Source organism: Vespula vulgaris, chromosome 2 (assembly GCF_905475345.1).
Source record: "Vespula vulgaris chromosome 2, iyVesVulg1.1, whole genome shotgun sequence".
Lineage (NCBI taxonomy): Eukaryota > Metazoa > Arthropoda > Insecta > Hymenoptera > Vespidae > Vespula > Vespula vulgaris.
Window position 1 is genome coordinate 11,137,558 of NC_066587.1, and position 135,000 is coordinate 11,272,557.

Here is a 135,000-nt window from a genome sequence, read left to right on the forward strand (position 1 = left end):
TTAAAACGATGTAATTTGTTCGACCATCCGGCCACAGTGATTCGCAGGAAGCAAAGAGGAAAGTACATTGCATTTTTCCTTTACACTTTAGAGGCTACCATACTGAATGGGCGGCGATTACCGTCGGAACACCCACAATTCGTGACTACGCGAGTTCTCATCGGTCGTTTAGTTTAGACAAGCGGCGAACGCGTTCTCAAAAGAAAAGAGAATCGTTAATGAGGATCTTCTTTGAGGATCGTGACGTACAATATGTTAGACGTATGAAGAACAGTATATATATATATATATATATATATATATATATATATATATATATATACGGAGAGAGAGAGAGAGAAAGAGAGAGAAAAACCATATCATTAAATTGTCAGTTAGCAACGACGCGAGTAACTTAACGATGGATGTTCATTCTACCGAAAAATACTAACGTTTCTCTCATAAGATATCGAATGATTTTTCGAATGAAAAATATAAACGTTTGTATAGATTCCATTAACCCGAAATTTGTCGAGATGGTTTCGAAGGTAATTCTGAAAATGAGTAATTAACAATAATCGTTCATTTTGCCGAATACGACGAATACTATTTCTTTTATAATATTTCTTAATTCTTCGAATAATAAGAACGTTTTAACAAGTTTTATTTATCCGATATTTGTCCGAGAAAAGTATTGAAGAGTTATTCGAGAAATTCTTAATTACCATAAAACTTTTATTCATGCCGAGAGATGAAAAATATTAGCGTACTTACAAAATATATCTTAATTTTTTCATAAAATAAATGTTTCGATAAGTTTCATTTATCTGAGATTTGTCGAGAAAGTATCGGAGGTAATTTTGAAAACAGTTAATTAATTTTTCGGGTAGGGACGTCACGGTGAGATTAATTAGTCGAAGGAAGGAAAGGACGAAGTCACGAAGGCACGTGTGTATCGAAGTAAGATCGTCAGGTTTCGATGAAAGCGACGATGAAGCTGAAGAAAGGTCGAAGAAATAGGCGAGAAAGAGAAAAGGAGAAAAAGAGAGAAAGAGAGGGAAAAAGAGAAAGAAAAAGAAAGAGATAGATAGATAGAGAGAGAGAGAGAGAAAGAGAGAGAGAGAGAGAGAGAGAGAGAGAAAGAGAGAACGCAAAAAGCTGAGGAAAATTAGTGACGCTCCTGTCGGCTGGCTTCTTAAGTGTCCGCTTAAACTTTTGTTGCTTCGTAAGTTCTTCGAATGACTCGGCTCGTTCGCGCAGAGAGGCGCCGGCCACACCTTGGGCGCCACGACGACGGATTTTGTCTTCTTCTTCTTCTACTTCTTCTACTTCTTCTTCTTCTCCTTCTACTTCTTCTTCTATTTCTTCTTCTTCCTCTTCATGTTTTTTACGCGTTTAAAGTCTAAACGGAAATGGTGGACATCAAACAATCCTTTCGAATTAATCTTACGTATATTAATCAGTATCACCATAAAAAATTAATCAGTATACAGTATAAAAAATTCCACCGAATCTCTCTCTTTCTCTTTATCTCTCTTTCTTTGTACACACGATCAATAACTCATCTATTATTTATTTATAATAACGAACGCGAAACAACGTCAATTATAACAATCTGAAAGACTTCAATCCGCAAGCGATTTTTCTTATATCTCTTAAACTTTGGTTACTATCTTTGTAAACATGCGTTTAGAAAAATAGCAATTCACATCCTTTTTTTATTCCGTTCTCTCGAAAAACGTCAATTAGTCGATCGTTTAGTTATTTAGAAGTCATTAGAACTTGTTACGTTATTCACGGTAAATTGTTCCTACTTATCGGTTAATTACCTAGACGGTCATAAAAGCAGCCAACCACCTTCCTATCCACGTGCATCGTGAGTATGCACTCACGTTGCTTATATAAATCAATTTACGTACGGTGTCGTTTATCGGTTTAGAAATGACGCTTTTATGAGACGATGATTTTAAAGAAATTACAAAGAAAAAAAGAAGAGAGAGAGGAAACATGTATAGATAGCTACATATGTAGACACATGAGAAATTGAAAATTATTGACATTTACGAAAGGACGAAAAAATTGAAATCGTGCGATTCCAACACACATTTTTTTCTTTTGAATCATCGCAAGGAGATGATCTCGGTTACTTTAAACTTCCGAGTAAAAGGAGCCGCTTGGGTAGCGATTTCAAAAAACGTCAGCCGAGATAGAAAGCACCATCGAGCTACCGCATAATACTCTAGAATTACGAGTCACGTCCCGAGGGCAGGATCCTCTCTCACGCGTACAAAAGAGAGAGAGAGAGAGAGAGAGAGAGAGAGAGAGAGAGAGAGAGAGAGGAGAGAGAGAGGAAAGAGAGAGAGAGAGAGAGAGAGAGAAGGATACATAGTTGAACGATGCAGTTTGCGACGCGCGAAAGCTGGCCCGGTGTATGGAACCCATCGTTGTGCATACCTTTATATATATGTGTGTGTACGTGTGTGTGTGCGCGCGCGCATGTGTGTGTGTGTATATATATATATATATATATATATATATATATATATATATATATATTGTATGTAGCTAAGAGATTAAAGCGATCGAGATTACGTGGACGATACACAGCATCCACTCTCGTAAACGTATCTTCTCTCATGTAAGCTCGACCAAAGTGTTTTGGATTTACGAGTTGGACGAGAAACGTAAAGAGATCAGTGAGTTTTTCACGTGGAATCTTGAAAAAAGAAAAAGAAAAAGGAAAGAGAAAGAAAAAATAAGGAAAGATTCTTTTTTTCCTCGCAAAGGAAGAGAGTCTCGAAGTGAACGAGATCTTATGTATATACGAAAGTATACCAACGGCCCCGCAGTCGCTTAGGCGAACGTGACTGCACCGTAATTTCTGGAGGGAAAATATGAACCTTTCACATGGTTTTGCGCTCGTTAGGTGGCATCGGTCGTTAGACCGCAAACAAGCTATGATACTTTATCGAGCTCGAGATCTGCGGAATAATATCTCGTAATAAACGTAATGCGATCTAACGAACAACGAATGCACGCTATCGACGATCCCAATTAAGTAGTTTATTGGTTTAGCCTATCGCCTCTAACGTGTTTAAGTAACATAAGAAAGTACGCGTTTACATGGCTTCTTTTGCTATTTCTATTTAATCGTCTTGTCAACTTGATATTATTTTTTCCCCTTTCTCTTTATATTTCGTAAGAAAACGTTTAGAAAATCGATCTGATATGCGTGAAAAAGGAGAGTAAGAAAAAGAAGAAGAAGAGATAGAAAGAGAGAGAGAGAGAGAGAGAGAGAGAGAGAGAGAGAAGGAGAAAGAGAAAGATCAGGAACGTCTTTTTGAAATGTTCTTCCTATTTCTCAAGAAGAAGACTATGTATTGTTTTTATTCGAAGCTGTCGTCGGTTTTGCGACACGACAACGACAACGACAACGACGACGACGACGATACAACGACGACGACGATGTCGTTGGCGCGTTGATACGCTGGCAATCGTGAGAATCCGGTGCGTTGTTTCATGAGGCTTCTCGACACCAGCCGGAAGCACACACGAGCTTCCCACGGCGCCGGTAAACCGCTGCTTCATAACGGATCACCCTCCTGATTCCTCGACTACTACTACCTACTACTACTACTACTACTATTACTACTATTACTACTAGTACTACTACCAGTAACACTATCGATACTTCAACTTATTCGAATGCACTCGTTTCGGGGCGCGATCCTCTTCATCGCATCGCCTTCGAATCGCCTTGTCACGAAACGAACGTTTCCTTCGTCCTGTCACGAAAGTAGAAGTCGAGGACTGCTCTTTTCGTCGTAGACTGCCGAACGAATTCGTGTTACGATTTTTATCCGTTGAAATTTCACGAGAGGCCACTTTGAAAACGAGGCTAATCGGATCGACGAACGATGACTGGACTTTTGCCGGTAAGTTAACGACGACTTAACGGACTTACATAAGCCTGCTTGTTATTGTAAATGTAATATCGTTCCTGGGCCAGTCAATGATAATAGATAGGTATTTACATAGGTATATACTTACTTTGTAAATCGAATAAATGATTTTCATTGGATGATCGCTTGGGTTAGTATTATTCGTTTATTACAAGCGATCATTAGTGTGACATTTCCGTCGTCGTTGTCGATGTAATAATCGTACGCGCGGGATGAGACGAGAAAAAAAAAGAAAATAAATAAATTCGTATCCGCCGGTGCGTTTTACATTTTAATATCGTCCCGGCGTCTCTCTACAACAATGGAAGAAAGGTGCATCGGCGAGCGCATAATCGTTTTAACGCGCTCATCCACTTTTTTTCTTTCCCCTTCTCTCTCTCTCTCTCTCTCTCTCTCTCTCTCTCTCTCTCTCTCTCTCTCTCACGTGGAAACACACATGGGACGAAATAGGTACAGCCTGTCGTTTACCATCCCTTCTATCCCGTGAAACATGTGTCTCGCAGTCACTGAGGCAAATAATAATTTGAAAATATGTCGTACATCTCTCTCTCTCTCTCTCTCTCCCCCTCTTTTTCTCTCTTTATCTATTTTTCTCCTTCTCTTTCTCGCTCGCTCTCGTGCCATTATTATCGCAAACCGACCTGGCAGCCTCGGTGCATTAGTGTCGCACGGACTTGTAACCGCAAAAGCAGACACCAAACTCAACCACCATTATAAATGCATTAACTCTCCTTCTCGAGCGTGTCCTCCCTCTTTGACGATTCTTTTTGCGTCATTTTTCATCGCTTAGCTGCTTAGTTTCGCGCGCGCGCTCTAGAGAGAGAAAGAGAGAGAGGGAGAGAGTTTCGGTAATTCAAATTTATCGTTAGATTCTATCGATGATCTATTGAAAAATCAAAAATAAGTAAAAAAGATAATTGTCGAATAAATTGTTATCCATTCTTTTCTTTATGCGAATCTAAGAAATCTTCCTTCCTAGTGGCCAATAATGGCATCGAATAGAATTAGGTACTTGCTAGCACCTTTGAGATCGATCGTCGCGAAGAACGTCATTCCCAGAAAGCCATTGGTGGAAAAAAGGATAAGAACAAGCGCTCACCTTCGAGGCGAAAAGTCGACGATCATTAAGTCCGATGGAAACGATCGTTACACTTTCTTCGTCCACACCGGCACCATCAAGCACTTCTCCCCTCCTTCTCTTTCTCTCTCTCTCTCTCTCTCTCTCTCTTTCTAGCTCTGCTCCTTTCCTCTCTCCCTGTCCTTTACGTTCCATTTTAGCCGAACAAGATCGAGCAGCCCTCTCCTAGGACCGACGTCTCGAGCGATAAATCAATGACTTCGGCTCTTTCTACGGGTCCTACACGTTTTCCCGTGGCTGTCTTATTCGTTGGAAGAACCGTCGAAGGGTTTTTACAAAGAGAGAAAGAGAGAGGAAGCGAGTACCGCAATTAAGGATGTTTTAGAGTGACTGCACTCGAAATGACCGAAGGCAACCCTCCTCGATACAAAAGAGTGGGGGTATTAAAAAACATTACTCATCACATAATCGCACGCGATGGTTTTCATTACAATTTTACGTCTCTCTCTCTCTCTCTCTCTCTCTCTCTCTATCTTTTTCTGTTTCTCTCTCTCTTTCTGTTTCTCTCTCGCGTGCTCTCTCGAACGTGTCGGCAGAAAAATGAGAAATGATCCTGTGGCTCGATTCAGAGGCCCCTGTTTAAAATTCATGAACGATTTTACTGCTACCTCCCCTCCCCTATCGTCTACCGTCACAAAAGGGCGAGCAGGGGCATATCGAGAGAAGAGAGTGGCCCACATTTTCGTCGAGGCCAACATAACACACGTGTGTATAGGCCTCCCTCTTCCTATGGAAGGGAAGAGAGGAGAGTACTGAGTGCACCGAATATATTAATTGTCGAATTTTCCGTGCGAGCTGCATATCCGTTAGAGCCGCTTTGTCCCTCGCCCGTCGCCTGAATCTCTCTGCTGATTATTAATTACTCTGGACAACGAAACGCGAGAAGGTTCCCCTCACCCTTTTCGCACATCGACCCAAACAAATTTTCATTCTTTCGCACTATTTTTCTCTCTTTCTCTTTCTCTCACTGTTTCTGTCATTTGGCTGGATTCCCATTCCGATAGAATCAGGAGAAAATAAAAATTAGAACGAAGCGTACGTAATGAATGTACCTACTCCGATGCGACGGGATTTAATTATCGTCGAATTTCGAGAGAGAGACACAGAGAGAGAGAGAGAGAGAGAGAGAGAGAGAGAGAGGGAGGAGGGAGACGATTCGAGAAATTCGCAAACACCACGAAGGACTGATTTATCGTTCACGAGAGAAAGCATCAGGAAGTTCGAACAGGACGCGATTCATCGGAAACTCTGAAACTCCGGGATGAAACGAAATTACATTTATTTCTTTTTTTATCTTTTCTTTCTGTTTTTTCTTCTTTTTTCATTCTTTCTTTCTCTTTTTTCTTTTTTTTTTTTTGTTAACGAAGTATCGTCGAAAAAAAGATGGCGGGACTGTAAGAATTACAAAATAGAGAGGAAGGAAAATCGGTACATGCCTCGTGTAAAGAACTCGTATAAGGGTTTCGTAATTTTCTCCGTAGATTCGAGAATATTACTTTGTGGGTGGGGTAAAGGTGGGGAGGAGGAGGAGGGTTAAACCGAGTCTCTCACCCTCTCTATCTCTTTATCGTACCATCTCGCTTTCTCGCCCCGGCCGACGCGAGCCTTTTTCGAGGCCCAAACGCGACGAGTTCGATAAATGTAACTATATATGTGTGTGTGTATATATATATATACACACTTCTCTCTCTTTCTCTCTTTCTCTTTCGCTCTTTGTCTCTGTCTTTCCAAGTCTAAGGGTACTTTCACAGGTGTAGCGCGTTAAGCGTGTGTGCGTGGCATGATACGCGATGATTAGGCACTGAACTCCACGGGCTATTTGTTAGTATAATAAGCCCTCCAGCAGTGTGGCCAACGTAACCGCTTGCCGGCACGCCAGCCCGTTTTAGCGTAATTGTCCCAGATCGGGATTTACATACTCGAAGAGGGTGGAAATGCACTGGTAGTGGTGGTAACGTTAGTAGTTGCTAGTCGTAGGTAGGAGTGGAACGACAAAGGGTAGAAGAGAAAGAGAGAGAAAGAGAGAGAGAGAGAGAGAGAGAGAGGAAATTGCCGAGAATGTCGTGATTGCTTTAGATACTCTCTCTCTCTTCTCTCTTCTCTCTTCTCTCTTCTTTCTTCTCCGTCTCTCTTACTCTCCCTCCCTCTTTCTCTCTTTCATCGGTATCAAAACGATTCTTATGCTAAATACCACCTCCGACAAATCACCACTGGATACTATCTACGGTCGTTCGAATTTTCGAAAGGTCGTGCGAGATTAGAGACTCTACCCAACCGAGACATATTCTACTTACGAGCCACTTCGTGAGTCGATTATAGTAGACATAAAAGAGACATAAAAAGACGTTCTTTTTTGTTACTATAGTTATCGATCTGTACTATGTTTTACCTGTTTCCTTTCTCTCTCTCTCTCTCTCTCTCTTTCTAATCTCTTCTTTATCTTTCCTTATGTTACAGAACAAAATGGAAGAGACAGACAATGGTTGGCTTTGAAATAATGGCTGAGAGCAACTACGCTGTCGCAGCTTTTCAACAATTTTACGGAAGCGGAGCTGGAGCAGCCGTTCCGACGCATCCTGCTGCAGGACGATACTTCCCTTATGCGACGAGTCATCCTTTACCTTCGAATCAACTCTTTTATCAACAAGCATCGGCTGCTGTTACCTTACAGAAGCCATTACCTTACAGACTGTACCCACCTACGATGATCCTCGCTGGACCCAGTGCTGGACCATTCGGTTCGCTCGCTGCCAGTTCGAGTTTATCCAGTTTGAGCAATTATTACAGAGATAGTCCTGAAATGGTAGACGAGAGGGAGAGAGAAAGCAGGAAAGAAAGGAAGGATAGAGAAACGATGCAAAGGGATAGGAGCAGGAGTCGAGAAGGATCACCGATTAGAAGAGAAGACACTCCTGAAAGTATAAAAGCCGATAGCGACGAAGAAAGTATACACGATATTTAGGACATAGACGAAACGATCGATCGATCGCCGAAACGATTCGAATGAACGACGAAAGGATATGCTTTGATCCTCCGAATAATGGAGATAATGAGCAAAATTCCCAAATAATGCGACGAACGACAAGAAAGCTGCGAGAATAATAATGATTTTCAAACTTTAAAACTCGTTCTTCGCAATAATACGAAAGAAGAATCTTACGAATACCGAATACGTACTTAAAAGAAAAAAAAAGAGGAAGAAAAAAGACGAAAGAAAAGAAAAGAAAAGATAAGAAAAAAAAAGAAATCAAATAAATAAATACGATCGTTTATGACGATATATACTTGAGACACGAAGTGTTGTGTATCTTCGATTCGACCGAAATCCGATTTATAATAATAACGAGTGAAACGGGAAGTGACATGACATGGAACATCCGGGATTTATTTGGGCGATGAGTTTATGCAGGAAGTGTTGTGCGGTTTTAAAAGAAAATCAGGGATTCGGAACGTTGGTAAAATAAATAAACGTACGAAACGAGAATTTCGTAAAGAGAACTATCAGTTTTCGTTTGAACGTGTTTGAGAAAAATCTCTTCGATTTATCGATCGTAATCGAAATCGAAATATTTTCGTTTTGTTTAATCGTATAGTCAGTCACGTCGTGGAAGAGAAAGGGAAAGGGGAGAAAGAAACCGAAGGCGAGACTTCTCGTCGAACTATTTATTTCGAAGCGAGCCGATCGTGCACAAACGCGAATCTACAATTTATATGACATTAGAGAATACCTAGCCGCGGGGGAAAAGATCTAAAATGACACGAAATTACACACGGTCGCCGAATAAAAAGAGAAAAAAAAAAGAAGAAGAAGAAGAAGAAAGATGAAAGGTGGACGAGAATTTGGAAATACAGAAGATATGTTTGGTGAATAACAGTCGTAAGTTCCTCCCGTTGGAAACCTGAGACGCAACCCAGTACTTACTTTCTTCCTTTTCTTCGTTAGACAAAAACGACGAGATGATCTCGTCGTAAATAGATAATAAGAAAGAAGATGATCGAGAAACGCGTCGGTCCACGATCGAGAAACTTCGAGATACCAGTGTATAAGCACATATAAGTGAAATCGATTAATTGTGCTCAAAGTACGAAGGTACTGTAAATAAACGTGAAATGAAAATGAAAATAAAAATAATTGAAGCTTGGAGTCCGGACGTGATATGAAACTATCTTGTAAATATTGAAGAACATGAAAAAGGAAATTCATTTCCGAGAAAGAAAATGATTGTAATCTTATTTTAGATGATAAGAAGAAGAGAAGAGAAGGAGAGAGAGAGAGAGAGGGAGAGAGAGGGAGAGAGAGGGAGAGAGAGAGGGAGAGAGAGAGAGAAGAAATAAAGTGAACGTATCGTGCGCTTTTCAACGGTCAAAGCGTCGATAGATCGTTCAAGGAGAAACCAGAGATCGTTTCTTCTATCTATCCTCCTTCATTTTGTTCCTCGATAAAAGAAAATAAATGTTTTTAGTTGAAATCGAAATTTATTTTATATTTACCAAGAGGTTGATAAGAGGCACGATGCGTTCGATTTAAAAAAAAATGAAATAAACCAGTATTATGAATGTATAAATATTAGGACAGTACGACGAGTAAAACGGTTATAACCGAGAATAAATGGTGTTAGAAAGAAAAAGTAATAAGAATAACGAAATAAAAAAAAAAAGTAACAAACGATGGCACCGGCGATACTTTGCGACTTATCGCGGCGCCGTACGATTTGAATCCAAGTATCGTAGCGAGTACATGATTATACAAGACACACACATACATACATACACACACACACACACACCACACATAAGACTAGTAATAAATCATGCTTTGTAAAATATTGTCTGTATAGCGAGAATTATTATATGGAAAATATATTATACTAAATTTAAACGTTATATTTCGTGAATCTCCCATCCCGTCCGCCATCATTACCATCATCACCACCAACACTTTGATTCCCCAACTAATTTATCGAATTATCTTTAGATCGACATATTTTACCTGCTCAATTTTCCCTTTCCTCAAGGACACTAACGAATAAAAAGTTTGTAGAGTAGAACATCGTGCTCGAGGCGTAATCGTGTTTGCTTATTTCCGGCGTTGGTCAAGCGGACGGTGCAATTATGTTGGCGCGTTCTCTCGCCTTCTGCACAAGGGCTTATTTTATTCCTATTAGGGTAAAACGAGTAGCCCGGGACGGCGACGCACACTCTTGTGTAGCCCCAATTACGTGAAATTAATTTGGGTCCCATTAGCGGTCAGCCGCTGGCCTGACACTAACGATTTTCCCCGGCGGCGGACACAGAGTCGCGTTCACATCCTCCACAAAACACATGACTACTTTCAACGGATTCTTAAGCTGTTCCCTATAGGACGATGATCCAACGTAGGTAAGTAAGTAGGTAATAATTCAAAGGAACAGTTCATTTTTTTCAGTCGCTGGTGAATCGTAGAATTGAAAAGATAAACGATTATATTAAAAATATAATTATTCCAGTTCCTCTCCCTCTCTCTCTCTCTCTCTCTCTCTCTCTCTCTCTTACATATAAATACAATATACATTTATCTTAAAGTGTATAAATGTACAAGTTAATCGAGACCCGAATTAAACTGTATTGTATCCACGCTCTGACTGACTGCGACAATGAACTGTATATCTATGTTCTAACAATAAGAAATCTATATGGTATATGACTAACTCTGACATAAAAATAAAACAAACAATAACAAAACAGCACGTGTTAGAATCACCTTTCTTACTCATCTGTAAGTATTATATTTAATTATTTATGTAAATATATTATTGCTAAATATAGTAATCTATAAATATAAAGACCTTGATAATATTATCTCGAATAAAATTCTTTCAAATTAACTTTGAAATTATCCGATCAGATTCTCGTTTCGAAGTTAACGAGGTAACATGCTTTTTCCGCTTTTCTAATATGATAATATCGATCGTTCGATCATTAAGTCGTCATTTATCAATGAATTCGTTTATCATTCATTATAAAATATTTCCAGTCGATGTTAAACAGATCGTGTTGTCCCTGTGTAGCCGTTTTAAACCATGGTTCTTTTCACTTTGGCAGAATGTCTATTGGAATTTCGTAACGATCCAATGCATAGATAGCCCGTGTCGATAAGTCGACGTATTATAAATACCGATTATTATGACAGCGGTGCTTAAGTCAGCAATACGTTGAAAAGACAAGTTAGTCGACCAGCGAACGAAGCGCACGAGAAAGAAAGGAAGAGAGAAAGAGAGAGAAAGAGAGAGAGAGAGAGAGAGAGAGAGAGAGAGAGAGAAAGAGAGAGAGAGATGGAGACAGACAGACAGAGACGTGGTCGATCGATCAAACTTCTATTACTTTTTAATGCGACGAGAACTACGAGCACCGACCGACCAATCGACCGACCGACCGGTATCATTAATGCTGCCTTCTCTCACTATAGACACATTGACGTCAAAATACACTTTGCATAATTGCCGGTTGTGTATTACGATAAGCGGAAGCGCTTATTAAGCGTAGAACGTTAGAAAAAATCTCTGATCTTATTCTCTTCTCGTAGTTGTACATAGGTAAGTAAGTACTTACGTAGGTAGGTACTCCTACAAAATAATAGAGAGAAAGAGAGAGAAAGAGAGAGAGAGAGAATCTTGTCCGTTATTATTATCGAAGGTTCCGCGTCGTTCGTTTCTCAAAGACTTAAACCGAAAGCGAAACTGAAGAAGAAGAAAGGAAAGAGGGAGCGTAGCCGGTGTTCTTGACAGTGATGGTGGTTGGGTAGTGATAGTGTTAGTGTGGTGGTGGTGGTGTGGTGGTGGTAGTAAAGAGGATGTGGTTAACCCACGGTCAAATCGAGCTTTTGCTGGGCTTCTGCATCCTGAAACTGGCGACAAAAGAGAATCGCCGGAACAAAACTTTGTAATACGCAGCCCCCGCATCCTGTCTTCTTCATTCATGCTTCTTTTGATATATGTAGTTCAATGATTGCTCAATGGGAAGATTGTTAACCCTTTATAACCTAATTTTTGTTTGTGTTTAAAATGAAAAAGTATATAACGGGAGTATTATAATATGTAAGTGTAATTTATGTTAGTATCATTGCTGATATGTTAACAATAATTCGTTTGCAAACATTGTTTTCTTGATTGGAATTTATTCTTTATTTTATGGCGGGAAAGAATGATATCAAATTTAGAATATATATATTAAATGTATAAATTTATTATAGTGATTGTATTATTTGTTATTATAATATGTAATATATTAATATTAATATTATATCATATTATAATTAAATATATATAGGTGTATGAGTATAATTTCAAAGTTATATAGCACTGCAGAGGGCTAAGAGATCAACTGAAAAATAATCAACGTTATGATTCGATAAAATGTTTAAACGTATCAAAGTAAGTATTTTCTTTCTAATTCACGATCAAAGTTAACTCCTATCCAAAGAGTAAGCCATTTTTTATCAAGAAGCTCTACTCCTCCCTCTTTCGATGACAATTGATCGGCGACCACACGCGGCACAAATTACATCGGCTATCTACTTAATATTAATAACGTGGCTCTCGCAAAATATTGCCTCAAGTGACTTGGTAATTAAGTTGCTCGTATTTAATAAAATGCAAATAACCTCCTTCGGCTATCGTTCACGTGATATCATGAGTACGCTGGGGAAATAAAGTTATTTAGTAAAACGTTCGGTCGGTTGGGCGGTCGGTCGATCGACCGACCGACCGACCGATCGATCGATCGATTGGTCGGTTGTTTGGTTGGTTGGTCGGTCGATCGATTGATCGATCGATCGATCGATCGATCGTTCCTTTCCTGATGGATCTCGTTCTTCGTTGGAAGGCGAGATACGCGTGCGACGATAAAAGGAAAAAGAAAGAAAGAGAGAGAAATAAGAAGGGAATAAGAAACAAAAAAAAAAGAGAAAGAAAAAGAAAAGAAAGAAATAAAGGGACGAAGCGAGTAAGAGCGTATAATGTGTCCTAAAGGTAAGAGGCACCTGCCTTCTTCTTCTTTCGAGTTAGCTATCTTCCCATCGAGTGCTCGCAAGAAAAGGAGCTAGACTCGAGTTAGCCGATGTTATCTCGATGGCGAGAGCAGCGAACCACTTATATCGTTAATTGCTCTCACTTCCGGCCTTCCTCCATGTTATTTCTCTTTCTCTTTCTTCCCCATCGGTGCGTGTGCGTGTAAAGAGCTTCATGAGCATTACGCCAATTCGCTGTTCTCGAATAGGAAAGGAAAGGAAAGGAAAGGAAAGGAAAGGAAGGTGAAGCACGGAAGTTTATGTCCCTTTTTTTTTAGATATATCTTAAGCTTTAACCGCAACGAAATTTCCTTTTATCCCTACTATGAATCTCTCTAAACGATTCGTTTAATCGTACTGTGTGCAACAATACACGATAACTTCAAGAAATCGGTCAACGATTAAACCGTTTCCTCGATGATTCATTTTTAAACTCGAAAGTTTATTTCTCTCTCTCTCTCTCTCTCTCTCTCTCTCTCTCTTCGTCTTTCTCTCTTTTTTTTCTGTTTGTCTGTCTGTCTCTCTCTCTCTCTCTTTCTTTTTCTCTTTCTCTTTCTTTCCTTCTCTCTTTTCCTATCGAATAAAAGATCTTGATGATAACATCATTCGATTTTACCATTCAAGAGAGAGATAGATAGAGAAAGAGAGAAAGAAATAAAAGGAAAACGAAATGACGAGCGAAATCGTAAATAAATACACAATGTCCTTAGACGTATAAATCGCGTGGCTCGTGTGCGGTGCGATTTACGCTCGCGGTAGCGGCATTCCTTATAACATGTTACAGACTTCTTATTTTTCTTGAGGGTAAGAGATTCGTCGAAGAAGATTAAGACGAAACCAGTCCTCTGACTCGCGAGACAGGAAAGTGAACGTGAAAAAGGGTTAAAAAGGTATAAAAAGGTGCGGGGAGGGGACAGGCATAATCACAGCTTGGCGCGAACACGCACTTGCGTAAGCGCGTGCGTGTTATACTCTTCTCGACTCTTCGTTGACTTCGTCTCTTATTTTTACGTTTCTTCTTCTTCTACGTTTTTTCTTCTTTTTCTTTTTCCTCGACATTTTTTTTTTTTTTATTTTGTATGATACTTCGTTATGTGTCGCTGAACGTTGAAATTATAAGCAACTTGTTGTTGCTTACCACGCGTCGTTATGCGTTTCATATGCAAACGGACTTGTTAATTTCACTAAAAATAAGATTTTCCGATAAAAATAAACATTTGCCGATCTTGCTATCCTTCGAGATGGTTTTTAATGTTATTGTTATTATTATTGTTATTATTAAGATTAGAAGACAATCGTAAAATGTTTTTCATCGATTTTAATTTATCAATCTTTACTCGATCTAAAGTATTATATTTCGAAGAAATCGGCAAGATATGTGATCGATATTGATATTTGGTATGGCTATGTTTCGATACAACGATGACGAGCATTGGCAACAGAAGCGTCAGAAGATCCATCGGTTGGATCATTGAACGTTGGTAATAAATCATCATCGATGTCGGCGAGAGTATTGTTCGACGATGAGAGCCGATCGATCGTTACATGTTTTTTAATCGTACGATTAACCGAATATAACGTATAGTAATTATCCGAGGATCGTTAACTCTCCGTAACCCAATTTTTTGTCCATGTATTATTTATACTAGTATAATTATATTATACTTATACTTAAAAAAAAAAAAAAAAGAGAGAGAAAAAAAAGAAAAAAGGGGAGAAAAAAGAGCATGAAAAGTTTTGAATGCGAAATAAAAATTAATTTTTCGATGGGGAAAAAACTGAATGAAAATTTAAAAAATACGGACATATACCTATACATAAATGTATGATTTAAAAGTTACATGACGTTAAAGAGGGTCGGGCTAACATTTATATAAATAATCGAGGAAACGTTTAGCGTCGTCGGAACGTTACATGTATGCAGCCTGTAACATTAAAAAAGGGAGTATTAACGAAGGCGTATTATCTGATGTGCTCGAGCCTAAGCAATGAATTATCGTTGCTCGATCGCGATAACTGTCGAATGTTTAGCCAACAGTTTCCTCTGGTTACCACGGAGCCCCCTCGTAATTTTCGACGGCGCTTAAAGGAACGCTCACACGCGAGAGCGAAAAGATAAAGAGAGACACGAGGACTCCTCTCGCCCAATGGCGTGGTGTGCCGGTCGGATAATCGAGCTCGCACATGTCGCTGGAATTTAAATATTGTAATTAGGAAGAAACCGCGGCGGCGATCGTTAATCGCGGACCCGATCGAGATGAGTCTCCTCAACGAGTTTCCTCGCTTTTTAAAACGTTTCGGTGTGCGAGCTTGAAGCGAGAGCATATGGCGAGACAATTACCGGTACAGAAAAAGAGAGAAAGAGAGAAAGAGAGCACAGGAACTCTTATCTTTCTTCTCGATCCTTGGCAATTTTTGAACGTAGCCCATTCCGCGAGAAAAGAGAGAGAGAGAGAGAGAGAGAGAGAGAGAGAGAGAGAGAGAGATTATAATTTTTAAAACGTTTTTAAAATACAAAGTTAGCAAGTTAATAAATCTTAATGGTATATGAATCCTGTTTCTTTCTTGCAAATTAAATTTGTTAGATCGAGATTAACCTCGTCGACCTGTTCCGACATATGTCATGTGATTAATTTAATTCAAAGTCATTTCTTGTATACGTGCTAATTAAATTTCTTGAACTCTTACCTTACCTTAACCGCTTACCTATATTTCTTTTGGTAATGACCAAAGAACGAACGAATTTGTTACAATTAAGAGATTTAATGATTTTAAGATCATTTTTTACTATCGATTTCGATTAGATAAGAGTCGTTCATGCGCGTACGTACTTACATATCTTGTTCACTTTGCATTTCCTTGAGATTTGTAGTCTGGTAGTGATAAATTGATAAAGTAGGTGACAAGTCGTTAAATCAGTCATGGCTACACAGTCATTGAGATACGATTGCATGCGAACTCGTACTTTTGCATGTATGCACTCGCGACAATAGATGAGAGAGATCGTACGTGTAAAAAAAAAAGAAGAAAAAAAAAAGAAACGAAAAAAATAATTAGAGAATAAGACATGGAATCGTTATTGCGATATGTACGTGCTCGCTGCGTACGCATACGCAGAGAGATACAGATATGCTTGGATCGTATTTTGATCGTTATCGAATAAACGAATCTTACGCGAGCGATGATTAGCACTTAAATTAAAATGTAAAATATCTCAGAATATTTTGATACGCATGCGGAAAATAGGATCGCATTGTGGTAAAGGCACGATGTTTCCAGTTTGTAGAATTCGTAACGAAAACTCGTCGAGCTGACGCGAACGCATTTTCGACGACAGTGTGGTATAAATCTAACCGAGTCGAGAAGGATGAGGGCCACTGTGAAGTTGGATTGTTTATCCTTCCTGCGGACGTAACAATTTGCGTTAGTCTAAATCGCCAACCATATTCCCAAGCACCTAACACGTATTCTGTATCTCTCTCTTTCTCTCTCTCTCTCTCTTTCTCTCTTTCTCTCTTTCTCTTTCTCTCTTTCTCTCTCACTAATTCTGACACTGAGCGTGCGTGTATTATTCGCTTCTCTTTCTCGCCCTTTCTCGCAGCATTACCAGCATACTATGCGACCATCGTCGCCACCACTGGCAGCGCACTTTCAAAGCAGTTTCAGGCATAATCTGGAATTGCGATCTCGTGCGCGCTAAACGCGCGATTGCACGCGAAAGAAACGGATGTTCGCTCGGGGTCTTTGACGTCACCTGCGAGAGAACGCTTTTTGATCGTTGAAGAGGAAAAAGTGAGAACGGGTGAGGGTAGTTAGGGGATGAAGGAATAAAAAGCGTTACGCTTTTTGTCCGAGGTGTTGTAATTTCGAAGAAAACACTGCTGAATCGAAAAGCATGAATTGAAAACAGAATTTAGAGATTTTTATATATAAAGCTGTGAATAAATATATATAATGATGTTTTAAATATGAAGAGTTATAATTATGAAAAGTTTAAAGCTCCTAGTATGAAACTGTACTTAAGAAACTAAGTGTTTCTTTATATATATATATAACTGTATTAAACTGGTTGGGACCAAATTAATACCACGTATTACTCAAGTCAAATAGATGAAAAAAGTTCAGGTGAAGTTATATTCAAAAATGTTTTATTGAAAAGACACAGGCTTTTAAAGATACTTAAGATTTATTGTGGCAATTATAAAAAATGTTCAAATTAGTGATTGCCGAATTTTTTTTCTTTCTTTTTTTTCGCATACGTATTATAATTTCCAATGATAATTATTGTTTACAGAAGATGAACTTTGGGAATGTATTCAAAATGCATTCACTATTATTATTAGTATAAGTTTGGTATGCATATATATATAAACTATAAGTATGAAACTCTAAGTATGAGATTCTAATCGTTCGTAAAAATCAAAATATATAGTTCTAAATACTCTAAAGTTGCGAATATGAATCTCTTAATATAACTCTATATATGAAGGATTACATATGAAACTTTAAGTATAAAATTCTAACAATAAGTATGAAATTCAAAGTTCGAAATACGAAGAAATCTCTTTTAAGTTCTTGATCGAACGTAAAAGGATATCCATCGGTGAAGGAGAGAGGCAATTTCGAGAAAATCGTCAGGGTATGCTGTTTCTTTCAAAGTCGGTCCGAGCGATGATGGATGAAGAATCATTTAGGGGATAAGTTAGTTGGGTCTCGCGGGGAAGGACTATTAATTACGTGAAAAGGGACCGCGTCGAGAGTATATATGAGCGGCGAGACTAAAAAGGGCGAACGATTAGATATTTTCGTACACATAATGCGTAGCTAGGATTTAACAGGTGAGTAGAGTCTTATTTTAATTGAACGATAACTTCGTAACAGTGAGAAAAATTTCGCAGCATAAAGTCTATCTCTCTCAAGTGAAATATTAATTAGTCAATCGATAATACCAATGTATTACCTGATCTTTCATCATCAATATTAATAATACTAATTTTCATTTTTGTAACATGCAAAATTCGTTCGGTAGTTACGACTTTCTTTCTCTGTCTCTTCCTTTTTCTCTTTCCGCACCTATTTTACATGTTGAAAAGTAAGAAAGGTAGCCGATATGCAATTATACCAAAGTCGGTAGCTAAATTGGAGTCAGTCCAAGAAGGGCAGTTGGCTATCCAATATCCAGGATGCCGTGACGGTGGCAACGATGAGGACGCCGGCTACGGTAGTTTCAGAACGTCGTTGGCCGAGCATTGTGTCGTGAGTGGACAAGATGATCGGCACTCATTTGTTTCCTAAAGGGGTCGAGGAGAAGAAAGAGGAAAAGAGAAGAAGGAAGGAGAAGAACAGTGCCGGAGAAAGAAGGAGAAGAACGGCAGCAACGACGCAGCTTGCCTGTAATTTCGTACGTCAGCGCCGAATATTAATTCGAATTCCTTCGTTGCTGGCTACGATGCTTGGACGATGGAAAAGAAGAGAAGCGGAGGAAACGAGAAGAAGGAGGTAAAGGAGGTGAACGAAGAGGCGGAGGAGGGACACTTTTTGTCCGGTAAATGAAATATCTTCGGTAGCCAGGCTTCCTGCGGCGATCACGTTCGCTTCCACAGGCTTTTGTGCCAGGCTGGGATTCTTTGGGGACTCCCCGTCGCGGATAAGTGGAATCATTTCAACGATCCACGAAGATCCAAGCCCGCCTTCGATCGCTATACACTCTCTTTCTCTTTCTCTCTTTCTCTCTCTTTCTTTCTTTTTCTATTTCTTTCTCTATGTCTCTCTCTCTCCCTTTTTCGATACTAAGCCGACTCTCGCGCGCTATCTGCCTTTAATTAAACACCTAATCGACGAATCGCCTCAGGACTATCTTCTCGACGCCACAAAGTGGAGGTATCTATATGTCGATATCTTCGAGGATCGGATTAATTCGTGAAGCACGCGATCGTCTTTTACAAGGATCGCGCGATGTTAATAAGAGAAAGAGAAAGAGAGAAAAAGGAGCATCTGCGTGTGGCTCGTAAGGTAATCTTCGAGAGACTAAAAAATCGAGCCACCCTCCAATTCATCGGCCCTTTCTTATCGACCCTTTCTCTTTCTCTCTCTCTCTCTCTCTCTCTTTTCTTCTTTATTTTTCCTCTCACGAAAAAGATAAGAAAATACCAAGCAAGAACACGATGCGACAGCAGCTGTTGCGCTTTTATATCTGCTACATACTCTCTTCTTCGGTGTGAAGAGAGCAGCCTTGTGGACACTTTAAGTTTATACGAGTCTGGTCGTTAGAGAGAACAGGTCGATCGCGGCAGATATCAGAAAAGCACAACATCGCCACGCATATAGTGAATGGCCGCACCAAAAGGGAGGACGAGAGATAATTAAGGTGCTATGTAGTAAATATTCGCTTTAACGGTATGCGTGTTAAACTGCGTACGCACGCGTCTATATACTTAACGCATCTACCTATGTGTATGTAAGTATATATATCTCTGTGTGTGTGTATATATATACATGTGTGTGTATATATATGTATATTATATCGTCGTGGCTCTACGCGACGAACGTATCGAGGCCGAGTACGTAACTCTGTGACGCGTATTGATGATGGTAGTATTGCCGTTCTTTCAACTACAGCGTTCTTCTTCCTTCTTTCTTCTTTCTTCTCGTACTCGTTGCAAGCTATTAGGAAAGCGATGTATAAGATGGAGATAGATTGTTTAACGATAATAAAGAAAAAGGTCCTTACGATCGAATTCATTTCGTGATTTACAATAATTCATCGAGATAAAAGTCTCTATAAATTGTAGATGAATTAGTTCGAATATATAATACAAAGTAACGGATGTACGCTATCAATGCATCTAATTTATGGACGTTTTGTCAATAAAAAGAAAAAGGAAAAGCCAACTGCATAACTAAAGAAGATGAAAATTACTATGTTGTATGATTAAGAACAACTGCGTCCGCTATGAGCGGAGAATTAATATAGATTTAAAAGAATCTGTCCTACGTCCACTTCGTGCCAGCGATAAAGGCACTGACACTCGTTCCTCGAAAGGTGTGCACCGGGTATACACGCATACAGGGGCGTATCACCCACACAGAAAGGAGTACATAACACCGTGACACATATTGATGATGGTAGCACTGCTATCTTTTAACTATCGCTCTTCTTCTCTTTCTCGCTCACTCTTTTTCGTCCTTCTCTTTCTTTTTTTCTTTCCTTCCTTCCTTCCTTCCTTTCCTTTCCTTTCCTTTCCTTTCCTTCCTTCCCTTTCTACCTCCGATGAGCACATTGCCAGAAGAGATGAGTGAGAATGCGAAGATAGAGAACGGGTGGTAGGTATATTAGGAGCTAATTTGGCAGCGTGCCGGTTGTTAATTTTAATTACAAAAATAATCCGACAAAAATAATCCTGCGTCCATTTCAACCCCCGTAACCCTGAAGTCATATAAACGAGCACTGATGAGATTCTGTATTACGAATTTTGCTCTTGGCAGCGAAATTTCTTCTCCCGGCGTTCAACCTCGGCGTTAACGATGCCGAGGTACGTACTTAGGTACTCGAACTTCTTGCACGATTTACGATCTACGAGTAAGTCTGAGATCGTTTCGATGCAATGATCGGAAGTGAGTCAGAAACAACGATTTACTTGTTGAACTATATATATATATCGATTATATTTGCCTTTTATCGTCGTCTATTCGCGTGCAATTTTTCTCGACAAATTTTTCTTCTCTCTCTCTCTCTCTCTCTCTCTCTCTCTCTCTCTCTCTCTTCTTTTTGCTTTTTCTATCTCTTTTTTTTTTATTCTTTTTGTTTTTCTTGAAGAGAGGAGAAGAGAAGGAAGAGGAAAAAGAGAGTGGAAGGACGTAGTCCTCCGTTCGCGCTACTCTCCCGCTATGGAATAATTTGTCAAACTTGTCAAGGAGACAGCGGTGCGAGCGTCGCGCTCGGCCTAATGAAGCGTCACGAAATTCCGCTGCGAAACACGTTCACGATTTATCCGGCCCATTGCACCCCGACTAGCGCGCACCATGAGAACGGTCTTATTTCACGGAACGTTACGACATTCTCAGCTTGTTTCTCCGTCCTCGAGGAAAGCACGAGCACGCGTTTTTACGCTAAAAAGTGTTAGCCAAGAAGAAAACTCGGACTGGACGACGACAAAATATGTCAGAAACTAGAAATATATATATATATATATGTGTGTTTGTACGTGTGTCCGTATGTATGTCTGTATATACACTTATATATATACATCTATATGTAATATGTGTGTGTATGTTGGTTATATGTATTTTATTTTATACACTTATATAGGGTCATCGAATAAACGTGATATAACTTTTGAAAAACGTTGAAACAAATTATAAAGATACAAACTTTTTCTTAATTTTATTTATGATAATATTAATATATTATATGTATTCTTGATTTTCTATTAATTTGTATAGTATTATCAACTAATAATAAATAAAATATAGATGTATATGATATATAATGTTACTTTTTTCAACTTTATATAGATCATAGATTTTATATAATCTTTCTTTGTTGATCATTATATATAAACTTTATTACATTATATACAAATTATTATATATACTGTAAATAAGATATAATCTGTATATAATACAATTTTATTGTATCAGATAGTCGAGAAATAAATTTATTTTATAAATATCATAAATATTATACATAATCTTAATTCCATATTAATACTTATATACTACGATCAAATAATTGTAAATAAGGTAGAATCTATATCGAGCTGATATAAAAAAATTGTATTTATCAATTTATTAATTTACTTTCTCAAAAAAAAAAATTAGCTTCTTTTCCAATCGTACTGCGATTATTGACTTACCGTGTATACATAAAGTACACACACATACATAGAGTAGATATATAAGAAAAAAAGAGACAGAACATGTCCACATTTTACCAAGACGAATCGTTAAACGTGCGAATACTCGACTCCTCGTCGTCTTCCCCTTTTTCTTCCTCATAGTCGTCTCCTTCTTGTCTTCCTATCTTTCCAATCGTAATGACTCTATCCACGTCCTCAAACGTATACCGACGTCTTATCGTACTCCCGACAATGACCGGAACATCATCCGTTCGTATAAAACCCCTTTGAACATTGTATATTCCTTTCTACAGAAAGAAATTAACAATTCCCCAACGACATAAACAAATATTTATTAGCGTAGATATCTATACGAATCCTTAGGTAGCTCGGAACACCTTGTACAAAAAAAAAAAAAAAAGAAAGAAACCAAAGATTTCACGAGCCAAATAAAAAATTAAATATAACGTTAAGAATCGCTGAGTTGAAAGCAGAAGCAGCTGGACTTAAGTGAAATTAATTGGTTCCGATAAGTTAATATAAAGAAGGAGAGAGAAACAGAAAGAGAGATAGAAGGAGAAAAAGTTATCGAACATCGTGAACCATAAGAAGACGAGCAATATACAAGAGATGGCCAGAGTCCATCGCGTACCAATGATTTTACGTGCGTATGCGTTCGCATGAACGCAAGGCTTGCCTCCAGCATGATCTTCCACATAAAGGACTGGCTCTAGAGATCGCCTTTATGATGCAAAGAAGGCATGCATTAACAGCCGACAATGCTTCTCTTTCCCCTTCTTCTTCTTCTTCTTCTCTTTCTCTTTCTTTTTATTATCTGTCTATATCTTTTCTCTCTCTCATTCTCTCTGTCTCTCTCTTTATCTTATTCTCCACCCTCTTCCTCAAGTTTCTTTTCCACTGGTAACAGGCTCGTTAGAGTAATAACCCTAATTACAGATCGTTCGAGTACACCTTCTCACCTTTTCGAATGCTTCGAACAAGCCCGTCGTCTCGCCATAGTTAGACACTTCGTCTCATCTTCCAACCTCCATATTCGCTTCCTTCTTTGAACGACTGCACTCATCAACTGGACGAATCGCAACGAGAATCGAAAGTTTCGGTTAACTTGCATTCGGTGCAAAACGAACTTGAATAAGATAAATCGAGTAAATGCATTATTTATACACGCTTTCCAATGTCAATTTATCATCGTAATAGAAGTTACGATTAAAAAATACGGTTTTCATAACTACGAGTACTAACTAGACGCGATATTTATTTTTTTTAATTTTTCATTAAAATAAAGAAACTTTTTCATATCTATAAAAATAATATCTCGGTTGTAATAAGTATTGATTATTGAAACAATATTATTTATTTTGTTTCAAATATTATTATTGTTATCGAGAAGAATTTTATATTATTTATGTTATTATTACTATGATTATTATTATGATTATTATTATGATTATTATTATTATTATTATTATTATTATTATTATTATTACTACTTCATTTTGTTTCAAATATTATTATTGTTATCGAGAAGAATTTTATATTATGTATGTTATTATCACTATGATTATTATTATGATTATTATTATTATTATTACTACTACTACTACTATTGCTGCTGCTATTATTATTATTATTATTATTATTATTATTATTATTATTATTATTATTATTATCATTATCATTTTCATCATCATTATTATTATTTATAAAAAAATATTATTATTTTCTCGAAAAAACAAAATCTCTTTCAAACGATCGAAAGCCTTTTTTCGTGGCTCATTCGGAGAGACATAATGGTAACGAGAGGTAAAGTGGTGATGTTCGTTCACTAAGGAGGACGTGCCGCTGGCTAGGTGCGCAAACAATTCGCCTTAAATCCAATTAAGTCGAGCTCGAGCCGGCCGGCGGTCGCAACAATAACACTTTGCCCTTTACAATGCGGTGGCGCGGTTGCTTAATACTGCGTGCGCCACGCCCCCGCACAGTCAACTTCCCCTACTTCGGTTGCTGCCGGTGCCCTTTTGTTTCGCGGTTCATTTGTCTCTCCTTCCACTCCACCCTCTCTTTCTCTCTCTCTCACTCTCTCTGTCTCTGTTTCTCTCTCTCTCTCTCTCTCTCTGTCTCTCTCTCTGTCTCTCTCTAGCAATACTTGGTTCAGCCCACAGTTTCGATGGGGTCCTTCGACCGTAGCAGCCACTACTATATACATATATAGCTTCTCTTCGACTAGTAGCCTCCGAGAGAAAGCCCATAAAACGATAAATTAAACAGCACTGTGTAAGAAGTACCGTAAAAGTCATCGTTCATGCTGCGATACGCATTAACGTCAATTGACGGGAAAAATGTCACTCCTTTTTCTTTTTTTCTCTTTTTTTCTTTTTCGAGATGCATTTTCTACGTTTCCACGAAAGCTAGGAAATATCGAATAGTTTCTTAGAAAATAGATTTTATCCAAGGGAAGTTTAGAATTTTTATCAAAAACTGTTCAAAACAAAAATATATTCGTGCGATCATTTTTTTTTTATTTTCTTTCTATTTATTTATTTTCCTTTCTACGATTGTTAGTAATCGTTCGATTTCTCGTGTCTATCCTTCGTATAACGATCTACAGATCTACCGGCATTTAATTTCCGAGGTCAGGACGAGTCTCCCTCCCCTAGAAGAAAAGAAACAAAAAAGGAAAAGAAAAACGAGCAGAACAAAATAGAAATAAGAAGAAAAAATATAGAAAAAGGGTAGAAAAAGAGAACATATCCAGACGACCCATTACTAGCAATAAGAAAGATATCCACTCGAAGAAATTCCACGGCGAGATGCAATCGTCTATGATTGGTCAAGATCGACGCGATCGAGCGAGTTTTCACGATCATCTTTTTCGTTCCCTAGTCCGATGATCGTTCGATCGTCGCGAGAAGCTCCTCTCATCGAGTCAAACGCGATGTGTAATTGTCTCTCTCTCTCTCTCTCTCTCTCTCAATCTCTCTCAATCTTTCTCTCTTTTCAACCTTCTCCACTCTCTTTTTTATCCTCGGTAATGATGGAATGATCCGAAGCATTTCATTTCTGGCTCCGTAGTCCCGTTTTCGATGCGGGGGAGGAATCTCTACGCCTCGAATAGGGCGAGTCTGTTGAAATGACAGTAATATCGTGCTCTTGTGCACCACAGCCTGATTATAGCCCACTTCCTGCCGCGTAAACAACGGTCTCGGGACAGCCTCTTTAATGGCCTTTACCCACTCCCCCCTGTCCCCTCCTTAACGAAGTATCTTGGGGTGGTACGGGGTAAATTGCACTCTTTCGACCCATCCATCCCCGATTTCGTCGTTTCCTGAGAACCGTTCTTCCCTATCTTTCTTTCTTTCTTTCTTTTCTTTTATTTTCTTTTTTTTGTTTATTTTTGTTTATTATCATTTTCTACTTTTCTTCTCCTTTTAATTTTAGGAAAGGATTTGGATGTATCGCGATAAAAATTATACGCGATCCATGCAACGTGTAACTATGTAATTATTGAATTCCAAGTGAAAACTTTCGCGGAAGTAGATATGATAGTTACATTTGGAATCTCGCACGACAGCTGTGACGAGACTGCACGTTGCAATTCCAAAGTCCAATTACGCACCGAGAGGGAGACTGCGGTGGTCGTGTCGTGCACAACCCACCGGAGTATATATCCCGCGAGAGTAGCAAGGAGCTTAAAGGTGGAACCAAGGCTAATGAATTGTGTTTCATTTCAGTTGCTCCGAAACATGTAATTTCGCGACTGTGAGCCGATTTAATTAGGCAAAGACATCTGTAAGCAGTGACTCTCAAACTTGTTTCCCTTTGAAATACGAAAATTCTTTGGCACTAAGAAATAATTTCATTTGACATCCAAACATTTTCAATAAGGAGATCGTTATTATTTTATTCAATCGTAGCTCGATGAAATATATTTGTAGAAATATATAAACGATTTATCAGGCCAGAAATATTTTCTCTGTTCCCTTATAATCTCCTAATAATTTCGTTCGTTAAGAAAAATAAAAAAGTAAATATAATCTTTCTATCTATTAGCTCCAAACGCGTCCCGCGCATACAGTTTCAGATCTTATCATCTATCGTATTGCTATAAGCTTAGACATCACAGATATACGTACATGGGAACAAATGAAAACATTATTAACTATAATATCGATGCCAGGGATATCATCGAATATAAAGAAATTATTAAAAAGATCGTTGTACTATTGTATTGCAGCAAGAGGTACTAAGGACGCATTGACGAGAGTTAAGTATTACGAGTATCACGAGAATGTAAATCGAAAGTAGGCATAATAGTTTTCATAGGAGAACATTATCCCTATTATCCACTTTCCTCCTTACCAATCGCAAAATAATCGTTCTGCTCATTACTCATGGCCAACACTGTCTATGTAGTTATATTCATAAGAAGTTATCTCTTCTCCTTGATTCCAGGAATTTATTAAATTTCCTATTCGAGCACGCAAACTTCGTTGTACATATATGTATATATATATATATATATATATATATATATATATATATGTATACTCAGGTACCTATCTACCTGCATACGTAGATAAATACATAGGAAAAAATTTTCTCTGTTCACGATAAAGACGAGACGAGGGTCACGCGTATCGATAAAAACAAATTATCGAATAGTCGAATTAACGACGCGTACGAAAGAGTTAAACGAGTATCAAAGAATTTATAAGTCTCATAGTGTAGTTCGTAAACGAAAAAATTCACTTTATGATGCGTCAAATCCGATAACGAATACCCGATTATACGACTTAACGATCCGTGAACCAACGAATCGGTTGAAACCCATGAATGGATATTCGTTTATGGAACTGATTTACGATCTCGAAGTTAGAAAAATATCGATCATTCCACTCGCGTATTTCGTTCGTTTCATTTTATGAGACTCGCGAGAACTATCGACCGATTTATTCATCGACCGAAAAAAAAGGAAAATAAAAAAAGAAAAATGTATAAGAAAGGGAAAAAAGGTTTGCAAAAATACAAATAAAGTTGCGGTAATTTCGGCAAAAGTAAAAGTGTCGAGTTGGTTAAAGGTTTTAGAAAAGACCTTTCAGAGGATAGAGGCTGAGGGCTTCGCACAAATTGAAGTCGTCTAAAGTTGCTTGCGGTGTGCGGTAAAAGCTGTATGACAAATCGACCACCGTTAGTTGGACAAATGTTAGCTAGATCCTGTGGCCATTGGAATCGAAAATTTGCAATCCTTTATTTAGTCAACAAGGTGAAGGGACACCCGGTTCCTCCTTTTGTAACGACACCCTCCATTAGGCCGTAAATTCCTTAAGGCAAACTCGCGGTTCTTCGTCCCTGGAGAATTTTTTCGCTCGAATTTGTCGATCTTTCAACGATTTGTAACGGCCAGAAACCGCACGAGAACAGTTCCTCTCTTTCTTTCTATCTCTGTCTTTCTTTCCCTTCGCTCTTTCTTTTTTTTTTCTTTGTAGTCAAAGAAGCGGCATATTAGTAAGTTTCTCTGAACTATCATAAAAAGAACTTTTCATGGAAATTCCGTTGAAAAAGATCAACGAATACCCTTTAGATTTGATTATCGGACACTCCCTTTGAAAATTTACATGGTTTTACGTGCGTAAGACGGTAAGCAGTGCAAGAGTTAAGAGAAAATAAAGTAAGAAAATGAAAGAAGGTTTGATAAAGCAAAACGATAAAAATCAATGTTTTTATTTTTCTTCCTTTTTCTTGTCATTTCCCTTCGATAAATCCAAGCATGGTATGCCCGAGGTCGTTCTTATAATCCTAACAGAATCCTTTGGGTTCCGGTGTCCCGCGTTATGCTAATGCCCTAATCGTTTGGGACAGCTCGACACTTATCTTTCTTCTCGTAAATAGGCGAGGACGAGTGTGCCGGTTTCTCGAGACGATCTCTCGTATCACCATTTCACGTTGTATATATACGTGTGCACTGGCAGGGATCACCAAAGTGATCATGCTTTTCTCGGATCGAGGCTCGTGTTACGGGATCTCCGTCCTTTCCAGTTCGTTCGAGCAGATTTCTTGCATGATCGCACCCGAATTCAGATTTAAACCAGACACGAGGACATCTTCCGCACCATCGGTATATTTCTCCGTTGACAACCAAGTTAATGACGCTCGTTAAGTTCGTTTATGCCGGGTATTATCGGATCTCTTTAAAGCAATGTCGAAATCCTTAGAAAAATCGACTACAATCGACTTTAATTATTTTTATTTCAAAAATAGTTTAAATCAATAATTTTTTATTCGAATCTTTTGAGTAACAAATCATAAAGATTTGTTTTTGTCGGATCTTAATACGGAATGTCATCGTCACGCGGTACTGTAGTCCTTGTCCAAAGCTCCTCCAATAGAGTCGATAAACGTTTTGAAGTTATTAAAATCGCAAAGGTATGTGGGTCATTAAGGTGGAATTTCGCATACCATCGCAGAATCCTTTTTCCTTCGTGTAATTCAAGGATTTCATAATGCAGAAGGAGACACCACGTCGTAGTGGAAGCCTCTTATGGAGTTCCTTGGACTCATCCTTTCGGAAAGGACAGCGTGGACCTCCCACGTTGGAAATACGATATGCGAGACCCGGGTGACGATCCCGATCGCTAATTGACCGTGCCGGCCACGTCGATGATCTTTTAAAAACACCCGCTGTATCGTTGATCGCTACGAGAGACGTCGGACATGGTATCTTCCTTATTGGATATCCTTTAATAAAGAATCGAGCACGCGTGATATATTTCCATTTGATTTCGATCTTCTTCTTGGCTTTCTTCTTTTTCTTTCTTTTTCGTGTTTCTTTTTTTTCCAAAAGTCCTTCGAAATAGATACAAGAAAACAAAGGTGAAAGAGATTGAACGTTTTCAAGGACACTATAGCGTTGCGGCCAACACGGTAGCAGAACAGATCCAAGAAATACAAATTCCGGCGCAATCACGACGAATTACTCGACTGATTGGATCGTTTATGTTGATCCTTTGATCTCACTCTTCCCCCGCAGTTACACGATGGCCCTTGAAATCGTGTAGGAATCCGTTAGGAGAGCTTATCATTGGCTAAATAAGGTTGGAATAAAATAAGGATCTTTGGCCGTTCGCGGATCGGACTGCGGTCAGGGAGAATCAGGCAGCGAATTACCGATATGATTGCTACTGAAATATTCCAGCCGACAAAGCTCCAAGTGCTCGACTCGACTCGGAAACTACTTGGGCGAGATCGTCCTAATGTTCGTTCAGCAAATCTTTTTGCTGACTCTTCATCGTGCTAAAAACTGTTTCGTTCTAAACGTCTTTACGAGGTTCACTCTTCTCATCGACAAAAATATAAGTTTTTACGATGAAATGATAAAAAAAAGAAAAATCGAGATGGATGATCGAGATCTAACGTATCTAAACTCGAGCTAACAAACTCGAACTTGTATATTTCTATAATCAAATAGGTATGTTCGTATAATCGAGCCTTCTTACGGCTTCGAAATAAACTAATACTTTGATTTTGAGCGGCTTCTGCATCGATCCGTTGAAAAGTCTACTAACGAACGTAGGAACCAGTTGTTACCAGCTATATATTTAGATATCTGTGTATATCTAAGGTATATTTATAAAACTATGTTTTACAATCGCGTGTAAATTACGGTCTAAGGTTCAAACAACATTGAACAATGAAAGAGTGACCTGAAATATGAAATTCCAGTTTAATCGCAATCATCGGCCTTGAATGTAACAACCCTTCGACAACATACTTCATTTCATCATCTCGCAAAACGATAAAGATCGTACAGTTATGTGAGAACGATTTTCTACTCGCTATCGTTACATGTATGAATACATGTTATGTATATATATATATATATATATATATATATACTTTTATATTTAGATTATATATATATATATATATATATATATATATATATATATATTATGTAGACTTGCCTTATTATCTCGTCGCGGAATAATCTCTCGCATTGTTGGCCGACTGTTAAATGAGAGCAAACGACTGTAGAACATAGCTACATCGGCTACGAAGCATAACTCTCTCGCGGTGAATTAACACGAGCATAAATTCCCATAGACACCTTCTTAATCGTCCTGTTCCTCTCTACACCTGCCTCCTTCAAGGGTACGCATTTGCATCGAGCTAGTTACGTACCGTATCGCTTGAGATACCACGGGGACGTAACCGACAATGCGTTTATATCTACGCCAACGTAATCGTGCTTCTAGGCGAATAACCACAATCCAATTTAATTGCAAAATTACAAATTGATATCTTGTCATTTCTATAGAATCTCAGAGATAAAATTTTTGTATCCTGTCAAGAATGATTTATTTCTTCTGACTTTAACAAGATCCTACAAGACAGATATTTACATATTAGATAATCACTAACATCAATAACATATTTTTTACGAGATAAATATTATATTGTAAATAATTAAAACAAGGACTTTCTTATAAAAAATAAATAAATAAGTAAATAAACGAATAGATAAATCAAATATATCGGCCACGTAATAAAGAAGTTAAGAATAATAAATTTTTTTTAATTTGAAAGTTCGATATTTATAGAAAATGGAGTAAGATAGAAAGAGAAAGAGGGAGAAAGGATTGAATTCAGGGCGAAGAAGACGAAGAGAAAATAGGAAGAAGGAAAGAAAGAAAGAAAGAAAGAAAGAAAGAAAGAAAGAAAGAAGCCGCGAGCGAGAAATTAGCGCGGCCAGTCGCCAGAGTTTAAGCGCGGAAACCCCGCGGGCAGGAGAGCGGCGGAGGATTTCTCGTGGTGGGAGATGGATTCGCGGCAAAGTTGGTGCGGAACGATGGCAATTAATAGCAGGAGCTATAGGGTGCCTGCGGAAGTAAAAATAAAATGGCACGAAGCGTGCCCCTTTGGCGGCACTCCGCCGAGTCATTAAGCGCTTCGAGGGAAGGGGTGCATTGTATAATATCTCGGTGCGTTACCAACGAAGAATGAGAAAGACAGAGAAAGAGAGAGAGCTTTGCATGCGCTCACACGAACACGAAAGGTATCGCGTTGTTAAATCATACTTAAGAAACGATTGAAATAATGAATTTTTTCGGAATTTCATCGATCGAATATAACGTTACTACACGTTGTTAACAATTAAATTTATATATTTATTAAACTTTTTGAAAATTATCATAGGTAAGATTTCATTTTATAGAAAAAAAATTATCATCGGTGAATTTCATTGTAAATGAAAAACATCAAGTTAAATGTACGAAATGTGATAAATTGATCCGACCTAATTGATGCTGTGTCGTTTGGAATCATTGTAAAAATTAATTATTACAATTTTTGTTTTATTATAAATAACAAAACAAAATTGTAATTAAGTTTCTTTTTCTTATCGGTTTTTTTAAGATAATAAATTTGTATACTTATTATAATGAAATTTCATCCATCATAACGTTAACGTAACAATTTTATTGTAACCAAATCTTTTAACAATTAAATTAATTTAAATCGATATATAATTAAAACGTTCGTAGTCCACATTTACGTTAACGTCGAGTAATTTTTAATAAACGTTTCTGATTCAAAAATAATTAGATTTAAAAATTAATTTCTACTTTTAATTTAAACTTATAACGATCTTCTTTTCTCTCGTATTTCTATAGAAAAATTTATTGTAACTTTGAGTAATTTTTCAAACAAGCATCAAGATCGTACGTGTACACCGTAAGTAAGTATATACGTATGTATAAGTATAGTAGATAGCTCTTATTTCTCTCAGACAAATGATATACCTACCTACTATTTGTTCTCTTCTCGATAATGCCTCGGCAATATTTCGAAATTAGACTCGCGCGATCTAAGAGCAAGTAGGTATCTAGTAGATATATCGAGTCGGTTCATCGATTGAGAAACGCCTCATAATTTTGCAGCTATAATGTACGTATAGCTACGTTAGACGTCGACTCGTATCGAGACACACTAGCTACGAATGAACAAACGATACCAACGAACGAATGGACGGACAGAGGACGGTATTAATCTAACGTGCGCGCGCGAGCACGCGCTAAAGAGTAAGCGAGCGAGAGAGAGAGAGAGAGAGAGAGAGAGAGAGAGAGAGAGGGAGCGGGAGCTAGAGAAAGAGAGAGAATTCGAGCGATAGCTCGTGATTAGCGAAGGGAACTTCGTTTAATGAAGGTAATTAAGTTTTTCTGCATTTCGAAGTCACCGCCATCGCTGCGCATGATGGATGCTTTGTCCGATACGTACGAAAGTGGTAGCATGAAAGGAAGGAGGCGGTCAAACCGATCAAGCGGACGAATGAAAAATTAGCCCTTTGAAGGAGAGAGAGAGAGAGAGAGAGAGAGAGAGAGAGAGAGAGAGAGAGAGAAGACGTTTTTGCGCCTCGAGCCGTAACACCACCGACGATTCCATCCCCCTCGAGCGAGACTTTATCCGCCACCTTAAATGTGCCACATGATGCGAGTTCTCTTGATTAGAAAACAAAACAAAGAAAGAACAAAAAAGGAAAAAAAAGAAAGAAAGAAAAATGGAAGAAAAGTCGCAAGCGTAAACTCGCGATGATCGATGCTCCAAGAAATTGTAAAACGATTAAGATTCCACAGAACGAACAGAGAAATCGAATCGGAATCGATCATTACGAGCATTAAGACGCTGTAACATCGAAGTATAAGTCATCTAATGATCACCGATAGGCCAAGGACGTAACGACGAACTATAAGCGAACGTGTTGTTACAGAGACGGAGATACTCGCACGATGAACTCCTCTCTTTCTCTTTCTTTCTCTCTCTCTTTTAGTTTCTTCAAAGCCATAGCTATATGATTGCCGACGGAGCCTTCCTCGAACGGATTAAAACGATTACGGAGATTGAGAAACGAGATGGACGAAGAAGAAATAGTAGAGGAGAAGAGGGTGGAAGTAAGAATCGTGAAAAAGGGGGAAGAGGAAGCCACGGAATTCTCATTCGATGCGATTACGTCATTAGTAGAAACGATTCTTAACAAGAGAAAGAGAAAGAGAGAGAGAGAGAGAGAAAGAGAGAGAAGAAGAGGGTAGAAAAAGAGAGAAATATGTATTGAAGATAATACACGTATACGAAACTGAAGAGTTTCACGAATTACCGATCGGTTTTCAACGATACCAATATCGTTCCATGGCAAGAGAAGATGTCAGAGTTCGGTAAATTCTACCGTCGATATTATGTTTATTTCTATTTTCAGAATAAGTATTATGACTACGTAAGTACGTGACGGTATGCCGACCGCTATCATTTTATCAGTCACGTAGAGGAGATAGAAGTCAACCCGTTGGTGTATGCTAGAATACGTAGAAAATGTACATTAATTGAAATAACAACGATGAGAAAGAAAAAGAAAGAGAGAGAGAGAGAGAGAGAGAGAGAGAGAGAAGAGAGAAAAAGAAAGAGAGAGCTTGCAGGAGCAGTTTTAAAGAACTCGGCAATTTAAGTAATACCACCAAGCATGATGCATCCCCCATGATTCTATCCTCCGGTCTTCTCCTCTTTCTTTTCGTTTACCGTCGGAATGATCATCGTTATACCGCTGAAATGCGTTATTGAATTGTCCGGAGTATTATCGAGGCGATAGACGATTCACGCCGATACGTGTATGAATCGTAGTTTTCCAGTTGGAAGTAATAACGCGTGAGTACGAAAGAGATAAAGAAAGAGAAAGAGAAAGAGAGAGAAAGAAATATGTACCTATGTATACGTATGGTCGATACGTTATTAGTTTTAAATATGAGATCTCAATCGCATCTCGCCAAGTTTTCCAAGGCGGTGCATAATATACGGACGGGATATCTACGCTTATTAAATTTCCTGTTAGCTTTCCTTTCGTGGGACGCTTGTCCTGTTAAGGCGGTGTTCTTGATACGCTCGATACTCAACTGCTAGCGTTGAAGCCTGATCCTGCTTGCAAGATCATAAAAATGGTATATTGCCGGATCGGCGGATTCATCGATGAGATAGATCCGACGGACCAAGGAAGGGACCGGTTAAAAGCGGAATGCGGTCTTGCCGCAAGAGGACTTTGTAACCGATCGGCCAATCGGCTCTCTCACCGGCTTGCGCAATACACCGATGAAGGAGACACGATATCGATGCACACCCCTTTGGTTTCAGCTTGTGTACACGATCCTGGCCACACACTGTGAACTTCAGACCACAGTAATTTAGCCGGCGAGCCATTGTACCTTACAACTTCAAATCACAATTAACTTCTATGCGGAGTTACAATTAGTATCTATCTATAAGTGTAGGGTAACCGTAAGATTTTCTTAATCTCGATCTTATTAAATTAATTTTAGAAATTAAAAGAGACGTTAAAAAATTTATTTTATCGATCATACCGATTAATTTATAATATAAAATTTAACGTTATGGTATATATTAACTAATATTTAACAAGAAGTTATATATCATTTAAATGTATTAATACCGTCACACACATACACACACATGTATATATATGTACTAACACATGTGTATACACCGTTTGAACACTCTGGTCACATCAGTTACACGACATCGTCTATCTCCCTTCCTTCTTCTTCCCCTTTGAATGTTCTCCATTTCGTATGGACTTGGCCACACGTTACGGGCTTCAAACCACAGAGCCTAACGTTCCCATATGTATCATATGTTATATCCTACCGCGCATCGACACGTACACGCACGCGTGTCGATTCTCACGCATTTGTGCACGTAAGACGTCGCTTAAACTTTAAAAAGCTGATACGGTAACGTTTATACCATTTATCACGATCGAAAGATATATTGTAAAAACTAACAATCGTATACGACAATCGATAAATAATATAAATAAATCAAATATTATCGATAAATGATCGGCAATAATTAAATACTTTCCTTTCCACAGATCGATTCGAGTTAGATTTCAACGATTAAATTTTCGACGGAACTTTTTCAGTTGAATTTTTTACGAGTAGAATTTTCGAAAGAAAATAAATAATATAGTACTATAGGAAAAGATAGACAGGAAATCGTGGCGAAGGCACACTAACTGCTACAGAACAGGCTGCGGTCTTTGCGGCGTTATATTCGTTTACCTTGCGTTAATCATGGCGTTTTATGGTAATTCAATATCGTCCTTCCCGAGCGTCCGCCCCACCCATTCTCGGTTCTGACTTTGCAATCGATCCTATCGCGTCGATACGAATCCCGCTGCACCAAGAGAGAGAAAGAGAGAGAGAGAGAGAGAGAGAGAAAGAGAGAGAGACGAAGAGAGAGAGGATCGTGCACACTGAGAGAGGTAATCCGATCGATCGAACGGATCGATCGATCGATCGATCGACCGGTTGTCGTGCCACCGGCCGACTTATGGCTCGTCGATCAAAGTGCTCCGTGTAAGGAGAGCCGATTTGTTCGCCTAATAATCTTTCGTACTTAGCTCCTAATTAATGCTTCCACCGATCATCACCCGCGATTCGATTTCCTCTTTCTTCTTATATATTTCCGTTTCTTACAGTTATCGCATGCAACTCGATTATAACGGAGCATCGACCTCGTTTCTCTAATACAATAGCTACAATCGAATAGATTTTCAATTTTCTAAGAGCGTCGAATTTTTGTATCTTTTCGATTAGGCTTAGCGTAAAAGAAAAAAAAGAAGATATTGTATTATAATAGCGTACCTTACGCGGCGATTATAGTTACTCAAGAGTAAATTACAAAAGACACACAAGAAAAGTCATTGCTCTTCGAAGAACTAAAGGATCGTTCTATGTGAACTTTTTTTCGTATATTTTTTGACACATAATACTGTGGGCGGTTAGCTTCGTTCTCGCTCCATCAGTTTCGATCAGATCCTACGAGCAACTTGGAAGGAGAACAGAGGACTCATGGAACTCGATAATGAGCTTAGACATCGTTTTTAAGATGCAAACGAGAGAAAGAGAGAGAGAGAGAGAGAGAGATCGAGTCGAACAAATTTCTATGATGGAAAGGAATTTGATTATCTTCGATTAATTTCTATTGCAACGAATCGATAGAGATATTAAAGCAAATTTAATGAACGGATATTTAAAAATTATGAATCGTTATCAAAGAAACGTTGAGAGAGTCGGAAACTAAGACGTGGAAAAGAAAGAAAAAGAGAGAAAGAGAGAGAGAGAGAAAGAGAGAAAGAGGAGAATAGTAGAAGAAGAAGAAGAAGAAGAAGAAGAAGAAGGCAATGATATTTTTGCGGTGGCGCAAAGTTAAGGCTCCAGCCGCAGAGCAAACGTTGGTCGGCCGCAATCTTCGGTCAATTTCCGAGGAAGGGGCAAGCAATCTTACTGAGCAAACAAAAAGGTGGCCATCTTGAGTTATCTTTCGAAAAAGAACGAAGAGAAGGTAAGAGAAAGATAGATATAGAAGGGAATCGTTGATCGACCCTTTGTCGGAGAGCCCTTCGAAGAAGAAGAGATATTTCAGTAGCAATCGCATCGATAATTTCACTTCGTTCCTAAGAAGCTACCGTGCGTTACTCGACGATTCAATCTCGACTGGCGTCCCTTTCTCCTCTTTCCTATCCAACCCTTCGTCTAATGCTTTCGAGTGTATTAACTGCATTCTATAACCACGTAGTGAGTCGATCCTGCAAGAAATCAATCTAGCGGTCTATACATACCGATCCTGAGAAAGAGAGATACGTATTCGACTACGGATACGAGTAAAAAGGACACTTAAAAAGTTTAAAAACACGAATTAAAAATGATCGGAAAGTTTGTAGACCCATTGAAAAATCTCTTCCTATCGCTTTTCCATCACAGCTCAATTACCGTCGAACTAATTAATACGACTGAATTTTTCTTATCGAAAAGCAGCCGATTCTAGCGAGAAGAGCAGGGAGGTTAAGACATCGACCAATCGATCTTTCCGTAGCCCCCGTGAAAACAAATGAGCTCCAGACAGGCGAGATCCGAAGCGGCCCTTTTGAGGCCCTTTGATGCCCGGCAGCTCTCTTGGATCGGGACAGTCCATTCACGGTAGCCGCTCTGGCTTCTCTGACCCCGACACTTTTCTTATTTCTTTCTCTCTCGCTCTTTTTTTTCTTTTTAGTCGACGACCGACCATCGTCTCGCACCCAGCTGGAACGCCATAATGAAGCAAAGGGTATGGACAATGGTTCGGGTACAAGATACGCACGACTATCCCACTTCGAAGGATTAATAATCCTCTTCGATAATTACTTTTTCTAACTTTGTAAAAAACGAATGACAGAATTATCGATTAAAAACGCATATACCTACGTATGTGTTATTATACACTATTCGCCAACTTGGAAAACATTATCTCTAGCGTCCTTTCACTCTTTTATTTTTCTTCTCTTTTATATATATATATATATATATATATATATATATATATATATATTTGTTTCTTTTTTCTCTTTTTTTTTCTTTTTTAAATCCATTTGAAGGTCCTATCGTTAAATGACGCAATTAAAAGAGATAATTGTACTTTCGAAGTAAAGAAAAGGCGAGATGGTATTAAACTGTAACAATAGACTCTGGCATGGTTCATTGTCGATGATAATATTGATTAATTATAAAGTGGAAGCGCCGTCATGTCGAACGGACAGCTTCGCCGATTGTACGCGATCATTAGAGCGTTCATTAAGTAAGAAAGAAGCTTATCGGACGGGGCGCATCCACGGTGGGAGCCAAGTGAAAAAAATTTCTTTTTTCTTCTTTTTTATAGACTTACTTACGTACGAAGCATCTGTATCTAATAGCTCGACGAAAAATTACTTCTTCTTATGATGTAAAAATATTTAACTATATCGATCGTAAAAAAAGAAAAAGGAACTCCGAAGAAGCTCATTTTATCGATGTTAAAGTCTCTTATAAAAGGATAGATGACAATGATGACCAGGATTATACACCTTACGTCGCGTCACGAGGACTAGCCCGGCTTAAATCCCTTTTAGAAGTATAATAGAAAAGTTATTGGCGACGTTACAATGACGGGGAGAGATCTGTAATTAATGGTCTTTCTACGAAGTGGCGTTTCGTTGTATCGCATTGGCGTAGAAAGAGTTTCCTCACTAAACTAATAAACTCGCAGCTTTTGGAAAAACAGTTTCTACAGCTAGCGAGAATTGCTATGAGAAAATATTTACCCTCTGAAAGTAATCCTGACAATGCGAAAATACTAATAAATTATCTAGCGGGGGTTATCATCATAAAGATGGAGATTAGAAATGACGTTTATTGTTAGACCCAAAGCAAGTAAATTATTTTTTACATGTTATCGCTACGACTAATAATAATAATAATTATAATAATAATAATAATAATAATGATGATGATGACGATGACGATGATAACACTATATATGATCTCTTTTATGAAATAAAAATTCTTTAAAAATATAGTTTTGAAAAATACGATTTTGATCAGACGAATAGGTCGCAAAGCGAAAGAGCGATTCATAAAGACGGAAAGTCCCTTTTTGCCTTTAGCCCTTCACCTCCGGCACGAGCCACAGAGGAGAAGTAATTAATTAAGTTTGACTTACCGCATGAATTACAGGGGCCCCAGTCGATTAATTAATTGTAACTTAGCTCGCCACCCTCGCGCACAGGACGTTCCTCATCCATGGGGATTTTGTCACCTTTTAAAAGCCGACCTACTGCTGTACTCGTACGGCATTCTGAAAAATAATGAATTTCCTTGAAGGAGGAAAGAAAGAAAGAAAGTAAAAAAAAAGAAGAAGAAGAAAAGGAAGCAGAAAAGATGATTTTTCTTTCTTTATCTATCTCACTCTCTTACTATTATTCGCGTACCGACCGAGTTTCAAACGTGCGAATTTTCAACATAGTTTTTTTTTTTTAATCCATAAAGTAAAATGATAATCTATCGCCTGCAACAAATACAGTTACGAGGTTATAAAAGAAACGTTAGGTAGGAACGAGAGAAACGAGAGGATACAAGCAGGGAATAAAAGAAATCTAGCAAGAGTAATGCCGAGGGAAGTAGTTAAATTCGTTGCATGTGTGCCCTCAAGAGATCTCTACTCGCCCTCTACACCCTTTGTTTCTGCGTTAGGTAAGCTTTTGTTTCGATTATACGATCCAGCATACCACGGCGGCCCACGGTCCAATAAAACGAAAAACGGAATCCCCTTTTACAATGCCGTACATTTGCATAATTTCGCGTAATCTCCGCCATTTTCGCTTCTCACGATTTTCTCCTCCTCTTCCTCTTCCTCCCACTCTTACTTCATCTTGGACACAATTTATTTTCAAATATAACGTCGTGATTTTTAACTGAATGAATGTTCCAGCTCGTTCGCGAACGTAACTAAATCTTGTAAAACGTAGGGAAAGAATACGTTGATTTCGATAAAGAAGATTAGAAAGAGAATGTAGCGAGGAAAATAATTGGTTGATTAGAAAGAGATAGAGATAATAAGAAATTGGAAAGAAACGAGAAGGATCGTTTGATAGAAAGAACAATGGTTAAAAACAAAGAGTAAGAGTGAGTGAGATGAGATGATAAAAAAATGCTGCTTAGGAAGAAAAAGAGAGAGGGAGAGAATACAAGAAAACCGTTCTGAATGACGATAATCGAGTATATCGATAACGTAGACGATTTCACGAGTTATACAAGAAGCGTAAAGATCGAAAATCATGGACGATTACCTTCCACGGCCAATGTTGCCATCGGTAATTTGATAAAAATTGCTACCAATTTGTCCCTACCTGTTCTACGTCTTACATACATATATACATACATACATACGGATTTATATACATACGTAGACGAATTAATGACGACCGTTACGATGTTTCAATAGTCGAATAACGCGATTGCTCAAAAGAAAAGAATCAAAGATCCGTACCTTTCTAACATGTCTTTTCAAACGAATAACATTTTTCGAAAAATTGTGCGAAAATTTTTGATCGAAAAAAATCGTGTTATTTCTTCGACATTGACCGGAAATACGAAGGAATGAAAGGAAGAAGGGGGCGAAAAAAAAGAGAAAGAGAGCGAGAGAAAGAGAGAAAGAGAGAGAGAGAGAGAGAAAGAAGGGGTGGGGTGGTGAGAGGATCCGGGAACGTTTTCGCGGTGGAACGAAGCGGTGAACGCTAATGGCGGCGGTCGCTCGGAAGATGAATACGAATGATTAAGAGCGATTGGATTGTAGGTGCTCGCCTCAATTACGAGCGAGGCACGCCATTCCCTCGTTATATCGAAGCTGTTCTCTGACGGCACGTTGACTGCTACGACGACGACGACGACGACGATGATCACCACATCCAATACGAAAACCAAGACGACGACGATCGTATAGTACATCGTATTCGTACGATGGTTGCTTTCGGTTCGAGCGGAGGCACGAAATCTTAAAACGTGTGAACGCTCCTTTATTAGTAGCGTGACCAATCAGCGTCAACGTTATTAATCAAAACTCTTAACGCTGCCTCCTCTATACCTTCTCGTCTATTCGAATAACGTCTGGCGCCTCCTCGTGAAATTTTAACCGACTTAAATCGATCCCCGGTCGATGATAATTTGCGATCGAATAAGTACTTACTTAATTACTTACTTACTTACTTACTTACTTACTTATTTTCTTTTTCCTCTTTTTTTTTTTTTTAATGATTCAAGTGTGTTTATTCGTTTTTGATTAAATTTTAACCGACTTAAATTGATCCACGATCGATGATAATTCGCGATCGAGTAAGTACTTACTTAATTATTTACTTACTTATTTATTTTCTTTTTCCTCTTTTTTTTTTTTTAATGATTCAAGTGTGTTTATTCGTTTTTGATTAAATTTGATCGTGATATTAACACGTTGAATGTTATTGTATATTATAGTTTAACGATTCATCGGTAATCAATTTTCAAGACTTTATTTAAAATATTGATTAAAATTTCTTTGACGACATACTGAAGATTGAAAGTATGTGTTCTAATAATAAGAATAAAATCTAATGTAGAAAGTATGACGATATAAATAGTTTTTATTATCTTTCATTTACAAAGAGTTATGAAAGGTATTAGATGAATATTTTGATTCCTACAAAATCAATTCGGTATTGAACGTTTTAATTAATGAGATTTGTAAAAGTATAATTTTTAATAAAAGTAAAGTTTAACATAAGAAATATGATAATAATAATTTCTGTATACTTTGTATACTTAAACATATTATTTATCTAATATCTAAAAATATATACAATATATAACTAATATATAAGAGAGTATAGTTTAATACAAAATATATGATACTAAATGTTTCTATTTTTTTATGTATTATATATCCAATATACTTCTTACAAATATACTTCTTAAAAAGTGTGATTATAAATTATTTTGTATTTCCTATTTAAAGAAGATTATCAAAAATTTAAGATAAATATATCGATTTCGGTAGAATCAGTTTGGCACTCAACGTGTTAACTATCGATATTTGCAGAAATACCATTTCTAATAAAACCAAGGTCTAATGTAAAAAGTGTGAGAATAAATCTTATTATATGTTTCAATTCCAAAAATTTTTTAAAGAGATCAAAGATAAATACATCTGATTTTTTAGATGAGTAGATGTAACGTATCGATTTTTACAATAATCTATTCGGCATTTAATGTATTAAATATCGATATGTAAGAACAACGAACGAAAAATATAGCTAATTATATTTTTATAATTTCTAGAATGATTTCTATATTTCTATGACAATTTGTTATATTTGCGGAAATTATAAAGAAATATACACGCAGTATTTCGTACGGAAAGAGAAAACGTTCTTCCCTCGGTTCTATCGTGCCACGTAAATCCTTGGACGGTGTTAATTATGAAGGCAGTGTTGCATTGTTGGTGAAAGCGGAAGCGGGAAAAGATCCAACGAAAGTTAAACGAGCCACGAAACAAGACCACAAAGGGAGAGAGAGAGAGAGAGAGAGAGAGAGAAAGAGAGAAAGAGAGAGAGAGAAGCGTTCGTTTCTTCGCGAGAAATTCATCGACTTGCTGCGCTTCGTCGATCCTATTATTCCTCCATTTTTTATCGATTTTAAGGTACTCACGTTCGTCTAAGAGGAGAAATTTTTAAATTAACTTGTTAAACAGTGGAAGACGAGTTAATTCGTTACGAAGAATTAGTTTCTATCGTAATAAAATAATAATAAATAAATCAATCATTTCTCATTCCTATTAAGAAAGCATAATACAAAATAGGTGAAATGTTTCTAGGTGATTTTTAAATATCGATTATTCATTATCAAGACTTTTCACGCTAATGTTTTCTCAGATTGTTAAACTACGAGTCTAGAAATTCTTGACCTGAATCTTTTTATCTATTAATTTATGCTAAATGTTTTTCTCTCCGTCAGTAATACGTTAAAAAAAGAAATATATAAGTGAAACAAATTTTATATATTCACTTGATCGAAAATCTTCAAAAATCTTCCCGATTAATAGATTCATTAATAAATATGATGTCAGTAAAATAGTTCGAAGGATTTGTTTGAGCCTCGTATCATGTGATTCATGAAAAAAATTATTATCGGATACGATCTATCAAAAGTACGACAAGTTGTGGGATAAATTAATCGATCTAGAAACGTTCTGTAAGACGTCTAATAATAACAATAGCAATTCACGGCGTACTTATGTTCATAGATTAAACCAAGGAACTTATCTACGAGCAAATCGTTTAAACATCCATCATTAGATCCGTAATTGCATGCATTTATGCTCTCACCCTTCCACACCTTCCGCCTTTCGTCTCTCGTAATTATGCGAGAGCTATGAGAGCATCGTGAATCTAAGTGCGACGTTAATGCGATTCGCATTGATCAATTCTTGATTAAAAGGTGATTCCACTGAGCCAATGGCGTCAAACTTTTCAACATTTTTCGATTAACGACACGGTACAATTGTACTTTTAATAACAAATAAATAAAAAGAAAAGAAAAGAAAAAAAAAAGAGAGAAAGAAAAATTTTCTCGAGAGATTTCGCAAAAATTGCATAAACGTTGAGTGTCCGATGAAAGTGAGGATAGACTGGATATATAAACATATATATGTTTGTATGTTATGTGTGTGTTTGTGTTCGGTGCTAAGCGACGTTCGATTCACCATCTGTCGACATGTGCTGTGCTCGCGTGTTTTCCTTCTGAAAGAAGAAAAAGAAGAAGAAGCAGAAGAAGAAGCAGAAGAAGAAGAAGAAGAAGAAGAAGAAGAAGAAGAAGAAGAAGAGACGAGAAGAGTCACGGAGTCACGTGCGGTCTAAGGCCATCGTACACTGAGCGAGGCCCGATAGAAAAAAAGAAAGATCGTCGTTGAGTCTCGCGTGATTTCCCATCCGATGTTCCTCTTATTTTTTTCCTCCTTCTTGTTCTTCTTTTTCTTCGACTTCGAATTCGACTTCGACTTCATTTCCTTCTTCCAGGAACGAATATTTATTTAACTTTTTTTCAAATCGTAATAATTTTCTATCGAATAAAATAAAAGAGATAATAATAAATTTACGCTTAATTATTAGAGATATAAAAATCGAATATGTTAAATAAATGTAACAACATTTTCTTTACATATTAATCAAAATTGTGTGAATAATATAAGGTAATTAAATCATATGATTTACCGATATTATTATTATTGTGTTTTATATAATGATTTCAACCTATGAGATCATTGACTACTTAATTCGTTTCTTTTATAAAACTAGCTGACTTCTCGTTTACTACTAGATACAAACTGGACTCGCCTAATCACTTGCTTCCTTATACCCACTTTCTTCCGCATAACTATGCCAAATATTCTTTGCATATAGTTTGTAACGATACCACTATATGGTAAAACTTTAAGAACGGATTTCTCATACAGAGAAAAGAAAAAAATAGATCCTATCAAAATTGATCAGAAAATGTTAAATTTATAAATTATACAATTTTCATGTATGATCTTAGTACATTCCAATTTATTTGCTGAAATTAAATGAAAAAAAAAGAGACTAAGTTACATTATGTGCAAATATCTAACCACGTCTGTTAAATTTTTTGTTATATAAAATATTTTTAACATCCGCATACGGATTACCGTATTCATTATCATAAGTAAGCGTATTTTGAAGCGTGTTCAGAACTCAACGAGACGACGAACTGAGAACTGTATTCAAGACAGGAGGCGGACATTTCGAATAATTCATATAAGGAAATATCAACAGAGTGTGTCATAATTCCAGCAAATGAACATAATTCGAGTATACTAAGATTGTACTTGAAAATCTTATAACTTAGAAATTAAGTATTTCCGAATCCATGTTGAAAGAAGCTATTTTTCTTGTCTGCATGTAAGGAATTTATTATATAGTATAATTTCATTACACCCTGTGTATGTAATAATACTATATTGCCAATTAGGGTTGGGAAAATGCCGATGATATCATTTGTTTGTTATGCAGATAACTGACTAAAACTAGTTAAAACACGCTATTTAAAAGATAAAGAGTTAAAAAATTTATTAATTTGATATATTCTTAGAAATTGAAGACAATTTTTCTATTATGTTATTAAAATATATTATACTATTTTTATAAAAATGTCTGAATTACTGTGTGCTATATGTGTGATTGAAAAGTATCAAAAATATAGAATATTTCATTATATACATACAAGTGCATGTATGAAACATTTATATTATTTAATACATTTTTTTTTAATAAATGACAGTAATGTATAATCTAATTTACGTTAGAAGTGGTTACATGTTTTCGGATTGAGATTAAACAATGATGTATCATGTATTTAATAATCAATAATTACTACAAACTATTATTGTAATTATTAATGGCTATCATTAAAAAATTTATTATCTTTTTTGCATCCTATTTGGATTTCACTAATAAAATGTCAATTATATTTGATATTTGAATTTTACCTTTTTCTTTCTCTTTTCTCTTTTTTATTACTTTTATATCTGTAATTGATACGTACGTAACACATTCTTATAAAGCAATATATTTTATAAATTTCAAATTTTATCTTTAATTTTATACTCCATGATATTATTTATCTATCTATTTTTATTAAATTACGTTACTATTACATAAATATTAATAACAAGTTATCACCAAGATTTACTATTTTCTTATTTAACATATTTGTTGATCATAGTAAAATATTTATAAATAAATGCAACTTATAATTATATTATATTTTACTTTTAAATCTTTATACATCAAATTAAGTCTACACAATGTTTGTATAATTCAGTTTCATATTTAACCGTCTGCGTAGAATACTTTGGGTATAACGAACGAAGTCAATTCTTTCGTTTCACTTTATCGGTAACGCTTACATTTATGGAAACTGGCAATATAGTATAGTATTATATATATATAATTCTTTCTTAATTTGTAATGTTACAAATTAAACTCGTTTAGCTACGTAAGTACCTTGTTATATATCTGCGAACTGTTTTGTTTTTACCTTTAAACGTGCCTACAAGCTCTACGTAACACAGGTCATGCTCGCGGCGTTCAACACGTCAACAATGCGTTTAATATACGTCGCTATAGTATAAACATAACAAAATAGCTAGAAAAATAAAAAGTAATCGAAAGAGACAGACAGACAGAAGAAGAGAGAAATGGAGAAAAAGAAAGAGAAAGAGAGAAAAAGAGATAGATAGAAAGATCGATTTTCGGTAGTACGAATATACATATATCGACTTAATAAAAGAATATTAAGAGAAAAGATAAATTGATTAAACTCATCGAGAATTAGAAGAGGAACGTTGAAGAATCCAGAAAGTTTTCTCACTCTAACACAAGCTCAAATCTACCAATAGCATTCCCTGCTGCCGATGATGTAATTTAACGAGCCAAAACACCTTCAATCACAAACTTTTTCTCTCTACACTCTCTTTACCCCTTAGCACACAGCTTCGCCATTCTCTTTCTTGAAGCGATAACTTTCTTTTACCAAGTTTGAAACGATAGAGAGCTAAAGAGAGAGAGAGAGAGAGAGAGAGAGAAAGAGAGAGAGAGAGATAGCGCGAAATGATTGCTTAAAAGAGATTCAAAGCGAGTGGAGGGACAGATTACCGAGAAGTTTACCAATCCCATGCATTTTTCTTCCTCTTTTTCACGTCCACCCTCTCCTCTCTATCTCTCTCTTTCTCTCTCTCTTTGTGTTTTAATCCCACCGCAACGACGCGCGGACGCTGATAATCTTGGAAGGGGCTTTTTTAAATTGGCTCCTTTGACGCGATACGCCGCGCGATGAGTTTTATATCGGAATAATTTTCGAGCGGCCTCCCTGAGCTTCGCTCTGTCTCTCACTCTCTCTCTCTCTCTCTCTCTCTCTCTCTCTCTCTCTCCCTATTTCTCTCTTTTTCCTTCTATTTCTCCTTCTCTCTCTCTCTCTCTCTCTCTCTCTCTCTCTCTCTCTCTCTCTCTCTCTCTCTCTCTCTCTATCTATCTCTCTCACGTTTCAGCAGTTTTTATCATGGAAGCTAGCAGAAATTGTGCCAAAGATTCTTTAAACGTATCGACGGTTAGTCGGATTGATCGATCTCGTTGATGAGTTTTAGTTAAAAAAAAAGAAAAAGAGAAAGAGAGAAAAGAAGAGAATAGCTTCCAACTTCGATAATTTCACGCCATGTCGATTTACATTTGCAATTGATCGATGCTCTACGATCTGTTCGTCGATTTGTTGTTACTACTTTTGTTATTACAGATCGTTTCTATTTACTGTATTTACTTATCTTTTATTTCAATGAGTATTCTAAAATTGTTAAGTATCTATGCAAAGTATCAATAATTCTGTATAATCTAATTTTTATTGATACCTAGAAAAAAATGTTATCAAATAAAAATTATAATACATTGCTTATACTATAGCACAATAATACTATAATACCCTAGCAACGATCGTACTATTTATAAAAATCAAATTATATTGTAATATTGTTATATCATATATATTAACAATAAGTGTAATTTATACTCAAAAGATACGAAAAAAACTTCGGAAATGAAGCAACAATTAATTTCGTGGCGGTACAATGAAACAATAATCGTTAACACATTGTTGACGGTATACTATGAAATGGATCTTATCTCAGTTTCCGCACTTTTATAAAATATATCGAATATACATGCACTTATTCAAAAGAATGCAAATATTTTATTAAACGTTAATTCTTTATTAAAAAAATTAATGAGTAGAATTAGTGATTATATTATTAACGTTAAGTACAGATTGCTGTATGTATGCGTCTCTCATTTTCAACGTTTAGAAGATACTTTAAGATACCACGTGTCTTCTGTCAACAATTTGTTAACAAATACGCTTAATATACTTATATAAGTGTATGATTTTAAAATTACATAATGTCAGGAAAGATTAGCAGAGAAAAAAAATAGAAAAAAAAAACAGAGAAAAAAGAACAAAGAAAAAAAATTCCACAAAATCGTCGAAAATATCGGTCGTTGTCGGTTCGAACGAAACTTCAAAGTTAAAACGATATCGATCGTTACGCTCGAGTCGATGATAAAGCCACTCGGCTCGTCAATTAAGTCCTTGGGGTGTCGTTAAACAAATGCCGGACTCGTTAATGCTGTGAAATGCCGGAGGAAGTACGCGGCCGGCATAGTTTAAAACGAGGAAACGGACGTGAAAAACGACAATTACCAGTGTGCTGCATGGTGAGCGCCGTTATCGCGTCAGGAAACCGACTGGACTGGGACAATAACGAAATTGTTACATAAAATTCATCCTACCGTACGACGCTTGTCAGAGCTCTCGGTACTCTAATGGCGTTATATGAAAATTCCGTGCTTGTTTTTATTCTGTTCCCTTTCTTTTTCTTCTTCTTTTTTTCCTTTTGTTTTCATCATCAATTTTCTTTCCTCGTCCTGAATTTAATTCGTACTACGAAATTGAATCTTGGAATCGAGTGTCCCTTTGAAACTATGATTCCTTTGAAATTATCTCGACGTAATATATCCGTATACGTATATATTAGAAACTATTATAAAATAAATATTATTTAACACTACATTTACGAATACTGGATCGTGTATATCTACTTTTATCGAAATTAAAAGTGTAGTTTCTTTGTTCTTTTTTGTTTTTATTTTTTCATTATAACATTAGTTCATATCACTGCATCAATCAAAGTCAACATAAATTGCTAGAAAATAATATTTATGATTTCCCTGACTTTAAGCATGAAATTTGAAATATGTCAAATTGACCGGGTCAGCAAATTTAGCGTTAAATAATAAATATTGCTATGTATACACGTTGTTATTATTCGTATAATTAATTCTAATTATTCTATACACTAATCTGCTCTAACGTGTGCACTATGGATTCATTAAAAAATAAAAAAGTAGAAAAAAAAGAAGAAGAAAAAGAAGAAAAGTAATATTCGAAAAAGGATAATACGAAAGATAATCGACGTCGAAGTTTTCGTCATCGAAAATCTCGTCGGTTCAAAGTTTAAGAGCATGCATGTACTTGCTATACACACATTTATACAAAGAAAGAGACTTACGGTAAGTACGCGAGTCCGTGTAATCGGCATCGCGTGATTATCAAGTACGGCCTTCGCTTCGCGCAATCACGAGAAGTCAAACGCGGTAGTAGACATTAGCATAATGATCGTGGATAAGGGAGGCACACGATGTGTCCCGCAATCGTAATTCTCTCTCTCTCTCTCTCTCTCTTACCACTTTTTCCAGAAGGAGAAAGATCAGAATCGACTCTTCATGCGAGCTTCGCAGAGAAGAAACGAAAGTGCCGTTCTATGAAGAGAAAAAAAGAATAGAAAAGAAAAAGAAACACAAAAATAAAAATTAAAAAGAAAAGTTAGACGGAAAATAAACATACACATATACATACATACATAGATACTACACACGTTAAACGTACGGAAGCGAAATTGTCCGTATGTTCTTTCGAGAACCTGGAAGATGGTAAAATAAAGTAATCGTCAGCTATTATCCATTACACATACATACACAAATACCTACTCGAAGAGAATCGTGGATTCCTCGTTCGCACATAGAAATATACTTATACGTACACAAACGTACCCAAACACATGCTAACGCGCGCGCGTATAGCTTTTGTGAGAACCCATGCAATTACCGAGCTAGCTAACATTCTACTGCCTTGCATCGTGTCTGCTACCTTCTTCATAACGAATTAATTTAGATGTCTTAATTGCGATCGGTTAATTGTTCTGGAACGCGATGCGCTCGTATTAGACACATGCACGAGTTAATGCCGTACTGAGGAACGAAGTTTTAGAGGTGTTGGTATATAGCACAGCTACTTCCGAAGACACCCGGAATCTTTGAAATCGGATTACATTGCTTTCACCGAGTTCCACGCTCCCGCGACCAACGATCGTTCATTAAATTGTCCTGTTTCGTTCGAAATACCGTCGTACATGTCGAATCATATCGCGACTAGAAAATATCCTCAATAATGTTTCAAGATTTTTAATCGTTCGCATCTACGAAAATTTCTTTTCATTTTTAGATTTACTCGATCAATTTTCAACTCAAAATCTCGCTGTAAAGCATAGGATTATATCAACTTGTAGAATAGTTTCGTATGACTTTACGAAAAAAATTAAAAAGAAAGTGTTATATCACAACTAATGATATTTCAACATTTTTAACAATTCACTTTGATGAAATTTTTTGTTATTTTCGAACTATTCCTTACTGGTATGACCGACAAAATTTCGAATTCGAATTTCCGGTAAAATTGTGGAATCGTATTGTATAACTCACGAAATTAAAAAAAAAAAAAAAGATGAAAAAGAATTATACCGTGATTAGAAAATATACTTAATGGTAGATATTAAAGGATTTTTAATGATCCGCTTCGACGATTTTCTCTTTCATTTTTAAATTATTCGCTTACTCATTTGCTCGACAAATTTCGTATTCTAACATCCGGTGTGAAGTAAATGACTATAAAATTGTAGAATCGTGTTGTATGAATCACGAAAAGAAAAAAAGAATGAGAAAGAGTAAAAAATATCCTTAATGATATTTAGCCCTTTATAACTCAATTTTTTATTTGTTTCTACAGAAATATTACAGAGTGTAAAAATGATAGCATTAATACTAGAAATATTAAACTCTGTCCACTACATATAATTTATATTTAAAATACGTGAAAAACTTCGTGTATGAACTAACAATAAAATTTTTATCAATTATATGAAATGAAGTTTAAAAAGATACAGAAATATAAATGTGTAAAATTACACGAGATTATAGAGGATTAAAAACTGTTAACAATTAACAATAATAATATTATATATCGGAGCAATGATATTAAAAATTTGTTGCCATTTCTACAGAACAATTATAAAACGTAAAAATGATAGATTAATCTATATCTACTAAATATAATTTATATTTAAAAAAACATGAAAATATATAAACTATTAATAAAGTTTATATCAATAGTATGAAATAAAACTTAATAAAATATAAAAATATAAACGTGCGACTCATGTAAAATTACATAAGATTACGAAGAATTAAAGATACTTAACTAGCTTCGATGATATTGCTAATCGAAGAAACAATGATTTTTATATAGGGAAATCTTTCCAATAGCGAAATATACATATTCGATTAATTCTGCGATTAGTACATTTTTCATTTTTTAAATTAATCGCTTTCTCGCTTGCTCGACGAATTTCGAATTCAAGCTCTTTGCAAGAAGCAAAGGTGTATAAAATTATAGAATTGCTTTGTATAATAATACTTTGTATAATTCACGAAAAAGATAAAGAAATAGAAGTAGAAACAAAGTATAAATCTATCAAGGAAACGATAACGTTAAATGCGTACATGGAGGCGATTACGAACGGCACATTATTCTCGCTTTTCTCCTGGGAAAGTTAACGCATCGAGCGTGTTAATTATAATGAGCGTTAAGTAACCGCTCGCGCACTCACCTCGTTGTTATATGGCCATTCGCCATTATCGTTTGTATCCGTAGCATTCGCGTTGGTGTCGGCAGCGCAAGAAAATCGTGCGCACCACAGTCCAGTCCAGACCCTGCGTCGCATCGGTGAAAGCAGTTTACAGGCTTGTTACTTATCGCGATGAACCGCGTTAACGGGCTAATGCACGAGAAATCATATATTTTGTTTAACCCAGCTCTCGAGTAGATGGATTTTCATTACTCGACTAGATCTATGAACGCGCGAAAATTTAAATCGTCGGGAAACTCCGTCAAAAGAATATATTTTGTCCTTTTTTCTTTTTCTACTTTTGTTCTCTCTTAAGATTTCAATCGAGAAAGAAATCACAATTTTCTTATTCGAAACGTTATCCGAAACGACGATTTTTATAAGAGTTCGAATACGTCCTTGATGTCGTTCGATGAGATTAGTTTAAGATTAACACGCCGCCAAGGACGTCGATGTTGGAACGAGGGAGTTTTGTCCCTCGCAATTTTATGCTCCTCGGGTCGTTCTCCGTCACAACGTACAAAGAAACGTATGTAACGTTGAAATGTCCACGTTGTAATGTGTCGTATAAACGTGAAAATAACGAGGTCCGAGGAAGAGTGAGAGAAGTAAAAGAGTAAACGCAAAGGGTGTGATAGGTCTATGGCTTCTTCGCACGCGAGGCCAATAAAACAGTTTCCATGTTACTCTTTGCTTCTACGAAAGCCGTCGATCAGTTGGATTTTTAATACGTTTCCACGATAGATTTCGATCGATCTAATACAGAATAATAGAGATTAGAAAGAATCGCGAGGTTTCTTTTTTTGCAAAAGTATCTTTGGAATTTTCTCGGGACTCTTGCAATTCGTCATACGTGCGCACACTTATGCTTATACGTATCGAGAGAGGGAGAGTGAGGGAGAAGGAGAGGGGGAGAGCGAGAGAGAAAAGAAGAGACCTCAGGAATCTTTCGACCTCAATTTTCGAGGCGTACGGCGCAGCCGGCGCGGCGGATCGATGCCGATTCGAGGCGTGAAATCCAAAGGCAACGAGCGAGATATTCACGGTAATGACTCGTAATAAGCGCCGGAGCGCGGCGGCCAATGTAAACGATCGAAAAAGTCGTTAACTGGTCGGAAATCGGTAATCACCTGGAATAATCGGCTCCTCTTGTAAGTGCTTACGTTTTTATACGTCGCGGTGTTAGAAAGAAATCGAGGCCGGTCGTGCATACCCCGTGAAGGTGGATATGTGTTAAAAAAAAAGAATGAAAGAAAATATTACAAAAAAAAGAAGAAAGAAGAAATAGACAAAAAATAAGAGATGGCGAACAAAGGAAATTAGAAAGGGAGAGATAGATAGATACATAGGTAGATAGATAGGGAGATCATTTTTGTTTCGTCGAGAGTGATCGCCATATTTAACACGTTGAATGCCGAGCTATTTTCACGTGACTTTCCATTCAGTCCGTGTGGGCCATGAACGGCCGACGTCATTGCAGTCATTGTAAACGCTTATAAAAGAGTTATGTTATTTATGAAAGCAAGAAAATAATTAATATACAGAGGAAGATGTAATATGCGCCATAAACGCAAAATATATAATTATTATTATTAATTAAAAAATGTTTCCTTTTTATTCTTTAGCGGGTATTCAATGGATTTCTCAAAGATAAATATTCCATATAGTAATTAATATAGATCCTTGATAAAAAGTCGAACGAATTGGCAAGGGTGTGCATGTCAAATGTTCCGATACGGTAATTTACTGTTATTCTATATTTTGGAATATCAGTTAATCGATCGATAAAATTGTTTACTCGTTTTATTTGTTATTTATATAGAGATATTAATAACAGTTATGCGATTGCAAGCCGTATAGCAATAAAAAATAAATAAATGGAATTAAAAAGACACTATTTATTAATAACTTCAAAATAATACCGATACAATGTACTTTTGTGAAAACTGACTCTCTATGAAAATCGTGTTATTAGATATGATAATTATGATCATTTTATATAAAATAATCAAAACTGTTCGAATGGAGAATCCGACCACCGTAGTGCCACCGATGGCCCATGCGGCATTAAACGTGTTAATCGGACTCAAGCCGCGATTATTTTGCGAATAATGAGGATTATTTTCTTTCTTTTCTTCTTTATAGTAATCCACGATTGCTCCTCGAACAGCGAATACGGAGATTCGACGAGCCAACGGGATATCCTAATCGTACGGTTCATTATGCTCTCTCCCTTCCCTCTCCTCTCTCTCTCTCTCGCTCTTTCGAACGTGCACGCGCGCATGGAGCTTCGAACGCGCGATGACTATGACCGATGCCGAGAGCCACGACGAATCGCGATGCGCATTACGAATAAATATCGCACTCTTCGCTTCTCTAATGCCTCCGTGCCGCGCAGATGACCACTTGGGTGGGTTTCGAAAATGCATCGACGAAGACGACGATGACGACGACGACGAGGACGACGACGAAGACGACGACGACAACGACGGAGACGATGTCGACGACGAAGAAGAAGAAAAAGAAAAAAAAAATGAAAATGAAAACGAAGAAGAGAACGTCGTCGTACGATTAAATTGATTTTCTATCCTTTTTTCTTTCCTTTCCCTCCCTCTCCTTCTACGAATATTCCTACGAATCACGCGGAAATATCGCGAGATAAATAAATAAATGGATTTTCGTAACCTTTCTCCCGAGAGACGATCGATCACTGCTTACAACTAACGGCTACGAATTTTTCTCAAAGACACTTTACGCAACAGTACAGAAAGCTTCGGTATGAAAGACGAGAGAGAGAGAGAGAGAAAGAGAGAGAGAGAGAGATAAAGAGGGAGGGAGAGAAAGAGAAAGAAAGAGAAATATAAGGGACGTTGAGAGATTTCGTTCCAACAATGGAACGATCCAGAGACGATAATGACCGCTAATTTGATGCGCGCGAATAAGAAGGAAAGTTCGAAGGATGGGCGAATAATAATCGTCGCAACGAAAATCGTGCCATGAACGCGACGTGCCATCTCGAGAGCACGATTCCATGGCTCTCCTCATCTATCTTCCAGCGCGTTGGTAGCGAAAAAAGAAGGCATAATTAAATTAAATTAAGCTCCCTCCTCTCTCGCTCTTCTCCTCGTCCTCATACTCCTACTCTACCTCTTACTCCTACTCTACTCTTCTTCTTACTCTGTTTCTTCGCTCTTCTCACCTTCGGCCCTTTCCTCTTCGTCTTCCTTCTCTTTCTTTCTCTCCTACCGGCGGCGATAGTCCGCACCCGATGCCGCCTTTATTTGCAAGCAATTTGCGCCCCTGGATCGCCCTGCAAAAAATCTCAAAATAATGCCCGAGTATTAATCATATTCCCCTCTCGAACCGGCGTTCCCTCTTCTTCGTCTTCTTCTTCTTCTTCGTCTTCGTCTTCGTCTTCTTCTTCTTCTTCCGCCATCTTTTCGTAACTCGACGATCCTCTCTCCCGAGCCTGCCTCCTCTCTCTCGTAACTGTGTGTACCGTGTCCTCCTCCTCCTCCTCCTCCTCCTTCTCCTTCTTTTCCTCCTTCTCTTCTTCTTCTTTCTCCTTCTCCTCTCTCCCTTTTCCTTCCTACTCTCAGAACGTCCATTCTTCCATGCCGCGTACTTTCGTCCTATGATTATACGTTATTCTACTCTACGTGCTAGACTGAAAGTACTAGAGTCTCTTAAAGTTATAATCATATTGCGAGGAGGGTACACGTTGATAGATTCTATTTTTGTAATTAATGCCTCGGGGAGCGATTCATTTACAATGTTACAGGCTGCTTCTCACAGCTTTTGATACATCGTCCAAATGAATTTCCTCTTAATGCGAAAAACGTCGGAAGAGTCTTATGACTTACATTACGTTAACACGATATATCATACAAAATGATGTTCACGGTTCAAATATTTAAATCGTATTTAACATTTGTTGGAAATAAATAACAAAAAAAAAGAACAAAAAAAATTATACGGGATTCAAAATTTCTTCGGTTTTTTGAAAGCTGGAAGACCGCTGTCGTATTCGGACACGTTCAACATCCTTACTTTCTTCAGGGCTCCTGTCTTATGATGAACGCCATCTTGTTTCCCTTGTGTCTTCCGATCAGGCCTGAAAACAGTCACGGATAACGGCCCTTAATCGTCGTATTACGGCTAACCCACAATTTTCGGTAATTCGACGTAAACGACATGTGGCGAGGACAGCGCGAGGTAATCGAAAATTGATAAAAAAAAAAAAGAAAAGAAAAGAAAGAAATGGGACTCGCTTCAAAAAGCAAGGATATATCTCTCCCTTTTGCTCACAGGTTGGAGACAGACAGTGGTCTAACAAAAAGGTAGTAGAAACGAGAGAACGAGAGAAAAAGATAGAGAGAAAGGTTCTCCTTTCAACTGCCGTGCCGAATTTCGCGTTCGTCACCATTTCTTTCTAAACTCGACGTACCGTGACCGTGAATTTATAAGTATTTCAAAGAGCAGTAGTAAACGTATATATAGGAAAGATCATCGCCCATCTTGTCGGACGACGGATTTAAAACCGAACATAAAACCGATACGAAAACGAAACAGAGTCCGTCCTTTATTAGGATCGATCGCGTCATGTAGGAGACGGTCTATTTAAACCAGTCGACGACGAGGAGGACTCTTACGAATACGGACGTGAAAGCGTACGAATTAGAACGCATACATAGTAGCTTCTATAGTTAGGGAGAGGTGCGCGCGAGCGCAGAAACGAGCGTAATCGTAGCCACAGAGGCGTACACCGTGGGGTCTCTCGATTCATTGGACCGTCGGCTTGGTGCCCGCCTTTCACCCATTAAAACTGACTTGGCTCTTTCTCTCTCTTTCTAGCTGGCCAAAGGGTACTTGCTGCGTACCAAAAGCACGCCCATTGAAAATACATTAAACACGTTAATACGAATACCCTTTATTAAAAAGACCAGCGGTTCGTGTATCGGTTGTGAAAGATGTCGATAAGGAGAGGGAAAGAGAGAGAGAAAGAGAAAGAGGGAGAGAAAGAGGGAGAAATAGGGAAATTAGATCACGAGTCGTTAAGTGGGGGATGAAAGAGTTGCGTAGAGGTGGAAAGGCGGATTCCGTGGTTTCCGTAAATGGCAGAAGCAGGGCCGACCGGAAGCGGTGGTCGCATCAGTCTGTTTAATAGCCGTATTGTATAATTATGAACAATAGAGCGACAGATAGATAGAGAGGGAATGAAAGAGAAACAAGGATATGAGGATAGAGAAGCTTGGAGGAGAAGGGCAAAAGCCGGCCAAACGTTATACGAAACGCATACAGTTGTGGAGAATAGAGAGAGAAAGAGAAAGATAGATAAATAGAGAGAGAGAGAGAGAGAGAAATAGAGTGTAGAGATTCGAGAGTAACGGAGATATCGCGGGGGAGAGACGAAATAGCGAGGACAAGCACGATGAGAGGCGTATGGCTTATAGCTTGGCAGCCACCGTAGAACACGTCCGTCCGTTCTCTGTACATGACGGATGACAGAACGCGACAGTTTTGACGTGAGCAACCTCTCTCTAGGAGCCACGGACCGTCGTCCGCGTTATGCGTACGCGTTCTACGTGTCGCACACGCGGACATATTTGCTCTCTATCTCTCTTTATCATTCACTCGCACTACGTGCATCGCGGTTAGCGCGCTAAGCCACGCGTGAATCCGTCATTAATACCACTGCTATCGTCTCCACACGCCGTAGGATGTTGCTCGCGATTGTTCGCGATGAAATGCTGACGGTTGTGACCAGCAAAGAACAAATCTGATTACAAACTCGACGTGCACTCTCTCATCGACGACTGCGTTGTTTAATTAAGAAATTAGCCAAGCGTATCGTTCCAAGGAACAAAAAGACAAAAAAAGGTTAATCTAATCTATTCGTACACTTACCGATCGATCGTAAGCCTGTTGTTGTGCTTGACTTTAATATCCTCCTGCTCGCGTAACTTCTTTCCGATTCCACCGATTCGCTGAGGCCGATCGCTCAAGCCAAAACTCTTCGCGTAATGACCCAAGTGAAGCTCCTTTCGATTGAAGAACTCTCGCAATTCGTGTGGATAAGTCGAGTAGAAACGAATCCAGGAAACGTACGCTAATGAAACAATAATCAAATGCGTCAAACATTCGTCATTTTTATAGGTTTAACTGATTTCAAATATCGCGATAACTCGTCGAATTTGATTTCGTCTATATTCGACGATACTTTTTCTGAGAATTAATACGATTTACAAAGTATTTTCCATCTAGATCTCTTTGTCTCTCTGTTCTTGAACGATTTCATATATTTTTCTATGATTTCAAAGCACGTTCATTAACACGTTTTCAGAAACTATTAAACTTATGTTAGTCGTACATTATATACATACAATTTCAATGTAATGATTGCTTATACCCTATATATACCTAATACACTCGTATTAATCGTGCTTCCATTAAGACGACGGGGCTGGACTAGTATACGATTCTATGGGGTATACGTGTGTCCCGCCGCGAGCTATTACGGAGCATTAACAGGGGTCGAGTCAAGTGCTGTAGCTAATAGTCACCCCTCTCTCACTTCTCTCTCTCTCTCTCTCTCTCTCTCTTCGCATCTCTAGCTTCCGTACACGGGTGAGAAATCCTGGGGTTCTCTGGTCCTGAGAGAATTCGACATGTGCTAGTACGCTGTTACTCTGTCGTTCCGTGCGAAAATCTTTTCACCGTAAAGTCTCTTCGACCGTTCGATCCTTCGAAATAAAAAAGAAAAAAGAAAAAGACCAATCGCACGAATCGTAAATTCTTTCGACTCTCAACTACTCCATGAAGTTAAATCGTATTCTTTGAATCAGAAAATAATTTCTCTTAGAAAAATTTTACACAGATATTTCCTTCAAAATTTACTTAAGATCGTTATTAAAAATATTTTCTTGTAACCATCAAAATAATTTCATCATCTTGTAATTTTCATGAAACGCGTAAATATAACTGTATTTTTTAATTTTGATTTTATTTTCTTTTACTCACAAAAGTATGAATTAATTCATATCTCGAAAGTTACTGCAAAGTATAAAACATAATAGAGTATAATTGTATTACAATATTAATATATTTATCAGTATATCATATTATGACTAATATAATATACTAAATATTATTATATACTCTATTTATTTTTACACACTCTAATGTTAGATTGGAACAAAACTTCGTAACATTTTCCAATAGGCGATATATTAAATACGCTACGAAATGTTACTTCAACTTAATATTATATAAAATGAATACTAAATATTATTACATTCAATTATGTTAATTATATTAATATAAGTTATGTTATAAATTTCGCATTTTGAATTAAACACAAATAAAAATTGGATTTATAATGATTTTAATTCTGATAATTTGACGAGGGAGACCTTATGCCTCGACGTTTTCCGCTCTGATTTCCTCCTGCTTTCTGCCTTGACTTGTCTCTTCCGTACATAAGAAACCGAGTAGAAAGATCTTTCTCCACGTTCGAAGTCGACGTTGAAAAGGGAGAAATGTTTTTCTCCATTTAGCGCATAAATCTTACGATGCGGCGGTACCCGGAAGAAAAAGAGAGAGAGAAAGAGAAAGAGAAAGAGAAAGAGAAAGAGAAAGAGATAGAGAAAGAAGAGTGAGAAGGATGTAAAAGCGAGAGGGGTGAACGTAAGAGCGACCGCCGTGCAGGGTGGCATTGTTCCTAAGTGATGTAACTGCGTCTTATTGTATTTGTATCCTGTATCGTATTGTTAAGAGTCTCTCACCACAAAGCGTAAGTGGTTTTGGCGGAAGCCACATTCAGTGGTTGGATTGTGTTGGCCACCCCCTCTGAAAGGCGCATGGACTGCGTACAGTGAATTCGATCTAACTCAAAAGTACCCAAACCTGTACTTAGATATATACTTTCATAGTTGTTTGATCATAAAAACGAATATCAAATTTTGTCAATGAAAATTCTAATCTCGAGTTACAAAATTATATTAATTATTAAATTTAATAAATTAAAATCGTATTAATTCCTTCGATTTTATACGGATATTAAAAAGAAACTATCGACGAATGAACTATCATCAATTATCAAAACCAATAAATGATTATTTAGAAACTTTAAAGAACATTCGTAAAGAAGCTGAAATAAGAGTTATTTCGAAGAGAGTGTAGCTTGAGTAGCACTATTAGAAGGGGGTGAGATATATATGCGGGACGGAATGGATGAATCCCTTAGCTTAGTGGCGAGGGTTGAGAACACAGGGGGTTGTTCTCGCTATTGAGGGCCGTTCGGCTCTATTGGGGTGATAATGTTACGAATTAGTGAGATTTCCACTTCCCCGCTTGCTAGCCTTCACCTCGGCCTTAGTCAGGAATTAAATAAATTCGGAGGTAACGTAGGAGGAAGCTAGGAAATGGTCATGCTACGCCATTATTCTTTATTTCATCTCTGTTTTTGTACTTTTTTTTATCGCTTTATTCTTTTTTTTATCTTCTCTTCGATTCGATTGTCGACATATTCTTCTTCTTATTTTGTTTGTTTGATTGTAAATCAATATCTAATAAAATATAGAAAATGACGTTGAGAATATGAGTTCAAAGAAATCGTTAAATAATTAATTTCCAATTTTTCTTCCTCCCCCCCCCCCCCTCTCTTTCTCCCTCTTTCTCAGCTTCACTCTCTTCCGATGAAAGCAAGCTACGCGCGAAAAGTGCAACGCCAGAGGTCGAGAGTAACGTGGCAATTAATCTATCAATCACTGGTACGTGCGTAGGAACGGTCAAGTGGTTAGCTGTGTACCGTCACTCAAGTCCGGAATGGCTAAGCGCTCAAAAACCGTGGCTAACCTTCGTGTAAAGCCACGCTTGATGCCGAACAAGTTTGAAGCTCGAAAGCCAAGCAGAAAGATTTATGGCCCTTCGGCGCGTTCTTTTCTTGGAAAGCTTCATCGTTGAGCCGATTAAGTTCGTTGATGCGACATATACCTTTCCAATATGAAAATGCTTTTCTTTGGAAGATGGCCGATATTTGCAAGTAACGTTCATCGATAAAAATGTAGCTGAAGAAAAAAGAGAGGGAGGGAGGGAGGGAGGGAGAGAGAGAGAGAGTGAGAGAGAGAGAGAGAGAGAGAGAGAGAATAAGTTATCATACGGATATACATTATTCGCGACAACGAACATGGTTCGTGAACGATTCAATCGATCATCGACGGAATGCGAGTATAAAAGGAAAGAGAGAGAAAGAGAGAGGCTAAAGCAGTAAAATGAAGGAAACATCTTCGTTTCGCGGGGAAAGCGATGCGGCAAAGGGGAGCTGAGTTTTCTCCCTTCGAACCAATTCGAATCGTCGCATCTTAATGGATTTATTATTGCAGCCAGTAAATTCTTTCTCGTAACAACCCTAATAGAGTAAGCATGGCATGGCAAACAAGATCATCCCTCCTCGTCTATAGACTATGTAAATATCTGAGTGGCAGGAGAGAGCGAAAAGAGACCGAGACAGAGGAAGGGAGTGGTAACGGAGAGCGAACCCCCCATAGCGTAGTCGTATAAGAGTTACTTTATATGCGAGTAGGGTGCTCACTGGAATTGGTTTACTCTACCCTGAAGTCAGCTCCCTTTCGTTCCAATCCAACTGAATCAGAGTAGGTGTTCCCTCATCCTTCGTAGATCCTCTTCACTAGCTCGTGTTCCGCGAACAGAGAGATAAAGGAAATCGTGTTAAACGGACAACCGTGTGAGTTGTTACGTGTTACCTACACGCGTTACGTTTCTACCTTACGGTTTATCCTTTACGAAAATTTCCTTCTCGTTAGGTCAAAGATTACGCTTCGCTAAAGTAAAAGACTTTAATCCTATGTTCAAGAAAGAAAATAAAAGAGAACGATAGAAAAAGGGGGGGGGGTGGGAATGAATTCTACCTACCTTTGCATGCTTTATCGTGAAGTTTTCTGTCTTCAAATATCAAAGATTCGTATTCTCTCTGAAGAGCAATCGCAGCCTCTTGGACAGAACGGTGTTTCGACGAAGGTCCTATTAACTTGCCTAATATCATCTCCATGTCTATCTGATTGATCCGAATTCGCTTGGACTCGAGCATTCGCACGAATTCGACTTCCGGCGGTGTAAGGAAAATGATGGCTGATCCGGAAGAACCAGCACGTGCCGTTCGACCAATTCGATGCACGTAATCCCTAGCTGAAAGTGGTCCCGTGTATTGAACAACGCAATCCACCTTCGGCAAATCCAATCCACGCGCTGCGACGTCCTGATGCGAAATGAAAAATTAATAAAATGTATGACGGGAAAAGAGAAGAAGAGAGAGGACGTAGAGACGTCGATGTAAGAGATTCTAAGTGATCTACCCTCCGTCATAAATCGCGTAATGCCCGTCTGTCGAATGTCAAATACGTCTCGTTCTTTAACGTATAAGCAAAGAGACACCACGGCGTTTACGGAGTCAACCTGCCGAGTACAAATACTTTACAAACCGGAGGACCGATTTCTCGTTTTGTACGAAGGTGAATATGCGAGCGCCTGCTGCGGAACCCCAACGGCGAACGTTTGAGCACGGCCCTGATTTCTTGGCGTTCGGTTGCTCGATGATTTACCGTAGTAGACTACGTAGAGTTCTCCGTTGACGGCCCTGAAGACTAATCCACTCTGGCCCACCACGAGCCAACGATACTTATAGTCGAGAAAGGAACGTCGTGAAGTTGAAAATTCTCTCGCGGCACGATACAAATTTCTTGTTTGTCTTTGCATCGAATTAATTCGGCGCTTGCCTCCGACAGCGCCAGAGTCAGGCGCCAGGGTGAAGGAGTACGAGAAAAAAATTCCGGCTATCGATAGAGAAATAAATAATATATAGCTAGAGGTATCTACCTACACCGATTTCTACCCTCGGCCATCTTTCATTCGTGTATTAAGAATTTGAATTGGTTCTTTCAGTCAATTTATATTTCTTCGTCTATCCTAGCACTCCGAATTAATTCTCATTAAAATACCTCGAGATTATTTCTTATATGCTATTTATCAAGATGTATGACGTTCGATCGATAATTTTACAGAAACAAAAATCGATAAATAAATAAGTAAATAAAAAGGAAATAAAAATAAAAACGATCGACGTCGAGATTCGTTCGAATCCGTTTGACGATCCAATCGAATCACGTACGTGCCTGAAACTCGTCGAGATCGAACAAACTGGATATTATTTGCCACTGTTTTCGATCTACTGATGCTTAACCGGTACTGGAGAAGAGCAGCGATCGATGAAGGCGATTAAGATAAACGATCGTTTAGGAGTCGGAGCACGATCGCGGCCAGGGATATCCAGAATAGATCACCCACTCAAAACATCTCACTCGTATCATATATCACTCGGTGGATCCGGATTCACCACCGCTGAGAGCCGCGGAACATTCCAACCGCGGAGCCCCTCGTGGCTTTTCAACGTAGAAATTAATAATACTGTCATAAAATCCCCGTTGAAGTGACGCCATAAAACGTGGGCGGCTTCGATCGTCCTCCACCGTGCATTTCGTGCCGCAACCGTCGACCAAGTCGACACGTAATTTTTAATGTCGGACAAAGCAAACATAAGTTCCATCCCGACGAAATACAAAGTCGCGTCTTTATTTTCTAGATATCCGATCTTGTGCGAATTACGCGTCAAATAATCGAGAAGAGTAGAAACGTCCTTAAGAAGGAAGATTTTGAAAAAAATTAAAAACTGCTTGATATTTAATCGCGCACTATAGGACTTAACGAGGGAACGAAAAAGATGATAACGAAAGTCGACGATACGATTGCCTGATTCAAGCGAGTTAATTCAGATGGTGTGAAAACGTCGTCCAAGTTGCGTGACCAAGTTGGATTTTTATAATGACGATCATTCGATATCTTGAATAGTTTTTATAGTAAAAATGTAACTCGTCGTAAGTTTAATTAATAAAATACAGCAACTTCGTCGGCTAGCTAGCGCATCTTGATGATGCAAATAAAAAAGTAAAGTTCACTACTTTCACCGGTAGACGATTACGAATAGATAGAGATCGTAATGGACATTGGAAAGTATAGAAAATTGATCCATTGCCTAATCCGAGATTGATCTAACCGGCTTATGGTGAGATTAATCGATCGGAAAATAATGTATTAACGTATTTATATATGTACGTTTGAATTCGTCATACAAATGATACTTTTCTATGAATTATTAACGCGAATAAGATTTTAATGAACATATTTGAGTTTTTTAGATTTGTCCTGTTTCGCGATGGAATTTCTGTTGGTCGTTATTGGCAAACGAGAATTTACCGATTAATATAGCAGGAGAACGGTTAAAGAAATCACTGGCACAGAACGAGCCAACGATCATAATTATACTCGTTACGAAGGCCTCGTGTGTACACATAATTTTTAACCTGCGGACACAGCGTGGGTCCAAAGATATTAAATTCCGTCCTGAAAGAATAAGCCGCGAGATAATTTACAGCTCTGGGAGTGCCGACGGGTATCCACGGCTTTTCTTCCGCTCTTTCTTTCTCTGGATCCTTTTCTTTCACTGATATTTTGTATTAACTCCTGCGGTGGCGAAAGCACCGTCATTCTCCTAATACATAATACGTACTACGCGAAACTAATCGCTACGCTTGGGATCGTGTTCGCCTTTCAATCTCATCCGACCGATTTTCGGATATTCGATGTACAATTGACAAAGATTGACGTTGACGTCAAATTAAAACAGATAATAAATCGACGCGATTCTTATCCTTTTCGAGTCTCAATTAAACCGGTGATTATGAAACTGTTCTAAGTCATTTAAGATATTAAAAGACATACTTTGTCACACGCTATTCTTAACATTTTTAAATTACATAAAAGAATTATTTTCAAAGAATAAATACTTTTTCTGTTCGACATTACATAAAAGTAATTCTGAAATAATTCAAACCCAACTGTTAAAATATTTCAAAATGAAAAATATATGGCCTATTATTAGATTGTTTTCATAATTACCGGCTCAATCATTAATAATAGATAAGGATAAAAAATGTTACGTACAAAATATCACTTACTGTACATAGCAAAACGCTGCTATTTGCTAGCCTGAAGTTTTTAAAAACTTCCGTCCTTTCCTTTTGGCACATATTACCGTGTAATTTTAAAAATTCCACGTTGACGAGAGGATCGGAATCTTCGTCTTCTTCGTCGCTCTGTTTAGTTAAGACAGCAGATAAGATTTCTGTATAATAATCAACCATGTCTTGTGTTGCCATAAAAACTAACATTTTATTGTGACCGGATCGCTATCAAATGATAAAACGAATATTGATAAGAAATTATGCTTACAAAATCTTCACTTATATGAAATATTTCATATTTACCTTGCATCTATCAACGATATAAGCGCTCAAAGTAACCATACGTAATTTTGGTGGAGTTATTACATAACTCTGACGCACACTTTCAGGAACTACAAAGTCTTCGTTAATCTGATCCTCATCTCCACCAATTGTTACTAGATTTTCTTTCGCAGCATCGACAAAGACTGGATTATGCATAGCTAGTCCGGCTAATTTTTCCACAGCTTGAGTTAATGTTGCGGATAGAAGTATCGTTTGTCTTTTTGGTGGAGATTGCATGAGATCTTCTTGAGATGCTTTCGAATCTTCCTCTTTCTTTTTTGTAGGTTTCGTAAGAAACTTTTCTTTCTTTTTCTTTAACTTTACAGGAAAATCATCTTGTTCTGAATCGCTTTCACTGTTTGAATGATATTCTTGCCTAGTTACATTTTCTTCGTTATTAATGTCATTTTTATCTATTTCAAATTTTGATATTTCATTATCATTGAAATTTTGTTCTATCTTATGAGTTTCTTCATCTGTGAAAACTTTTCTATTGTTTTGTCTTAACATTTCCATAGGATCATAACCTGAGTTATCTGATTTAATATTTATTCCTTTAAGAGCATCAACTATGCTAAAAATGTAATTTGAAAATGTTAACTTTATAAACTTTTCAATATTTATAAAATTATTCTGTAAGATAATATTTTACCCTGAAATATCTTTTTCATATCCAGCATCTAACATTCTATCAGCTTCATCCAAAACAAAATGTTTTACATCGTCTAATTTTAAAGCTTCGGTATGTCTAATATGATCCAGTAGTCTACCTGGAGTACCGACCAAAATGTTACAACCTTTCCTTAGCCTTGCTTTTTCTGCCTTTCTTTTTTCTCCACCTACTAAATAACCTGGCACAATCCATGTAAATGGCTGTGATAATAAAGCAAACAAAATAGATAGGCATTTGTAAACAAACATAAAAATATACTTCTATCTTAAAAAATAAGCTTGTACTAATACTTACTTTTCTTAATTTCAAAAAACACTCATAAGTTTGTAAAGCTAATTCTCTCGTAGGTACAACGACTAATGCACCCAATCCACTACTCCTTGTTAATTTAGGCCTTATCTTATGTAAGCATTCAACGATTGGTATAGCGTATGCTAATGTTTTGCCTGATCCAGTTTGAGACCTAATTAAAACATCTTTCCCAGAAAATATTTGAGGAATTGTCATTTGTTGCACAGTAGTCATTTTAGTTATGTTCATATTTTGTTCTAGATTTGATACCTTAATAAAAACGCAGCAGAAATGTTAGAAATTTCTATGATAAAATTAAAAATTTCATTCTATTAATATTACTACTAACCATAAAAGAATGTATGTCAAGATCCGAAAAATTTGTTTTTGTGAAAACTGTTTCAGTAATTGGTTTTACAAATCTTTGCCCAATATTTGGAACTTCTGGATTATTTCTAAATAAAGACGACGTTTTTCCAGTTTGTTTCTTATAAGTTTTATAAGTGTTATCAGAAGATTCATTTTTCTCTGCTTTGTATTCTGCAATACTCTTAAAATGCTTCTTTTTTCTATTATTAGTATTTATATCTAATTTTTTCAATTGCTTTATCGGAATTAATCTTTTACTAGATTGCTCTATTGTAGATTTCTCCTGCGGTGCCTGAATTATATCTTTATCATCCGTTTTAACATTTAAAGTTACATCTGACAAAGTTGATTCTACATTTTTTGTCGCCACTTGATTTGAAAATATTTCTGACAAAGACTTCTTCCCGCTAGTCTCATTTATATTTCTTTTTTTTACGACTATTGCTTTACCCAATGACTTTTTAGAAGGCTTAACAAATGATATAATAGGTTCTTTAATAACATTCTTTTCTGTCTCAACAAGTTCTGTTACAACCTTATCGGTACCTGTACTTTGTATATTTGACGTAGAAGGTACTTTTTCTAATTTATCTGTTACAGTTGTAGATACATTATTTTTATTCTTGGATTGAATTCGTAAATCAGATAATTTCTGTGTATTCTGCGAACTATTGTGTATATTACTTTGCTGTAATCTTTTGGCAACTATAGCTGCCAATGCTTTTTGTTTAACTCTTTTGATTCCTCCGCTTTGATCAGACGGAACACTTTGCAACTTATTACTCTTCTTACTTTCTTTTTTTCCTACCAGTCCTTTCTTCAATCTTTTGATAGAACTTTTCAACTTAGACCTTCTTTTTGTCTAAATATATAGATGTTTCTTTTGATAAGACCCACATACAAGAACATAAAAATAACTTAAATTTAATTAAATACTCACGTTGGAAGATACGCCAGCTGTAGGTTCTGTCGAAATATTTAAACGAATATCCATCTCCTGTATAGTCATTGAACAATCTTATAAAAAAAAAAGCGGGCAATTGAATAAACACACGCTTATAAAATACACGTTAAAAACAACACGAAGCTACATAACCTCTTTTACGTACACGTTTAGTAGTCACGTGTTGACAAGGATACATCGACAATAGGGACGCTGCACGCATGCGTAAAAAAAAAACTTACGAGTTCGAGACTATCGACGATATCGCTTTTTATTTTCTCGAATCATATATTTCCTCTATCCCGCTTTTGATCTTTGCGACGTCGCGTAAATATATTCACGACAATTACGCAATTGTCGTAGCGGTATCGTCGCCTACTAGAAAAACTTGCGTCGTTGTTATTAATGATAACAGTATGCATCACGATCGATTAGACGATACTTCGATAGTAGAAATATAGACGATAGTTGAAAATCACGACAGGTTCGACATTCGCGCCTTATTGCGTTAATGTCAACGAGATGCTTCTTCCATCGGTCTTTCTCTCGGTGTGCTTAAAAGTCAACAAGTATTTTGTTTTTTAAATCTTCAAAGATAACACCACGTGCATAAGAAAACAAGTGCGTAAAGTGGCGTGAAGATATCATTAAAAGAAGTTGTTCTTTCGATAGAGAAAGAGAGAGAGAGAGAGAGAGAGAAGGAGAGAGAAGGAGAGAGAGAGAGAGATATTTTGCGAATGTGCGAAAGGCATATATAGGCAGAAGTGGTCGTCATTTTGTAGTAAACGTGTGTTTACTTCAGGCCATGTGTGTTTACATTTTTTGTTCTTTTTTCACCAACTATCGAACAAGTGTCGCTCGTTGAAATGACAAAAGGATCAATCAACTGTGAAACGTGTTAGCGCTAGTTGATGTAAACTTAAACGTTCACTTCGTGCAGCCAACAATTTTCATCATTATGAGTGCATTATGTTGCATCGGTTTATCCGTAGCGTCGAGAATTATCGGCACTTATACATTGGTACGTAAAATCTATTTACGTTATTTTTCATTTATTTTAAAACGATTGCATTCTCCATGTAGAATAATGTAAAAGACGTTAGAAATGTTCATCTCGTTGTTTTCCTTATCGAAAACAATACATGTTATTCAATATAAACATATATTTCAACGTTTCTATCTTTAGGCTCTCTCGATACTTATAATAAACGTCTTTATGAGCCACTTTTTTATGGGAAATCACGAACATGATTTCTTCGGAACTCTTGAATCCTGGGCTCCCATTGGCTTGAATTGGACTCTTATATTCAAATATTTTCGATTGGATAGACAATGTAATTAATTTTCAATCTCGAGCAATTTTCTTTTAATTATATATACGTTCTCTCGATGATATAATAATATTATATAAAATAAATTTTCAGCTCAAGTCATTGCCATTTGTTCGTACGCTATTCTCGTGTATAGTATGCTGTTTTTAATATCAAGCGCGTATCTTACTTACGGATCGATCACGGTGAGTACTTTGATCCTAAACCATTTCATAAAAAGTATCTCTTGTTTGTTCATTGTTCTTCTTTTTGTAACAAGTAAGAAGTAAAAGAAATATAAAAGAAAAAAAAAAAAGGAAAGAGAAATAAAAAAGAAACCTTGGATGACGTGTAGATCGATCAAACACATAGCTTCTTTACACGATAGAATATTTTTGGCACGTAACGACCTCGTCTAAACTCGCTAACGATCTCGCTAACTTCCGCATGTGTTTACAGAGGAAATCTAAGTATGCCGTGCCTTGGTTATATATGCAAATGGTTAGCATAATAGATCAGTCGACGGCGCTGGGTATTCAATTGATGCACGAACGGTACGATGTTTTCGATAAATCGACGTGGTACATTCCACTCTGTTGCACTTATTTACGTAAGTATTATTCAAATTGACTCCTGGTTAGTACGATTAATCGTATCCTTCGTTAATTGTTAGTACTCAATGCATATTTCTGGATGGTCGTGCAAAGTGCACGCAGAGAATGGTCGAAAAACAGAGAAAATCAACAAATCTCACAAATATCTGGAAACCTTACCAATGAAGTTACAACTAAATCACCTTCCTACGTATCGTTGAGCTTCATGACAAATCAATCGTCTTATCAACCATCGAACACTTTACCCTTTTACGATACCTCGAACAGGGCGAAATGAAACGAACAGAAGGCTATATTATTCATCGTATCGAGTCGCCCAACAGGAACGAAGTTACTTCGGCTTGGGCGATATATCTGTGAAAAATTAAAATTGACTGTGTTTACGTTTTACGATAGAATAATTTTACATTACGAAGAAGGACAAGAAGAAAAGGTCCTCTTTTAAAAAGTTCTTCGTTTTTATATACGGCGCTCGAAATTTGGCGAGTTTCTAATCGAACGGATCGATATGTATTTATTTGTATAAATCTCATTTTTTTCTTTTCTTCATTACTCGTTGATAAAGTTAATGAAAGAAATCGACGATCCATTATTACTTTCGTTTAATTCGATGTGTTTTGAAATGAGAAATCTTTGTCGATAAGCGAAGTAGCAAACAACCGACGTTCCATTTCTCTCTTTTCCCTTGCATTTACGATAGTTTTCGTAGAATTTTCTAAAGTTAAGACCGCGTAATAACCATTGATATTTTTCTTTTCGGTCAATGGAACGCTCGTATTCTTTCCCTCTCTTTCTTTCTTTTTCGTCTTCTTTTACGTAAAATAGATCTCCTTCTGAAAATAAAAAAGAAAAATGTATAGTAATGCGGGTAGAACGATAAATCAGTTGAGAGATGCGACTAATAGAGTGTATCAAGCGGAGCGGTCCCTCGACCCTAAAAGAGAGAGAAAGAGGGAGAGAACGTTGCTGTGCATAGAGAAATATGAAAAATGGATCTCGCTTTACGTCGAAATACTTTTAAACTTAGGCGATTGAAATCTCACGCAAGCATATTCGAAGTCATAGTAAGGGAACTGATGGCTACACGCGTGTATCTCGTATACCGAACGAGCAAAACTCTTGTCAACTTTTCGTTATATACTTAGGAATAATGATCGAGATGGCAATGGTCGACGGAGGAAGGTTTTTACTTCGATTTATGTCGAATGCTTTCGTTGCTTTGCTATTTTGATCGTTCGATCGTCGTAGATATATCGAAATGGAAATTATTATCATTGATGTTTGCGTCTATACGAATTGAAGGAAAGTGATTTGGAAATTTTTAGAAGGGAAAAGGTCAACGCAGTATCGTAGATACATAAGTATTTGTATACGTATGAGAAGGGTAAAGGTACGCGTTCTGATTGGTCGACCGCAGTACCGCTTTTAAAAAGAACTGAGCGAGTCAATTTGTAGACTGTCGCAAAGTTTTAAAACACTAGTTGACAGGCGACGGTTCAGGACCCTTATGTACTATTCCCCCTTCTATAAGAGACTCCTGAAGGATTCCACCACCATCTCTTTCCTCTTATCCTTTTTCGTTCGGTCTCGAAGCCACGATACTCAGCCCTCCGTGTCGTGGGAATCGATGGATTGTAAAATAAAACTAACTTGGCTTTTTCGTGGATCGAAAGCGGAGTACTCGGCGAAATCTCATTCTCGCGGGACTCTTTTATTTCCATATACCCCTTTTCAGGCACGACCGCAGGGAGTGTCTTACGCGATAACAATAGATACGCCTTTATGTTTTGTAAAATTGTTATGTAAAAATCCAATAGAATCGATTCTGACTTTTCATTGATTTTAAACATAAAAGTATTTAATATTAAATTGACATTATTTTAACAATTTTCAATCGATTTAAAGTCAACAATTTTAATCAACACTTCCTGCAGTGGTACATAAACTGTATGTAACATTTTGTTATATTTGATCGAGTCAATATATTGTTACAATTAAAAAAGTTTACATATACTCATACATTTAAAAAAACGTCGAACTTTCCTTTGAATCGATTAAAATCGATTAACGGTAGGATCAATCGTAGCTTTGCCCTGGTTTACTCGTGAAAAAGTGTACAGATTCGTTATTAAATATTCCTAGAAAATGCATCACAGTTATCTCATAATTTTTACATACATTTCTACATCTCGGACATGTAAAAGTATATGTATAATATTTTATAATTACCACTATGTTACGTTTATTACCATCAAAATATATATACATATATATATGTGTATATATATATGTACTTATATGTATAACAGTAACAATGTGTATATGTTATATTTATTTAATATAATTGTTCTTATAACAATATATATTATTATAATAACAATTATATATGTATATATATATATATATTGTTAGTGTTACATTTACTATAACTCTTAAAATAAACTAGAGCGTAACATAAGTATCCTAACATACATTGTTCATTACAAATATATTCTTACGAATTATCATAAAATAGAAATAAGAAATATAGAAAAAAACAAATATCCAAGCGCGCGAATAAACTATACCAATCTGCAAGATAGTGTATAATAGATATTAAATTGTTCTGATTGTAAAAACAAAACACGTTATATTTTATTTACATGCTCTTTTCTCAAAGTCGGATGATTAATATATGACTTCTCGGCTAATATCACAAATAATTTAATTAATGATAAAACTTTCATAATTAATTATTAATATGGTCGCGTTAAGAAAAGAAGACTGATATGAATTAATATAAATAGATAAACGATAAAAAACATTCATAATGAAAGATTTACTACCCGCAAGCAAATCCAAAAGAGAATTGCTCACGTTCATGTTCTTTAATAATTTTCAAAACAAAATTACAAACATTAATTTTTGCCAATTTTGGATTTTTCATTTTCAACATAATGGACATTGGAGAGACTTGAATTTTTTATTTACTATTTACAAAGTTCTACGTTGGCTACAAAACACTTATCCACATTTTAGATCAACGTTGAGATGTGAATTGATTCGTAGTAGTGATGATAGTTTGACATCAAAATTGCTTGAATTTGTTGTAGATGAAAAAATGTACTAAGAATAATCACTGATTCTGAGACATCCTTACACACTATTTGTTAATTAAATTTAGAAAACTAAAAATTACAATTCCGCATTAAAAAATAACAATATTGCACAGTACAATTCCTGAAATCATTTTGAAAATTGATACATGTATACTAATTATATTGGAAAATACATATTATGTAAGTATACAAAATGGCGTTGTGTTAAATATACTGCCAAAACAATTGAACGATTCCCGCCGCACATGCGCAGTATATAATGGGAGTACATCTTGCGTATAATTTATTGAAAGTCAATAAATTATTAATTTTTTATCTATTATTAAAAAATATAATATAAAATTTTGAAGAATATAAACTATCAAACATGTTATTAATCGAAATTAGAAGCATATTTTTTAACGAAAGTATTTAAAATAAGTTTCTACTACAGATACGTAACTCTTTTCTATTTCCTAATTCTACATCATAAGTGAAAGCATATATTACTAATAAATCAGATAATAAAAAAGAGAGAGAAAGAGAATGTATTTTTATTTATCATATATTTCTCTTGTAAATATTTTGAAAAAATAATAATTTACATAATTTTCAACCATAAATATTTAAGAATATAAATATATAAATAAATATAAATATATAGGTAATTATATATAGGTAATTAATAAATTAAATAAAATAATTGGGAAATTATCGAAAATTTTTGGTCGATCTCTGAAACAGTTAAAATGTAGAAAAAAATGTTTAGAGGAAAGAATTAAAAATGAAAAATTTGATCTCGGATACTACTGATAAATAAATTCCAAGTATTACCATACCGATCTATATAATTTCTTGCAAAATACCTGTTTTCAATGCCAAGGTATATAATAAAAAACTTTCTTGCTTGATTCCACATAGATACTGTATACATATAGGAAATATCTGGAATCGAGCTGACGTCAGCAAGTGTTGAAAAAAACTGTATACGTATCTGTCTTTCACGCATGATTTTTCTACGTATATATCTATACACACACACACTTTCTTGGATTACGCAGCTTCTTGTTTCAATGTAGGTTAGTAGGTAATATATTTCTTTTACAAAATAAAGAAAATAAAGAAAATAGACATTAAAGGATAGGAATTATTTTAAACGTAAAAGATAGACATTATTTTTCCTATTGGCTCGTTTTTATCACGAATTATTAATAACATTTATAACATAACTTTAAACGTTTGCAATTAAATTTTAACGAAATAAGGTGTCAATTATAAAAATTATTCTTTTATTCGATTAGTTTTTTTGATTTATTTGACTAGTCACTCTTTTTATATCTATCTACAATATGTAAATGTTTAACATTAAATAATTGAAAAAGCTAACCAATTAATATTTCCGAATCGGTTCCCATTAAGGTAATTAAACTGTGTGTAAAATCTGGTTACATTGGATTTGTTCAATTTCTTGCTACAATTACAAAAAATGTAGACACTTAACACAAAAAAAAGAACGACTAAAAAAAGATAAGGATTGTATAAGATTCTTTTCAAATATTTTCTCAAGTTGCTTTCACATTATTATGTTATGACAAAATTGAAATGAACCGTTCGAGATTGTGCTTGTTTTCTTTTACAATTTTTCCATTCTTAACAACCCCTTCCACTTTTGAGTTTCTACATCTCGAATAAAACGATTCCGGAGGATCGCAAACGGTTGTATTTGTCCACGGAAGATGGGAAAGTTTTCGTAAAGGACGACCTATGTGAACGAGATTCCCTCGAGTAGAAATCGATCTGCTTTTCTTCGAGTTGCCGTGTAAATTGCAAAAAGAAACAGAGAAGAAGAAGAAGAGGAAGATACAACGATGAAAACGATGTCGAAGCTTCTCCCTCTTGGTATTTCTGACACGTTCATCTTTCGTCATTGTGTTTTTCGTTGACAATTTCGTCGTCGTCGTCGTCGTCTTCGTCGTCGTTGTCGTCGTCATCACACGTATAAACGTACGTGCAGCGATCAAAGAAAATGGCTGTCGCTCGTGTGACATACATAAAAGGTACTACGATGTAATTAATCTTCTTGTATGACACTTCGGCTGGTTACGCTTGCCAGGAGCTTGCCAGAAGCCAGAACACAACATCCCACTTAACCCGAGACGCCTAGAAAACAATTAATGTGAAATTGATTAATAATTATAGTGTCCTAATTTCTTCCCTCATGTTGTCGGACGTTAGAGACGTGCCAGTCATGCGTGACCCTGAAAGAATAGAAAAGATAGGGTGTAAGAAAGCATCTACAAAATCGGTGTACGAAACTTTTTCCGCTTGAGAAAGATTTTCGATTCGAATCGACGGAAACTCGTTTTACGATCGATACGAAAGATACTTTTAAACAAGGTAATATATATTCGAGGAAGGTATCGTGGATCCAAACGTTCTACTTCCTGGTCTCTAGATCACGAACGATGGTCGATCGTCGGGACGTTTTACTCTTTTTCCGAACATTTATTTGTTCGCCAAGGAAAACGGACAGTCGATTTGGCATTATTTTTCCAGACAGGCAGACTTTATTGATCTACACACCCCTTGGTTGCTATCTATCGAGAGTAAAAGAGATGGAGAGGAAGAGATAAATAGACAGATAGATAGATAGATAGATAGATAGATAGATAGATAGATAGATAGATAGATAGATAGAGAAACGGATAAACGAGGAACGAGATACGAGAGAAAGAGAGGAAACTGCGGAACTGAACGCCCCATAAAGCTAACCAATGCTAATACTTCGCATCTCCGCATTGGCGTCGTCGTTCTCTCTCGTACGTTATTCACGTTCATATGATTTCTACGATGGAACGAACGATCACGTAAATTTCGATAGGACGCCTCTGCATGCCTGGACCGGAATCGGCAATAAACGCGTAACCGAGCCTAATTCGTAACGTTGGCCCAGTCATTGTGGCCCATTGTGAATTCCCTATCTCCTGCCGCAGGAACGACTCGTATAATGCTGGGGTTATCGCCAGGAAACTGCCAGTAACGACTACGGTAAGAGTGTGTACTCTTCCAAAATCGTTGTCGGACTATGGCGATTCTATTATTCAAAATTTCTACGCGTGTCTAAAGTCTCAGCGTGACGAAACACGAGAATCGTTAACTTCCGTCCTCTTCCTTGCAAAAATCGTCCTTTCGAAAGAGTTGATTCGTGAGTTATATTTTAATCTCTCTTTCTCTCTCTCTTCCTCATTCTCTCTCTCTCTCTCTCTCTCTCTCTCTGTGTATCTATCTCTTTCTGTCCACCTTCCTCCTTCGCTCTATTTTTTCCTTCTCTTGAAGAATAACTTGAAGCCAAGAATGTCTAACGACGCCAAGATACTCGTGTTTCTTTCGACGATTATTCACCGAACGAAGCCAAGAAATTTACAAACCCGATCAAGAAGACTAACACGCTGAATGAAGTCGCGAGATTTTGAGGATATAAAAAGTGTCTCTCTCGAGGATACGTCAAGATAAGTTGGCCAAAAATTTGATGCGAATGCACGCATGTACGACGAGCAAATTTTCTTATTGTTAGCATATGAATGGAACGACGAAAATCTAGTCTCTCTCTCTCTCTCTCTCTCTCTCTCTCTCTCTCTCTCTCTCTCTCTCTCTCTCTCTTTCGATACGAGATTTTTTTACTCTTCTTTTGGCACCCTACCGATGAATAAAATTCAGCCTCGCGATATCCGATGACCAAAGAAAGAAAAAGAAAAACGAAAAAGAAACAGGAAAAGAAAAGAAAAGAAAAGAAAAGAAAAGGAGAGGGAAAAAAAAGAACGGGCGGATATAGGCGGGAAAGAAATAGCATTACTTTCGAATTTCTTTTGCTTGGAAATAGTAAGTGGCACGTGCCGAGCGTTTCTATTTCTTCCTGGTTCGAAAAGGGAAGACCAAGCAACGGACGATGGATAGCCCTAGTGGACAGGGAAGAAGGCGAGGAAGTAAATTTGTGAACGCGATGGTCCAACGTAGCACAATGGCTACGTTTAATAGTACATTAAGCACGGTACAGGGAACGATTGAGAGAGAGAGAACGTTACAAGCACCATGACAAACTTCGCCATTCGGCAAAACGATCCTGTCGATCGTGCAAAAGAGGGATGAAAAGGGAAAAGCTTACGACTCGTGCTCTCTCGAAAAGAGATACGATCTTTTTCCTTTTCCTTTTTTTTTTCAACGTTATGACGTAGTTACATTCGAATGTGAAATTTCTCTTAATAAGAGACCGTGCTACGTCGTGGTCGGTTCGTTCAAAGTGTCGGAAGTGTATGAACGAAGAAAAAAGGGAAGAAGAGAGCCGGTTTTTCAAAGAGAGAAAATGACTGCCGTAGGTGTCGAAGAGTTGAGAGAAAGAGAAAAATAGAGATAGAGAGAAAGAGAGAGAGAAAGAGAGAGAAAGAGAGTGGGACTCGAACGAGGCCGCAATTAGGCGGTCCCCGGGGTCGACGAGCAGCGGATGGGGTCGGGCATTATGCAAAGCAGATTTTAAATTTAGATGTGGCCCACCGTGTCCACGCGTTCCTCTTTCTCTTCACTCACTCTCTCTCTCTCTCTCTCTCTCTCTCTCTCTCTCTTTCTCTCTTTCTCTTTTTCTCTTTGGAATAGAGACCGACGAAGAGGAGAAAAAGGAAATACGCAGAAAGGTGGTGCGTAGACGGTTCGCGTGGGTCGTGCCGTCGTGCTCGACAAATTAGCGCGTTTTAAATCCAATCCGAGCTGTCCGGAGAAAGATAAAGAGAAAGAGAAAGAGAAAGAGAGAAAGAGAAAGAGGGAAGGAGGGAGGGAGAGTGAAATAGGAGGGTAACGTTCGCACCCGCTCGACTTTACGTGTGTCTGTGTGTCCGTGTCATTCTCTCCCTATCTCTCTCTCTCTCTTTCTCTCTCTCTCTCTCCCCGTCTCTCGCTCCATGTCTGCTTTGCATTTCTCGCGCGCGTCCAACATTTGAGGTGTAAAATATTAAATCCAAGCGCCTCCGCCATATCGCCTACGTCCTCGGAAAGAGACGAAGAGGGTGGCACCCGGTTGAGAGGAGGGTAGGTAGGTGAAAGGGAGATGGTGTCGTTGATGGTGGGGTGCTAGTAGAGAGAAACGAAGAGGGGTAGGAGAGAGGATATGGCGAGAGGCGATGCTCTGCGGCGCGCACTCAGCGAGTTTACATTTAAATGTAAAAGTGCCGAGTGCTGCTCGACGAAAGCTGCTGTTTTGCATTCGAAAGCTCATGATTGCCTCTGAGCTTTGCTTTTGACGGGGAGTATTTCGAGACTTCGTTCCTACCCGAACGGAGGAGGCTCGTGATATGGGAGAGAGAGAGAGAGGGGGGGGGGGGGGAGAGTGAGTGAGAGTGAGAGTAAGAAGATGAAGGAGGGGATGGGAAAAATTTATACAAACGGAATGCCTGCCGTCTTTCATCGTCGGCCGATCTCAAACTACCTCGGAAAATTCCAAGTTAGATATAGATACTCTAGCTAGCTAGATAGATAGATAGGACGATAAGGTTTCTTGTGAATCCTCGAACAACGCTTTACTTCGATTTTCGATTTCGATTTATATAACTAGTATATTGATCGTGCGACGATCCTTGTCGTTCCTTCGATGCGTACACTGCTTTGGCCATTTATTTCCGGAAACTAATCAATTCTCGGAACGAAACGATGAAGGAGAAACGGCCGTTACGAACGAGCAAACCTGCTGTTATTCTTCTAATATGTATGTTTCTTATGAGCGTTGGTAAAAGGGCTCCCCGGGCCACCCCCACCTACCTCAACCTCTATCCACCTCGGCAGCCCCACCTTACCCCTTGCAATTTCCTATGATAGATCGAGTCCCGTGGACAAGTTCCATTACGGTCCGCGTTCTGAATTATTGAACTGGCAATTCCGCGCCGACACGCGGTACGACTCTGCATCAAAGTGTCAACGGGCTCATTAAGTCTCCAAATCAGGTGAGGCAACGCTTGGTAAAGCGATCGACCGTGCGCTCGCCGATAAACACCGCGGATTAATCGAACTCCGTAGGTATGTACAACTACGTGCTTGTCATCGCTCGTCATCATCTTGGAATGTTTAATCAACTGTTACGAAAGATTTATGCGTTTCGATTACATCTAAAGTAGTCGTCCGATTATATACGCTAGCCGTTGTCGTTCAAATTCATCGCAATGAATGAGAGCAAGAGAGAGAGAGAGAGAGAGAGAGAGAGAGAGAGAGAGAGAGAGAGAGAGAGCTAGAAACGAAGAGAAAAAGTAGGAAATAATTTTCATCGATTCCGAGATAAATGACAAATCATACGTGGAATTACGTCGCGTGTCACGGAATTAAACTCGGTCGTACAGAACGATAGCGTCGAGTTTAGTGTCTTCCAATCAGACTCAAATAAAGTATAGAAACAAGTCGAAAAAAAAATATATATATATATATGTATGTATATATATACAGGTATGTGCATATATGATTTTATATAGATATTATATAATATCATAGTAACCATCGAGGAAAATATACAGATGCATGGAGATACACGATATGCATCTGCGCCGAGTGATATTTCATCGAGCGGAATAAAAGTACCTACGATGTATACGCGCACGAGTGGGATATCTGCATGAAAGTGTACACCAAAGGGATGTAGTATAGCGTTACACGCGATGGACCTCGCGTTCCATATTTTTTCCTATCTATTTCTCTCTCTCTCTCTCTCTTTTTCTCTGTTTCTTTCACTCTCTTTCTTCTCTCCTTTTTTTTAACGAGAATTATCCCATTGCGGTCGAAGAGCAGAACAGATATTTGCATCTCGTTCTCTCGACGAATCGGAAAACGGAAGATCGTCGAAGGAGATTACAAAGATCTCTAATCCCTTGAAATAAGACCTGTTACTACAAACTGCATTCATCGGTTGTAGAGTAAGCATATCTAAGTACTCGATCAACGAGGACTCGGAAAGAGAGTCGCGATCTTTATCGGAACTCGCCCTTCTGGTCCATATGCTGAGCTAATAAGAGCACTAATAACGGCCACCACCCTTCCCCTACGTAAAGAAAGCTGTCACTAAATATTTTTCTTCGACGACGGTTGCCCTGGGAATTCGTGCGTGGTACCAACCCAATTTATATATACATAATAAATACATAAATACATACATATGTACGTACATAAGTACTTATATATATATATATATATATATATATATATATATATATATATCGTGAGTAAAGTGACGTACTTATACATTATATTACTGAGTACTATTGAACGGATATATTCTTCTTATCCAAAAGAATTTGATTTTTGAAAAAGAGTAATGTAAATAATAACGATAACGTTATCAACAAACTCTGTTTGTTGGTAAAAGCTCGAGAGCACTCATAAATGGCAAACGCGATTAAAACCTACAAAGAAAGGGAAGAAGATGGTGTTGATGGTAATGGAAGCGGTAGTTGAAGGAGAGATGGTATTCGATTAAACTCGTTTCACTTCGAATGCAAATCGTCCAATCACGCGTCCGGAAGGCTGCAGCGCTCGACGCTTACTCGCGTAATTTATTCGTAAGGGCGTTAAAGTTTCATAAGTCGTGCACATAAAATGCAGTCGAGAGTGGAGGGTGTCCGCCGGCGTCGTCGTCGTCGTCGTCATCATCGTCGTCGTCGTCGTCGTCGTCGTCGTCGTCGTCGTAGTCGTCGTCATCGTGGTAGTCGTCGTCGTAGTCGTCGTTGTAGTCGTCGTTGGTGGCGTCTATGCCACCCTTCGATATCCCTCTCCCACTCCACCCTCTTCGCCACCTCTGCCGCCGCCCTCTTGGCGCGGCAGAAAATTATGCAGATGGCGGAGAAAAGCTTTGATAAACACGACAGTCTCTGATCGTTATGCAGATCCGCGCCACTGTAAAATGGCGGCAATGTCTCCCTCTCGCTCGTCCACTCGTTCCCTCCCTCGTTCTCTCTTCGTTCCTCCCCGCTTTGCTGGACCCAGGGGTGTTTCAACTTCTCATCCTCCTATCCACTCCTCTCTACCTCTTCTCTTTCTCCTGCCCCATCTCCTCCTACTCTTCATCTGCCGCCGCAGCTCGTTCCTGATTTTCACACCCCGGTCGAGGCATTACCACCCCAAGTCGACGAGGGTGGAAATAACCCACCTTCCTTCCTCTTTCTCTCTCTCTCTCTCTCTTTATCTCTCGCTCTCTCTCGCTCTTTCTCTCTCTCTCTCTCTCTTTCTCTCGCTCTCTCTCTCTCTCTCATTCCCTCTCGCATCTCTTTCTATCTCTCTTCTAGCTTCTGCTCAACCCTCGACTGCGTCTGCGCCGAGTATATATGCACTGCGATTTCATTGGAAGGTCCCGGCTGCTGCTGAAAGACATCCGCACGCTGAAATCTCCCAGCACACCCACCCTCTTTCTCTCTTTCTATTCCTACCCGCTTCGGCAGTCATTGAGACAAGTGAGAAGAACACGTATAATTTTACACCCACCCTAACTGCGGTCCTTCAGCGCCACCAAAATGGTCGTGAAGATGTTTTATTCTTTCATGATTTCTTCCTTTCCTTTTTCCTCTTCTTTTATTCTTTTTTCTCGTTTCTCGAAAAAACGAGTATCGCGAGCAAGCAAGCAAGCGAGTTATACTTAGAGATCGTTCATCCCTCGTTGAGACTAAAGTTTCTCTTAAATTAACGGATCGTGGTACTTGTGTACTATGTCGGGGACAACGATGATGACGAGAGTACAAGAGAATTGGCGTTTCACGCTATCAACGGACATAGGACGGATATACGGGGCGTGGTTTTACCATTCAGTCTCGACCAATTGCTCTCTACCAAGGATCATTACTTAATTGCTCTTCGGTCCTCCCTACTCTTCCTTTTCTTTGTCTCTCTCTCTCCCTCTCTCTTTCTCTCTCTCTCTCTCTCTCTCTCTCTGTTTCTCGCTCGTTTGGCTTCAATTCAGTCGTAATTTTTACAATCATTCAGAAATTATTTCTTTTTACCGACATTAAAAAAACCGCAGCTATCAATAAAAAAGAATGTCTGTAATAAGATATACAAGAGGAATCAGATTAAAATTTTGTATATTTAAGAATGAAAGTATAAGCTTAAATAAACTAAATGAATATCTAATCTAACGACTCGAGTAATAATTCATTTAATAGCCTCACGATTTTATTATCGTATCGAGTATTCCTTTATCTCTTTGTCGAACTCCTATAAGTTTTTTGTAAAGAATTTTTTTCCTCTTTATCTCATTTTTTTTTTCTTTGAAATTACGGACAACACTTTATGATAGAATCGAAAATAGCATCGTATCGTTCAAAAAAAAAAAAGAAGCAATGACAATATAAAATTAGTTTCTTTCTGTCTCGGAAGTATACAATTTCGTTTTATGACATATTTGAATATATTGAAAAAAAAAGAGATACTTCGAGCGTTCAATTATCCTGAAACACTTTGTATATCTGCACACATATGTTTTTATATACATATATACACGCAAGAGTACAAATTGGACCGCGAGCGAAATTGGCCTGACAGTTTAGCTATGACAAAAGCACAATAGAATGCACCGTTTCCTGAACGCAGCGTGCAGCTGTAATTCCTCCGTCTATCCGTCCGTATCTTCTTTCTCTCTCTTCCCTTTCTCTCTGTCTCTCTCTCTCTCTCTCTCTCTCTCTCTCTCACTCTCAACTTTACCATAATACACGCATCTACCTACGTCCTCCCACTTTTCTTACTCTTTCCTTCCTTATATATTTCTTTTTTTTCTACATTTCCCCAAAGAGTCACTGAAATTGCGGATATCGTAGACAGTTTAATATCGTGTCGCTGTCACGAATACTCGTTAGCGAACGCGATACTTTAATCGCGATTTAATACCTACGACCTACTCTGTGAGTAATAAAAACGCGATCGAATATAAACAAGAGAGTAAGTCAACTCTCGGTCGTTCGGAATAAACAATATTTGATTATTCGATTATCTAACGAAAAAAAGGATAACATAATTTTGTGTTAAGTTTCTGAACGAAGTTGGAGAAAAAAATTGTTTTACAACAAACTTCGACTCGTTTTTCTTTTCTTCTTGTAGAGATATCGATAAAACGAAGAAGAAGAAAAAGAAGAAAAAGAAGAAGAGAAGAATAATCCGCGAGACGATTCGCGAGCAGCGACAAAACGACGAATTTTCCACGAGGAGCGCAGCCTGGTTCTAAGTGGTCGACGTATGATGACGGTTATTACCATGATGCGCTGTTTCCTGCGACCGTGAATACCTTCTACGTACGCGCCGACACGCAAACATACACGAGGAACATATATACACGGATACAAGTGACTCTTTGCACGCGTAACTTGCGCGCAAACGCCGATATTGGAGTAAGAGAAACAGAGATAGAGCCAGAGATATAGATATACATAGAAACAGAGAGAAAGAGAGAGAGAGAGAGAGAGAGAGAGAGAGAGAGATAGAGAAAGAGAAGAGTGTATGCGTGAGCGTCCTGCGCACCCCGTCTCTGTAACCGAGCATTTCGTCATTATATAATATACTCGTTTACACAGAACATTATTGTCGCAAATATGTCATTAATGTCGGAAATCAGCGGCGCGTATTGTAACCGCCTTTGCGTGATGCGGTTTTCCAGATTTTGCTTTGCCTCGGCAAAAGTCTCTCTCTCCCTCTGTGTCTTTTTATTACTTTTCTCTCTCTCTCTCTCTCTCCTTTCTTTTTCTCTCTCTCGCTCTCAAACGTAGATTCTCCGGTCGGTGGAGGCTCACAGGAAGTTACCCATACGTCATTGTTCCTGCTAAACGAGTTGCTGCCAGCCAGAAGACTTGCGAATGCCAACGGTTCGTCGTTCATTATAAGGTGGATATATACGATACGTTTTCGTACAAAATACTGTAATCACAGTTTCGCGTTTAGTTGACTCTTTCGATTCAGAATATTCAGTCATTCGTAAGCGTTTTTAAAATAGAACTTGGTTAATTTTTCAAACCATTGAAATTCATATTCGTTTTATTCTCCGTGTTTTATTTTCTAACTGGAAGATCTAAACTCGCGAGATCTATTCTGGAACTCTCTCTCTCTCTCTCTCTCTCTCTCTCTCTTTATCTGACGCTAGCACGCGATAATAATATAATTCGATTGAAGAGAACGAGCGAGAGAACCAATAAGAGACTGCCTTTAATCGGGTTACTTCGTTACCGTGTTACTCCGTTACTCGCCGCGGTGATATCAACGGAATATCAATTATAGTGATTAACCAAGACGCCTGGCACGAGCACAAACTTTGTCTCTCCCTCGGGAGCTCGCTGAAAAGGATAGGAAGAGGGATAGGAACTTGGTCTCGTAAGGAAGACTAAAGACAGATAGAGGGAGAGAGAGAGAGAGAGAGAGAGAGAGAGAGAGAGAGAGAGAGAGAGAGAGAGAGAGAGAGAGAGAGAGAGAGAGAGAGAACGATCGAACGAACAAGTTAGAGAGAGATAGAGAGGAAGTGTAAGGGTCGTAAGGACAGAATAACATCTTTTGTCAGGTTCGAATTAGCCAGTGGAATATTCAAATCGTCGAGCTGCTCGAGCAGATCTCTTGGAGATATTTCAATCACTTCGAAAGAGATCTCTCGAGTGATTACTACTTTCCTTTGATTTCGAAGTAGACGACTCGACACTTTCGCAAATTCTTCCAGTTTCTTTCACGATTCTCAAGCCAGTTTCGAGAGTACGAATTTGCGAGTGATTCCAACGAACGCGATCGATCTCGCGTTAGCCTAGTTATGGGCAACGAGCTTTCGAGGAGACGGACAATGAATTAGGTACGGTTCCGTGATCTGCTAAAATTAGGCCCGAGGCCAGATTATAATAATGTTGGAATCAGGGGGTTGGTCGATCGTATAAAAGTATAGTTGGAGGTGCCAGTGTGTCCTCTCTCTTTCTCTTTATTTCTCTTTCTTCTACACAGCTGTCTAAGCAGGGCGTGCTCACAATTGCCATGTTCTTCTGTTGGCTTTAACCAACCGTAAACGCCGAAAATCTAATCGACGAAAATTCAATTTCACGTCGACAATACGAACCTCTACGCGGATTATCGCACGTAGAACGCTGCCTGAACAAGTCCGACACGTTCGTATATTTCCAAAAATTACAACGAAATCGTCCGAACAGAGAATCGCATCGTGAATTCGTAACGGGCAAAGGATTCGTATCTGCGATCCTTCAGCTAACGATCCTTTTGCTTCACGCTTGGGGATCTAACGTTCTAACGATGAATGCGAACTACACGCTTAAGCCCTTCGACAAACTCTCGATCTAACGTCTACAGCTTCATCGTTACAGAACCATCATTCTAACGAACTAGGGTGACCGATTTCTTTTCTAATTCACAATTTTAATATCGTTGAATAGTCGCCTTTGATCAAGCTACTCTAAGTCGATCGATTTCATATAGATCGTCATTAATATATGCTAATTTGCGAATTAAATTCAACATTCATTGTGTAATCGAATCGAAATTAATTGTGAAATATTATCGTTAAATTTGTGCTAGAATCTAAGTAAATCGTTACATAATATCTCGGATATCCCAAGATAATATGTAAAATCTATTAAAAAAGTAAAAAAAAAATGATTTACTTGATACATAAGTATTATATATATATATATATATATATATCTGCATAATAATACATAATATCAAATAAAACGACAAATTTATTTCCATTCTCCTAATTAGTATTCTTGTGAAAGAAAAAAAAAAAAAAGAAAAAAGAACGAAAAAATACGATTACTTGTTTTAATGGAAAAAAAACATATGTTCGTTCGAAAACTCACGGATCTTAAATTTTCGCGTATTGGTCGCAGTTTACGTCTAATCCTACTAATCTCCGATCGTAAATTCAACGAAAGGACCTTGTGGAGGCCGCTTACTTTTTCACATTTCCATGAAAAAAGGATTTCGAATCGGGTCTCGATCTTTTTTTTTTCTCGTTCCTCGTCACGCGAGATGAGGATGAAGAGACGGGGACGAGATGGTATTAGGGATGAATTATCGCAGAATCAAAATAATTCGATAGATGGGGTGACGCGTATTACGAGAAGGGGCGAACGTTCCTGCACGTTGGGGTGCAAAAACATCATTCGAGATACTCCGATAAAGTATTGTCACAGCGATTAGGACGTTTCTCTAGTTTTCTCTTTTTTTTTCCTTTTTTCTTTCTCTCTTTTCTCTCTCGTAGACATAAATTGATCGATATCGTACGATAAATATCTTCATATAAATACCCACGCAAATCGTAAAATTTATTTCAATCGATACGACGAGCAATTAATTAACATTTAAAAATCTTTGCGTACGATAACGACAAATTGGACAAAATTTCTTCAGCCTTCGTAGGACAGTCGCGTTTATTCGTTTGAGCTAATTTTTTGGGCGTGGTCCCGTCCATTAGATCCTCGTCGAATCCTCCAGGCCAGATTGACGCCGTGGCTTGGAAAAAGCAGTCCTTGCAGCTGTTCGATTTACTTCTTCGTTAAACTCTGCTGAGTCTTCGTAGAATTACGATCGCGAAATTATTTTGCAGAAACTTTTAAGTCGTAGAAAACTCGTTATATTAAATCAAAGAAAAACGAATTAAATAAATAAATAAATAAATAAATAAATAAAATGATTCATTTAAAAAAAGAGGATCTCTCTTTGAGAAGGGAGTTTTAACGCTCGGAAAGAATACGTCAGGTGGTCGAGTTTAAACGACACAATAGCTCGATCCGGGAGGAAAATCCGCTGGCTAAATCTCTCATTCAAATGTGATCGCTCGATCCCCCTCTACCCTTGAATGCATCGAACGATGGCTAAGTAGGTACTTAGTTGCACATTTGGCTCGGAACTTTCCGAGAGCGTGGTCCCTGATCCATCGAGGACTCGCGACACGCGATTCCAGATCTTATCTTTTGCTAAGCAGCACCAACTACCACTCGAGCCGAATTTGTACACCCTTCACCGGTCTGGCTATTATGTTGTTCTTTTTAACAGCGACGAACGGATCAGTTTCTTTTTTTTTTTCTTTTCTAACCTTTAAAGTTATCGTAACGATCGATAAATGTCCGTGAAAAAATATTATTTTTAAGCACGGCTCTTTGTCAGTCATTTTTATTCGGTAGATTCGATCTCGATGTATAAAAAGGAAAGTAAAAAGGAAGAGAGTAAAAGAAAGAAGGTGGAAAGAGAGAGAGAGGGAGAGGGAGAGAGAGAGAGAGAGAGAGAAAGAAAGTAAATTGCTTTTCTCGGAACTAATTGATATTATTCGAGACAACCGAAAAGGGAGGAGAAGTTGTCGTATCGCTTTCTATTATCGGCCGAAGTAACAATGAAATTTCAAACGGTTCGTAGATAATTAAGCATGATCGGGAAAGGTCCGATTACGGTCGCGACACGGACGAGAATAATTAGTTTTAATTGCCTCCGCCGAAACTTATCCCTCCTCGTTGACGTATTAAGGGCAAAGTTAGAGGGATCGCGGGGTGTTCGCGTTGCTTTAGTTAGGGGATGGGGGTTCTAGGTTTTGCGAAGCGTGAGCAGGTAAGGTATACACGTACTACGTGACACGGTTGGTAAACCCAAAGCTGGCTTTGTTAAGCTCGGATTCTGAGTGCCTTTGATACGTGTACTTGCACGCTAACTAACCACCAACCTAAGCTATTCGTTGCTCCCACCATGTATATGTATATGTATATATACGTATATATATGTATATGTATATATATATGCGTATATATGTGTACGAACGAGGAAATGTACGTGTTATTCTCCTTTGTATGTTCCTGCATATATATGCACTTTCTCGCAAGGTATATCGTGTCTTAGCCAGGGACGTGTCATCGTTCATCCCTTCTCGTGATCACTTTATTTTCTTTTTCTTACCCTCATCGATTATATGACAGTTATTATCGACGATATCTCTAACAATGGTTTACATATTATTTAATTTCCAATCAATGTTTTCTATCTTTTTCGATACGTTCAAATTTATGCTTTTACAAATATATGATTTCGTTTTCTCTCTTCTTTCTTTTTTTTCTCTTTTATTTTTCTTTTCTCTTTTTCTTTTCTCTCTTCTCTTTGTTTTATTCTTTTTTTTCTTTTTTTGTTCTTCTTTTTTTTTTTTTTGGTACAAGTTGATACTTATTCGTTTTAATTTATGAAAGGAGACTTTGTCGAGATGACGCAAATTTAAGATGGCGACCGACGAGTCCGTCCCTGCCACGCGATTCTACGTAAAGTCTTTGTCGCCGTGTACTAGTATGACTTACACGAGTTCATCACGATACGTTTCCAACTGGGAATTGAATTTCGGTGGTAATTTTAATGTTGTTGCGGGGGTCGGTAGAAGGAGGTCGTTCCGAGACAGAGGGTAACTAATAGAGCCGCCGCCGTCTCTACTACATTGCCTAATCGTATCGTAGACTTGAAATTTCTTCTTATATCAATCTCAGTCTTTTATAATATCTTCGAAAAGATTTTCGCGAAATTAATGTCAGATAATATATCTTTTTTTAGTTTTATTGAAAAAAAGAAAGAAAGGAAAAGAAAGAAAAACAAGAAACGAGAATAAATTTTAATTGCGGGACTAACGATACGAAATCTCTTGACCTTGAATTATGTTTTTCATAAAATTGAGATAGTTTTCAGAAGAAAAAAAAATAGAAATGAAAAGATATATTTTCTTATGGTTTTCTCAAAGAATCTCCGAAAATCGAAGGTCTACAAAGGCGAAGCGCCATAACCACTTAAGGAAGCTTTCCCAAAGCTTCTCCAAACGACGAAATCTGCGTCGTGAGAATAAGCGGATTTTCTCACCGATGGAGTGCCTGACGTTATATCTTTATAAATGGAAGCACTCGAGACCCTCGGAATAAGGACACCTTATATCGCTCAAAGGATCTGCAAAATTATGCTTACGCTATGAAAGCGAAAAAGGCTGATAAATATCCTTGTAATAAATCGTTTGAATATTACATATATACATATAATACACAAACACATGTATATGTGTATCTATGTAGATCTATGATAGTCTATTATTCACTCATTGATTCTATTTTTAATAAGTATTAATAATTAACATTAATATTTCCATTGTAAATTTTAATAATTAATTTATAAAATCTGTTGAACATCTGATCTTTGAAAATACAAACTAACTTTATAAACTCTAAACTTAATAGTTAAATTATAATTAAACAAATATATTAAGGTTGATAAAGCGGTCACGATCGTTGTCAACACTAGTTCCATCTGGGTTCTGTAGAGAAAGTTAAAGTCGTCTGAAGTTGTACGGTAAATATGTTGAATGTTTACCTCATGATACATCGATATATTTACTTTGTGAGAAAGGGAAAAACTGCAATGCCATTTAAGCGATGAATGTTGAACTAACTGCATTTGATGGTAATGTAGGAAATTATAATTTGATTCCTTTTTTCGCCCATAGATGATAGTATGTGTAAATACTAGTCCGTTAAGAAATGACAGTAGGTTGTAAAACGTGTGCATATCCTGAAGAAAATAATTTTTATAATACTATGAATAAATAAAGCTGTCATAAAACAAAATATGGATCTAGATACCGAGAAAGTAATAAATCTTGTATTCCCTGATGGAATACCAGGTAAATCATTGGAAATTTTTATTTCTTGTAATACGTTGCTGTTACTTTTATATAAACATAATAAATATAATATACATATCATTGATACATTTGTATTTTATACAAAAAAGAATAAAAGGAAGTTTCATAAGATATTCTGATTTTTCATATTTTTTATGACTTATTATAGAACCATGGAAGGAAAATTCAAACTTTGGTCAATATCTGTCAAAACTTGGTGGATTTGATGTTGATCAATTAAGTAAGTTTTACTGTAACATGTAATTATATTTACGATATAAACTATATTTTAATATATACAAAATATCCAATAAATTTGTTGTAATATTAACGATGCCTTTTAAATTAAAGTTAAAGAACCCGATCATTTATCGGATGAGAGAAAATCAGTATTAGAAACTACTCAAGAATTGGTATTTGGAAATTATAAAACTTTTATACAAACTGCGGAGAGTTCTAGAGAAATATTTAAGGAGGTAATAATATGCAATATATAATCTTTTTTGTTGTTTAATTTGATAATCGATTAATCATGTTATATCGTTTCAAGTTTAATGAGACCGAAATACGTCTCGATAGGCTGGTGCAAAAAATTCCAGAATTTGTGGAAAAGTGCCAAACGTTTTGTGATACTTCTAAAGATATTAGTACACGTAGAAGAATAAATAGTTTAACATTAACAAGAAATGCTGAATTACTTGAGGTATTAGAGATGCCACAATTAATGGAGTCTTGTTTAAGAAGCAATCAATATAATGAAGCGTTAGAACTTTCTCAATATGCGCGCCAGTTAGGGGCTAAGCATGGCGATATTCCAATTATAGCGGTATGTATATTATAGGAAATATATATCAAAACTAAATAAAAAATGAAACACTTTCTTAAATAATCATATAGTCTATAGTAGCAGAAATTGAAAGTAGTTGGTCTGGAATGGTCGGACAAGTTGTTGGATCGCTTAGAGGAGATTTGCCGCTTCCAAGATGTTTGCAACTAGTAGGACTCTTACGTTCCATGGATGCTTTTACAGAACCTGAGCTTCGTATAAAATTTCTTCAAGCACGCGATAGTTGGCTGCAAAGTCTTTTGAATGCTATTCCAAAAGAAGATCGTAAGTTATCTATGTTATATATATATTTACAAATAACCAATACTTGACAGTAATTTGTATTAATCTTTTTAGCTAATCTTCATGTAACGAAAACTATAGAATTATCTAGGATACATTTGTTTAATATTATAACACAATATAGAGCTATGTTCAACGATGACGAACTGATAATGCCTGGTAGGGATCCAAATGTAAATGAATCAGCTATATTTTATCATTGGCTAGATGAAAAGGTATCATCTACACCTTATTAATTTCTCAATCGTAAAACTTATTAACTTCTTATCATTATCATTATTATTATTATTATTATTATTATTATTATTATTATTATTATTATTATTATTATTATTATTATCATCATTGTAGATAACGCAGTTCCTTACAACATTAGAACAAGATTTACCAGGTGTAACATCTATAGATTCCATTTTGGGTCAGTGCACATATTTTGGTTTATCATTTGGTAGAGTAGGTGCTGATTTTACAGGACGAATGTCTGATATATTTGTAAGAGTAATAGGAGACCGATTCGAATTAGCTGTTAGAAGAACGACACGAAAATTTGAAAAAGATATGGAGACATTTACATTAATTAATAAACCACAAAGAACTGATATTAAGTCTGAAACTACAACTAAATCTGTATGTATATTGTTCATTTAATTGTTCTTATATATATCAAAAAATATACATCTAAATATTATAATATTTGATAGGAAATTCCACCAGAACAACTTGTAGAATTTTATCCATTAGCAGAATATTGTAATGGATTAATTTCTGCATTTAATGAACTTAGACTATGTGCACCAGTCGCAGTATCCACCATGTGCACTAAACTTTTGCAAGAATCACTCCACTCTGTAGCTAAAGCAATGTTAATTTTTTATAAACAAGAACAACAGGTATATTATAGCAAATACATTTTCCTACGGATGTTCTTTCCATTTTATTAAGATCGAATATCTTTTATATAGGCATTTGCTGCTATAGAGCGAGATAATATGATTAAATTTGCAGAATGCTTGAGTGAATATTTAATTTCTTATATACAGTATTGTATACATGCTATCTTTCCACCAAATCAAGTCTCAAAGCATTTGGGAATTTCAGAAATCGTACTACAGCAAGAGGTATATACATATAAAATATTTTCTATAAATTTCTGTTTCTCAGTATAAAATAGATATAAGATGAATAATGTTATCTATAATATTTAATTACAGGGCATTACATATTTGGATCATAAAAGTATATTAGAACCTGTACTATTTTTACTACCACCTACTGCAAGTTTAAAAGCTTCTATTGTATCTAAACTACCTTTGCCTACTACACAAAATATTCTAAACTCTGGTAATATTTCTACAAATTCTGAAAATTCGAAAAATTCGGAAGAAGTTGTTGCTACATCAATCCAGAAAATAGAAATAATTGAAACTAAAGAAACAATAGAGAATAATATGAAAGATGAAAAATCTAACATCAAAGATGAAGAATCTACCGAAGGAGATATTAAACAAATTTCAACGCAATCAACAGAAAACATTTTAACATCTATAAATCCTAGTAGTTCTAAATCAGAATAAATTATTGTAAATTTAAAAAAAGAAATGAATTATGTGCTATTTTGTGCTTGAATAATATAAATGAAATAAATCATATTTTTATTTATATATGTATTAAACGATACACAAGTAACTTTTCTTTTCATACATACTTCAATTGGCATGATTGAAAATATAATAATTTGATACATGATTCAAAGCAAGCAAATATAAATTAGAATTTATATTATTTTTCCAAGTATAACAAACATAAATTTCCTCGATGCAATAACATACAGACACATTATTTGATATGTTTCAATACTTTTAGTACATCTAATATATATAATATAAGTATAATAAAATAATAAAGAAAACATAAATAAATAAATATAAATAATAAATAGACCAGAAAAAGATAAATAAATATAAATAAATTTTGATTTTACGACGACGAAGACTCTATAGTCGTTATATGATAATTACCACTTGATTGTCTTTTGTAATGTACAGCCTTTAAAGACATCATCGATTTAATTTTAACTTTAGAGTTACCTTTCGACATTGTGGACGACGAAGCTAAAGAAGTACATACGTGGTTTTTATTTCGAGACGAAAGATATCTCTTCATTTTACGATTCGAATCACGATTAGGTCTATTCATTTTAAGCTTCGCATTAAATTCCTTAAATGACATTAATTTACCATTTTGTTTCTCTATTTCACAATCCGTACTATCGCTTGAACTGAACATTAATTTTTCTTTTTTCTTAATCCATTTTCCTCTCCGCCATTTTGATTTACAGGATTTCGAATCACTTTCATTGTCTGATATATAAACAATCTTATCATTGTTTGTTGTTAACAAACCCGTTCTTTTATTGAAACTACCCTTGATTCTAGACAATTCTCTGGTTTTCAATAACTTTAATTTCTCTCCATCAAGTATATTTAAAATATCGCCAACATCTGTATCTGAAGATAAAATAACGTTCCTCTAAATTATAGAATACATGTACAACATATTACATGTAAACAATGTCATTACAACAAAAACAAAATAATACTTAAAAAAGCCAAAATAAATTAGAAAAATATTTATTTCGCGCGTGAAATTTAATGATTGAATAAATGCGAAAACTCACCAGTATCACTTTCTGTATCAATCTTTTTTGTATCAGCCTTATAGATGTTACTAGATCGAAAATGTTGAGGGAATTCATCGGAATGCTCTGATATGTATTTATCCCATAATAAATCGGCACTATTCGTAGGTATTTGAACATCTACGAGCCAATTTCCACTTTCTCTATTTACTAATAACTTTTTCGCCGATGTTTTTTCTCTCGCCGATGGGTACTTCTTAACCTGATTTGATCTCACTAATAACAATTAATAATAAAGAGGGAATTTATCAATTTGTGAATTTACTAAAAAAACTATATTCATAATTCCGAATAATTTCCATACCAAAAATAGGAGAGATACGATCAATTTCTTTGTTATCTTCATCCAAAAATACTAAATCATCTTCTTTATCGACGATATCTTTGTTCGGAGAATTATCGTTTGATCTTAAAGAGATTAAACTCGGTGAGAGTAAGAAATTATTGTGATCGTTATATTTCGCATCACGTATACGTTCCGGAGTTTCGTATAATTTATATGGAATTTCTTGTTGATTTTTCTTTTCTTTCGTTTGTAATAATTTTATTTTATCCGTATACGTATCTATAGATTGTGTTTCCCATTCGCTATTAGAGGTTTCCGATAAGATTAATCTTCTTCCTTTTTTATTATAATAGGCAGCTTTCTTATACAATTTTCTAACTCTTCGTTTACGTTTGATTTTTTTGTTATTAGTACTACTATCGGATGCAATTCTTTTAATACCACTTGTATTTATTTGTTTTACACCATCCGACGAGCTATGCTTTATGTCGGACATCGACAATGAACTATTTGGGAATTCACTTTCGATGGGAGTGCTAATCACTTTATTTGCCTTTTTATACATCTTCGTGATTAAATAAAATGAAATTCTTGAGTTTTATCCCGACGAAGATTAAATATGACTTGATTTCGCATCTACGTCTATCGAGCATTATATTATGAATATACAAGTTTTTCTTTCCTTTGCGAGACGTTCTGACCTTCCGCAAGTATACACAAATGACTTATAAGAATATAAGTAAATAAGAAAATAGCATATGGTCGTTATCATTCGAGAGAAAAGACAGGATAATTGTTTATAGGAAAATTCGTTAATAACCTACATTTATTATATATTTCTTTTTAATATAAAATGATAAATTTTAACCTGAAACAGAATCGTATTTATATATATATATATATATATATATATATATATATATATATATATATATATAAACCGACTTCAAAGCATTTGTGTTGACATGAAGGTTTCTGTTTATACAAATGAAAAGTTATAAACAATTTTGGTAAATCATTTTACAATGATTGTATTCGATTGGATGGAATAGAAACAAGTAGTGTTTTTAAAATTCGATATCAGTAATCGTAATAATGAAAAATTTGTATAACCTATCATTTAACTTAATTTTCGATATCTCTCGATGATCGAAACTATCGAGATTACTGTGTATCGTACCGCGTGTCGACGTTTAGCATTGTTTTCAAGTAGTGAGGTTATGTTTTTCTTCTAGAAAAATAATTATAATAATTTATTATTAACAGTAATTGTAGCAAGTGTTTAAGAAAATGACGAAACTAAAACACATAGAATCTAATGGATGGAAACCATTCAAGTTAGATGGTGCAGTATTTTCTGATGGATATGCTGAAGGTTTAATAGGTATAGAAGAATTAACTGATTATAATTTAGAAAAATCCAATAAAAAAACAAAGATTGTTGCAACTACGAATAAGTCTAAGAAAAGGAGTAAGGTAATTCTTTTTTATTTTTTATCTTTTTGTAAGTATGCCATCTTTATCCCATCTTTTTGCTCTGTTAATAACATAATTTTTACATATGTATATATATTTCATATAGTCAGTATCTAAATGGCAATGTGACGATATAGAAGAGAAAATTGTAAACAATAAAGATCTAGAGCCTAGGACAAAGAAAGCTAAAATCAAAGAATCAAATACAAAATCATTATCAAAGTCTAACAAAATTATAAGTTTAAATGAAAATGAAGATAATAGGACTGATTGTAATGAAAGCGATATAATAGATATTAACGTTTCTGCTTGGAGTGTTCTTGGTACACCGAATGAGATAATAAAAGCTTTATCGGATCAAAAGTTTTATACTCCTACAATTATACAATCTTTAACTTTGGCGCCAGCGATATTAGGACATAGAGATATTCTTGGAGCTGCTGAAACAGGGAGTGGAAAAACTTTAGCTTTTGGTATTCCTATTTTAAATGGTATATTAGAATTAAAGAATAAACATCTAAAACAAAAACAAGATCAGTTACAAGATAAAAGTGATGACGAAGAATTGGAACGTTCCAATGATGAAGATGGTAAGAATGTATATCTATTATTTGACTTAATATGAATAATGTTAGTGTTTATTATATCACATCTAAATATGTTAAAGATTTTGATAGGAGTGAGAATTCTGATACGAGTGAGGGAGAATTAGAGGAAAATAATGCTAACATTGATGGAATTGGATGCGTACGTGTAATAGATAATGTAAAAATAGAGGAAAAAAGAAATTCTTCGACAAAACCATTGTATGCATTGATATTAACGCCAACAAGAGAATTAGCTATTCAAATAAAAGACCATCTTGTTAAAGCTGCAAAATATACTGATATAAAGGTAATGAAAATTACGTCAAAAATCGATCTATATATTTATTAACCAATCTACTTAATATTATTTATTAAGATAAATCTTTTATATAGATAGCAGTTGTAGTAGGTGGCATGGCTGCTGTTAAACAAGAAAGACTTTTAAGTAAAGGTCCTGAAATAGTAATTGCCACTCCAGGAAGATTATGGGAATTGATACAACTTGGTAATGTGCATCTGAATCAATTGAATTCTATTAAGTATGTGTATAAATATAATAAACTTAATGCCAATATGATCAGTTTTTTCTAATATAATGATTTTAATAAGAAAATAATAAAAATGTGTATATATATCAGATATTTAGCGATCGATGAAACCGATAGAATGTTAGAAAAAGGACATTTTCAAGAATTGCAAGATATAATAGAAAGAATTAATGCGAATGAAAAGAAGTCGAAGGAAAGACAAACTTTTGTATTTTCTGCTACATTAACCTTGGTTCATGATATTCCTGATTATTTACAAAGGAAAAAGAAAAGATTTGGAAAAAGTAAAATATTTAAACTTACACCCGGTCAAAAATTACAAAAGATCATAGATATGTTAAAAATAAAAAATCCAAAAATAGTGGATATTACCAAAGAAACTGGTAAGCAGATTATTAACTTAGTATTTTTTATTAAAAAACAAATTATAACATTAATTTTTATTCTCAGGTACTGCTACCAATTTGACAGAATGTAGAATTGCATGTACAATAGATCACAAAGATTATTACCTTTATTATTTCTTAAAAAGACACAGTGGACGAACTTTAGTTTTTTGTAACAGTATTGGCTGTGTTAAACGTTTGGCCACTCTTTTTAACATATTGGAATGTAATCCTTTACCTTTACATGCTAACATGCAACAAAGACAACGTTTAAAAAATCTTGAAAGGTAAGAAATTATAAAGGATTTTTAGTGACCTATAGTCATAAAAAAAATAATGCAGATTTCAGGCTGATGAGAATGGTATATTGATAGCAACAGACGTAGCTGCAAGGGGATTAGATATTCCTAACGTTGAACATGTAATACACTACCAAGTCCCTAGGACATCTGAGGTATATATTACTTGAACAATAATTTATACTTTATTATGCATTATTTTATCAATAAATTTTTAGAGCTATGTACATAGAAGTGGTAGAACCGCGCGAGCTCAAAAAGAAGGAATAACAGTTCTTATGATGGAACCATCAGAAAAACAGAATTATAGCAAATTGTGTAAAACTCTAGGACGAAGTAAGTCTACGATTATCATTAATAATTATTTTGATTACTTTTGAAATATGATCTTTTGTTTTTTTTTTTAGCCGAAGATATACCTACATTTCCAGTGATAGATAGACTGTTAATAGCCGTAAAGGAAAGAATCGATATTGCTAGAGAAATAGATAGCTTAGAATTAAAATGCAAAAGAAATAATGTACACAAAGGGTGGTTACAAAAAGCAGTAGAAGATATGGATATCATTTTGGATGAAGATCAACTGTAATGTTTCTTCCATATTATTAATGCTTTTTAAATTTTATTTTACTGATCTCTTCTATATTTCATTTTAGAGAAACAACAATGGAATCAAAGGAAATAGCAGATTTACGACGTTCGTTGAAGACAAAAAGACATCATTTAGCATCTCTCTTATCAAAACCATTAGTTCCAAAAGGATTCTCAGGAAAATATCCGGATACTAATACAGATTACAATTTAAATCAAGGCTATTCAAAAGCAATCGATATAATGAAAAAAGTTTTAGAAAAAAATCCAAAAAAAACGACAAAAAAGAACGTAGGTTCTTTAAAAAGGAAAAGACCGATAAAGAAAAGAAAAGTACAGAATTCGAAATAAATTTAATGTATAAAGGTTAATAAAAAAAAAAAAACGAAAAAGGAAAGGGACATCAAAAACATACATTTATTTTTTATTATTTTGTCGTCCTCAAAAGGTGATAAAAAGGATTACTTTTAACTGGTGTTACTTCAGCTTTATCATTCATGAATTATAAAGTCATATTTTTTGTTTTTTTTTGTTTTTTTCTTTTTTTTAATTTTTTTGTTCTTTTTTTTTTTTTAATTACATCGAGCGATCTGCAGTTTTAATATGCGCGCGTACGTAGCCTTATTACAGTTAACACATGTGGCAAAAAATATGTACAAAGTATATTAGACTCGTAACTAAACTTACGCATACTTATTCCAAAGAATTTTCCTTACGTAAATATAATACAAATTGAAAAAGAATAACTACGAGAGAAGTACGATCGGTGCGATATTGATCACGAAGCACAGCCCATCTCTATTTTCTAAATGGTATCTCTGATGGCTCCAAAAAGAAAAGAATAATCGAAATACATAGATAGATCGTAATCCAATCTGTTCAAAATATCGTATTGTAAATAACTTCGTCCTCTGTGCTGATAATTGAGTCGATCTGATCGTTAATTATTATCGAATTGATATATCTATTCTTGCGGATTGGATTTTGTTCTTCCAACGGAGCGTCATTACCCTTTACGATAATCTTAATGCTAGCCATGACGTGACTTCCAGGACAGTTTTGTATCTGGACAGTCGTGTTATTGTCGCATATCTCTGCATAAATCTCATCGGCTTTGGGCTTCGTTGGTTGTGGAACTGGCGGAAGAGGTGTCAGGCTGTCACGGACGCGAGAATAATTCGGTTGAAGTTCGACGCTCGTTGGTGGAACCTCCAAGACACTGGTCGACACCGATCTTTGTACAGGTTGTTTGGAAGAGTCCACGCGACTCTGTCGAGAGGTAGTTTCTGGCTCCAAACTGGAGTAGCGTTCCTGAGACTTCATAGCGACTTCGGGTCTAACAGCGAATGTGAACGACGCTGATTTCTTAGCGGGATTTCTGCTACGACTACCTTGAGCAAGCTTCGAGATCCTTTCTAGAAAACCATTTCCAGAATTCTGCCTCGTCCGGCTTCTTTCCCTAACAGTAGTCTTCTTCAGTTGCTCCAGGCCATCCCTCAAACTCTGAAGTATCGGTCTCGTTTCCGGCTTCGGCTTGATCTTCTTCAAATGCATCTCCTTTAAGTTCTCCGTGCTTGGATGTAATTTCAAAGGTGCCACTCGTGGTTCCGTTGCACGATCTCCGACTGCTCGGCTAAAGTGGAAGAACCAGTTAAGCCACGCTCGAACATGCATTCGCGAACGCTTTGCATCTTTCGAATGCATACCGTCCTACGTGACATCGACGTATATGTCGCATTACTTTGAACGTGCCTTTTGCATTTATGCTAAAGAACTTACGCGTTCCATCGTGTATCTTAGATACGAAGAAAAATGGTAAGTGCGAATCGTCTAACAGTCTTTAATGTTTTATAAAGAGAAGCTTTTCTTTTTTAGAAATCATTGAATCCATAAGGGAATCATTTATTATTACCAACGGATTGGAATGTTCATTGGAAAAGGGATAATGCATTTTACCTGCACGCGGCAAGGAGTCTTTGCATCTTCGGTGATGCCAACAATCTTGCTTCTGATGGATAACCTAATCGTGCTCTTCTCACTCTAGGTGCACCATTACCAGATACTACTAATTCCAACATTTCTGGATTATGGACCGGCCTTTCTGGAACTATACATCCTAAAACGATAGGACCACGCGTTGAAGATTCCAATTGCATCAAACCACCATATTCTCTTGGTAATGGAACCGGCAGTGGACCTGCTATCAGTCGTACCTATGAAAATAAAAGTAATCTCTACATTTGAAGAAAAGTAAAACTCGACAAACGAATAATTAAATATTATAATTTGATGATTAGAAGAGACAAAAGTGCAACCTACTCTCAAAGGTAAAGGCCTCTTTGCAAGATGATGAACTTTATAGAGCACTGCATCGCTTCCAGTATCCGTACTTCCGTTCTGACATATCGCGTAAAATTCACCCCTCGCTGAGAGTGGTGCAAACACTTCTCGTCCGTGAGGATCCAAACATTGCGCGTATTGATCTCTCTCCGATGATCCTCCGGAGATACCAAAAGTAACCGAGGTGCATTTTCTCGTATCTTGAAAAACGGCTATCAGTCGCAGTATCTCACCGGCTCTTATCGTAGTTTTTGTGTAGTGAGCACGAAGATTCCCATTTTCTAAAATCAAATAATAAGAACAAAAGGAATGTATAGATCTCTTTGAATCATAGAAATAAATCTCGTTCATTTTGATAAATTAAAAATGATACAATTTCTAATAGAGAAAAGAAAGTTTCTTTTTTTCTTTTCTTTTCAATCGTCATAGAGAGAAGAGAAACAGAGAGAAAAGAAAGAGAGATAGAAAGAAGAACGTTTGACAAATTTCTAACAGAAGAAATATATTACAATTTCATACGGAAGAAAAATTCTGAAAGTCTAGTAAAAAAATAAATTACCCATTTTCGAGTGCGTAAGTGTATATGCTCTCAATGGCGCCGCCAGAAGGAAAGCTGGTACACCGGCTCGTACCAAGGATTCCACCCTTCTGTAGACGCGTGCACTACCCGTTGTGTTATTGCCGGATATCACAGAAAACCATCCTACGAGGGAAACAAAAATTGTATTATTTTTATATAATCAAAAAACTTTGTAAAAGAGTTTCTTATCTCGTTAGAATCTTACCGACAAAGGGTTTTCTATTCTATGAAAGAAATTTTTGTTAATTTCTATGAAAAGGATAGGATATTCGTGTCGTAGGACATAGCAAAGAGGAAGGAGAAAATATTTTCTTAAATTCGTCGTAGAGGATTATAAAAAGGGCGGCATTTTGTCGAACCCCAAAGAGAAACGATTTGAGTAGCGCGAGTCGGTAAATACAGAGAGAAAGAGAGAGAAAGAGAAAAAGAAAAAGAACAAATGAGAGAGAGAGAGAGAGAGAAGGAAAGAAGAGGAAGAAGATTCGAGAGACACAGTAGTCTCTTCTCGAATGGGTTGGCTGATCGAAGGTCGGCCGGTTCTTTTCGTTGTCGTTAATTGATTTAAGAATGCCGGCCTGATGGGCGAATGCACGCGCGCGCGCGTGCGTGCTCTTCGTTCAACGTGGTCTTTAAGAAACACGATTCTCTTCATCCTCATCCTCAACCTCAACCTCTACCTCTATTTCTACCTCACCTTTACCTCTTTCTCTTTCTTGCATGCCGCCTCTTCTCCTTCCTTTCTTTCCGAAAGAAACGTTCTTTCCTACGAATTTCTTTTCTTTCCTTTCTTTTTTTTTTTTTTTTTACGTCGAAATCAAAGAGAATTCTTCGTGTAGAATTTTGCATCTTTCTCTTCTCCCTGATAATTACTTCTACTTTGACTTTTATTTTGATTTTTATTTTATAAGAATTTTGGAAGAATTGGTCATTAAACTTGATCGTACGAACGAATCATAGAAATAAAAAGATCCCATGAAATCGAAATTATTTCTATCTTTTCAGTAATTCTTTTCTTTTCTTTTTTCTTTCTTTTTAATAATTTTTCTCGTAGAATAATTCATTTGCATATCTGAGATCAGTAAAGAATGAGTTAAGCGAAACAACGGATAGTTATATCTTGAATTTTATTAAAATATATAAAAGATAAGGATGTTAGAGAAACAGCGTTCGCACGGAACGAAGATAACGTTCTAAAGTAATAGAAAGAAGGGGAGACGATCGGTCCGGAAAAGAAAATGTAAAGAGTAGGCCCTTGCACAACTGCGGCCTTCCTTTACTTTCCATTTCTCTGCGTGTATTCGGCATAGTTAACGCGGCTGTTTAAGCGCCTTTCTGCTCGTAATTACCAAGATCGTAGCATCCGCTTGGAAAAAAAATCCACGGAAAAATAAAGTTTTGCTGAGTCGAAGGCGGTGAAACGTTGCAAGATTTTATTGCCTTCTCTCGTTTTCTTTACTTTATTACGCTTGACAAGGTAGCATGGTTAATAGTTATGCATGGATAATTAAAGAAAAAGATTTCGCAATGACGTTCAATTGAAGATCGATTTCAAGATTATTTGTTCCCATTAATTATTTTATCTCTTGATCGTTTTATTCCATTAATTAATTTCACAGCTAATTAATCTCATTTCATTAAAAAATGTGTGATTTATCGATCGATTGATATATCTTTTGTCATCGATCCTGGTTTTGTATATAGATATATCTAATTGGTACGAATGTATTATAAAACATAAATACATATATATATACATATATATATATATATATTATATATAAAAGAAGTATATATAGAAAGAAATGTTCAGGCGACATAGACGTAGACATAGACCAATGCTTGGCGAACCCTAGTCGTACGAGTATTATAGCGTCGTAAACGTAACCCGTTACCAAACGGAACACGTTGTAAAAGGTATTCATAGACACGCATCAGAATTTAACGTTCGGCACGGGAGATCAACATTAGATAGGTTTCGTGACAAACGTACTTGTGTACGTCTATAGTGACTATAAACGTGCGTTTAGAATTAAAAAAAAAAGAAAGAAAGAAGAAAAAGAAGAAGAAGAAAAGAAAAAAAGAAAAAGAGAAAAACAGTACTAAAGCGATACTATACTATTCTCTCTCTCTCTCTTTCTCTCTCTCTCTCTCTCTCTTCCTTTTACCTTTTTATATTCTTCTTTCATTCATCTGTGGTCTTCTTATCGAATCGTCGTTTTAAACCTATCTGACGAAAGCAGATGTTCCTCGGGCCTTATTGTATTCCCCGTCACGTTTTAACTCGGTATTTTTAAGGAATCAATCCTAATTCAGATTTTAGATCCCTAACCAACCTAAAGGACGCTACGCGGGGGTGAAGATTTTCTTTCGATGAAAAGGTACAATAGACCCTACGAATCAACAGGCCATTGCTTCGATAGAAAAGCAGATGTTATCTTGGTTTAGGTCGTCGAACTCTCGAAATTCTAAAGACGACCTTTAGAAAAGGGGAGACCCTTTTTCTCGAGCATACCTTCCTACTCTCTTCCTTTTTTTTTTTTTTTTCATTAACATATCTATCGAATTCGCCGTTAGATCGACGAGACTTATATCTTTAGGATTACGCATTTGAAAAGACATTTAAAACGACTGACTCCGTTGTTAATAATACATGAAGTTTTACGTTGAAGTAGTAATGGGAAAAGCGTAAGTACACACGAAGGAGTTACCCATCCGCTACTATCCGCATAATTTCTCTGTATCCGGCTTCGAAGAGTTATAGCTACGTCATAATGACTGTTATTTAAAATCAAGACTCAGGACGGGTCGAGGACTCGTCTGGCACACGACGTTCTCGTTGCGCATAAAACCGTCTAAGAAGGAAATAGTAGTCGAGGGAATAATAACGATATATCGAATGTGGATATAAAAGCGCGGAACGCGGGAGACGAGATTTTACGAAGGGAGTCTTCTTTAAGACCGTATAAGCGCGTTCACGCTGATAAAGTGAAGAGTCATTAGAACGTATAATTTATTAGTAGAAACACAAATTAGCATGTACATCGCAACATCCTTTGAAACAGCTCGTTTTCAAGATCGTTCGAGACTACAGAGATACCGAAGGATTCAACAAAAGTCTATCTATTTCTTTTCTTTCCTTTTCTTATTTTCTTTCTTAGCTTTCTTTTTATTTATTTATTTCTTTCTTTTTTTTTTCATAATCACGGTTCATAAATCTTGTTCATGCAATGCTGTCGGCTCTTCAATGAAAAGTTCTTGCTGTATTACAAAGTCGAAATGGTACCGAACGATCGTTCATACGATTAACTCGTAAACCGTTCTATAAAATTTTAGGAGGCATCGTTTTGAATGGCACGTGCGAAAGAAATTGAAGAAGTAAAAGGGAGAAGGAAAAAGAAAGAAAGAAAAAAACAAAGAGAGCTCGTTCGAGTCACACGCAAGAGTAGATTCAATCGTGACTCGATCGAAAGTCTGGCCATCGACCTATCTCGTGGCACTCGACGGTGCTTTTACACGCCTAATAAATTACTGTAAACTGGAGCCCGAAGTCGTTTGCAAGGGCTTTCGCGAATGGTGGTTAAGCGAGAGCTGGTGATTTGTGCGATATCGTCCATCCTTGCTATCGGTCCTTGGAATCGGGATCCTCGTGCTGAATCTTCCCTAGTAATTTTATCCTGGTTGAAGGTTCAAGTTCCTCTCGAAGTAGATTCCGTTTCTCGCTGTACTACCGATTTCAAGAACGCATAGAGAACTAAGATACCTACACACACACATATATGTATATATTTCTCTTTCCTTCTATATTTTTCATTTCCTATTTCTCTTTATGAAATTAGAAACGGAAATCCTTCGTTTTCAGGTAGATCGTATAATTCCATTACGTTTTCTTCCATCTTAAGTTTAATAGATCTTAGCAAATTGGCTATTATTATCCTTTTTACCACGTATAATTATATCTGGTGGCTTTTTTCTAGTTTTCTTATTTTTTACTTTTTAATTAGTTTTCCAACCCTTCGTAGGAGACACTCGACAAACGGAACAAACCGTTTAATGTTTCCTCAATCTCAGTAGACGTATCTCGTTCTACTTTAGCTATTTTGATTCGAGGTACTCATTCAAGAAGAGATGGCAATAATGTTCTTCTTATCCCACGAAACGATGTCTTCATTTGCTTCTTCCCAGCATCGTTTTACCGTTTTCCTTCTCTCTCTCTCTGTCTTTCTCTAGTTTTCCTTGTTTCTCTCTTTTTCTCTTTCTCTTCGTTTCTCTTGCACTCGGAAATCGTTCGGTGGATTGAGAAGATAAAAATAGAGGATAAGAGACGGGCTTGCTTTTCTTGCGAGCTTTTTACACGCGAACGTAAGCTGATTACGATGATATATAGCGAGCACGAAGAGAGGAGCATACGCCTCTAATGCTGCTTCTCTCACAGCAGCTTTATACTTCTTTCTTTCTCTCTCTCTCTCTCTCTTTCTCTCTTCGTCTTTCTTCTACTTCTTCTTCTTCTTCTTCCTCTTCTTCTTCGTCGCCTTCTTCCTCCTTCTCTTCGTCTTCTTTCGTAGAAGAGAATCACGAGCCGAGTAGTGGTACCCCTTTTTGCCGTGGCCTTCTCTCTTTCCACATCGGCGAGAAAATTACGAACGATACGAAAGGCGACGGCACATCGACGATACGAAAGACGTCTCGCTAATTCCTTCGACGTTAACGACGTCGTTTCGATCCTGCTATAACGTCTTAACTCTTCGTGAGATCTCAAGGAAGGGAAGAACAAGATCGTCGTTTAACATTGATGTTGCTCGACGGAGTGAGAAATCCTTTTCTATTTTTCTTTTTCTCTTTCCTTTTTTCATTTTGTTCTTTCTTCTTTTATTTCTTTTTTTCTTTAATATTCCTCTTTCTTTTACGATGAAAGAAAAGCTACAGTTATAGGAAAATGAGTTCTTTCAAGCAATAAACAAGCGAGCCTTAAAATAGGTCAATGGAATAACGACGAAGGAAACGACACGCGATTCCTTCATGCTCTCTCACGATCACGAATCCAATCGCGAATTTCACGCACGTGCGTCAAACTAATCGAATTAGCCGTGTGACGAAAGTCAAGCGGCCTCGAAACGAAAGCGCGTTGCACGCGTTGAAATTCCAACGATGACGCAGAAGGGAAACTGGTCGTTGAATCGGTTTAGTCAGAAATCCGCATTGGGAGCGCAACTGGACTTCGAAACACGGCGCGTTCCGTTTACGCGAGACCACCTGAGAATTTGCACTCTCGATCTTTCCATCGTTCGATTGGAATCGTTCGACGACGAGCTAGCGTTGTCGAGTCGAGATGTTTATCCTAGGAAGAATATTGGAAAGATTCAAATTGATTGAAAAAGAAAAACCTGATAAATTTTTTTGTTGTTACATTTGAAAAAAAAAGGAAAAGAAAAAAATATATATATATGTATGCACTTGAAAAAGAAAAAAAAATATGTGTATGTTTAGACACGTACACATAGGTATGTATAATACTCATGTGTACATAGAAACATACGTGGGCACAAAGGGTAGAGAGAAAAATGATTTCGCTTTGTGTCCTGGATTCATCGTGAATAATGCTCCCTTTCCATCCGCGTGTCCGCGAATTCGTGGGCGTTAAATAACGTTTCCTTACCGCGATTTACTGTTACTACTCTCGCGATATAGATACATACTACATACTACATACTACATAAGCCTGCGTTACGTTGCCACGTAGCAAGTACGAATTTATGAGCGAGTTGTAAAGCTCGCCGCGGTCACCACGCATGTTGTTACACAATTTGCCTGGGATCAATTGGAGCGAGAAGACGAGGTATCGCGTGCCATCAATTTCACAGTCTATTCCTTGCACCTCTATAAAAGAGGAATATAAAGAAAGTGATTCTTTTTAGGATGAATCAGAACGTTTAGCTTCCAAATATGATACATCTATAACGATAAGAGAAACTTACCTGGATAACCCTCAGGAATGACAATTTCTGGTCCTACTTTAACGTCGTGTCGATATCGATGTATCAGTAAGGTAGCAGTTACTCGAAGAGATCTCTGTTGTTGTTTGTAAAGGAGGACGGGCCTGCCGCTGGTACCTTCAAGCCTGACGACCCTCGGTAGCGAAAATCGATCTAGGAACTCTCGAAGCGGCATATATCCGCCACTCGAGCCGGAACTACCCTCGGCCGTCGCCTCGCGAGAACTCGGTAGACTCTTCGGTAACGAGGGCATTTCCTCGCTGGACATTGTCGAGAACTCACCGTTCGACGACATACTTCCTTATATTTCTTTTTTATTCTTCTTCTTTTTCTTCTTATTCCTTTGTTCCTTCCTAATCTTTTTTCTCTTACTTTCTCGATCTAACCGATCACAAGGACGACACAACTCCTTTTCTTTTCTCCTCTTTCTTTTTCTCTGAAACACCTCTCCAACATATCACGATCGAGCCTCCTCCTCTTCTTCTTCTTCTTTTCTATTGGAAGAACGATCGAAAAGCTCGAGGATCGTACGAGAAAGGAAACACACGAGGAAGAAGAAGCATCGTGCCCGATCTCTCGGGCGATTCGTCATTTGATTTTCGCACCGGCCGGATGACCGTACCGTTCCCTGTCTTTAAAAGCATTTCGAATCTCTGCACCTTCTCGTCGGTTCATTACCACCACCTTGACAGGAGCGCGGCTGCGCGTTTACCGGTTAATAACAGGTTCGGTCCTCTCCCCTCTTTCTCTTTCTCTCTCACTCTTTCTCTCTCTCTCTCTCTCTCTCTCTCTCTATACCCCTTTCTCTCTCTCTCTCTCTCTCTTTCTTTCTCTCTCTTTTTCTCTCTTACTCTAGCACTTTCTTCGATTATGTCACTCGGCCTCTTCGTACCCTGCCATTCACTGTCACTTTCAACGTGTTCTCTTTCCTTCCTTCCTTCCTTCCTTCTTTCCTTCTTTTTCTATTACCTCTTTATTTATTATCCAATCTCTCTATTTCTCTTCTTATTTCCCTCTTGAATTTTTCTCGATAAAGGCAAAATTCATTCACTACACGCTAAACTGTTACCAAGCTGCAACAGTACGTAGTGAAATCGAGGTTTACGATTTTGCATTCGTTGTACGTAGCAGACGTTCGATTTGGCACGTTCTAGATACTCGCGGATAGTTTCTGAAACGCTTCCGAAAGAAGAACACTCGCGAGTCGGCACTTTTTTCAATCGATCGACCGAGATCGATTCAAACGGCGGGAAAAGATTCGAGAGGATTCCGATGCACGATCGAGATCGATCTATCGAGCGTACTGCGATTCTTCCTTCGTCGTTTCTCGTTTTCTCTCTCTATCTCCCTTTTTCTCTTTATACGTAGGTATCTCTTTCCTTTCTTTTCTTTTTGTTCTTTTTTTGTTTTTCTCTCTTTTGCACGCCGGTTATCTCCCGCGGTTCGATCCCCGTCGCGTTTAACGATCTACCGGTGCATCTCCGCTTTCTCACGTGCTACGTAAGATACATATCCCTCTTTCTCCTTCCCTCTCGCGTTCTCCAAGTTTTATCGCTCTGCGTTCTCTCGCAGGCCATGGGGAGCCCTTCAAATGCCTCGATATCTCGCTCCGTTCTCTCGCATGCCGAAGCGATCGATCGGAGTAGCAGCAACAGCAACAGCAGCAGCAGCAGCAGCGGCAGCAGCAGCAGCAGCAGCAGCAGCAGCAGTTTTCTTACCGCGCGATTTTAAATCGCACCAGAGAAATCGTGATCTAAACGAGCGAATTCTCCTAGCATTCTATTCAAAAGAACGAACGATCTAGAAGATCTTTCCACTTGGAGCGAAGTTCTGGAACGTTCATCTTTCAGAGGTTTGAATAATATGTCGAATGTTTTTACGGGATCGTTTCTCTTCTCTCATATTTATTTTATAAGAGAATAAATATGGAGTTTCGAAGGCTCGTCGAGGAGCACGCCAATCAAAATTATTCGCGAATCCTTTTTAATGGATTTTATTTAAACGCTTTTCAGATACTCAACGAACGATCTACGAACGTAGAGATGAGCTTTCGTGTACTTGATCCAGGAGAAGATCCGATCGGAACGGCGGACGCGAAGTCACTGACGCCTCGCACAAAGTGAGCCGAGCGTAAGAGGCCTGCTGACACTACGACAGAGAAAGAAGAAACACGTAGGCCGGTAGTATGTGTTGTATCTCGTGGGCCTACAACCACCACCATCACCACCATCACCACCATCGCCACCACCACCACCTTTTCTACCATCTCACACGTCACACTATGCTACCAGCCTGTACTCGGCCGAACAGTCTTTGGCAAACTTTGCTTCAAGTCGTCGTCCTCATCGTCCTCGTCGTTCTCCTTCTTGTTGTTGTCGTTGTCGTTGTTGCTCAACAGAATACGTTGTACTACTATACCTCGTCTAACCTCACGCGCGAGACGTGGGTTTATTCAATAGAAGGATCCTTCTACCATTATGCTCGAGAAGCTGTTACCCGCAGAAGCGAACCGCCCTTAATAGTTCCTCCATATAATATCCTCTTGGAGCGTAATCGAGCGGAATGGAGCTTCCTCCGGACGTACGCGTGTCCCTTTCTGTTAAACTATTTCGTGAAAAACTATATTCCCCTATCTTCTTTTTTTTTAAAGAAAGAATCTTCAATCTCCTTTCTAGGAAGCTATCGTTTTATTAGTTGTTTGTAAATAAATAATCTAATTCGTAGATAATAGATTTTACAAAATTTAACTACTTGTATCGATTCAACTCTTCATTCTTTTGTTCATAAGTTTATAATTGCATCGTCATCCGTGCTGCGTCTCGATACGTGTTATCTTTGGTCAATGCATATATATATATATATATATATATATATATATATATATATTCGTATGCGTAACGTATGTGCAAGCTGGATTTTATTGCTTCATCGATATAATGCAATATCAAGTTGTCGTGTTACGCGCAAGCGATCATTCGCTGCGCTCGATGAACGATGGAAATGTTGACTACGTTAAGTCAAAGAAAAAAAAAAGAACAGGACATTGTGTAACAAAGATAACGTGCAATATCCTATTATCGAACGAACTACCGCTTTTTGATCTGAAACGTTTGCCGATTTAATTGATTTGTTTTACGACGATATAAGTAAATAGTAAATTTAGTTGAAATCTTTTTACTTTACAATTATCTATCCTTTGATTTCATTTTCACGGTCATTCCTATTTTTATTTTGCCTTGGAAGGTCGATGTTTTATTTAAAGAACGACTCGTTTATTCGACGTTACTTTTTTCCTCGAACGATTTCAATTCGATTCGATGTATCGACTCGACGATGTGGAGTCGTGGACGTCCGCGAAAAACTGTAAAATATTTAACGACGGTGAAGTTACGAGGACGAGAACGAGAACCTCGACGATACTCGAGAAAGATACCGCAGGAGCAATGATAGAGAGGAAATTCTTTCCTCTCTTTCTCTCTCATTCATAAGAGAGAGAGAGAGAAAGAGAGAGAGAGAGAGAGAGAGAGAGACAGACAAACAGACAGAGAGAGAGAGAGAGAGAGAGAGAGAGGGAGAGAGAAAGAGAGAGGAGGGAGAGAGATAGAAAGAGAGAGTCTTGGGTATGTGAAATGTGAAGTTTATTAATATCGTCGGTAGCAATGTCTCGGTCCATTTAATTCTATATTTACCGCGGATGCGTTTAGTAAAGACTATACAAGAGATAGGAACTAATCTCGCTAAAAGATCAGTCAAAGCGAGCGGCCGGTAAGAGACGATGTTGGTCGAAGGAGGAAAAGGAGGAGGAAGAGAAGAAAGAGGAGGAGGAAGAGAAGGAGGAGATATGGAAGAAGGTGGGGGTGGAAGGGTGCCATCGCGATCGCAACGATTTTCCCACGGCGTTGCTAGAAGGATCGTTGGAAAAGAGACTCGAGTATACGGAGTGGTAGCCTTGCAAGGACAAGGACGCCATTTTCGATGTAAGAGGCGCAAACAATTATTATTACCAGGCGAGTCAGGGTGTGGTGCGGAATCTTCTTTCTCCTTTCTCTCTATCTTTCTAGAGAAGACAACGACGACGAGGCCGAGGACAAGTATGACGACGAAACAAAGGGTTTCGCGAGCGTAATCGCGGGAACGTACGACATAATTTATGAGAATGAAGTACGAGTGAACGTAGCGGAGAACGTGCCTCGTACGTCGAAGTAACTTTCTTGAATTACATGGAACAACAGTGGTGCGTTCACTGAACACCATGATGTTAGATGCACGCTCTCCGTGTACTCGTTAAACTTTAATATAGTTTCTTTCCAATTTTCGATTTTGAAAGATAACGAAACATGATCCGTCGGAAGGATAAGGAGGAATTCGATTCAACTTTTCTCTCGCGTGGATCTTCGTACGTGGAGGTGGTAGTGTTGACGATGGTGGTGGTGGTGGTGGTGATGGTGGTGGTGGTGGTGGTGGTGTTATAGTAGTGGTGGTAGAAAGGGAGGGTAATTACAGCGCAAAACGAGCGATAATTTTATGACGCTCGTTCGAGAGTCGCAAGATTCGCGAGATAAAATCCCGGGCAGAGGATCGAAAGTGGAAGCTTATCGAGCCCGCTGCTCACCCGGCGATCCTAATCACTTGGAAAAGTGCGAAGACGGTGCTCGTAAATCCCGTTGGCATACCAGTTTGTTTCTCGGGGCCGTTCCGTTGGAGAACCTCTCTCTCTCTTTCTCTCTCTTTCTCTCTTTTTCTCCCTCTTTCACTGTCTTTCTCTCTCTTTCACTGCGAAACTATTCTCTCTGCTCGAGCGACCTTAGCGAAGGGTGGAAGGAAAAGAGGAGGGTCCAATTGGAAGAGAGGAATTCGTATCTAAGCTCTCTCTCTCTACGGAGGCCGGTGGTGTACCTGGAATTCCATCAGCTCGGCTCGGCTCGGTCATCGTCTGCTTACCGAGAACCTTATAGATTTAATTAGACCTTGCGCGAGGTCATATCGATTTCTCTCTTCTTGGATCTTCCCCGAGGAAGCAGCAAAAGAAAGGGAGAGGATAAAGAAAAGAAAAAGGACCGTTCGAATCGCAGCCTTTGAGATCGGCTCACACTAGCCATTCGATTCCATTTTGAAATTGCACAGGCTTCGACCTCTTTCTCCTCGCTTCTTCTTCTTCGTCTTCTTCGTCTTCTTCGTCTTCTTCTTCTTCTTCTTCTTCTTCCTCTTCTGCTTCTTTTTCTTCTTCTTCTTCTTCTTTCTCTTTCTTTTCATTCTCTATCTCTTCTTTAGTTTCACCTTGAAAAGTACAGCAGATGTAATATGCTTGACGAATCTGTAGCGAAATAGACCGAATGCTTTAAGAACAGTCATGTTCACGTATCTACCGACTACTTAAGACAATAAAAATAATACACGTGCAAATGAAGTTAAGCAAGGCAATATCAAAGTCAGCGAAGGTGGCAGGTGCTGTACAATACCCAAGAAGCTTTCTTTTTCATCCTTCTGTTTTCTCTTTTCTTTTTCTCTCTATTTCTTTTCTTTTCTTTTCTTTCGTGGAGCAATATCTTTTATTAGTAGCGCAACGAAGAACGTAGACGAGTATACTCCGCTAGAGAGGAAGGCCTCTTTGCCGAGGTCTCTGCTTTTTCTCGTAGAAGCATCTACAAACCTTTCGCGATCTCCGAGCAAATTTTGAAAACCGTCATCGTTTTTGTTATTCTTCTTTGATACTATCTTTCTATCGAACTATTTACGAATACCTTGTAACTTTTAAATACTTCATATTTATTTTAGCAAATTTATATTTTCTATCCTAAGATTTTAGGATGGATTTGTATGTTCGCTCGTAGCCATCGCTAGCCACGAACCTTGCTTACCTGCAGTTGTAATTGCAAGGTACTTGGCATTTTTATCGTCGCCACCGCCACTTTAACTGAACTCTCTTTCTTTCTCTCTCTCCTTCTTTCTTTCTTTCTTTCTTTCTTTCTTTCTTTCTTTCTTTCTATTTTCCTTTCTTTCTTTCTTTCTTTCTCTTACAGTCTCCCCTCATCTTATTGTTGTCTGGTGTTCTCGTCTTTATGGTGGAAAAAGGAGATAGGAGAGAAAGAGAAAGAGAGAGAGAGAGAAAGAGAAAGAGAGAGAAAGGGTTGAGGTGAGAGAAAGAGAGAAACTTTTAAAGAATTCCAAGTGGATATGGACAAAGGGCAGTATGCCTGAGGTCACGAAGAGTCGCGCGTTTTTCATAAGTTCCAAGCGTCGACTCGTTGCCTCTGTCTCGAGAAAATCTTTATTTCTCTTCTTTCTTTTATTCTTTTTTTTCTTTCACTGAAATTTCTTTTTTCTTCCCCTTTTGTTTCTTTTTTTTCAATTTTATCTCTTATCGAAACAATTTAAGAATCAGATTCGACCGATGATTCTTTCCAAGGAGGAATGGTAATCAAACGAAAAAAAAAAAAGAAAACAAAAAAGTATGATAGCAATATCGTAGTTAAAATATCGACGCGAGAATTCTCAAGGATCGTATCAAATTCACTCGATACGAATTATATCGCGCGAACGAAGAGATTTCGTTACGGCAGTAAGGCTTATAAAGTACTCTCTATGTGAATTTTTATGCAAATGAAAGGGATAGGAGAGAACAGTATGACTGTTCAAGATACGAAGACTTTTCGAGATAAGAGTTGACACGGTAGCAGGAACGCGTTATCGTACGAGTATGCCATGTAAACGGCCGGCTCTGTAATTTCTGTAGTTACACCCACTCGTGGAGAACGATTATTGGTGTTTCTCTTCTCTGTAAAAAGAGAGAGAGAGAGAGAGAGAGAGAGAGAGAGAGAGAGAGAGAGAGAGAGAGAGAGAGAGAGAGAGAGAAGAATGCAACGAAAGTTCTATAGTAAGACGAAATCATTTCGACGACCTCGTTCAATTAGTTAAATCGAGAAATTTCATGGCAAATGTTTATCTTCATTTTGTTATTTTTGTACTGTTTCTATCGATAAAGGTTTATATATAATAATTTTTCAAGGATCATGAATAGCTTGAATTCTCTTCATTTGTTCACCGATCTGTAAATTGTATTAATTTCACACCGTTCTTATACCAATTAATACGATCAATCTTTTTCTAACAAAGCTACTTGGAATATGGTATAAGAAAGAAACGAGAGCGTGCGGTCATTCTACCCGTTTTAAATCGACCGACGACTTCCTGACTATTAAGAAATGCGTACCATACTTATTAAGAGAGATGACATTGGAATGCATGCCATCGTCCGATACATTAAATTAGCATGAAATCATGGAAACGCAGGACGCACCTCGCCAATTCTGGCTTTCGCATTGGCACGTCTTGACACTTTGTCTCCAAGTAAATTAACATTCGACTGTCATCCATGACTTCTCTCTCCTCTCTCTCTCTCTCTTTCTGCCTTTTTCTTATTTCTTTTACCGTGTAACGTTTGCACTCGAATCCTTTACATATCCCATATTTCATTATTCTTTCATCTCATGTTAAAAAAAATACAAAGGGAGATGTTATTGTTCGAAGTGTTTCGCAAGGACTTGACGAAGGTGAGTCGAGAAGGGAAGGATGGAAGGCGTAAAAGCAGCAGCTTTCTTTACGACACGGGATAATAATCGGAACCGCAAAATTCTCTCGCCTCTCGCGAAAACAATGTTTGTTCAAGCCGTTGCAACGACGTAAAACCTTAATCGTGCAAACCGGAATGGGCTTTGAGCCTTCGAGGAACCGCAATTTTTTTCGTTTCTCGAGTTATTACAGCGAGAACGTTTGGACCGTGTACGTTTAACGAGGACCATAAATATCAACCCTGGAATTCGTTCGCATTCGAACACTTATGCGTTTTCGGAAGCGATTGTTATATTCGGAAAGTCATTGACTTTTACGAAGACACGGAGTTACGTAAGAAGCTTTTTAATCGTAGCTTCTTTATATATTATATGATACTGTACGATAATTGCAAGGAAGTACTTGATATAATATCTTCGAGTTCAAAGTCAATATAATTGTCATAAATCCACTTTTTAGTTGGAACGATTTAATTAGAGGAGCAACTTTCATTATTTTTTAACAAGCTATATGAAACGAGAAAGAGAGAGAAAGAGAAGTAACATATTTCGCGTTTCTTCATTTCGATTTATTTTACACTAATTAACGAAATCGTCTGCTGTCGCCTTAGTAATCGTGGAATGTCCATTAAGGAAAGAATTAAAATTGCTACAACGTCCAATTCGTGCACGCATCGAACTTGCTTGGACGATTTGATAACGGTACGTGTGTCTCCTTTTCCTTTTTATCCTTTCCTTTCGATGACTGTAATACTTAAGGATCATTCAATACATACGAGAGTTTTATATCGCTTAGCCATGAACCTTGCTTACTTGTAAATGTAATTGCAAGATATTTAACATCTTGATCATTAAAATGATCAAAGGATTGAAAATTCATATTTCAAGTATTTCTTTTTAAAAAATGTTCTATTTAAAATTCACTTTCCTGTCATCGATACATTTTCTTAAGTATCACTCGTTAATTTTCACTATTATCGAATGAAATTACTACCTTATCTATCTATCTATCTATTTAAATTATATGTGTATATATATATATATATATATATATATATATATATATATATCATTGAGTATTTTAGTAATAATTAAATATTATTAGTAAATATTCTTATAGTAATTCAATATTACTTCTAAATGGTTTTATCTCTACTTTATTTAAAAAAAAAAAATACTTATTAACTGGTTTATTATAGGCGATAAAAACATTGCAATAGATTTTTATTACGGGAAGTAATACTTTTTCTGATCATAAACGATCTTATTATTATATGTTATTATATATATAGCTCTTTCTTCATTTTCATGGTTTGGAGATACACGATATACGTTATCGTGGTTTTTATTATAACGATTCGAAAAATTTTCAGCTTTCTCAACAAAGATATGCGAAATGATGCTTCGTTCATATTGAATGGAAATAGTTCAATTATTTCGATCATCAAATTGGTACTTATTATATTAGATAGATCAGTGATGACAAATTGCATGGAGCTTCGTTGTTCTCGTAATTATAACTAATTAGCATATTTTTTCTATCACACTTCTTCTTTTAGTGCATCAATCGATTCCTAAAAAACATGATTTTTAAAGAGTATTATTCACGAGTCAAACAACAATCGTAAGTAAAAGATATTTATAGCGAAAATATGTCATGATAATATTTTTACTTTTCTCTGCATTTTTTGGCTTTATTAGTAGATTTTGCGTTTTTTCGTTGTTTATTTCCATAATTGTGATTAATAAAGTAATTTGTGAGATAGGTTTTATACTTGTATATCGTATTTTTAACATTTCGGCATTTTTTTATAATAGATTGAAATATTCGAAATTTTCACGACAGCCATATACAAGATATTACCAAGTTGAATGAAGTTTCGTTATTCTCGTAATTATAGGTAATTAATATATTTTTTCTAACGTACATCTTCTAATATATCAATCGATTTCTGAAAATTAATATTTCTCTAATTTCTTAAACGTATTATTTTCAAATTTGCGAGATATCGCGAATAAAAAATATTAACGGAAAAGTCAGATGTTAATCATCCGACTTCGATAAAAAAGCATAGTAAAGCATAGTAAATATAATATGCTTCGTTTCTCCCTTGTAAGTCGAAAATAGTATGAAAATTGCATCATATATGATAATTATGCACCTGCTGATGATATTCTGAAGTATTACATGATCACGTTTCATTTTACATAAAATAACCATAACAGCCTGGATGGAAAGTTCGATATGGGCCACCGGTGATCGTGCGACATTCAACATTTTAATAAATAAAATACTTGTATACTATTAATATAATTATATACCAGTATTAGAACAATAGAGTCATTATATTATAATGAATAAATAAAATCTTTCTCTCTCTCTCTCTCTCTTTCTTTTTCATTCTCTACTTACTAATAGATTGATGTGATTATATGCTAGAACATACTAGTATTTATTTTGAGAGTAGTTTATTATGCAATGGTTATTAGTTCTGACAATCGATTATAGCAAATTGGTTCGAATCTCTAATTAGTATACAATGAGTTCATTCAGGCGCGTAATAAGTTAGAGTAATGAACTGGATTTTTTCATTTTTCTTTCTTCAAATAATACAGTGTCTATCAAATCCGAAAATATTACATTTATTCTTATTTATAAAAATAATTCTATTCCAGTACTCCATTAATCTGCCAATATTATTATTTGCAAATTATAATCTTTCATTTCTTCCAATTCGTTTCGCTTACGAAACATTTTTTACGGGACACCTGATTGTGATACCTTTGATTTTGTATGAAACTATGCACAGATAGTATTAACAGATAGATTAATATCTAAATTATTTTTTTTTTTTAAGGAATTCAATTATTGTTATTACATTTATTTTTAGATTTTGTTTTATCATCCTAATAACGACTTGTCCAGTATACTGATTAATTTTCTGCAGATGTCCACTTTTTGTGTTATTTTACAGCTACTTCCTTAATCTATAGCTATCAATTATACTTTGTATCTAATGCATTATACCTTGTAATTATACTACATGTAATTATACTTTGATCGAGGTCCGTTTATAATTTGCGAAATTTCTAATAAACATTTATACTGATTATGTAAATTAATAATAATTTCTCTTTCTTATATCGTAATTTCCGTATATTTTCGCATTTTTCACGACAATAATTATCAATAATACAAAGTTTTGAACTTTACTGATACTGATAACGTTTATAAACATATAAACGAAGTTAATCATAATTAGGAAACAATAATAAAATAGGTTTATATTATAAACTTTTTTCTAAATAGTTGAAAATAAGAACTTTACAAATATTTATTGCTCTTATTTCTATCGACTTTTTGTTTTTTTTTTTTTGTTAATTTTGGAAATTATTCGAAGAATTTATTTTTTATAAATGTGCACTGTGTCTATTATAAAAATTTCTGAGAATGTATATGAACTCATTGTTTATTAAGAATTAGTTAATAAATTATAATTTCACGAAATTTTGTTCCGAATTGATTAGTGTACTGTAATATTTCATAAACTCATTACATAGTCGTGAAATGTTTGTGTTAATGTGTATTTGTGTTCAAGCAAATAACATGTTTTTTGTATGAATATGTGATTGAATTTATAGAAGTAAGGACAAATAAGATACAGTATACAAATTCAATTCAGGAATATTCAAGGATATGTTAGAAATGTTAGGAATATTCAAGAGTGTTTTACAAAAAATAGAAACATTTGTTTATAATTATTTATCATTTAAATTAACTAAATACATATCATTATAATAATTGATGCAAGATTTATTACTACAAATAATAATATTCACTAATCAATTTCTCTAATAGTTATTTAATAATACTTTGTTAGATTTGTTTTTTATTAACTTATAATTAATAATATTTATATATGTATATATATATATATATATATATATATATATATATATGTTATTTACCTCATAACCATTCTGTAATTTCATAAATTAAATGATTCATATATCAAACAGTTTCAAAATTACATTTATTACAAAACTAATTTTATTTCTTTTCCACAAAATTTGCAAAGATTTTTGATTATATGTCAGATATTTAGTATTAAATATATTAATACTTTGTACATTTATAACTTTTAATAATAATTCTTCCATAAATTCTTATAAATAAATTTAATTATATTTTATATTATATAAATTTTCTTATAAGTTAAAAATATTACATTTTTCATAGTTATTATTCCTGCGAATTCTGAATTTTTTAATGCATACGGCTAATTTTAGATTACAATAAGATTAGGATTAATATCTTGAATATTCGTGTAAATCTGTATGTATGTGCACGGTTGGTGAATTTTCTGGAACCGTAAGTTTTGATCGTCTGTAAGTTTAGATAAGTTCACTAGGCACATAAAGTAAAGAAAATAGTCCTTTTATTTGAATTTTCTTTTATTATAAATTATATGTAGGGAATACTCGAATGTGCCTAGTGACTAGAATACGAAGCAAATAAGAGGCTATATACCGAAGAGGACTCTACAAACTATGGCTCAAAAGGGCAACTATCAACTATGAGTTATTTTCGAAGGTTCTTAGCGTAATAGGACCTTCCGAGAATGGCTCGTTGTCTTTTCATATTATATATTTTATCACTTTGCTACGTTGTCATTTACCTCGTCGATATTATTTATTAAAATTGGATATGATGTACCTTATCATCTTTTTGGCACGTATGAATATGCCTGAATCAATATAAAAATAGATAAATATTTAATTAAAATAAAGTAGATTTAAAAATGCATTTTGTTAAACGTAGATAAATATTGATTCGATGAAAAATAAAAATTTATATATATTAAAATTCTTTTTGTTCGTAATATTTTTAATTTTGTTCTTTTAAATTGAATTTTATATTAAGTTTTGTGTAAGTTATATGAAAAATATATTTATATAATAGCATATTTTTTATTATTGTAGTAAATTTAAAGATTTATTTTATATTTTTGTTGATTAAAGTAAATTAACAAAATTGATCTTTTTATTTTATTTTATTATGTACCTATTATAATATAGAATTATAAGTATAAAATTTAATTCATTGATATCAAAAGTTAGAAAACATTAGGAATAAATAGGAACATTAAATGAAAAGTGCATCTGCTAGGTATGATCTTACGTATAAGCTTTCATTATTATAAATTATTATTACTATTAAATAATTACATTCTTTTTGTTTCATTTAAACACCGATGGACAATCATCGATATTATTTATATCAACTGCTTTCGATTTTGCGTTGAAAAAATCTCTTAATTTGTATTTAATTACAAATTTAAACTATAAACTCTTTAAAATCGTTTACATCGTACTAATTATTAACACCTAATTATAAGGTGCTTCATTATGTATTTATTTGCATAACTGAACTTTGGAGATTTAATATTGAAAATAATTGTAATTACTTTGGATTATTCTATTAATAGTTAAGATTAAAAAAAAAGAGTTGTTCTTAATATTTAGTTATTATTTAAATTAATTAAATACATATTATTATAATGATTGATTCAAGATTTATTACTACAAATAATGATATTCACTAATCAATTTCTCTAATAGTTATTTAATAATACTTTGTTACATTTATTTTTAATTAACTTCCGCAAAAATTTAGTTTGCTTTTCGTTCCCAATACCAATAAGCCTTAAATAAACTTGTAACCTTTTATCTATCAAGACAATTTAATTCTTGACACTTTTAGAATTGTTTATAACTATTATCAGTTTTGTAAGTTATAAATATACAATTTATAATAGTATATAGATTTGTTATGCGAAAAATACTTTAATATTATGGCATGGTGAAAGGTATATCTGTATGTGCATAAAGAATTTATTTATTGCATCGCATATTAGTTCTTAAGGCTTGCTAGATTACTCATGATGCTTATTGAGTTTTTATGCTTATTATTATTTACATGGATTTATTAATTTGAATATTATTAAGGATATCTAAATACTATTGTATATTGAAATCGAAAGTGTAGTCGACTGTCACGCAGCGCATAATAATTAAGTTAATTTAAAAAGGATAGATTTATTTTAATACACTTCAAATCACGTTTGTTTACCATTTATAATTAATAGATTTTCGAGTTTTTATTTATTATTAAAACATTGTAGTGACAATAATATTGTATAATAATAATATTACTATCCTTTTTATAGAATATAATTTGTAGATATTCAGGTTGTGCAAATTATATTGAAAAAATATATTATATTACATACTTGCATAAAGTATTTTTTTTTTTTAAAGATAATTTATCTAATTCATTCATGTTCTTGAACAAGATAAGACAAAATCGCGGTTTAGGTATCTTTAATCGATTTTTTGACTGAGTGAATGGAAAATTCGATTATAAATGCGATTAATTAATATATTATCTTAATTTATGCGTCTACGTATATAACAACCTCCACGTGGTGAGATATTATTCACGTTTCATTTAATAAAAAATTGTATAATACAAGTAGCGTTGAGCTAAAGGCTACAAATTTCAGTGTATTAGAAAAATATTTTCCAAATTCCATTTTCCATTTACTTTATTAATCACAAACTAATTTGATTTATAAACAAACAATTAAATTTATTTTTGAGAAATTAATTTATAATTATAATTTTATTTAATTTATCTCTTTGAGGAACATAAAGAGTATTTTAGTATCGATGTTTTTCTTAAATTAGAAGTTATGTATTACAAATTTTATTAGATTCGTTTCGAACATTTGAGGATAGTGATTTAACTGAAAGGTTCGCTTGATTTCAATGCATGCGTCAAATACCTAATAGACCGTCTTATTGTTACGGTTTAAGAAATCTAATGTAACCGCTAGGTCTTAACGTGAAAGGACCCGCATTCGAAGATCGTATCGAGCAAGCATTGTGCGGCCCACATCGCAGTCGTGCTTCTTATTAAGTTAGTACAATCGTGCGAACGAGCGTGTTCGTCTCTCGAGAATTGTTTGAAATTTTCGATCTTTCGAAATCTACGATAGTTATCTTGCGCAAGAAATTAGTGTCTCGAATGGAAGAGAAAAATGATTGAATTTTTAAAGGACGGGAAACGTGTATAATTAATTAAAGTTTTGACCTTAAATAATTTCAATTATTTCGCATTTCAGATTGACAAAGAAAATAGTTGTAGCAAACTATCAACGAACATATGCGCGTACAATTTATACACAGAAATTCAAGTTGAGCCTGTTACAAGTATTGCCCATCTTGAATTATGTATTTCCGATCTGCACTTTCCGTGCATAAATTTCCTACGCTAAGCGCCGAACCGCTTCTCCAATGTTACGTACGTTGTTGCTATGATTTACAGTCCGTCTGGTGTTCCATATAATATAACGTAAAAACGTCACGAGGTAAAGGCGTATCTCACCTCTTTCTTTCGGAAACATACATGCGTTCCGCTCTTGTAAAGCCCTCGTCCTTCGTATCTTACGACGCCTCGCAGAATATTCGTGTTCGTTTAAAATTTCATGTAGGTACAGGTTACATTATACGCGTCAAAAGGTTCGTGCGCGAAGGTAGAAATAAAACGATTCTGAAACTTTACGACGGTTTTACACTTTTTACGCCGAAGACAAAGAACCTCAGAATCAAGAGGACGAGAGAAGGCTAGGAAATATCGTATAGGTAGAACTGGCGAATCGCAATTTAAAATTTTAATACGACTTAACGATTTCAATTTATTCAATCAATCTTAATCATTAATTTTTCATCGATAATTTCAATTTGAATTATCACGGTAAATCGTAAAATAAACCGTCGGATAAATAAATGGAATTTCTAGAGAGATTCGTGCAATGGGTAAGGATAATCAAAAGGAAATTTCATTCGATTGGATTCTCTACCGACTGACCCATATAAACAGGCATCGAAACGCGCTTGTCGACTTAATTACTCTACCCTTCGTGTTTTTCCACTTCGCGTGCTCAAGATCGGCCATAACCTAAATTGGATCAGGCTCATACGTACGGGATAGCCCGTAAGCGTTGGTCGAAGCAAAACCGAGATAATGAGTTTCGACCTTTTTGCGAGGCTTCCCCCTTCCACTCAACGGGCGACCATGCTCGAAGTTTAAACCTACCAATTACGGTGACATCGTTTCTTGCTTTAGAATTGGCATGCGTTACTACTCCGACGTTCTTAGTTCTGGTCTCTATGAGATAGCGAGTAAGAAGAAAAAGGACGTATTGTCTTTGCAGAGAACTTTTTACAACTTACCATGCATATATCCTTGAGTTAATCAAATCCTCCGTGCGTTCAAGGCACACGTTTACGATCTAAGTGCTTGCACGTCCTTTTTCTCTTTTCCATTTTTTCTCTCCACAAAAATTTAGCAAGCTTCTAATCAGCCGTATCACATCCGTTGTTTTTAAATTCCTGTTTACTCGTTTCCTTTATTTTTTTTTTCTTTTCCACAAAAAAAGAAAAAAAAAAGAAAAAGAAGAAGTCACGTAGAGCGAGATCGCGTTGTCACCTCAGGCACTCCGACGACGGTACAAAAAATGATTATACTTACGACGAAGAAAATCTTTTCAGCTGGCACGATAGGTCTCGCCTAAGATAGCGACGTATCCGAGTGAAGACGAGACGTCGACGAGATTAGAAGAAAAAGACGAAGAAGAAGGGAAACTTCGTTTTACCTTGCGTCACGTTGAACGACACGAGAGGGAAAGGGGCAGAGTGAGAGAGAGAGAGAGAGAGAGAGAGAGAGAGAGAGAGAGAGAGAGAGAAAGAGAGAACACGTCAGGTGGCAACGACACCTCACGATGGCTGCAGCTGCAGCCTCCGAGGCTGGACCTGCCTCGGAAGGGAGAAGATTTTGTACGAAGCGTGGGTTAACCTGTTTTTACTCAGGAGAAGTGAGAGAACAACAGAGACGACGACGACGACGACGACGACGACGACGACGACGATGACGACGACGACGACGACAACGAAAACGACAACGACAGAGAGAAGGTTTCGTGAACCAGTCGTCGACTATCCAGGCCAACCGAAATCAACTTCTCGCGATCATTCTGATCACTGACACGATAAATACTTCCACGAAAGAACGTCAATCACGCGTCGACGTACGAGTTCACGGGATTCTACGGTTTCACACGCGATTCAGGATCATCGAGGTTTCTTTTTAGTTTGAAATCGATTCGAATGTAATACGACGTGACGCGAAGATCGAAAGAAAGTGATGCTCGTTAGTTGCATGAAATTTTGTACTCTTCCTCTCTCTCTCTCTCTCTCTTTTTGATTATCTGATCGCAATTCGATAGTTTAATCTTTGTAATTTTACAAAAATCGCATACGTTAAATTCTTTGGTAGGAAGGTCACGGTATTAGTTTACATCGTACGATTCATTACGCGTAATATAATACGAAAAGGACTCGGGGTAATAACTTTATTCGGATACACTATCGGGCTGCGTAATTGCACGGTAAATGTCCCGTTCTGTTCTTAAACCTTTTCCTCCCTTTTTCCTTATAACGCTTATTTCCTTTGTCACTCTCTCCGTTTATACCAACCCTTCTCTCTTTCTCTATCTTTGTCTTTACGTTTCTCTCTACGTTTCGTGTCCATAAATATTGTCGTTTACGACGATCTGCGGCAGCGAATCGCCTTTGGTACACGGTCGTGCGTCTGGAGAACTTCGTGGTCGTTAGTTCGGAATCATTCTAATTAGCAGTGCGAGTAAGAAAGAGAGAGAGAGGGAGAGAAAAATGGAGGGAGAAGAGAACTCGAGGTACACGCTTCTGCTGATGAGGAAAGGAAAATAGAGAGAAAGAGAGACATGGAGAAAAAGAAAAAAGAAAATGACAAAAAAAAAAAATGTGCGCGGAAAGAGAGAAAGGTAGAACTAGCAAGGTCCGTACCATTCGGCACGCACTTATTTAACTCTTCCTTTGGCACTCCGTTCTTTCTATACTATAATTCTCAAGAGCTTACTATTAATTAGATTTTATTATAACCGTATCCGCGGTTTTCTCGCTTTTCTTACGGTTTACCGGCTTACCAACCCCCATCCTGAGTTTCAGCGATAGAACTATTTCAGGTTCTTTAATGAGCACGACAACGACAGATCGTACGCTCGTTTGAGATATATTATAGCGTAATAGCAATTTTCTCTTATTCTGTTTTCGTCGTTCGTCGGTAAGTTCCGATTCGAAGAAGGAAGCGAATAAGTTCTCTAAAGATTACGATATAGACGAGATAGAGAAGGAGAGTTTGTAAGCACCACCCGGTGATAATCGTCAAACGATATTCGCCGTTAATGCAACTATAAAGGATGCATAGTCGAGCCGCGTTATCGCCTTTAAAGAAGCCTCTTAACGGCCACGCGTAACTATCGGTCCGACGTTTTATTGAAATCGCCGAAGGATCAATTTTTCTTACCCTTCGGCCTTGAAAGCGTGACAAGGATGGTCCTAACGTGGTTCGATATCGTATCAAGTATAGTTATGTGTGTAGATATTTATATACACATATATACACACGCACAAACGTATACATGGTTACACATATAACACGATTGCTAGAGTATGCTATACCTACGTAGAACGTGCGCGACTTCGAAGGCACGATAGCCGTAATGCCCTAATGGCCTGCCTCCTCTCGGTCTCTCTATCTATCTTTCTTTCTCTTCGTACTCGCGAGCACCTTCTCTCTTCTCATCGTTAAAGGGGGATAAACGAAGCATGTAAGAGATGCGCGTGAGATAAGGACGTGGCGCGAAGGACGTATCCTTTTCGCACCCCAATTCTTCTTCCCTCGAGTCCCTTTTTTATTTTTCTTCTTCTTCTTCTTCTTCTTCTTCCTCCTCCTCCTCCTCTTCTTCTTCTCCTCCTTCTTTTTCTTCTTTTACTTCTTCTTTCCTTGATCTTAGGAGATGGAAACAGCACGATTCGAAAAGGAACAAAAAAGGGTGGGAGTAGAGAAAGATAGAGAAGATGGTTTCAACTAAAGAGTTACAAAGAGACGGAGAAGGAAGAAAAAGAGGAGGAAAAGGAGGAGAAGGAGGAATAGCATGTGGAGGTGGAGGAATTAGGCAGCTTTTGCATCGTAATACGCATCTGGTAATCACTATGATCGCGATGGGCGTTGCCGATCCTTAACTTTAATAGTCTGCGTTGCCCAAAAGAACTGACGTGTCTTCTCTCTCTCTCTCTCTCTCTCTCTCTCTCTCTTTCTCTCTATCTTACATTCTTCTCTATAAGTTTTTCTCTGTTACTCTTTCTTCCTTCTTCTTGCAGCGTTACTGAATGTCCCGAAGGGATATATACGACGAAGAGAAAGAGAGAGGCGCGCGAAACTTTTATCGTTTCGCCAAGTCGTAATTTTTGCGGGTATGCAATTCACGTGCGCGTGGTTCTCTCTTGAAGAAGAATCGAGATAATAAGCGTCACGCACTTTAGACTTCTTATATCTGGTGAACGGTAAATTAGACGAGAAAGGACGAAAGGATTGCATAGAAATGAACTTAAAAGAATTCGACTATTTACTCATATAATTTATTTTCCGTCATTGTTGTTACGTTTATTACAACTTTTTTCTTCTCTTTTTAGATAGTTCATCTGTATATACTTATGTATATACTTATTTCTACGCGTATTTAATAACAACAATAACAACAATAATAATATTTATTATTATAAATACATAATTATCTATATTATATTATATATATATATATTATTATATATTAATTATATATAATATTAATATATATTATTGTTATATATAATAATTAATAATTATTATATTATCTAATAATAATTAAGCTAATGTAATAATAATTATTACATTACGTAAATTACAAGATCACAGACAAAGAAAAAAAATGTATCGTCGAAGTTTGCAGCAAGCAGCGGGATTCGTTTCTTCGTTGATTCGTCGGTTAGTTTGCAAAGTCGATGCAGCCGTAGCAATAACAGCAGCACCAGCACCAGGAGCAACAGCATCAGCAGCAACAGCAACAGCAGCAGGATGCACCGTGCACGCGAGGAAATTTATGCTCCCGCGAGCTTTGCACGACTTAACGTTTAACGTGCACGTTACACGTACACGCGTTATGTACGCGAAAGCCGCGAGGTAAGAAGTGAGGGGAGGGTTAAGGGGTCGAGGATTACACGCTCGACCCGCGAACGGAATCGCGCGTTCAACGCGTGCACTACACACAAATCACAGAACACATTCTTTCTCCGTTTCTTAATATTTCTCTTTGAAGTTTTAAACAACGAATAGAATATCGATAATTAGGAAATTTACATTCTCGTTTTATACACTATAATCACACACTATCGTGCTTCAGATATTTAATGCGTTAGTATTAGATATGATAAGATCGTTAGGCATCGAGAATTTTTTAGAAATTATCGATTAGAATTGATCGATGTAATCGCGTGTGAAACTCGTTGAAGATCTAGGCATAAGGTTTCGTTGAAGTTTCTTTCGTCGCCGTGGTTGTCGTTCGAAAGACGCGTATACAGATAGAGGAGGGAAGATAGCTTGTCGGAAGTAGACACCGATGGTCGATAGCTCTCGGCTGGCCGAGCAGCCTCAAAACGGCGTGGCACGTTGCGAGATCGTAAGATCTGCGGATCTGTCGAGCGAAGAAGAGAAGGAATAGAGAGAGAGAGAGAGAGAGAGAGAGAGGAAAAAGGAGAAAAGAGGAAACGAAATAGGGGAATAAATAAAGGAGGGAGAACGAGAGAGAGAGGATGGAATCCACGCGAGTCGCAAGCATGTCGGCACTAAGTTGTATTAATGTAGTCGATCAATCCTAATGGACGTGGTCGCATCAGCACCGCGAGTTGCATTTGCATGCGTGCGTTGAGCGTCCAATCCAGTCCCGTGTCCGGTACCGTCCCGAGGAGGTTGTAGTTATGGTTGCTAGTGGAATATAAATCGTGGGTCATCGCGATCTTCTCGTGTCAAAGCTCGCTGGATATCGTAAACTTCGAGCAGGAAGCGCGAGCGATCCGCCTCGTTTCTTTCTCGAACGTCCCTCAGGTCCCTAAAGAACGTTAGCGTCCTTAAAACGTCTTCTGAACGTCTTCGAACTTCTGAGCGATGATCATTGCGATCCATACGGATCTACCGTGATCCGTTCCGAGCGTATCTCGGGGACATCGGAATGGGGAAGGATACGAAGAAGGACGAAAGAGGATCGTTCCTTTTAAACTTTCATTTTTACGATCCACCCAAAGGTTATTACGCTTGCTCGCTTGCTTGCTTGCTTGCTTGCTTACTTGCGACGACTGCGAGGAAAGCAAACGTGATTGGTACACGATGATACATTCTTGCAAACTTTTAGAACCGTAGGAAAGCTATCTTCTTCCGCGTATCGTTCGCAAAGAAATTCCCTTTCCAATTTCTTCCCTTATAGTTGCCGCGTCATAATGACTCGACAGAAGATCCTGTACGTGAGACGGGGCGACAATGATAATCGACATCCTCTAAGGATACTGCTAACTCTTCATGGAGATTACATCCAAAGGCGTTACCAGGAAATGACGGTACCACCGGGGATTACTTCTAATCGTTATAACAAAAAAGAACGTTAAATCGACAAATTCTATAAGGTTGTCGGAAGTTTCGCCGTTTGACTTTTGTAATATCAAAAGGTTCATATCTTTTTTATCGCGATACCTCTCCTAGAAGAAGTCTCAAACTATATCTAACGTCAACCATCATTTTTATCTCTTTTTATTAATTATCACATCTACGATACTCTATCGTTTCGCTTTCGTCCGAACTCACGAAAAACTTAATGTGTCTCGTTCACGTATCCATTTCTCTATTTCTTTCGGAGTGATAAAAAAGCTTGTGTATGTTTCGCGGAGCTAACAGATGACGACGAGGACGACGACGAGGACAACGATGATGACGACGTCGACGGTGACGAAGAGGACGAGAAGGTAAGCACAGGGCGATATATAAATTACACGTCTGGTCCCGGGGGGCCGCTTGAGGAAGAAACTAACGGTACTCGCGGGTGTTCCTCTCTCTCTCTCTCTCTCTCTTTCTTTCTCTCTCTCTCTCTGTCTGTCTTTTTCCGTGGTCACCGATCTTAGCTCGACTGGACGCTCTGATCTTTCCTCTTCTGCTCCCTCTCTTGTTTCTGGTGTGACAGTGAAAAGAAAAGATCTCCTTCTCTGCCAAGAGGAGAGCAACGAAGAAGAGACGTCGCTCTCGATCGGCACCCAAGAAGATCGTGCTTTCGTTCCTCGATTTACGTAACTCCCGTCGCCTTTACGTAAGATTTCTCTTGAAATTCAACGATCCATTAACTTGGTCGTATCGAATAATCAACAAATATTTTTTTTTTTTTTTTTTACTTACTTACTGATTCTTTTTCTTTTCCTTCTTTCTTTTTACTTTCTCATGCAACCAAAAATAGTAGCTCTTTGCTTTTTCTTTCTCCCTTCCTTTTTCTTTTTTCTTTTTTTTTTTGTTTAAATTATCGATAAAATCTATAAGGAGAGAAGAGTTCGTAAAGTCCACAGCGTCGTCCGCTAAGATCGCGCGATCGCGATTACAGAGGTTACAGAGGCTAGTTGGAAATTACTTCGTGGACTCGTGATTAACTACCGGTTTGATCGATTCGTAAGATTTTCTGCTATTTCTAAGTGGATGGGTAATTCGTTGTTCTTGAAAATTAGTTTCCTTAAATTGCCACAAATTACTCGGAGTATTATCTTAAGACGATTAAGGGCATCGATCGTTGGACAATTGTTTTTTTCCCTTTCCTTTTTCTATTTTTTTTTTTTTTATTCATCGATACGAATTTTCTCTTACCTTCGTACGGTCGTACTCGAGGCAATAAAGTCGAGCAGAACGATTTAAATGGACGCACTATCGATAGATCTCCACTACTGTAAGGTGAAGGGAGAGAGAAGGAGAACGGTTTGTACTTGTAGTTTCTGTGCACCGACTCTGACCTTCGTTAATCAGAGGTCCCACGCTTCCTGGTGATAAATAACGTCGGCTGCCAAGTTCAAGCTCGGAAGACGCGACGCTTATTTGTATAGCAGAGCATAAGCCGTTCGTTATTTCATTCGCATAATACTGTGTATATATACTCTCTCTCTCTCTCTCTCTCTCTCTCTCTCTATCTTCCCTGACTATTTCTCTCTTTCTACCTGCATTTAAATCCTTTTTCTTTCAACGGACCATTTCAAGATGAACCCAACGTAAAATCAACAGAGATTTCGAAATGAATATTAAAAAGCGAAGAGGAGGGAAAAAGAAAAAGTAAAAGAAAAAGAACAAGAAGAAAAAAGGAAAAGAGAAGAAAAGAGAGAGATAAGCGAAGGAACGAGTCTTGAAATGCGTGCGTGAGATCGACAACACCCACGTTACCGGAGCAGCTTTCACATTTCCCATAAGTCGCTACGCAATTCAGTCAGGTTCCACGCCTAGGATTCCTGTTTCTCTTATTCTTCGGAGTAGAGACTTCACTGACTTGTCCCATCGACCTCCGAAGGATAAGGAGAGAGACGAGTCTCGTGCGAATTGCTGGACGATTCACGCAATTCAAAAGAATCGTACCTGAGAAGCCGGAAAATGTCGTTGCGTTATACGTGATCTCTCGACATTGGGAGACCATATTGTTTTCTTATAACAAGCGTGTAAGTATTCTCTCTCTCTCTCTCTCTCTTTCTCTCTTTGTGTTCGTATATATATATATATATATATATATATATATATGTGTGTATATATATATCGTAACGATATGACACACACACACATACATACATACATACATACATATATATATATATATATATATATATATATATATATATATATATATCGTTACGAGGGCAAAGCTCGCCTTTACGTAGGTACATAACGTACACGTAAATCATATCGAAGGGAAAAAGTAATACAACCGGGACAGATAATAGACGATTGGTCTTTCCTACGCGTCGTAAAAAGCACGATAAACTCGGCATGCGAGTAATTGCAAAAGCACCAAACGCACCTGCACCGATCGCATATTTTAACGTAACGGTAAGCCGAAAGAAAGTCGCCCTCCATTTTCTCTTCTATTTCTATCTCTCTCTCTCTCTCTTTTTCTTTATCTCTCTCGTCTCTCTTAGTCACTTTCTCTCTCTCTCTCTCTTTCTCTCCCTCTCCCTCTCTTCTTCTTTTTCGTTTAAAGAACAATAAGGCAAACTATACCCGCGGTGAGACAGCCATAAACGTGCTTTCATTTTTGCCCGGGGTGTCTGGTAGTCGATATATGGCGAACCAATCATAATAAATCGTGTCCTTCGGTTCCTTGACCGCAGGTTTCACGAGGACACCGTGCAGTCGATGTCGAAGACGACAACGAGGACGACGTAGGTGATGTTGGTGCCGATGGAACATTCCGAGTGTTAAAAATACAAAAGCTGCAGGGGCTGTACTAAACTCTTCTCTCTCTTTCTCTCTCCCTCTTTCTCTTTTTCTCTCTCTTTTTCTTTTCTCTCTCTCTCTCTCTCTCTCTCTTCTTTTCTCCTCTGGTCATGCTTGATCGTTACTGGTACTTCATCTTCATGGAAACGAACCATTATCGCTAATAGCTCGGTGGACGTGGATGGATACGTAAGTGCGGATAGACGTATAGCGACCTCGTGTTCGGTACTAATTAAATCCCTATCTAAATTACAAATTCGTATATAAATCTTGCTCCACTTTGGCGGATATAACAAGTTCCCTACTTCTTTACTCCGTCGACTTCGAACACGATTGCAACGTCTTCGTTCGTTGTCTTTGTCGATCGCATCGAAGAACGGAATCATGAACTTACATACATGATCACAAACGATCGAAGGATATACATAGTTGATATCGGTAAAACTGGTAATGACATTGCTGAGGAAACATTGGCGTAACTTCATCGTTACGATAGCGTATATATTTTTTTTAAATAATTTTGACGAATCTTTTCTTACGCTATTGATTTTTCATTAAAATTCGTACAAATATTTCTGGAATATTATCATTGACGATCGTAGAAATTTATTAAATTTTATTTATTACAATTTTTCTCAATTTCGAAGCGGTATCTTGAAATATTGTTCATACAGGATTGATAATAAAATTTTGATACTTTTCAGTGAACAATTTCGAAAATTCACGCTATTGAAGAGCTTCGATCATTGATGCGAATCTTCTTGACCACACCTCACAGGGTTTACACGGGTATGGCCTCGATGTCACTTAACGGTGGCAGCGAACTTTCTTCTATCACGCATCTTCAATAGGTACGAGCTATTATCAGTATTAGTGCAATAAATACAGTCTCTCGGGCTATCAGAATTATACAACAGATAAAACAGCTATCATGGTATCCGCTAGGATACTTCACTGTACGTCCTTATTTTTCTTCTTCTTCTTCTTCTTCTTCAAACCGACACCATATCTCTGATAATTTCTCGACCTTCTTGTATTAATTCCGGCATCCAATCTGGTATCGTTATACGGTACGTTCCATTGATAAGACGAGTTCTCTTTCTGAGAGCTTTCGAAACGTTTCTCGTTTCATCGATTCACATAAATTATATCGATGCAACAACCTGATAAGCCTTCGAGAGACAAATCGCTACCTATGATCTTAATGCTATAAGATGTCCATGTTTAGAAATTTCTTTATTTTTGCCATTTATTTTTATGAAGTACACGAGTTGTCTCGGTTGGAAAGAAAGGAGAACGAAGAGAAACTTTGATAAAAAGAGAGAAAGAAAGAAAGAAAGAAAAACAAAAAAGAAAAAAAAGAAAAAGGAAGGAAAAACAAAAAAATTATGGCTAGTTTCACGGCGATCATGAGTTAGCTACTCGTTTTACTCGTATTCGTCGAAAGTGCGGCGTAACAACGTTTCAGGCATCGTTCGAAGAAGAAGAAGAAGAAGAAAAAGAAAAAGAAGAAAAAGAAGAAGAAGAAGAAGAGGAAGAGGAAAAAGAGAAGAGGAGGAGGAAGGTAGGACGGATTTTCTGCCGCGTGTACCGCGCGATTCTACGAGGAAGAAAGTAACAGTAGTGGCACTGTTTGCCGGGACCGCATAAATCTTAGGGTCGCAAGCAAATTGTCTGGGAGGGAGATAGAACGGTAAGCAAGTAGAAGAAGAAGAAGAAGAAGAAGAAGAAGAAGAAGAAGAAGAAGAGGAAGAAGAAGAAGAGGAAGAAGAAGAAGACGAAGAAGAGAATGAGGAGGAGGAGAAGAAAGAGAAGAAAAGAAGAATAAGAAGAAAAAAGAGAGAAAGAGGACGCTGCCGTGCTCGTGCGTGCGGGAATATAACAGCTAACAGGAAACGTTGTACGTTCGGATCGTTCGTGTATATCCGTACGCGATTTCAAGCTTCTCCTATGTTTGAAACGGAGCGGTCGCTTGTGTTCGTCGGATTTCTCGCAAGGAACCGAAGATCCTCCTCGTGCGTTCTGAGCGTACGCTGTACGACTCCTTGTCTAGTATTTCTTTTTGTTTCGTTCCTTGTTGCTTCCTTTCTTCTATCCTTCCTTTTTTACTCTTCTCACTTATATGCACAGAGAGAAAGAAAATGAGAATGAGAGAGAGAGAGAGAGAGAGAAGAGAATTCTTTCTTTTGCACCAGACTGCATATATGGACCGCGGTAATTGTCTCCGTAGAAGATGCGAGTATTAGTCGAGTGGACGACGTTAATTCTTTCGTGGTATGCGTACAGATTTAAGTGACTACATACGTCTATCCATGTGTCTGTGGATAAATGTACGTAGGTATGTACGCTTTTAAGAGTTCAAGTAAAGTGCACTTTACATCTCTCTCCTTTCGGGGATGTATCATCATTTTGCTTCTCTATTTATTCGCGCGTTCTTCCCACCGAGAGACTAGTCTATACACACTTTGCGTTCGTTCGTTAGGTCTTCTCTCGAACGTTGTAAATTGCCGATGAAAAAAATGATCATATTATATAGTATTAGATCCAAGTTCGATCCGTAAGGCATTAATAACGTAGCAAGAAACGCTCTCTCATAGTCGATATAGTACTCGCGTTATATTACAACTCTATTCTTCTCTATTTTCTCGTTTTCTTTTTTCTTCTTCTTCTTCGTTTTTTTTTTTTTTTTTTTTTACATCGTTAACGCTTTAAGGCTACGAAGGTGCATGACGCGTAACCGGAATAAATCTATCCATTCGTTCGTCTATTATCCATCCATCTGAATAGAGAAATACGAAAGGAGAAAGGGTTCTTAGGATAAGAAGGAGAAAATCCGGCTGCCGCGAGAAAAGACGCGTTGATACGGATCGGAAGGTAGGCGCCCGCGGACACGGAAGGGTAGCCCTTTGGATCCTTTTGTGATAGGACGAGAGCGCGATTGAAATCGATTGTAACGTCATCATCAGTGCGCTCGTTCACTAGCTAGCTAGCTAGCTTAGCTAGCTGCTTACCTGCCTATCTGCCTGCCTGGATAGCTGGCTGCTTGGTTGCTTGCTTGGTTGCTTGGTTGTTTGGTTGCTTGGTTGGTTGGCCGGTTGCATCGGTTGCTCCTTCTTCTTCGTGCATCGTGTCTGCCGGCGCTGCCTCCTCACGGCTTGCTGCCGATCCGTATCTAATAAGGAAGAGCAAATGGATTGTGATCCGTATCTCGGAATTGCCTAGGCGAGGTAAAGATAATACGACGCGAAAGGGTTTCTTTAAATGGAGAACGTGAATCCTTCAACGACAAGCGGTCTTCTCCGAGGATATACCGTTCCTCCTTTCATTGTCTATTTCGTCCATTCGAACGGATAATTAAAGGCTAACTACGTCGATCTCTATCGTGAAAACAGTTTGTTTTTTAACGAGCGATATCGGTTGGGAAACATCGTTCGACGGTGGTGGTCGTGGTTCGTCGAATCCTCTTCTGATTAACCTTGAATTTACAGGATCAATTAAAAATAACGATGATTCGATTCTCTCTTTTATTTCGAGCTTTCTCTCTTTTTTCTTTTTTCTTTTTGTTTTATTTTATTTTATTTTATTTTATTTTATTTGTTTTTTTTTTGTTGAGACTGCAGGATTCGAGAATCCTTATATTGCGAATAATATTTACATCGAGGAGAATAAGACGGAACAAAAGAATATTAGTTTCGCGAATGAAGCAGTTTACGCTTGACTCGGATATCGTTTACCGCGACAATTTAACCCCGCTAGTTAGATTTATAGGCGTAATCAAATACTTGAGATCATATTACGCGATCGTAAGATTTACCAGACAAGTACTTAGAGAAGTCCTCGTCGTCCATGCGCGTCTCTTTTCCTATACTCGACTCGATTTTACTCGAATCTCTTATATCGTGCGAATAAAGTCTCTCGCAATACGATGCGGCGAATGTTCAAGCTCGTAATTTCATCTTTTTCCACTCTATTATGGGATTCCTATGAACGGACTCTAAAGTCTAACTGGACTTCTATACTTGGAACTCGGGAGATGGGGCCACACTCTGAATCGATCATCTAGAATCCGAAGCCGCTGCCTTCGCGGAATCTATTCCATCTTTGTGAATTCCTCATCTCCTGTAGTTTCTAGCAACGTATATATGTATATAATTTGCACGTGTATACTCTATTTAAATTTCTTCAGGTTCACTCGTGTCATCGATTAATAATAAATAAAATATATATAATTATATTAATAAATAAATTAAATTACATGTTAAATTTATTAATTATACATTAAATTATATATTAAATTTAATTATATAATTATATTAATTATAAATTATATATTAATTTAATTATATATTAACTTATATTAATAAATAAATAATAAATAAAAATTATACAGGAGTAAAAAGAAATATTTAATGAAAAAACGTAAGATAACGAATATATATATATATATATATATATATATATATATATATATTCGTTATATAATATATATATATATACTTTCAATAATTGCTCTCTCTTCCTCTCTCTCTCTCTCTCTCTCTCTCTCTCTCTCTCTCTCTTTCTCTCTGTTTCTCTGTCTCTCTCATTCTCGCTCTTACCACTTTTCATTTTTCGAATCGAATTATAAATTAAGGGAAAGTTAGGTCAGCTCGAGTTATACTTGCAGGTCACCACTTCCAATCTCAATTGTTATTCCGAATGTCAAAATTATTTACTACTTACTAAAACTTAAAACGGTAACACACGTATACGAATAGATACCAGTTTCCACGGCCCGGTTACATTCTATTATACAAAAATATCATCGGTGACATCGTGCTTTTTTTTTAGATTGTTTTCCCCTTCTTATTACGTCGGACGCATAACGGAGTCGATGGAAGCCAGGTAGGTCAGGAAACATGGCACGACCTTGAGCCCCTCTTTCGAAAGTAGAAGCGGCTTCGATCGCGATACGTTCTTTTTATGAGACATACACGTTTCCGTTTCCTTTCCCAACGTTTCCGGGCCCACGCGCGATTACAAATACGATAACTTGACCAACTTAATGAAAGTACGAATGTATTTACATAAAAGATATTTTATTTAGATAAGATAATCTCTTTTTATCGCTAGAAACCTAATTTTTGGACGATATCGTCCAAATTTTTAACGATTTTTTATTTATCTTTACATTCTCATAACGACAGTTTTTTCTTTTCGTTTTCTCCATTATTTGAATTAACAAATTAAATTTACCGATTAAAGCAAAAACATCGAGGAATGTAACTCGACCAGGTTTACGTTTGCATATATTTCTGAAAGGATCTGCAAAAAAGATACTACTTTGTAGAAAGAAAAAAAAAAAAGAAAGAAAAAGAAGAGGATGTTGCAAGGTTGGCGTGGCTCGTGTCTGGTCGTTTTCCGTCTCCATATTCTTACATCCTAAGCTGCATTCTCGAGAGTATGTCATTGTCGCGGAACGTTATGAACGCGCGCTATCTTCTTGGCATGTAACGCGCGTGCACCTTCGGGCGCCTTTATTTCTATTAAAATCGTTATAAATCAGTGCTGCAACCGCACATACACACGCCATATACCTAACTTCGTGTCACCGTAGTCCAACATTATGATCTCGATACGTTAAGAACGAAAAAAAGAAAAAGAAAGGAAGAAAGAAGGAAGATAAATTT

At 36.9% G+C, this 135,000-nt stretch overlaps 7 protein-coding genes across 12 annotated transcripts in view; 4 read left to right on the top strand and 3 right to left on the bottom strand.

The window, feature by feature from the left end:
* Positions 1–10,113, top strand: part of LOC127073059 (homeobox protein B-H1-like) — a 26,079-nt gene extending 15,966 nt beyond the window's left edge. Inside the window, exon 3 of the mRNA XM_051014078.1 lies at positions 7,537–10,113. Within this exon, the coding sequence (XP_050870035.1) occupies positions 7,537–8,041 (505 nt within the window). The 3' untranslated portion in view covers positions 8,042–10,113. The remainder of the gene's footprint in view (positions 1–7,536) is intronic.
* A 44,615-nt stretch (positions 10,114–54,728) lies between these two features.
* On the bottom strand, positions 54,729–66,913 carry LOC127073050 (probable ATP-dependent RNA helicase CG8611). Of its 4 annotated transcripts, none has more exons than XM_051014053.1 (9): positions 66,695–66,913; positions 65,735–66,616; positions 65,389–65,655; positions 65,074–65,294; positions 64,401–64,995; positions 64,092–64,322; positions 60,937–61,279; positions 56,911–57,112; positions 54,729–55,117 (listed from the first exon to the last, which is right to left on the bottom strand). In XM_051014053.1, the coding sequence occupies exons 1-9, from the start codon at positions 66,761–66,763 to the stop codon at positions 54,985–54,987; spliced, it is 2,943 nt and encodes a 980-aa protein (XP_050870010.1). In that variant the 5' UTR covers positions 66,764–66,913; the 3' UTR covers positions 54,729–54,984. The 4 variants fall into 4 exon arrangements, 2 of the variants coding, with proteins under 2 accessions (XP_050870010.1, XP_050870011.1); XR_007785655.1 differs by lacking the exon at positions 54,729–55,117 and adding an exon at positions 60,596–60,866 and having other exon boundaries at positions 56,968–57,112; positions 66,695–66,908; XR_007785656.1 differs by lacking the exon at positions 54,729–55,117 and adding an exon at positions 60,615–60,866 and having other exon boundaries at positions 56,973–57,112; positions 66,695–66,908.
* Positions 66,914–67,008: 95 nt separating this feature from the next.
* Positions 67,009–71,984, top strand: LOC127073061 (uncharacterized). Of its 2 annotated transcripts, none has more exons than XM_051014089.1 (5): positions 67,009–67,718; positions 67,884–68,031; positions 68,122–68,213; positions 68,467–68,561; positions 68,681–68,826. In XM_051014089.1, exons 1-5 carry the CDS (start codon positions 67,656–67,658, stop codon positions 68,784–68,786), a joined length of 504 nt encoding a protein of 167 aa, XP_050870046.1. In that variant the 5' UTR covers positions 67,009–67,655; the 3' UTR covers positions 68,787–68,826. The 2 variants fall into 2 exon arrangements, with proteins under 2 accessions (XP_050870046.1, XP_050870045.1); XM_051014088.1 differs by having other exon boundaries at positions 67,028–67,718; positions 68,467–68,617; positions 68,681–71,984.
* A 16,247-nt stretch (positions 71,985–88,231) lies between these two features.
* On the top strand, positions 88,232–91,322 carry LOC127073055 (conserved oligomeric Golgi complex subunit 8). The gene is made up of 10 exons (XM_051014071.1): positions 88,232–88,376; positions 88,546–88,617; positions 88,728–88,852; positions 88,927–89,202; positions 89,274–89,487; positions 89,560–89,720; positions 89,857–90,132; positions 90,207–90,395; positions 90,468–90,623; positions 90,717–91,322. The coding sequence occupies exons 1-10, from the start codon at positions 88,322–88,324 to the stop codon at positions 91,077–91,079; spliced, it is 1,887 nt and encodes a 628-aa protein (XP_050870028.1). The 5' UTR covers positions 88,232–88,321; the 3' UTR covers positions 91,080–91,322.
* Positions 91,323–91,344: 22 nt separating this feature from the next.
* On the bottom strand, positions 91,345–93,161 carry LOC127073058 (uncharacterized). Of its 2 annotated transcripts, XM_051014076.1 has the most exons (4): positions 92,508–93,161; positions 92,183–92,419; positions 91,743–92,012; positions 91,345–91,616 (listed from the first exon to the last, which is right to left on the bottom strand). In XM_051014076.1, the coding sequence occupies exons 1-4, from the start codon at positions 93,052–93,054 to the stop codon at positions 91,483–91,485; spliced, it is 1,188 nt and encodes a 395-aa protein (XP_050870033.1). In that variant the 5' UTR covers positions 93,055–93,161; the 3' UTR covers positions 91,345–91,482. The 2 variants fall into 2 exon arrangements, with proteins under 2 accessions (XP_050870033.1, XP_050870032.1); XM_051014075.1 differs by having other exon boundaries at positions 91,345–92,012.
* Positions 93,162–93,618: 457 nt separating this feature from the next.
* On the top strand, positions 93,619–96,768 carry LOC127073053 (ATP-dependent RNA helicase DDX24). The gene is made up of 10 exons (XM_051014062.1): positions 93,619–93,965; positions 94,072–94,555; positions 94,633–94,859; positions 94,946–95,091; positions 95,191–95,483; positions 95,551–95,773; positions 95,829–95,940; positions 96,004–96,121; positions 96,193–96,370; positions 96,442–96,768. The coding sequence occupies exons 1-10, from the start codon at positions 93,780–93,782 to the stop codon at positions 96,725–96,727; spliced, it is 2,253 nt and encodes a 750-aa protein (XP_050870019.1). The 5' UTR covers positions 93,619–93,779; the 3' UTR covers positions 96,728–96,768.
* A 123-nt stretch (positions 96,769–96,891) lies between these two features.
* LOC127073057 (uncharacterized) lies at positions 96,892–107,532 on the bottom strand. The gene is made up of 5 exons (XM_051014074.1): positions 105,269–107,532; positions 99,276–99,419; positions 98,696–98,997; positions 98,333–98,589; positions 96,892–98,009 (listed from the first exon to the last, which is right to left on the bottom strand). The coding sequence occupies exons 1-5, from the start codon at positions 105,579–105,581 to the stop codon at positions 97,256–97,258; spliced, it is 1,770 nt and encodes a 589-aa protein (XP_050870031.1). The 5' UTR covers positions 105,582–107,532; the 3' UTR covers positions 96,892–97,255.
* Between the last annotated feature and the right edge of the window lie 27,468 nt (positions 107,533–135,000).

Bases quoted from the DNA above. Each gene is read 5' to 3' on its own strand.
- LOC127073050 (XM_051014053.1), bottom strand. From the start codon at position 66,763: ATGACTATACAGGAGATGGATATTCGTTTAAATATTTCGACAGAACCT. The intron at 64,323-64,400 runs GTAAATATGAAA...ATCATTTGATAG, and splicing joins ATATCGTTGATAGATGCAAG to CGATCCGGTCACAATAAAAT. The intron at 55,118-56,910 runs GTAAGTGTACGA...GACTGTTTTCAG, and splicing joins AACAGGCTTACGATCGATCG to GCCTGATCGGAAGACACAAG.
- LOC127073061 (XM_051014088.1), top strand. From the start codon at position 67,656: ATGAGTGCATTATGTTGCATCGGTTTATCCGTAGCGTCGAGAATTATC. The intron at 68,214-68,466 runs GTGAGTACTTTG...ATGTGTTTACAG, and splicing joins TTACTTACGGATCGATCACG to AGGAAATCTAAGTATGCCGT. The intron at 68,618-68,680 runs GTAAGTATTATT...GTTAATTGTTAG, and splicing joins ACTCTGTTGCACTTATTTAC to TACTCAATGCATATTTCTGG.
- LOC127073055 (XM_051014071.1), top strand. From the start codon at position 88,322: ATGGATCTAGATACCGAGAAAGTAATAAATCTTGTATTCCCTGATGGA. The intron at 88,618-88,727 runs GTAAGTTTTACT...TTTAAATTAAAG, and splicing joins ATTTGATGTTGATCAATTAA to TTAAAGAACCCGATCATTTA. The intron at 89,721-89,856 runs GTATCATCTACA...TCATCATTGTAG, and splicing joins ATCATTGGCTAGATGAAAAG to ATAACGCAGTTCCTTACAAC.
- LOC127073058 (XM_051014075.1), bottom strand. From the start codon at position 93,054: ATGTATAAAAAGGCAAATAAAGTGATTAGCACTCCCATCGAAAGTGAA. The intron at 92,420-92,507 runs GTATGGAAATTA...AATTGTTATTAG, and splicing joins TCGTATCTCTCCTATTTTTG to TGAGATCAAATCAGGTTAAG. The intron at 92,013-92,182 runs GTGAGTTTTCGC...TTTTATCTTCAG, and splicing joins TGATACAGAAAGTGATACTG to ATACAGATGTTGGCGATATT.
- LOC127073053 (XM_051014062.1), top strand. From the start codon at position 93,780: ATGACGAAACTAAAACACATAGAATCTAATGGATGGAAACCATTCAAG. The intron at 94,556-94,632 runs GTAAGAATGTAT...AATATGTTAAAG, and splicing joins ACGTTCCAATGATGAAGATG to ATTTTGATAGGAGTGAGAAT. The intron at 96,371-96,441 runs GTAATGTTTCTT...ATTTCATTTTAG, and splicing joins ATTTTGGATGAAGATCAACT to AGAAACAACAATGGAATCAA.
- LOC127073057 (XM_051014074.1), bottom strand. From the start codon at position 105,581: ATGTCGTCGAACGGTGAGTTCTCGACAATGTCCAGCGAGGAAATGCCC. The intron at 99,420-105,268 runs GTAAGTTTCTCT...TTTCCCTCGTAG, and splicing joins CATTCCTGAGGGTTATCCAG to GATGGTTTTCTGTGATATCC. The intron at 98,010-98,332 runs GTAAAATGCATT...CTTCCACTTTAG, and splicing joins AGACTCCTTGCCGCGTGCAG to CCGAGCAGTCGGAGATCGTG.